Source organism: Pristiophorus japonicus, chromosome 24 (assembly GCF_044704955.1).
Source record: "Pristiophorus japonicus isolate sPriJap1 chromosome 24, sPriJap1.hap1, whole genome shotgun sequence".
Taxonomy (NCBI): Eukaryota; Metazoa; Chordata; class Chondrichthyes; family Pristiophoridae; genus Pristiophorus; species Pristiophorus japonicus.
Window position 1 is genome coordinate 4754804 of NC_092000.1, and position 117086 is coordinate 4871889.

General features: G+C 51.0%; 4 protein-coding genes across 7 annotated transcripts; 1 reads left to right on the forward strand and 3 right to left on the reverse strand.

The window, feature by feature from the left end:
* Positions 1–5891: 5891 nt before the first annotated feature.
* LOC139237792 (afadin- and alpha-actinin-binding protein-like) lies at positions 5892–31955 on the reverse strand. 3 transcript variants are annotated; one of them, XM_070866992.1, is made up of 13 exons: positions 31886–31955; positions 30521–30690; positions 28502–28717; positions 26515–26625; positions 25092–25239; positions 22553–22622; positions 20441–20615; positions 18634–18748; positions 17351–17487; positions 16254–16415; positions 14825–14945; positions 9026–9200; positions 5892–6591 (listed from the first exon to the last, which is right to left on the reverse strand). In XM_070866992.1, the coding sequence occupies exons 1-13, from the start codon at positions 31932–31934 to the stop codon at positions 6402–6404; spliced, it is 1839 nt and encodes a 612-aa protein (XP_070723093.1). In that variant the 5' UTR covers positions 31935–31955; the 3' UTR covers positions 5892–6401. The 3 variants fall into 3 exon arrangements, with proteins under 3 accessions (XP_070723093.1, XP_070723094.1, XP_070723092.1); XM_070866993.1 differs by having other exon boundaries at positions 5893–6591; positions 22553–22628; positions 25104–25239; XM_070866991.1 differs by having other exon boundaries at positions 5893–6591; positions 22553–22628.
* Positions 31956–42686: 10731 nt separating this feature from the next.
* On the reverse strand, positions 42687–52313 carry clpp (caseinolytic mitochondrial matrix peptidase proteolytic subunit). Its single transcript, XM_070867168.1, has 7 exons — positions 52205–52313; positions 50741–50842; positions 49063–49134; positions 48860–48956; positions 47467–47654; positions 45786–45891; positions 42687–42956 (listed from the first exon to the last, which is right to left on the reverse strand). Exons 1-7 carry the CDS (start codon positions 52214–52216, stop codon positions 42799–42801), a joined length of 735 nt encoding a protein of 244 aa, XP_070723269.1. The 5' UTR covers positions 52217–52313; the 3' UTR covers positions 42687–42798.
* A 1801-nt stretch (positions 52314–54114) lies between these two features.
* On the forward strand, positions 54115–67536 carry LOC139237896 (guanine nucleotide-binding protein G(I)/G(S)/G(O) subunit gamma-10-like). Its single transcript, XM_070867169.1, has 3 exons — positions 54115–54415; positions 60111–60273; positions 61838–67536. Exons 1-2 carry the CDS (start codon positions 54332–54334, stop codon positions 60234–60236), a joined length of 210 nt encoding a protein of 69 aa, XP_070723270.1. The 5' UTR covers positions 54115–54331; the 3' UTR covers positions 60237–60273; positions 61838–67536.
* A 2563-nt stretch (positions 67537–70099) lies between these two features.
* On the reverse strand, positions 70100–103098 carry dcaf15 (DDB1 and CUL4 associated factor 15). 2 transcript variants are annotated; one of them, XM_070867172.1, is made up of 13 exons: positions 102969–103098; positions 96979–97076; positions 93573–93717; positions 92723–92829; positions 91184–91320; positions 90151–90321; positions 87728–88543; positions 82622–82710; positions 79185–79313; positions 75533–75615; positions 72418–72522; positions 72204–72319; positions 70100–70932 (listed from the first exon to the last, which is right to left on the reverse strand). In XM_070867172.1, the coding sequence occupies exons 1-13, from the start codon at positions 103047–103049 to the stop codon at positions 70877–70879; spliced, it is 2133 nt and encodes a 710-aa protein (XP_070723273.1). In that variant the 5' UTR covers positions 103050–103098; the 3' UTR covers positions 70100–70876. The 2 variants fall into 2 exon arrangements, with proteins under 2 accessions (XP_070723273.1, XP_070723272.1); XM_070867171.1 differs by having other exon boundaries at positions 93573–93765.
* Positions 103099–117086: the final 13988 nt, after the last annotated feature.

Sequence of the window (117086 nt, forward strand, 5' to 3'; positions counted from 1 at the left end):
AACTGTTTAATACACTTTGGATAACAAGAGTCACTGCACTGTTCTCTTTAACTCAAACAGTAATTCTCTTTACCTTCAAACTCTACTCACTCCAGCGGTCAGGGAAGTATGTTTCCATATGTGTGCGCTTGATCAGCTCCACCCCCAGTTCCCACAAGTTGCCGTGGTTCGTCCCGAAACACACCCCTTTTATAACACAAAGGCCCTACCCGTGACAATGAATGATGCAATCCCCCCTTTGATGTACCATTTGGTCACCTCCCCATCCTGGCTCAGTGAATCGCCCATTCTCACACAAAGAAATGTCCTCCTTCTGTTTGATGTTCAACTATTATCACGCATGGAGTTTTGATGGGGAGTTTCCGGTCTAGAATGGGTTTTTTAACTCCTGCAACAAAGTGGACGTTAGCAATTGAAGAGGACGAGACGACCACTTCAGGCTTGGTGGTGCCGTGGTCATCAAGTTCATAAAGCTGGTCCATTTACAAAACTGCCTGCACAGTGTCATGTATCTTACATTATTTTATATAACTGTATCCCAACATGCTATACATGACTGTAATAAGATATGACCTGTAACCACCAGCATACCTTACCACCAGGGGTGCACTTGCAAGAGACAGGTATATAAGGGCAGGTCTCAGGCAAGTGCAGCATTCCAGAGCTGTGAAATAAAGGTGCAGGTCCAGAGTGACCTTGACTTCACTACATGCCTTGTGTGAATCTGTACTGAGGGGACAGGACTTTACAGTGGCAACGGGTTACGGGATTACAGAATCCACAGAATGGCAAACGGATCAGATGCAAAGTACAATGCGGGAGACAATTGGGAGGACTTTATAGAAAGGCTCCAGCAAAGCTTTGTAACCAAAGACTGGTTAGGCGACGATAAGGCAGACAAGAGAAGAGCCCATCTCTTGACCAGCTGTGGCTCGAAAACATACGCTTTAATGAAGGATCTGTTGGCATCTGAGAAACCAGCAAGCAAGTCGTTTGAAGAATTGAGCACACTGGTAAGAGACCACCTGAAGCCAGCGAGCAGCCTACACATGGCCAGACACAGGTTCTACAACTACAGACGCTGTGTGGGCCAGAGCATACCCGACTTCGTGGTGGAACTTCGGAGGTTGGCTAGTTTATGTGAGTTCTCCGATGAACTGAGGAGAGAAATGCTGAGAGACTTTTTCATTGAAGGAATAGGCCACGCAGGCATATTCCGAAAGCTCAGAGACCAAGAACCTGACCTTAGAGGCAGCAGCACTGGTTGCACAGACATTCTTGGTAGGGGAAGAAGAAACGAGGTTGATTTACAATGCAGGTACGACAACTAACAAAATAATGGAACAAGGAGTTCACAGCATTAGAAAAGCTGCTACCCCCACACATGGACAAAACTGGCAGAACAGGCTTTCGACAGCAAGCAGAAGCCATCAAGGGCCACAGGAACGGCCATTCACACCTCATCAACCCACAATGCGAGCAATCAACTACAAACTGAGAGAAGCTCAAGAGAGATCAGCCAGACGCAGCTCATTCTTTGCAAGCAGTCTGTGCTGGAGGTGTGGGGGTGGGCACTCGTCAAGGGGATGTCGATTTCAGCCGGCTGTTTGCAGGAACTATGAATATACAGGGCATTTGGCCCGCATGTGCAAAAAAACGGCAGCTCGGCTGGTATACGAATCGGCTGGGTCGGAAAGCGGACCAGAAGACAGTGGGGACAGTACCCGGGACACCGATGTACAGCGGGTCAACACGATCAATGGCCGCTGCTCCTACGACAGGATGCCTCCAATAATGATGAGGGTCCTACTCAATGGGATATCTGTCAACATGGAGCTGGATACAGGAGCGAGTCAATCTCTCATGGGCGCTCAACAATTTGAACAACTGTGACCGCATAAAAGAGACAGACCAAAACTCACAAGGGTCGACACCAAACTAAGGACCTATACCAAAGAAATCGTACCAGTCCTCGGCAGCGCCATGCTCTCTGTCACACACAAAAGGGACAGTGAACCGAATTCCCCTGTGGATTGTCCAGAGACCCCCCTCCAGCACTGCTGGGGAGAAGCTGGCTGGCAAAACTAAACTGGAAATGGGATGATGTCCATGCCATGTCATTAGAGGCACGGACCTCCTGCTCAACAGTTATAAAGCGATTTGAACATCTCTTTCAGCCAGGTGTGGGCACTTTCAAAGGGGCCAAAGTCAAAATCTACATCACACAGGATGCTAGACTGGTCCATCACAAGGCCAGAGTTGTACCCGATGTGATGAGGGTAAAGATTGAACACAAACTAAACAGGCTTCTGCGGGAAGGCATTATATCACCTGTGGAATTTAGCGACTGGGCAAGTCCCATCGTCCCAGTCATGAAGCCTGATGGATCCGTACGAATCTGTGGGGACTACAAATCTACCATAAACAGAGTCTCCCTACAGGACCAGTACCCGCTGCCCAGAGCGGAGGACTTATTTGCCACATTGGTTGGAGGTAAACTTTTCTCAAAATTAGACCTCACATCTGCGTATATGACGCAAGAATTGACCGAGGAATCCAAGCTACTCACCACCATCAACACACATCGAGGCCTTTTCATGTACAATCGATGCCCATTCAGCATCAGGTCGGCAGCTGCCATATTCCAGCGCAACATGGAGAGTCTGCTCAAGTCCATCCCGGGACGGTTGTATTTCAAGACGACATACTTATCACGGGCAGGAACACCGACTCCCATCTCCGTAATTTGGAGGAAGTACTAAAGCGGTTGGATTGGGTAGGCCTACGAGTCAAGAAATCCAAGTGCCTGTTTCTCGCACCCGAGGTTGAATTTTTGGGCAGAAGGATTGCCGCTGATTGAATCCGCCCAACAGAGTCCAAAACAGAAGCAATTTGCCTGGCACCCAGGCCCCGGAATGTCTCAGAACTGCGCGCCTTTCTCGGGCTACTAAAGTTCCCAAAGTAATTGATGCAGAACTTAAGCACACTGCTGGAGCCTCTCCATGTGCTACTCAGGAAGGGGTCGATTGGTTTTGGGGGGACGCGCCTTCAATAAGGCACGCAACCTTCTGTGTTCCAGTGTTTTGACTTTCTTTGACCCAGGTAAAAAGCTAGTTCTCACATGCGATGCGTCAGCGTATGGGGTCGGGTGCGTTTTACAACATGTCAATAGTGCGGGCAAATTACAACCCATAGCTTATGCCTCCAGGTCACTTTTGCGGGCGGAGCGCGGGTACGGAATGGTAGAGAAGGAGGCGCTCACGTGCGTGTACGGTGTCAAAAAGATGCACCAATACCTTTTCGGGGCCAAGTTTGCGTTAGAAACCGACCACAAGCCCCTCACGTCCCTCCTATCCGAGAGCAAGGCAATAAACGCCAACGCCTCGGCGCGAATTCAACGGTGGGCACTCATGCTGGCGTCCTATGACTACCATAAGGCACAGACAACTGTGCCAACATGCTCAGCAGGCTACCCCTGGCGATCACAGAAGGGTCTGACGAACAGGACTGTGAGATAGTCATGGCAATCAATGCCTTTGAGTCCACAGGTTCACCCATGACGGCTCGCCAAATCAGAGCCTGGACGGCCAGCGACCCCACGTTATCCTTAGTAAAAAGATGTGTCCGAACCGGTGACTGGGCAGAGGCTCGCGATGCCTGCCCCGAGGAATTAAAACCCTTTCACAGGCGCATGCATGAGCTGTCACTACAAGCAGACTGCCTGATGTGGGGCAGCAGAGTAGCCATGCCTCTGCGAGGCAGAGCGGCATTTGTCCGGGAGCTCCACCGCGAGCACCCGGGGATCGTTCTCATGAAGGCCAGAACCAGATCCCACGTCTGGTGGCCTGGTATTGACGTGGACTTGGAGCTCTGCGTCTGAAGGTGCACCATTTGTGCCCAACTCAGCAATGCCCCCAGGGAGGCTCCACTGAGCCCCTGGCCTACCAAACCGTGGTCGCGGGTGCACGTAGACTATGCGGGCCCATTCATGGGCAAAATGTTCCTCGTAGTTGTAGATGCATTTTCAAAGTGGATCGAATGCACCATTTTAAACTCGAGCACAACCTCCACCACTGGAGAGCCTCGCAACCATGTTTGCAACGCACGGAATCCCTGACATATTAGTCCGTGCTTCACCAGAGCAGAATTCCAAGACTTTATAATTGACCACGGCATAAATCGCGTCAAGATGGCACCGTTCAAGCCGGCCTCCAACGGCCAGGCGGAGAGAGCAGTGCAAATCATTAAACAAGGCATGCTTAAAATCCAAGGTCCCACGCTGCAGGGTCGCCTGTCGCGACTGCTGCTGGCATACAGATCTCGTCCGCACTCACTGACTGGGATCCCCCCGCGCAACTGTTGATGAAAAGGACTTTAAAGACAAGGCTCTCATTAATCCTCCCAGACATGCACAAAATCGTTGAGGCAAAGCACCGTAAGCTGACTGAGTACCATGACAGAAATTCGAGGGGGAGATGGGGGACAAAGTGTTTGTACTTAACTATGGCAGGGGTCCCAAATGGCTTGCAGGGACAGTAACAGGCAAGGAAGGAAACAGGCTACTGGTAGTACAAATGGACAATGGCAAAACCTGCCGGAGGCATGTAGACCAAGTCAAAAGCAGATTTACCAACAACACTGCGGAACCAGAGGCAGACTACAATGTGGAACTCGCACCACACCTGGTGGACAGACAGAGGGAACAACCTGAGGAAAGGGCAATCCCAACAGACAGCCCAGGCGAGTCAACAACAATCACACCAATCGAAACAGACAGCCCAGGCGAGATACCAGCAACCACACCCAAAGAAAAACAAACAGACACCAAGGCAAACAACTGAACCACAACTCAGACGCTCCACGCAAGAGCGTAGACCACTTGAGAGACTGAACTTATAAAGACAATAAGAACTTGGGGGAGGATGATGTCATGTATCTTACATTATTATATATAACTGTATCCCAACAAGCGATACATGACTGTAATAAGATATGACCTGTAACCACCAGCATACCTTACCACCAGGGGTGCACTTGCAAGAGACAGGTATATAAGGGCAGGTCTCAGGCAAGTGCAGCATTCCAGAGCTGTGAAATAAAGGTGCAGGTCCAGAGTGACCTTGACTTCACTACATGCCTCGTGTGAATCTGTACTGAGGGGACAGGATTTTACACAGTACAGCCTATCATAGGCAGTCCCTCGGAATCGAGGAAGACTTGCTTCCACTCTTAAAATGAATCCTTAGGTGACTGAACAGTCCAATACGTGAACCACAGTCTCGGTCACAGGAGGGACAGATAGTCGTTGAGGGAAAGGGTGGGTGGGACTGGTTTGCCGCACGCTCCTTCCACTGCCTGCGCTTGCTTTCTGCATGCTCTCGGCGACGAGACTCGAGGTACTCAGCGCCCTCCCGAATGCTTAGGGCGGACTGGTCTTTGGCCAGGGACTCCCAGGTGTCGGTGGGGATGTTGCACTTTATCAGGGAGGCTTTGAGGGTGTCCCTGTAACGTTTGCCCTGCCCACCTTTGAACTCCTTCACGTCAAACGAGCCAGAGTCCCGTGACACCTTCACGGAACACCTCGTTAGTGGGCCGGCAGTTAAAGGGTGAAGTTAAATGTGATCTCCCTGCAGGCCTGACTGCAGCCTCACCGACAGTAGCAGTGGACCTGGGCTAACTAGATCCAGGTCATCCAGAATCCCAAGAGAAAGTCAGTCGGAGGTTTGATATTCCACAGGGAGCATGCCGTCTGGCTGCATTGGCATGCGTGACATTTGAAGGCCCCACCCATCAATTGCAACCCCTGGATAAGCAAATAAAAACCACTTTGAACAAGTGTACTGCAAAAAAAAATGTTTATTAAACACAATGCCTTTGCATACATGTCAACATTGTAATTGTACAAAATCTCAAACATCAAAATGTACAACTGTATGCAAATTCCCATTAATACAGACTCTAGAATGACTATTGAAATGACATGCATCCAGGAACTTACTTTAAAAGACTATTTGTGCACTGCACAGACCAATGGGTCAAGCAGGGCAGTCTCACTGGTATCACCAGAACAGCCCTTCAGCTTTTGCTGGGACTGAAGTAGGCAACGTTCAAGTCTCCGTTTTTTTTTTTCCCCCCCTCTAAAATGTAGCAGCAATATGTAAACTTCTGGCAATGCAACTACACTTTAATTGAAGAATATTTACATGGACTGTCTACAGTAATTAAAACAGAAATCTCACCCTGTTCGAGCACCGAGGGAAGACCCAGGGATGCAAACAGGTTTTCCAAATCCTTAGCTGAGCTACAGTTGGACAAAGCCATGATTTGCTGAGCCGAGGCAGAATCAACGACTCACACAATGGGCCGGCTCATCCCTCGCATTGCCGCGGTAAACGGGACCATTAGATGGGCGAGCAAAAGTGCGCGCTGTACACAGACTCGTCTGGGTCGTTCACAAATAGCGCGGTGTGCATCCAGCCTGGCTCGGCCCCGGTCTGGGTCTGGGTCTGGGTCGCTGAATCACACTGGCTGGACGGGCTCGGTCGTGAGCTGCACGATCTCTTCATCAGCGAGGCGTTCACAGGTCTGAAGCTGCGGCAAAACAGAGAGCTGGACTCGGACTCTGCATCAGGCACACTGCACACACACACAGACCCGGCTGAAATACAAGCATACAGATCCCACTCGCCGCGCTCCTCCCACACACACACCCAAAACTTAATAAAATCATTCTTCCCACCCCCCCCCCCCCCCACCGCAAATCAAAGGGTCTCTCAGAACAGCTTTGTAGATCAAGAATTTGGGACTTGGTGCGGATGACCGGGGCTGCACCAGAGGATTTATTTTTAAATTAATTCACGGGATGTGGGCGTCGCTGGCAAGGCCGGCATTTATTGCCCATCCCTAATCGCCCCTTGAGAAGGTGGTGGTGAGCTGCCTTCTTGAACCGCTGCAGTCCGTGTGGTGAAGGTGCTCCCACAGTGCTGTTAGGAAGGGAGTTCCAGGATTGTGACCCAGCGACGATGAAGGAACGGCCGATATATTTCCCAGTCAGGATGGTGTGTGACTGGGAGGGGAATGTGGAGGTGGTGGTGTTCCCATGCACCTGCTGCCCTTGTCCTTCTAGGGGGTAGAGGTCGTGGGTTTGGGAGGTGCTGCCGAAGAAGCCTTGGCGAGTTGCTGCAGTGCATCTTGTAGATGGTACACACTGCAGCCAGGGGGCGCCGGTGGTGGAGGGAGTGAGTGTTGAAGGTGGGGGAGGGGGTGAGTGTTGAAGGTGGGGGAGCGTTGAAGGTGGGGAAGGGGGGAGGGTTGAAGGCGGGGGAGGGGGGGGAGCGTTGAAGGTGGGGGAGGGGGGGAGCGTTGAAGGTGGGGGAGCGTTGAAGGTGGGGAAGGGGGGAGGGTTGAAGGCGGGGGAGGGGGGGGAGCGTTGAAGGTGGGGGAGCGTTGAAGGTGGGGAAGGGGGGAGGGTTGAAGGCGGGGGAGGGGGGGGGAGCGTTGAAGATGGGGGAGGGGGGGGAGGGTTGAAGGTGGGGGAGGGGGGGGAGGGTTGAAGGTGGGGGAGGGGGGGGGAGGGGGTGCCAATCAAGAACAATAAACTGGGTATCACGGACAGTGCAAAGTCCCAATTTCTGGATTAACGTAATGGAGCTGTACCCAAACACACCGAGCTAAAGGACAGCCTCGCGCAAGGGGAGATAGAAGGGGCCCATTCCCGTGGGGAGAGATTGATTCATATAGTGACCACTGGGGGAAAAAAAACATATTTCTGGAATATATCAAATCGATGGTTAGGGTGGAAGGCGGGGAGAGAGAGAAGAAAAGACTTGCATTTATATAGCGCCTTTCACGACCACTGTATGTCCCAAAATGCTTTACAGCCAATGAAGTACTTTTGGAGTGTCGTCACTGTTGTAATGTGGGAAACGCGGCAGCCAATTTGCGCACAGCAAGCTCCCACACACAGCAATGTGATAATGACCAGATAATCTGTTTTTGTTGTTGTGACAATTGAGGGATAAATATTGGCCCCAGGATACTGGGGAGAACTCCCCTGCTCTTTGAAATAAGGCTGTGGGATCTTTTATGTCCACTTGAGACGGGGCCTCGGTTTTACATCTCATCTGAAAGATGGCACCTCAGACAGTGCGGCGCTCCCTCAGGACTGCCCCTCCGACAGTGCAGCGCTCCCTCAGGACTGCCCCTCCGACAGTGCGGCGCTCCCTCAGGACTGCCCCTCCGACAGTGCGGCGCTCCCTCAGTACTGCCCCTCCGACAGTGCGGCGCTCCCTCAGTACTGCCCCTCCGACAGTGCGGCGCTCCCTCAGTACTGCCCCTCCGACAGTGCGGCGCTCCCTCAGTACTGCCCCTCCGACAGTGCGGCGCTCCCTCAGTACTGCCCCTCCGACAGTGCGGCGCTCCCTCAGTACTGCCCCTCCGACAGTGCGGCGCTCCCTCAGTACTGCCCCTCCGACAGTGCGGCGCTCCCTCAGGACTGCCCCTCCGACAGTGCGGCGCTCCCTCAGGACTGCCCCTCCGACAGTGCAGCGCTCCCTCAGCACTGCCCCTCCAACAGTGCGGCGCTCCCTCAGCACTGCACTGGAGTGTCAGCCTGGATTTTTGTGCTCAAGTCCCTGGAGTGGGACTCGAACCCACAACCTTCTGACTCAGAGGCAAGAGTGCTGCCCACTGAGCCACAGCTAAAACAACACAGAGACAGAACATGTCAGTCTTTGAGTATATTCAAGGCTGAGATCGATAGATTTTTGGATATTAAGGGAATCGAGGGATATGGGGATCGGGCAGGAAAGTGGAGTTGAGGTCAAAGATCAGCCATGATCTTATTGAATGGCGGAGCAGGCTCAAGGGGCCGAATGGCCGACTCCTGCTCCTAATTCTTATGTACTTTACACAGCACTTTCACACCATGCGCCCCCACCCAACATGACTGACATTTGACAAACCCTTCAGTAACAGGGCACGGTCTAACGGGACCCTGTGGGACAGGAGCAGCACTGACATTCACCTCTGTTGTGGAATCATCCCCAGTACTTTGTACAATTCGTGGGTTGTCGGCAGTGAAAGCCTGCGGGAGTTTGCTCCTTTGGATGGTGGGCTCGGTGTGTGTATCGGAGCACGGCGGGATCGCACGGACCATCTTCGGTGGGCGAAACGTGGAGACGTACTTTCCTGGTCCGGGCCTAGTAAAGTAAAGCAAGAGTGAATCAGTAAACCCCTGCACGGAGGGTCAGGGATGCCCGAGCACAGAATAAACTCACTCCCAAATAGATCAGTCACCCACCTCCTCCAAATCGTGCGGCTCACGATTAACTGCACCATTTCCCTTCTCAAACAAATGTGGCTTTTGCTTAAAGAACATGTACTCCAAAAGGTAATGCAGGACATGGACTGTTGGAAAGGTGGAGCGACAGTGTCAAATTAAAGCAGCATTCACCAATCTGTGCCCAACAGTTTTATTGCGGAGAGTGAGGAGGCAGAGCAGGACGTCGAGACAGCGAGCCAGGCAAAAAAGTAAAAAGAAATCGAAAGGTGATGTCACAGCCAAGGGGGTAAGTGATTGGTAAGTAGTTTTTCTTTTACTTTTCCTTTTCCTTATCAGTGAGTAACCTTTAGCATTGTTGTTGCCAAATTAAGTTTATCTAAGGGTTAAGTTCATGGCACCGGGAGTGGCTCTGCTGCATAGGGGAGCAGGGAAGAAAAAAAAGAAAAAAAAAAAAAAAAAGAGTGCGAGCGCGATAGTGATAGGGGATTCGATTGTAAGGGGAATAGACAGGCGTTTCTGCGGCCGCAACAGAAACTCCAGGATGGTATGTTGCCTCCCTGGTGCAAGGGTCAAGGATGTCTCGGAGCAGGTGCAGGGCATTCTGAAAAGGGAGGGTGAACAGCCAGCTGTCGTGGTGCACATTGGTAAAAAAAAACAGGATGAGGTCCTACAAGATGAATTTAGGGAGCTAGGAGCTAAATTAAAATGTAGGACCTCAAAAGTAGTAATCTCAGAATTGCTACCAGTGCCAAGAGTAGGAATCACACGATAGCTCAGATGAATACGTGGCTTGAGGAGTGGTGAAGAAGGGAGGGATTCAAATTCCTGGGACATTGCAACCGGTTCTGGGGGAGGTGAGACTAGTACAAACCGGACGGTCTGCACCTGTTGGGGAGGGGTTAAACTAATATGGCAGGGGGATGGGAACCTATGCAGGGAGACAGAGGGAAGTAGAATGGAGGCAGAAGAAAAAGATAGAAAGAAGTAAAAGTAAAAGTGGAGGGCAGAGAAACCCAAGGCAAAAAGCAAAAAGGGCCACATTACAGCAAAATTCTAAAGGGGCAAAGTGTGCTAGAAAGACAAGTCTGAAGGCTCTGTGCCTCAATGCGAGGAGTATTCAGAATAAGGTGGACGAATTAACTGTGCAGATAGCAGTTAACGGTTATGATGTAATTGGCATCACGGAGACATGGCTCCAGGGTGACCAAGGCTGGGAACTCAACATCCAGGGGTATTCAACATTTAGGAAGGATAGACAGAAAGGAAAAGGAGGCAGGATGGCATTGCTGTTAAAGGAAATTAATACAATAGTAAGAAAGGACATTGGCCTGGATGATGTGGAATTGGTATGGGTGGAGCTACAGAATACCAAAGAGCAGAAAATGCTAGTGGGAGTTGTGTACAGACCACCAAATAGTAGTAGTGAGGTTGGGGACAGCATCAAACAAGAAATAAGGGATGCGTGCAATAAAGGTACAGCAGTTATCATGGGCGACTTTAATCTACATATTGATTGGGCTCACCAAATTGGTAGCAATGCGGTGGAGGAGGATTTCCTGGAGTGCATTCAGGATGGTTTTCTAGACCAATATGTCGAGGAACCAACCAGGGAGCTGGCCATCCTAGACTGGGTGATGTGTAATGAGAAAGGACTAATTAGCAATCTTGTTGTACGAGGCCCCTTGGGGAAGAGTGACCATCTTAATAAAGAATTCTACCATATTATGGAGAGTGACAGTTAATTCAGAAACTAGGGTCCTGAACTTAAGGAAAGGTAACTTCGATGGTATGAGGCGTGAATTGGCTAGAATAGACTGGCAAATGATACTTAAAGGGTTGACGGTGGATAGGCAATGGCAAACATTTAAAGATCACATGGATGAACTTCAGCAATTGTACATCCCTGTCTGGAGTAAAAATAAAATGGGGAAGGTGGCTCAACCGTGGCTAACAAGGGAAATTAAAGATAGTGTTAAATCCAAGGAGGCATATAAATTGGCCAGAAAAAGTAGCAAACCTGAGGACTGGGGAAATTTAGAATTCAGCAGAGGAGGACAAAGGGTTTAGTTAAGGGGGGGGGAAATAGAGTATGAGAAGAAGCTTGCTGGGAACATAAAAACTGACTGCAAAAGCTTCTATAGATATGTGAAGAGATAAAGATAACTGAAGACAAACGTAAGTCCCTTGCAGTTAGATTCAGGTGAATTTATAATGGGGAACAAAGGAATGGCAGACCAATTGAACAAATACTTTGGTTCTGTCTTCACGAAGGAAGACACAAATAACCTTCCGGGAGTACTAGGGGACCGAGGGTCTAGTGAGACGGAGGAACTGAAGGATATCCTTATTAGGCGGGAAATTGTGTTGGGGAAATTGATGGGATTGAAGGCCGATAAATCCCCAGGGCCTGATAGTCAGCATCCCAGAGTACTTAAGGAAGTGGCCCTAGAAATAGTGGATGCATTGGTAATCATTTTTCAACAGTATTGTCTCTGGATCAGTTCCTATGGACTGGAGGGTAGCTAATGTAACACCACTTTTTAAAAAAGGGAGGGAGAGAGAAAGCAGGTAATTATAGACCGGTTAGCCTGACATCAGTGGTGGGGAAAATGTTGGACTCAATTATTAAGGATGAAATAGCAGCGCATTTGTAAAGCAGTGACAGGATCGGTCCAAGTCAGCATGGATTTATGAAAGGGAAATCATGCTGGACAAATCTTCTGGAATTTTTTGAGGATGTAATTAGTAGAGTGGACAGGGGAGAACCAGTGGATGTGGTGTATTTGGACTTTCAAAAGGCTTTTGACAAGGTCCCACACAAGAAATTAGTGTGCAAAATCAAAGCACATGGTATTGGGGGTAATGTACTGATGTGGATAGAGAACTGGTTGGCAAACAGGAAACAGAGAGTCGGGATAAACGGGTCCTTTTCAAAATGGCAGGCAGTGACTAGTGGAGTGCCGCAGGGCTCAGTGCTGGGACCCCAGCTATTTACAATATACATCAATGATTTGGATGAAGGAATTAAGTGTAATATCTCTAAGTTTGCAGATGACACTAAACTGGGTGGCAGAGAGAGCTGTGAGGGGGATGTTAAGAGGCTACAGGGTGACTTGGACAGGTTAGGGGAATGGGCAAATGCATGGCAGATGCAGTATAATGTGGATAAATGTGAGGTTATCCACTTTGGGGGCAAAAAACAGACTTATCTGAATGGTGACAGATTAGGAAAAGGGGAGGTGCAATGAGACCTGGGTGTCATGATTCAGCAATCATTGAAAGTTGGCATGCAGGTACAGCAGGCGTTGAAGAAGGCAAATGCTATGTTGGCCTTCATAGCTAGGGGATTTGAGTATAGGAGCAGGGAGGTCTTACTGCAGTTGTACAGGGCCTTGGTGAGGCCTCACCTGGAATATTGTGTTCAGTTTTGGTCTCCTAATCTGAGGAAGGAAGTTCTTGCTGTTGAGGGAGTTCACCAGACTGATTCCCAGGATGGCTGGACTGATATATGAGGAGAGACTGGATCAACTGGGCCTTTATACATTGGAGTTTAGAAGGATGAGAGGGGATCTCTTAGAAACATACAAGGTTCTGACGGGACGGGACAGGTTAGATGCAAGTAGATTGTTCCCAATGTTGGGGGAAGTCCAGAACCAGGGGACACAATCGTAGGATAAGGGATAGGCCATTTAGGATGGAGATGAGGAGAAACTTCTTCACTCAGAGTTGTTACCCTGTGGAATTCCCTACCGTAGAGAGTTGTTGATCCCAGCTCATTGGATATGTTCAAGAGGGAGTTAGATGTGGCCCTTACGGCTAAAGGGATCAAGGGATATGGAGAGAAAGCAGGAAAGGGGTACTGAGGTGAATGATCAGCCATGATCATATTGAATGGCGATGCAGGCTCGAAGGGCCGAATGGCCTGCTCCTGCACCTATTTTCTATTTTCACTCAGAAGCTCTCTCCAGAGTGGGTGTGCTGTTCACTGGCAGAGACATGGGGAGCAGGCCCAGGTCATTTACTCAATGCCTTTGCAAAAACTGCGAAGCTGAGGCAGCACCTTCTCCATGGTTAGCGTTTGGAGAACAGGCCCCAGGTGGGTGCCTCTCGGCAACAGTGATATCATTGGCCACCAACTGGGGTCCTACCACAAACAGATCCATCATCATCATCAGAGGCAGTCCCTGACTGATGTGGCAGGACTGCGGAGCTTTGTTCTGATCCATTGGTTGTGGGATCACTTGGCTCTGTCGGTAGCATGCTGCGTCCTCGGTTTAGCATGCATGGGGTCCTGTGTTGGAGATTCACCAGCTCATTTAATGCACTGTGTTCAGAGGTACACCTAGTTTGCCCATCACAAGCCACTTTTATTTTTAGAGTAAGAGGTTTCCAAGGCAGGGGGGGGGGTGGGTGTGGGATATTAAGCAAACAAAGCTTAAATGAAATAACTGTGGTCGCGGAGTCAAACACGAGCAGTTTACTCATCGTTAGAGCTGGTCTCCAGTCGTCCTGGTTAACCCTCGCCACTGGACCAAGACCTCGCTCTGTCAAGCCCGTGTGGTGGCTGGTGTGCAACGGCCACCCCACGTTAAACAAAATCCACCCACAGGCATCTTCCACCCCCTCAATTGGAGTTCAGGACCGGAACATCGGGTCCTTCATTGAAACATCTGAACTCATGTGGAAGCAAGTCATCCTCGTTCGAGGGACCGCCTACGATGATGATGATGATGGAGGCAGTCCCTCAGAATCGAGGAAGACTTGCTTTCACTCTAAAAATATATGAGTCCTTAGGTGACTGAACAGTCCAATACGAGAACCACAGACTGTCACAGTTGGGACAGACAGTGGTTGAGGGAAGGGGTGGGTGGGACTGGTTTGCCGCACGCTCCTTCCGCTGCCTGCGCTTGGTTTCTGCACGCTCTCGGGCGACGAGACTCGAGGTGCTCAGCGCCCTCCCGGATGCACTCCCGCCACTTAGGGCGGACTGGTCTTTGGCCAGGGACTCCCCAGGTGTCGGTGGGGATGTTGCATTTTATCAGGGTGGCTTTGAGGGTGTCCTTGTAACGTTTCCTCTGCCCACCTTTGGCTTGTTTGCCGTGAAGGAGTTCAGAGTAGAGCGCTCGCTTTGTGAGTCTTGTGTCGGCCATGTGGACAATGTGGCCCCGCCCAGTGGAGCTGGTCGAGTGTGGTCAGTGCTTCGATGCTGGGGATATTGGCCTGGTCGAGGATGCTAACGTTGGTGCGTCTGTCCTCCCAGGGGATTTGCAGGATCTTGGGGAGAAAAACAGACCGGGTACAGCAGGGTGATTGAGGGCCACAGGTCAATGAGGGTCTTGATCCAAGGAAGGGTTCGGCCCCTTTAAGGCTCAAGGGGCTGAATGCCCAAGATTTTCATAGATAAAATATTTGTAATTGCATTGAGATTTCAAAACGCGAGTAAAAACCCTACAATCCCATGTAGTAACAACAGAACTCAGCATAAACTAGTAGATCCTTGGCAAACTTCATTGGGCAAGATTTAGAGAGATATTCACATACTTCCCGTAGTGAAGGTGTTTGGCGGATTCCAGCTGGGCTTAGTCCGGTGATCCTGAAATGGAGTCAGGTTGAGGAACTGCTCCTTCACGTATAGTGCGCATTCCTCCTCAAACAACTTCCTCTAAACCAATAAAACAAAAGAAGTGGTTTTCAGCAGAGAATGCAACATAAGAAATTCGGAGCAAGAGTCGGCCATTCGGCCCCTCGAGCCTGCTCCGCCATTCAATACGATCATGGCTGATCTTTGACCTCAACTCCACCTTCCCACACCATCCCCATAACCCTTAATTCCCCGAGAGTCCAAAAATCTATCGATCTCAGCCTTGAATATACCCAAAGACTGAGCCTCCACAGCCCTCTGGGGCAGAGAATTCCAAAGATTCACCACCCTCTGAGTGAAGAAATTCCTCCTCATCTCTGTCTTAAACATAGAAAATAGGTGCAGGAGTAGGCCATTTGGCCCTTCGAGCCTACACCACCATTCAATATGATCATGGCTGATCATTTTTGCAACTTCAGTATCCCATTCCTGCTTTCTCTCCATACCCCTTGATCCCTTTAGCTGTAAGGGCCACATCTAACTCCCTTCTGAATATATCTAACGAACTGGCCTCAACAACTTTGTGGTAGAGAATTCCACAGGTTCTCAATTCTCTGAGTGAAGAAGTTTCTCCTCATCTCGGTCCTAAATGGCTTACCCCTTATCCTTAGACTGTGACCCCTAGTTCTGGACTTCCCCAACCTCGGGAACATTCTTCCTGCATCTAACCTGTCCAATCCCGTCAGAATTTTATATGTTTTTAATGAGGCCGACCCCTTATACTGAGAATGTGACCCCTGGTTCTCGACTCCCCAGCCCAGGGGGAAACATCCTCCCTGCATCTACCCTGTCAATCCCCCTCAGAATCTTGTAGGTCTCAATGCGATCATCTCTCATTCCTCTAAACGCCAGAGAGTATAGTCCCAATCTACTCAATATCTCTCCTCATAAGCCAGCCCTCTCATCCCAGGGATCAATCGAGTGAACCTTTGTTGCATTGTCTCCAAGGCAGGTATATCCTTCCTCAGATAAGGAGACCAAAACTGTGCCCAGTACTCCAGGTGTGGTCTCACCAAGGCCCTGTACAATTGTAGCAAGACTTCCTTACTCTGATACTCCAACCCCCCAACAATAAAGGCCAACGTGCCATTTGCCTTCCCTATTGCTTGCTGTACCTGCATACTAGCTGTGTTTCTGGAACAAGGACACCCAACACCTCTGAACACCGACATTTAATAGTTTTTCACCATTTAAAAAACTGAAAGAGGGGGGGTGGATTCAGGGGAGTCCTGGCTCCACAATCGTTGGGGGCAATCGATGCAGGCAACGCCTCAGCTAATGAAATGCTCGGAGCAGCAGCAGGAATTATCGCAACACTTTGCGACTCACCTCCTGACCCAGTCGGATTGCTGCCTCCGTGAACTTTTCCCTCTCCACCTTAAAGTTCTTTCTCTGCTCCTCAAACAGCTGCCGCTCCTTGTAGAACCATTCCTGCTCCTCCAGCAAATCAAATCCTTGGGCGAGATCTTCCTTCTGCACGGCCAGCTGGTCCTGGAACGTTGAAGGGGCAGAAGTCGGGAAAAAGTGCAAGCTCCTGCACCGACTCCCCCGTTTCATTACGTCCCGACAATGTCGAGGAGATCCCGTTAAAACGGCAGAACACCAGGACTGCCTATCGCTGTGCTGAAGTCTCGCGTCTCTCGGTCTTAGCCCGAGGATGGCGGAGGAAAACTGGTCGCGGTCAGACCTCCCCCGACCCGGTCAACACACAAAGGACGCATCAACACTCGCCACCTCCCCGCTGCTCACCCCAGTGTTGCTTCTTTCTCGGCAAGACGTAACGTGACTGCAGACCAGTCTCGCTCTCAGTTAGAGGGAGCGCCGCACTGGCGGAGGGGCCGCCCCGAGGGAGCGCCGCACTGGCGGAGGGGCCGCCCCGAGGGAGCGCCGCACTGGCGGAGGGGCCGCCCCGAGGGAGCGCCGCACTGGCGGAGGGGCGGTGTTTTGGATGAGACTTTAAACCGAGGCCCCGTCTGCTCTCAGGTGGATGTAAAAGATCCCATGACATTAGTTTGAAGAGCAGGGGAGTTCTCCCCGGTGTCTCGGGGCCAATATTTATCCCTCAACCAACATAATAAAAACAGATTATCCGGCCATTATCACATTGCTGTTTGTGGGAGCTTGCTGCGTGCAACTTGGCTGCCGCATTTCCTACATTACCACAATGACTACAGTTCAAAAAGTACTTCATTGGCTGTAAAGCGCTTTGGAGGTCCGGTGGTCGTGAAAGGCACTATATAAATGCAAGTCTGTCTTTCTTTGCAAAGAAGGAAGTGAGGAAGGAGGAGACAGGTGCAGGGGGGAGAGCGAGATATGTACAGGATAACAGCAGGAGTGGGGCTACATTGCTCCTGAGCGAACACGTGTGCTAATGAAAGGATTGACACAGTGATCGTTCACTCCTGGGTTTGCCCCCGGAGCCGTACCTCGAGAAGCTGTTGCTGCGTGCGGATCATTTCCTTACTCTGCTCGAGGTCCAGTTTCAGCTTGGCAATTTCCTTGTCGTGGTCTGTTACACTGACAACATGCTCGGTCTGCCCAGCTCCCGGAGACTCTTGCACAGCTGAGGGGGAAAAGATTGCATCGGGACACTGCATTTAGTCGGGCTGCTCGTTATACTGAACAGTCAGCAATAAAGACACACAAAATAGATCGTCGTTGGTTAATCATTTTACTCATTCTTGGGGCACAGGAGGCCCCTGGCAAGACCAGCATTCGCTGTCCATCCCGAGCTGTCCTTGAGAATCGGTGGTGTGCCTGTTTGTGGCTACTCAGTTGTATCGAAGACCCAAGGGGTTGTTGGCCGCTACAAGTCACCGGGGAAAAGGGCGGGGGGGGGGGGGGGAAAGAGTGGGACTGGCTGAAGTGCTCTTGCAGAGAGCCGGCACAGGTTCGACGGGCCGAACGGCCTCCTCCTGCGCTGGAACCATTCTGTGATTCTGCATTGGAGTGGGACGGGAGTCACAGGTAGGCCCAGACTGGGCCAGCAGATTTCCTTCCCTAAATAAAGGACACAAATGAATCTGCCATCCTTACCCGGTCAGGCCACTCTGTTGTTTCAAGAAAGCAACTCACCATCATCTTCGAGGGCAATAAAAGGAGTTACGCCTGTAGTGTATGTAGGCACCTTTAGTAATGACCCCACGAGGCAGGGCATGATACTTAAACTGTGTAGTCGATAGTCCTTTATTTGCAACTCCTTGAGTGAGGACACTAAGCTGTGAGCTCCTTTATATACTGGGTTACCTGCAGTGTGCAGGTAACCCCTAGGTCTCCAACAGCAGCGCCCTCTGGTGTACAGGTAAGGTGTGTACAGTGTAAGGGTACATTCAGTGTTGCACAACAGTGTTACAGACATCACACAGTAAGCAGGCATGCATACACATGTCACCCACATCCCAGGACTGAAAGAAAAATAAAGCCACGTTATAGTTGTAACGCAGACACAGAGCTTTGTACTGGACTTGGATATACAGCTAGCACCAATCCCACCCCAAGGACTTGTGAATTGAACCTTGGGCCATCGATGAAAGACTCTTTGGCTAATGTGTAAAGGGAGAGGAAAAAAAAAAAACTTGTACACAAATGGGGCCCATTACACAATATTAATTCTTAATCAAGACTGAAGCCCCCGCTGCCCACCCCCCCCCCCAAAATCAGCCGGTTCCCAGTCTGGCCCCACAATGGGAGAAGACACCATTCACGTTACCAATGACTGCAACTCTCTCCAGGTGGTCCTTCAAGGAGTTCCAATGCTTCTGAACACTCTCGATGAGGTGCTCCCTGGTTGTATCCTGGGACTCGTTGAGGCTGATTTCTTCCTCCTATTTCAAGAGGTCAGCACAGGATTTCAGCATACGAGAAGGTTTTTAATTGAGCAAGTTAGCACCACTGCAACATTACTTCAGTATTCAGCACTGACTTCCAGACAGACATTCAAAGTGCAGTTTGCAAAGACACCGGTTGTAAAATTGTGCGCACAAGTCCCCTGGAGGTCACTGAAAACCCTGCAGTACGGATGGGCAGGCCACCAGTCTACCTGGGACAGATCAATCTTGGGTTCATTCAGTCTCCAACTGGGCCAAATCATTGGGAACACACCAATTGTCCGATATTACAAGAATACAGGAGAATGCGAGATGTGGCAGAACTGGATCATTTAGCTGCAATAAAAACAGAAAATGCCAGAAATACTCAGCCGGTCAGACAGCGTTGGTGGGGAGAGTGTCATTATCGTATGCTTGGTTTTACTCGCCACCAGGTGGCGCCACTGTCAGAGGTCATTGGGCTGTGCGCACGTGTGTTCGGCCAGGGTATAAAAGGCCAGTCATCTTGTAATGTGATCACTTTGGGCCCTAATAAAGTAGAGCCAGGTTTGATCCTGTTCCAAATCGACAGTATTCACTCGATTTGAGTTATTGCATACACAACAGAGAGAAACAGAGTTAACGTTTGGGGTCTGTGACCCCTTCGTCTTTTCCAGTTCTTCATTGGCTGGGAAGTGCTTCGGGATGTCCTGCGGTTGTGAAAGGTGCTATATAAATGCATGTCTCTCTTTCAACAATGAGACAGCACAGCCCGCTGATCAGCTGTACACAGTGCCGAGGGGGTATTGCCGGGGAGCTGCGGAGGGGATGTGAAGCTTTCAGATCACACCTTCTCCAGCAAAGCTTCAGCGGGACAGTAATACAAGTACAGAATAAGTGATCCTAATGGAAGGCAGTGAAGATGTGAAATGGATATTACTGCTCGTCACAATGGCAAAAGCTATCATGGGATTGTGTGCGGTTTTGGTCTCAATCTGAGGAAGGACGTTCTTGCTATTGAGGGAGTGCAACGAAGGTTCACCAGACTGATTCCCGGGATGGCGGGACTGACATATGAAGAAAGACTGGATCGACTAAGCTTATGTTCACTGGAATTTAGAAGAATGAGAGGAGATCTCATAGAAACATATAACATTCTGAAGGAATTGGACTGGTTACATGCAGGAAGAATGTTCCCGATGTTGGGGGAAGTCCAGAACCAGGGGTCACAGTCTAAGGATACGGGGTAAGCCATTTAGGACCGAGATGAGGAGAAACTTCTTCACTCAGAATTGTGAACCTGTGGAATTCTCTCCTACAGCAAGTTATTGAGGTCAGTTCGTTAGATGTGGCCCTTAACAGCTAAAGAGATCAAGGGGTATGGAGAGAAAGCAGGAATGGGGTACTGAAGTTGCATGATCAGCCATGATCATATTGAATGGTGGTGCAGGCTCGAAGGGCCGAATGGCCTGCTCCTGCACCTATTTTCTATGTTTCTATGGACAGACCCGTCTGCAACACACCGAGATAATATCCCCTCCCACCATAACCAACCAACAACTCCGAATACAAGAGCGTTCAACAGTACCAAACTCCAGCGTCCGAATTACATTCGTAGGCAAAGGATGATCCCATTAGAAAGTTAGTAAAACTCTAATCCATGGTAACATAGCCGCCCCCATTGTTATTGAAGACACCGATAGTACTCACCGTTAGTGACTGAAGAGAATGAGTGCAGCAGAGCTTCTGGCGAGGGCAGAGAAAGTCACTCATTTCTTTATTCATTTGGCTCAGGACCCCCTTCAGCTCCGCATTGTCCAATGCCAGCTCCTTGATTTGTGCCTCGTAGTTACTCGCGAGCACTTTGTACATTTCTCCTTCCCTCCTGCAGCACAGAGCAGAGACCCTGGGTCACTCTCAAAACATCCACACAACCAGGTTCACTGGCCTCGCCTGCTGCCATCTTTAAACAGGACCGAGGATTGGCACCAGCACTGGGCCGTTGACCAACAGCCAACGTACGGCTGCATTTCGTGCTTCACGCTATAAACCCGTAGCATCCACTCGGGCGGATCACAAGTACGGCTCCTCAAAGTGAAGGTCACACGGGGTCAAAAAGTTGGCGACCATGATTGGCTCGAGTTATGATAGTGATTATTGGAGGGGAAATTCAGTGCTCACCAACTCGAGAGACTTCACTACTTCTACTTTTTGAGCATCCTCAATTTCCATCACCCCACCATCGGTGGCCGTGCCTTCCGCTCCCTGGGCTCCCAAGCTCTGGAACTCCCTCCCTAAACCTCTCCTTAAAACCTAGCTCTTTGACCAAGCTTATGGTCACTTGTCCCTAATTAATCCTTAATGTGGCTCGGTGTCAAATTCTGTGTCTTCTAACACTGCTGTGAAGCGCCTTAGGACATTTTACTACGTTAAAGGCGCTATACAAATACAAGTTAGTGTGTTGTTCTACAACCATGGAGGAATAGCCAATATGACTTTACCACTCTGCCGGAGGAGTGTGACACAGGTGTTCAGAGCGACAAAGCTTTGAGCCCTGCTCAGTTCAGGTCCCGGGTAGAGTTACACCAGGTAAGGAGCATGCCGAACCCCCCAGGAGAAAGTTTTGGTGGAGGGGGGCAGACGGGGCAAAGTGGAAGTGGTCTCACTAAAGCAGAACTTCAGACCTTGCAGAGGGGGAGGTGTCGGCAGCAGTATGGAGTGGGCAGTGTACAGCAAAGCATGATGGGGAGTACGGTAGCATAACGGTTATGTCACCGGGCCAATGACCCAGAGGCCTGGTCTAATGATCCAGAGACCCGAGTTCAAATCCCACCACGGCAGCTGGGGAATTTAAATTCAGTGAATTAAATAAAAATCGGGAATAAAAAGTTAGTTAGTGTCAGTAACGGTGACGATGAAACTATTGGATTGTCGTAAAAACCCAACCGGTTCACTGATGTCCCTTCAGGGAAGGAAATCTGCCACCCTTACCCGGTCTGGCCGATATGTGACTCCAGACCCACAGCGATGTGGTTGGCTCTTGAAATGCCCTATCTCCACACTCATCGCCACATGGCAATTAATTAAATCCAAACTGTCCTGACCACAATCCAAACTATTGTAAAGTTTACGAATATCAAACGGATTAGAAAGAAAGACTACATCGCGTTTCACGACCACCGAACGTCTTTTGGAGTGAAGTATTTTGAGTGTAGTCACTGTTGTAATGCAGGAAACACAGTAGCCAAGTTGCGCACAGCAAGCTCCCACAAACAGCAATGTTTTAGTGATGTTGATTGAGGGATAAATATTGGCCAGGACACCGGGGAGAACTCCCCTGCTCTTCTTCGAAATAGTGGGATCTTTTACGTCCACCCGAGAGAGCAGATGGGGCCTCGGTTTAACATCTCATCCGAAAGACAGGTTTGGGGTGAGACGCGATGGGATTAAGAGTTTAGTTGCTACATTACAACAGTGGCTACACTCCAAAAGTACTTCATTGGCTGCAAAGCGCTTTGAGACGTCTGGTGGTTGCGAAAGGCGCGATAGAAATGAAAGTCTTTTTAGTTTGTATCCCGAAGAATCTTGAATACCCGACGACACAAACTGCAGTTTCTCCCCCGTGTCTCAAGTCCCAAATGCTAACACGAGCACACCCCCCCACCCCCGCCAGAACCACAGTGGGACCTGCCCCAGCAGAGAACGTCTCACGACAGGGTCGGGGGAACTCCGACAGCTAGTCGCGCCGTTCGGTTGGGGGCGGCAGGGTCGAACACAGCTTCAGGTTCGACGGAGTGAAGAAACAGCAAAACCTTCCCTTACCTCGATTCAGTCTTTTCCGTTCTCCACAGGGATCGTCTTCCGTCAGATCGCCCAATAAGATTCAGGATGTCTATGGCTTAAAAACAACAGCTTGTATTTTAATATAGCGCCTTTAACGTGGTGAAACATCCCAAGGCGCTTCGCAGGAGTAATACGAGATAAAAATTTGACAGAGCCGCATAAGTAGAAATTAGGGCAGGTGACCAAAAGCTTGGTCAAAGAGGTAAATTTTAATGAGCAACTTAAAAGGAGGTAGAGAGGCGGAGAGGTTTAGGGAGGGAGCTCCAGAGCTTGGGGCCCAGGCAACTGAAGGCACGGCCACCGATGGTGGAGCGATTATAATCAGGGATGCTCAGGGGGGCAGAATTAGAGGAGCGCGGACATCTCGGAGGGGGGGTGTTGTGGGGCTGGAGGAGATTACAGAGATAGGGAGGGGCGAGGACCACGGAGGGATTTGAAAACAAGGATGAGAATTTTGAAATCGAGGCTTTGCTTAACCGGAAGCCAATGTAGGTCAGCGAGCACAGGGGGTGATGGGTGAGCGGGACTTGGTGCGAGTTAGGACACGGGGCAGCGAGCATAGGGGGTGATGGGTGAGCAGGACTGGGTGCGAGTTTGGATACGGGCAGCAGCATTATGTATGAGCCATATGTCAAGGTGTGCATAGGAGGGCAGAGCCAATTTGCGCACAGCAAGCTCCCACGAACAAAATTACCAGATCATATGTTTTAGTGATGTTGGATTTAGGACACGGGGCAGCGAGCACAGGGGGTGATGGGTGAGCCGGACTGGGTGCGAGTTAGGACACGGGGCAGCGAGCATAGGGGGTGATGGGTGAGCAGGACTGGGTGCGAGTTAGGACACGGGGCAGTGAGCACAGGGGGTGATGGGTGAGCGGGACTCGGTGCGAGTTAGGACACAGGGCAGTGAGCACAGGGGGTGATGGGTGAGCGGGACTTGGTGCGAGTTAGGACACAGGGCAGCGAGCACAGGGGGTGATGGGTGAGCGGGACACGGTGAGAGTTAGGACACGGGCTGCCGAGTTTTAGATCAGCTCTAGTTTACGTAGGGTAGAATGTGGGAGGCCGGCCAGGAGTGTGTTGGAATAGTCAAGTCTAGAGGTTACAAAGGCAAGGCTGAGGGCTTCAGCAGCAGATGAGCTGAGGCAGGGGCGGAGACGGGCGATGCTACAGCGGTGGAAATAGGCGGTGTTAGTTATGCTGCGGATGTGTGATCGAAAGCTCATTTCAGGATCAAATATGACACCGAAGTTGCGAACAGTCTGGTTCAGCCTCAGACAGGATTTGGGGAGCGGGATGGTGTCACTGGCTTGGGAATATCGAAGAGTAAGAGAGAGAGGGGAGGGAGAAGGGGGTGAGTTTACTGTATTTATTACTGTCGTGCTGCCAATCAGCCTCACAGGAGAAACTGCCCCAGCTCACAGCAGTCCCTGAGAAACCAGCATAGATTTACCCCCTTCACCCCCACTTGCCCCTTCTGACGATCTGGGCAGGCCCCTCATTTATCCCCTGTACTGTCCCCAGCACTGCAGAGTTTAACAGTCCTGCAGACCACAGATGCTGGGCCTGTGTTTGCAACACGCAAAACCCAATGGGTTCCACACAGAGCGGACCAAGATTACAAAACGGTACGGACAACATCCCATTTACTTGTCTTTTAAATCAGGGCCAAAGTGATTGGCAATTGGACCACGTCCAGTTAAAGTAGTGGGGCTGGGGGTCGGAGATGAATTCTCCCCCCTAATTGGCCTCTCCCAGTGTCATGTATGAAATAAAGGTACAAATTGAGTACTGTTTAACTGAACAAGGTACACCCTTGGTTCTGCTTTATTATGGCCTAAAGTGCCTGACTCACAAAATGGCTGGCCTTTTATACCAGAGCAGCACCAGGTGCATGCTGTTCAGTGGCCTCCAACAATGACACCATCTGGTGGCTACAAACAGCATGTACATACATGACACCCCAGGAGATCACATATCTTTCAGGTGGAGTGTGGGGGGGGGGGGGGGGGGGGGGAGGTGGTGTGTGTGAGAACATAAGAATTAGGAGCAGGAGTCGGCCATTCGGCCCCTCGAGCCTGCTCTGCCATTCAATGAGATCACGGCTGATCTTCAACCTCAACTCCACTTCCCTTCCACTGTTCCCACATCTCTTGATTCCATTAATATCCAAAAATCGATCGATCTCTGTCTTGAATATACTCAAAGACTGAGCCTCCACAGCCCTCTGGGGTTGATGATTCCAAAGATTCACCACTCGGTTTCTCCCTCCACATTTCCAGCATTTTCTGTTTATTTAAGATTTCCAGCACCCGCAGTATTTCGCATTTAAGTACTTCATGAAGGGCCCGAAATAGTCCGCACATTAGTAGCGGCGCCTTTGCAATTGACGGCTGTGGCAAATAGTTTGCAACATTCGCCAGATCCAGGCCGCTGCTCGGGACCAGCAGGGATGGTTTAACAGGTGGGGGCGGTGTACCCTCATGTCGAAACCCCCCCCCCACCCCTTAAAACCGCACCTAAATAGTTACCAATCCTCTTGTCCTTTTTGTCGGTCAAGTGGTGATGCATCTTCTCCTTGAGTTTGCTCAGTTCCTGCTCCTTCCTCTTCAGGTCATGCACGTGCTGAGCAGCCCGACTTGAGACGATACTCTGTAACTTCGCCACCTACAGTAGAGACAGGAGCTGTCACGGAGCCGGAACACGGCAGGGCGAGTTCAACCCAGGTACATTTGCCATGGTCACTACTGGTGTTATATACGCAGACTATAGATATACTCTCTGTGTAGTCACTGTATAGTGGCACAAGATGGAGACTTGTTACCTGATGTACTATCAATAAGGTTTACACTGTGTATATACTAGGCTGGCACCACTAGAGGGTGCAACTGGTGGAGACCGGGCTTTCCTGCCCCTGTGGCAGAGGCTGTCCACCAGAGGGCACTGCGGTGGGAGACCTGACTGTCACCTGCATAGGTGTGCAGGGCCCAGTATAAAAGTCTGCCCACCTTGCTTGTGCCTCACTCTGGAGTTACAAGTAAAGGACCAAGGTCACTACAGTTTGAGTACAACACATTGACTCACGGAGTCATTCATAAGTACATTACAGACATAACTGGAGCTGCCTGGGCCTCCACTCCTCCTTCAAGACGCTCCTTAAAACCCACTCTCTTTGACCAAGCTTTTGGTCGCCTGCCCTGATATCTCCTTATGTGGTGCGGTGTCAAATTTTGTTTAAGAATCTGCTCCTGTGAAGCACCTTGGGTTGTGTTACCACACTAAAGGTGCTCGAAAAACACTGCCTCATGTGGTGTTTTATTCCAAGGGTGCCGACCAACCTCGGCTACCTCAGCCAAGTGACTGAGAAACGAGCGAGGTGGGGGGGGCTGCGGAGGGGGCCCGCGGAGGGGGCCCAAAAACAAGCCTGCCCCTGTCCTCGTTCCATAGCCACGAGCCCCAACAGATCACTGGAGAATGATCAAGAAAGGCTGAGTGTTAACAATTCCTCCCAGGCACAGAGACAAACTGCAGCACTCATTCAGCCTCCCCCTTCTCCCCCTTCTCCCCCTTCTCCCCCTTCTCCCCCTTCTCCCCCTTCTCCCCCTTCTCCCCCGACAAGACCTTACTGCTGTGACTCTATGTATTTACTCAGCGATGGTTACAATAAAGGGAAGCAGTCTCTGGAGGAAATATACTGCCACCCCGCTCGTCTCCCCCCTCAGACACACTTACTGTACCCAATTTCCCAGACGTCTGCCGCTCTGCACTCCCCACCCACAGGACAAAGGACAAACCCCATAAGCGCCCCCTTTTCTTTCAACGTGGGTTCCGGGGAGCTGGGGCTGGACTGAGTGAGCAGCAGCAGAGCAGGACTGGGGAGTGGGTGAGAAACACAGACCGGCACGGTCACAGGCCGAGTGCAACACCGACAGGGGACCTTACCTCATCCTTGCTGCTCTGGAGCAGGTTATTCAAACTCTGGACACTCTGCTGTCCCTCCTGCTCCCTGGTTTGTAGAGCAGCAACTTCCCGCTCCAACCCCATCACCTGCTCCTGTTTGGAAAGCACAAAAACACCAGAACTGTAAGCCATTGAGGGGCGGTACTGAGGGAGTGCCGCACTGTCGGAGGGGCGGTACTGAGGGAGCGCCGCACTGTCGGAGGGGCGGTACTGAGGGAGTGCCGCCCTGTCGGAGGGGCAGTACTGAGGGAGTGCCGCACTGTCTGAGGGGCAGTACTGAGGGAGTGCCGCACTGTCGGAGGGGCGGTACTGAGGGAGTGCCGCACTGTCGGAGGGGCGGTACTGAGGGAGCGCCGCACTGTCGGAGGGGCGGTACTGAGGGAGCGCCGCACTGTCGGAGGGGCGGTACTGAGGGAGCGCCGCACTGTCGGAGGGGCGGTACTGAGGGAGCGCCGCACTGTCGGAGGGGCGGTACTGAGGGAGCGCCGCACTGTCGGAGGGGCGGTACTGAGGGAGCGCCGCACTGTCGGAGGGGCGGTACTGAGGGAGCGCCGCACTGTCGGAGGGGCGGTACTGAGGGAGCGCCGCACTGTCGGAGGGGCGGTACTGAGGGAGCGCCGCACTGTCGGAGGGGCGGTACTGAGGGAGCGCCGCACTGTCGGAGGGGCGGTACTGAGGGAGCGCCGCACTGTCGGAGGGGCGGTACTGAGGGAGCGCCGCACTGTCGGAGGGGCAGTACTGAGGGAGCGCCGCACTGTCGGAGGGGCCGTCTTTCAGATGAGACATTAAACCGAGGCCCCATCTGCTCTCAGGTGGATATGAAAGATCCCAGGGTCACTATTTCGAAGACGAGCAGGGGGCCGGACAGAGGGGGGGGGGGGGGGAACGAACAGGGGGCCGGACAGGGAGGGGGGGGGGAACGGAGGGGGGGGGGGGAACGGGGGGGACGACGGGGGGGCCGGACAGGGGGGGGGGGGGCCGGACAGGGAGGGGGGGGGACCAGACAGGGAGGGGGGGGGGGGACCAGACAGGGAGGGGGGGGGACCAGACAGGGAGGGGGGGGGGACCAGACAGGGAGGGGGGGGGGACCAGACAGGGAGGGGGGGGGGGGACCAGACAGGGAGGGGGGGGGGGGACCAGACAGGGAGGGGGGGGGGGGACCAGACAGGGAGGGGGGGGGGGACCAGACAGGGAGGGGGGGGGGGCCGGACAGGGAGGGGGGGGGGGCCGGACAGGGAGGGGGGGGGGGGCCGGACAGGGAGGGGGGGGGGGGCCGGACAGGGAGGGGGGGGGGGGGCCGGACAGGGAGGGGGGGGGGGGCCGGACAGGGAGGGGGGGGGGGCCGGACAGGGAGGGGGGGGGGGGGCCGGACAGGGAGGGGGGGGGGGGGGGCCGGACAGGGAGGGGGGGGGGGGGGGGGCCGGACAGGGAGGGGGGGGGGGGGGCCGGACAGGGAGGGGGGGGGGGGGGCGGACAGGGAGGGGGGGGATGGGACGGGGCGGCCGGACAGGGAGGGGGGGGATGGGACGGGGAGGGGGGGGGGGGTTGGGGGGGGGAAGGGGCGGGGCGGCCGGACAGGGGTGAAAGATTAGGACGAGCTGATCGATCACCAGCTTGAGTCAGTCGGGCCTCACCACACAGCCTCGTGGTGGGGGATTCCCTTTCTGAAGAAGCTTTCTGCTACCCTGGTGGAAACATTGCCGTGGCCTGTGAGTACAGTGACACAGAGCGGCTGTATACAATGAGAGGCACACACAAGTTCCTGCACAACCCCAGTTAACCGTAGCCACGTCCCCTTGGATGGAGGAGTGGCAGCGAGGGACCCCAGACCCCTCTCCCTGTTGCTCCAGGGACAGACGGTGGCAATGGTCACCGCCCAGGCACCGCTACCCATCGTGTTCCTCATTCACCACCCCTGTACTGGATTGGCTCAAACGTTGGCCTCCCCGGGCCCCTCAGCACAACCCACCTGCAGTTGTAACTGGCTGCTTTTCAAGCAGCCCTGCTCGCTGAAGGACTTAAACCGCTCCGCTTCCAGTCCATCTACTTTAGCCGCGTCCTTCCTGTGCAGCTGGAGAAGGCCGTACATGCAGTTTATTAGAGCTACGAGGTTGAAGCTTGAAGCCAGGCGCTCCTCAAAACTATCATCACTGTGCAGAGAAGGAAATCCCAAGGTGCCCAGCTCCTGGAATACACCAACAGTCATCTCCATTAGCTCCTTCAAATTAAGAGTCTGGGAATGACTCGAAAAAAAAGCTGCCCACTCACCTCTTGGGCAACGTGTAACTGTGGGACAGACCGACAGCTAGCAGACAGAAGGCCCTGGACAAGTAGCCCATTGCAGCGTTAAGCAGATAGCCTGATGCTTACACGTATCGGGGGAAGTGGCACAGAGAGCTTCACTCTGGACCCAACCCATGCTGGGACGGCCCATACCCAGATAGAATATACAGTACCCAAACAGGCCATTCAGCCCAACTGGTATTCCCCTCCCAGTCACACACACCATCCTGACTGGGAAATATATCGGCCGTTCCTCCATCGTCGCTGGGTCACAATCCTGGAACTCCCTCCCTAACAGCACTGTGGGAGCACCTTCACCACACGGACTGCAGCGGTTCAAGGCGGCGGCTCACCACCACCTGCTCACGGGGCAATTAGGGATGGGCAATAAACGCCAGCCTGGCTGGCGACGCCCACATCCCGGGAACCAATGGAAAAAAAATGACATCACAAAAAAAAAAAGTTACGCATTGTGAAACGATAAACCAAACTTGCCCATTTAATACATGACTCAGGCAGGCAAACCCACGATCAAAATGATACATGCACTCTCAAGGCAGTGAGTACTGATCCACTGACCTGGAGGAAGTTTCCTCAGGTTGGATTTTCACTGGAATACCAATGATGGCAGACAAGGTACTCTTGCCTTTGACAGCATCAATATAAATGCTGTGATGGGACAGTATTGGAGAACCATATGCTTGGGATGGGCATTTTGAGGGGGGGGGGGGGGGGGGGGGGAGGGGGAGAAAAAGAGAGGGTGGGGTCCTCTCAAGCGGTCATTGATGTGTGCAATTAATTGCAAACAAAAAAACCAGTCCGCACCATTTAGCAATGGTAATGACAGGTCGGAGGTCAGGATTAGCAGTGTGAACAGGGAGATGTTGAACTGGAAGGAGGAAAGACGTGAAAACAGGTGTGCTACAGAGAGCTACAGGCAGCTGTTACAGACCAGAGTGGGGGGATTAACAGACAGAGGGAAGGACATCGAAAGACACAGGGATGTATTAAATTTCTTCAACAATGTGTATTTATATAGCGCCTTTAACGTAGTAAAACGTCCCGAGACGCTTCACAGGGAGTGTCACAAGACAAAATTTGACACCGAGCCACACGGAGAAATTAGTGCAGGTGAAAGAGGGAGGTTTTAAGGAGCGTCTTGAAGGAGGAAAGAGAGGCGGAGAGGTTTAGGGAGGGAGTTCCAGAGCTTGGGGCCCAGGCAACAGAAGGCACGGCCACCGATGGTGGAGCGATTATAATCAGGGATGCTCAGGGGGGGCAGAATTAGAGGAGCACAGACATCTCGGGTGGGTTGTGGGGCTGGAGGAGATTACAGAGATAGGGAAGGGCGAGGGCCATGGAGGGATTTTAAAACAAGGATGAGAATATTAAAAGCAAATGTTAAATTCTAGGTAGTGTTTAGGGTCTTTGGCTTGTTTTGAGCCCATGGTGTCAAGGTGATTGGTGGATTCTAGTCGTGAACAGCAGCGTCACACGATTCCAGAGACCACAGCAACCGTATTTACACGATCGCTGCTCAAAACTAAACCGGCATAACATAAGATAAAGGAGCAGGAGTCGGCCATTCGGCCCCTCAAGCCTGCTCCGCCATTCAATAAGATCACGGCTGATCTTCTACCTCAGCTCTATTTTCCCGCCCAATCCCCATATCAATGCATTCCCTGAATATTCCACTTCGGCCTACCTTGTTTAGGTACAAGAGGCACTCCTCTACGTTGTTGCCCCAGCAGAAGGCACTTGGGTTGAAAAGGCTTGTCCGTGACAGTACTGGGGAGCAGTGCAGAGTTATGGTGCTGTTGGTGGTGAATGGCAACTCACATTGAGCGACACGCCTCAAGATGAAACTCTTCGCATCTGTGGACAGATTGATGTTAAAGAGGTCACAACCGACAAACAGGCAGTTAGGCCAAGGGTGTCCACTGGATAGTGTCCACTACAGACAAAGGGGCCGGCTGCCTCAGTACCCAGAGCAGGGCCCCACTTTTCACAAACCTCAATCAAAAATTGAAGGCAGGCAAAGGAGGAAAGAGTAGATTTAGTTTTAGTAGTCGAGATAGGAAACAACATTTAATATCACTCATTTCTCATCCCACAACACTATTGAAAGACGGATCCCTGGGATGAGAGGGTTGTCCTATGAGGAGAGATTGTGTAGAATGGGCCAATACTCTCTGGAGTTTAGAAGAATGAGAGGTGATCTCATTGAAACTTACAAGATTCTGAGGGGGATTGACAGGGTAGATGCAGGGAGGATGTTTCCCCCGGGCTGGGGAGTCTAGAACCAGGGGTCACATTCTCAGGAAAAGGGGCCGGCTATTTAGGACTGAGATGAGGAGGAATTTCTTCACTCAGAGGATGGTGAATCTTTGGAATTCTCTGCCCCAGAGGGCTCAGTCGTTGAGTATATTCAAGACAGAGGTCGATAGATTTTTGGATATTAAGGGAATCAAGGGATATGGGGATAATATGGGGAAGCAGTTGAGGCTGGCTCATTGAATGTTTTCAAGTCAAAGATAGATAGATTTTTGAGCAATAAGGGAATTAAGGGTTATGGGGAGAGGGCGGGTAAGTGGAGTCGAGTCCACGACCAGATCAGCCATGATCTTATTGAATGGCAGAGCAGGCTCGAAGGGCTAGATGGCCTACTCCTGTTCCTAATTCTTATGTTCTTATGTTCTTAATGCAGCAAAGTGGAGTTGAGGTCAAAGATCAGCCATGATCTTATTAAATGGCAGAGCAGTCTCGAGGGGCCGTAGGGCGTACTCCTGCTCCTAATTCTTATGTTTTTAAGAGCTAGGAATGGGGAGTTCTCCCAGTGTAAAGATCAATCTTTATCCCTCAACCAACATCACACAGACAGATTATCTGGGTCATTATCACATTGCTGTGCGCAAATTGGCTGCTGCGTTTCCCACATTACAACAGTGACCACACTCCAAAAGTACTTCATTGGCTGCAAAGCACTTTGGGGCATCCAGAGGTGGTGAAAGGCGCTATATAAATGCAAGTTCTTTCTATTTTGCACACTATGGATTTTACAAAAACTCACCTGGGGAAGGTCCAGCTTCAACGAAAGACACAGTCTTCCAGTCACCCATCGTTCCAACTGGCAATCCAGCTTGCCCCAGGAGGAAACTAGATCATTAGGAGGATCGTTACAGCGGAGGGGTACGGTGGGATGGAGGAAGACAATAATGAAAGCAAAAAGAGGCAAGAAAATTAATTAGGAAGTTTACATTGATGAATAAATAAAAGAATGTCCTTCACAAACCAAGCGCTGGAAATTTCACCACTTTACCCACACACTAATGTCAAGTGGCCAACTGGGACAGGAGGCTGCTGGTGTTGAGTGTGAGCACCAGCACAGAGCAGTGGGGCCGAATGGCCTGTTTCTGAGCTGTAGACCATGTCTGTAGTCACCACCACATACTTGCTCACTACAAAGGACAGGGTGGCAGAGGAGGAAATGCCCTCACACTACCTGGCCCCCTCACCTCATTCTCAAAGGCACTTTCCAACACCACGTTAAAGACCGTCACCGCACTGGTTGCCCAGGTGTCAGAGAGTTGCGATACCGTGCCAGGCCCATCACCGCGGCTCAGCGAGGGGAAATAACCAGCAAGGGGGGGGGAGGGGAAAGGGGCCTCACCGGTGGAGGGGGGGGGGGGAGGGGGCCTTGCCAGTAGGGAGAGGGGCCTCACCGGGTGGGGGGGAGGGGAGGGAGCCTCACCGGTGGGGGGGGGGGGGGGAAAGGAGGGGAGGGGAGGGGGCGGGAAGGGGAAGGGAGGGAGCGAGAGGGGGCCTCGCTGGTGGCGGGGAGGGGAGGGGGCAGGAGGGGGCCTCGCCGGTGGCGGGAGGGGAGGGGGAGGGGAGGGGAGGGGAGGGGAGGGGAGGGGAGGGGAGGGGAGGGGGCCTCGCCGGGAGGGGGAGGGGGACAAGGTCAGTCAAATGGGGGGGGGGACGGGGGGGGGGGGGGGGGGGGGGGACCTTTAACCCCAGTAGCACCCAGCCCAGCCCCAAATGCCGACTCAGATGACAAACCCCACTCTCGCTGGGTCAGGAAGCCTGGGTGTGGAGCTACAGCATTGCCCCAAGCTCAGCCTCTTACCTCTGCTGCCCAACAACTCCCAGACCCACTGCCCCGCCCAGCCCCACTTTAAATCTCCCTCCCCAACGACCGCACCCACCTCTGAATGCCAACACCCATTGGACCAGACCCTTTCGAGTCCCTCCAATGAGAAACAGAGCAGAGGAACTTTTCTGGCCAATCGGGAAGCGCCAATACTGGGCACGCCGTGGATTATGGGAGTTGTAGTCCCCCACACCGCCGCCCATTCTGGCTGCTGCCTGGCCTGGGCGCACTGCCCCCTGTGGCAGGAGGTCAGTTCAGCACATGGGACCAGATGACTCAGTGTATGGGGGAGAATTTATCTTAACTCAGTATCTGAGCCTGGATCAGGCACTTTCTCAATCAGGGCGAAGGGCGACACCCATGTCCCTCACTCTGTGCAAGGTGTCACATAAGAGACCGTCAGCAAAGCAAGAACTTGCATTTATATAGCGACTTTCACAACCTCGGGTCGTCCCAATGAAGTTTTTTTTTGATGCGTAGTCACTGTTGTAATGTCGGAAACGCGGCAGATGTGGGGAAGTGCCATCTCATTAACATAGCACCTAAAAAAGATAGATCTGGGTATGTTCTCAACGGTGAGAGGCTTGGAACAGTGGAAGAGCAGAGAGATTTAAGGGGCTCAGGTGCAGAATTCATTGAAAACTAGTGGACAGGTTAAAAAAAAATTAAATAGGCGAATGGGATGTTGGCCCTCATCTCAAGGGAGCTGGAGTGCAAAGGGTTGGGATTATGTTACAGTTGTACAGGGCTCAGGTCAGACTTCCCCTGGAGCGATGCGTTCAGTTCTGAGAGTCACATGGCCTCGGAGGTGGAGCAGCGCTGATTCACCGGTTACCAGGGCTACACGGGTTAAATTACAAGGGCAGGTTGCACAGACTGGGCCTGTACTCCCTCGAGTGGAGAAGATTGAGGGGTGATCTCAATGAGGTGTTTAAAAAAAAAAAGACTTGCATTTATATAGCGCCTTTCACGACCACTGAACGTCGCAAAGTGCTTTACAGCCAATTAAATACTTTTGGAGTGTAGTCACTGTTGTAATGTGGGAAACGCGGCAGTCACTTTGCGCACAGCAAGCTCCCACAAGCAGCCATGTGATAATGACCCAGATAATTTGTTTTTGTAATGTTGATTGATGGATAAGTATTGGCCCCAGGACACTGGGGAGAACTCGGTTATTTTAGATAATTAAAGGATTGGATAGGGTGGATCGAGAGACTATTTCCTTAGGTCAGAGAGTCCAGAACAAGGTGGCATTACCTTAAAAGTAGAGCCAGGCCGTTCAGGGGTGATGTCAGGAAGCACTTCTTCACACAAAGGGCGGTGGGAATCTGGAACTCTCTCCCCCAAAAAGCTGCTGAGGCCGGGGGTCAATTGAACATTTCAGAACTGTGATTGATAGATTTTTGTCAGGCAAGATATTAAGGATTACAGGACCAAGGCAGGTAGATGGAGTTAAGATACAGATCAGCCGTGTTCTCATTGAATAGCAGAACAGGTCCCTCCTGTTCCTATGGCAACAGGCTTGAGGGGCTGAATGGCCTCCTCCTGTTCCTTTGTAACAGGCTCGAGGGGCTGAATGGCCTCCTCCTGTTCCTGTGTAACAGGCTCGAGGGGCTGAATGGCCTCCTCCTGTTCCTTTGTAACAGGCTCGAGGGGCTGAATGGCCTCCTCCTGTTCCTGTGTAAGAGGCTCGAGGGGCTGAATGGCCTCCTCCTGTTCCTGTGCATCTGGCTTGAGGGGTTAATAGGCTTCCTCCTGTTCCTGTGTAACAGGCTCGAGGGGCTGAATGGCCTCCTCCTGTTCCTGTGTAACAGGCTCAAGGGGCTGAATGGACTGCTCCTGTGTAACAGGCTCGAGGGGCTGAATGGCCTCCTCCTGTTTCTGTGCAAGAGGCTCGAGGGGCTGAATGCCCTCCTCCTGTTCCTGTGTAACAGACAAGGGGGGCTGAATGGCCTCCTCCTATTCCTGTGTTACAGGCTCGAGGGGCTGAATGGCTTCCTCCTGTTCCTGTGTAACAGGCTCGAGGGGTTGAATGGGCCTCCTCCTTTTCCTGTATAACAGGCTCTAAGGACTCAATGGCCTCCTCCTGTTCCTGTGTTACAGGCTCGAGGGGCTGAATGGCTTCCTCCTGTTCCTGTGTAACAGGCTCGAGAGGCTGAATGGGCCTCCTCCTGTTCCTGTGTAACAGGTTCGAGGGACTCAATGGCCTCCTCCTATTCATAGGAACATAGAAACATCGAAAATAGGTGCAGGAGTAGGCCATTCGGCCCTTCGAGCCTGCATCACCATTCAATAAGATCATGGCTGATCATTCCCTCAGTACCCCTTTCCTGCTTTCTCTCCATACCCCTTGATCCTTTTAGCTGTAAGGGTCATATCTAAATCCCTCTTGAATATATCCAATAAACTGGCATCAACAACTCTCTGCGGCAGGGAATTCCACAGGTCAACAACTCTCTTGAGTGAAAAAGTTTTTCCTCATTTCAGTCCTAAATGGCTTACCCCTTATCCTTAGACTGTGTCCCATGGTTCTGGACTTCCCCATCATCGGGAACATTCTTCCCGCATCTAACCTGTCCCGTCCCGTCAGAATCTTATAAGTTTCTATGAGATCCCCTCTCATCCTTCTAAACTCCAGTGAATACAGGCCCAGTCGATCCAGTCTCTCCTCATATGTCAGTCCAGCCATCCCGGGAATCAGTCTGGTGAACCTTCACTGCACTCCCTCAATAGCAAAAATGTCCTTCCTCAGATTAGGAGACCAAAACTGAACACAATATTCCAGGTGAGGCCTCACCAAGGCCCTGTACAATTGCAGTAAGACCTCCCTGCTCCTATATTCAAATCCCCTTGCTATGAAGGCCAACATACCATTTGCCTTCTTCACCGCTTGCTGTACCTGCATGCCAACTTTCAATGACTGATGTACCATGACACCCAGGTCTCGTTGCACCTCCCCCTTTCCTCATCTGCCGCCATTCAGATAATATTCTGCCTTCGTGTTTTTGTCCCCAAAGTGGATAACCTCACATTTATCCACATTATACTGCATCTGCCATGCATTTGCCCACTCACCTAACCTGTCCAAATCACCCTGCAGCCTTTTAGCATCCTCCTCACAGCTCACACCGCCCCAGTTTAGTGCCATCTGCAAATTTGGAGATATTACACTCAATTTCTTCATCTAAATCATTAATGTATATTGTAAAGAGCTGGGGTCCCAGCACTGAGCCCTGCGGCACTCCACTAGTCACTGCCTGCCATTTTGAAAAGGACCCGTTTATCCCGACTCTCAGCTTCCTGTCTGCCAACCAGTTCTCTATCCATGTCAGTACGTTACCCCCAATACCATGTGCTTTAATTTTGCACACCAATCTCTTGTGTGGGACCTTGTCAAAAGCCTTTTGAAAGTCCAAATACACCACATCCACTGGTTCTCCCTTGTCCACTCTACTAGTTACATCCTCAAAAATTCCAGAAGATTTGTTAAGATTTCCCTTTCATAAATCCATGCTGACTTGGACCGATCCTGTCACTGCTTTCCAAATGCCTGCTATTTCATCTTTAATAATTGATTCCAACATTTTCCCCACTACTGATGTCAGGCTAATCGGTCAATAATTACCCACTTTCTCTCTCCCTCTTTTTTTGAAAAGTGGTGTTACATTAACTACCCTCCAGTCCATAGGAACTGATCCAGAGTCGAAAGACTGTTGGAAAATGATCACCAATGCATCCACTATTTCTATGGCCACTTCCTTAAGTATTCTGGGATGCAGACTATCAGGTCCGTGGATTTATCGGCCTTCAATCCCATCAATTTCCCCAACACAATTTTCCGTTTTATAAGGATATCCTTCAGTTCCTCCTTCTCACTAGACCCTCGGTCCCCTAGTATTTCTGGAAGGTTATTTGTGTCTTCCTTCGTGAAAACAGAACCAAAGTATTTGTTTAACTGGTCCACCATTTCTTTGTTCCCCATTATAAATTCACCTGAATCTGACTGCAAGGGACCTACATTTGTTTTCACTAATCTTTTTCTCTTTACATATCTATAGAAGCTTTTGCAGTCAGTTTTTATGTTACCAGGAAGCTTCCTCTCATACTCTATTTCCCCCCTCCTAATTAAACCCTTTGTCCTCAGATGAATACGTGGCTTGAGGAGTGGTGCAGAAGGGAAGGATTCAAATTCCTGGGACATTAGAACCGGTTCTGGGGGAGGTGGGTCCAGTACAAACCGGACGGTCTGCACCTGGGCAGGATTGGAACCAATGTCCTAGGGGGAGTGTTTGCTAGTGCTGTTGGGGAGGATTTAAACTAATATGGCAGGGGGGTGGGAACCTATGCAGGAAGACAGAGGGAAGTAGAATGGGGGCAGAAGTAAAAGATAGAAAGAAGAAAAGTAAAAGTGGAGGGCAGAGAAACCTAAGGCAAAAAGCAAAAAGGGCCACATTACAGCAAAATCCGAAAGGGTGTTAAAAAGACAAGCCTGAAGGCTCTGTGCCTCAATGCGAGGAGTATTCGGAATAAGGTGGACGAATTAACTGCGCAAATAGCAGCTAACGGATATGATGTAATTGGCATCACGGAGTCATGGCTCCAGGGTGACCAAGGCTGGGAACTCAACATCCAGCGGTATTCAACATTTAGGATGGACAGAAAGGAAAAGGAGGTGGGGTAGCATTGCTGGTTAAAGAAAAAATTAACGCAATAGTAAGGAGGGACATTGGCCTGGATGATGTGGAATTGGTATGGGTGGAGCTACGGAATACCAAAGGGCAGAAAATGCTAGTGGGAGTTGTGTACAGACTACCAAACACTAGTAGTGAGGATGGGGATAGCATCAAACAAGAAATTAGGGATGCGTGCAATAAAGGTACAGCAGTTATCATGGGCGACTTTAATCTACATATTGACTGGGCTAACCAAACTGGTAGCAATGCGGTGGAGGAGGATTTCCTGGAGTGTATTAGGGATGGTTTTCTAGTCCAATATGTCAAGGAACCAACTAGAGGGCTGGCCATCCTAGACTGGGTGATGTGTAATGAGAAAGGACTAATTAACAATCTTGTTGTGCGAGGCTCCTTGGGGAAGAGTGACCATAATATGGTAGAATTCTTTATTATGATGGAGAGTGACAGAGTTAATTCAGAGACTAGGGTGCTGAACTTGGGGAAAGATAACTTCGATGGTATGAGATGTAAATTGGCTAGAATAGACTGGCGAGTGATACTTAAAGGGTTGACGGTGGATAGGCAATGGCAAACATTTAAAGATCACATGGATGAACTTCAGCAATTGTACATCCCTGTCTGGAGTAAAAATAAAACGGGGAAGGTGGCTCAACCGTGGCTAACCAGAGAAATTAAGGATAGTGTTAAATCCAAGGAAGAGGCATATGAATTGGCCAGAAAAAGCAGCAAACCTGAGGACTGGGAGAATTTTGTAATACAAGCTACCCTGCGATTCCTACTCTGACTAACATGTGGCACTGGTAGCAATCCTGAGATTACTACTTTTGAGGTCCTACTTTTTAATTTAGCTCCTAGCTCCCTAAATTCATCTTGTAGGACCTCATCCCATTTTTTTCCTATATCGTTGGTACCTATATGCACCACGACAACTGGCTGTTTACCCTCCCGCTTCAAAATGTCCTGCACCTGCTCCGAGACATCCTTGACCCTTGCACCAGGAAGGCAACATACCATCCTGGAGTCTCGGTTGTGGCCGCAGAAATGTCTATCTATTCCACTTACAATAGAATCCCCTGTCACTATTGCTCTCCCACTCTTTTTCCTGCCCTCCTGTGCATCAGAATCGAGGGGCTGAACAGCCTCCTCCTGTACCTGTGTAACAGTCTCGAGGGGCTGAATGGGCCTCCTCCTGTTCCAGTGTAACAGGCTCGAGGGGCTGAATGGGCCTCCTCCTGTTCCAGTGTAACGGTCTCGAGGGGCTGAATGGGCCTCCTCCTGTTCCTGTGTAACAGGCTCGAGGGGCTGAATGGCCTCCTCCTGTTCCTGTGTAACAGACTCGAAGGACTGAATGGCCTCCTCCTGTTCCTGTGTAACAGGCTCGAGGGGCTGAATGGCCTCCTCCTGTTCCTGTGTAACAGGCTCGAGGCGCTGAATGGCCTCCTCGTGTTCCTGTGTAACAGTCTCGAGGGGCTGAATGGCCTCCTCCTGTTCCTGTGTAACAGGCTCGAGGGGCTGAATGGCCTCCTGTTCCTGTGTAACAGTCTCGAGGGGCTGAATGGCCTCCTCCTGTTCCTGTGTAACAGGCTCGAGGGGCTGAATGGCCTGCTCCAATTCCTATGTTGTCACTGCCAGCAAGAATCTGCACCCTATGGGAAAAAGGTGTGCACGGTATTCTCATGGGGATATGTGGAGTGGAGATCCAGCACATCCCCAGTGAGGAGCAATGAATTATTTTCAGTGTTCAATTGCAGATCACTTTGGTGCTTTCATCAGCAGGCAGGGTTCTGTATTTAAAGGGTTGACCAGGGACCATTGATGCTTTAAGGGGAGGCTTGATGTGGACATAAGGGAGAAGGGAAATTTTAAAAAACATCTTACTTTTCTTTTCTGTCTGTTTTTCTCTCTTAATCCATTCTTTCTTTCAAAATTAGGAGCAGGAGTCGGCCATTCGGCCCCTCGAACCTGCTCCGCCATTCAATGAGATCACGGCTGATCTTCGACCTCAGCTCCACTTTCCCGCCCGATCCCCATATCCCTTGATTCCCCTAGAGTCCCAAACTTATTCAATCTGCCTTTAATACACTCAAAGATTGAGCCCCCACAGCCCTCTGGGGCAGAGAATTCCAAAGATTCACCACCCTCTGAGTGAAGAAGTTTCTCCTCATCTCAGTCCTAAATGGCCGACCCCTTATCCTGAGACTGTGACCCCCTGGTTCTAGACTCCCCAGCCCGGGGGGAAACATCCTCCCTGCATCTACCCTCTCAAGCCCTGTAAGAATTGTGTACGTTTCAATGAGATCACCTCTCGTTCTTCTAAACTCTAGGGAATATAGGCCCAATGTTACTTAATTTCCCTATTTCTCTTTCTGAACCGGATTTGACTCCAATTCGAATGATTTCCTTCACTGTATTTCCTGTTTCCTTCTCAATCCTTCAATCTCATTGGTTAAAGAGATGTACTGTTGGTCCTGCCATTCACTGAGGTCCCAGACACTCCATTATCAGCTTTCACCTCCAGAGTTACGGCACAAATTATATTCAAGCTGGAGGTTGCTGAGGTAATGCCCCCTTGTTCTGCACTCTCTCCACCAGAGAAAAGTTCCTCTCTCACTACCCTATCAACTCCTTCAATCATCTTAAACACCTCGATTAGATCACCCCTTAATCCTCTACACTCGAGGGAATACAAGCCCAATCTGTGCAACCTGGCCTTGTGATTTAATCTTTTGAGCCCCGGTATCATTCTGGTGATTTCCGGGCCGGGCTGCCGCATGCTACTCCCTCTAAAGTCCCCGGCCCGGAAATCAACGCGGTCCCGGCCTGCAAGACCATCGGCAGGCCGGGGGCCATTGGAGGGAGCAGCGTGAGGCGGTATACCACTGCAGGGAGCAGCGCGTGCTGCTGCAGGAGGACGAGGGCTGCGAAGCCAGGTCGCTGATTGCAGTGCGGGCAGGCACAGCAGGAGTGGCGAAGGAGCGGCGAGAGTCTGTAGACCGGGGCCCAGGGGCAGCACGGGCCCAGCCCACACATGCGATATGTGGGCGCACTGGGTCCGTGCAGCAGAGCAGGTCTCGTGTCGTCCTGGTTAATCCTTGCCACTGGACCAAGACCTAGCTCTGTCAAGCCCGTGTGGTGGCTGGAGTGCAACGGTCACCCCACGTTAAAAAAATCCACGCACAGGCATCTTCCACCCTTCAGGATACAGAATATTAGGTCCTTCATTGAAACACCTGTGAACTCATCCTTTTTGACGTGGAAGCAAGTCATCCTCACTTCCGAGGGACCGCCTACGACATGATGACATTCTGGTGAAACTGCACTGCCCCCCCCATCCCCCCCCCCCTCCACAGTACATCCCTCCTGAGGTGCAGTACTGAGCACAGTGTTCCAGTACCTCAGACTGTCCCCGACACATAACCGCTGTCACTGCATCTCAGCTGGCCCTGTAACCACGGTGAGGGAAGGGTATCACAGCGGAGTAAACACAGCCGGTCCTCAAACCCTTCCCTTTCCATCCCGTAAGGGGCGGGGGGTTGGGCAGTGGATAAGGACTAGAAGTGGAAACCCTGCTCAGAGATCTTTGCACTCCTCCAATTTTAGCTTCTTGCACAGCCCCTGATTTCTGTCACTGTTCCATCAGCGGCCGTGCCTTCAGCTGCCCGGGCCCTAAGCTCTGAAACATAGAAACATAGAAAATAGGTGTAGGAGTAGGCCATTCGGCCCTTCGAGCCTGCACCGCCATTCAATGAGTTCATGGCTGAACATGCAACTTCAGTACCCCATTCCTGCTTTCTCACCATACCCCTTGATCCCCCTAGTAGTAAGGACTTCATCTAACTCCTTTTTGAATATATTTAGTGAATTGGCCTCAACTACTTTCTGTGGTAGAGAATTCCACAGGTTCACTACTCTCTGGGTGAAGAAATTCCTCCTCATCTCGGTCCTAAATGGCTTACCCCTTATCCTTAGACTGTGTCCCCTGGTTCTGGACTTCCCCAACATCGGGAACATTCTTCCTGCATCTAACCTGTCTAACCCCGTCAGAATTTTAAACGTTTCTATGAGGTCCCCTCTCATTCTTCTGAACTCCAGTGAATACAAGCCCAGTTGATCCAGTCTTTCTTGATATGTCAGTCCCGCCATCCCGGGAATCAGTCTGGTGAACCTTCGCTGCACTCCCTCAATAGCAAGAATGTCCTTCCTCAGGTTAGGAGACCAAAACTGTACACAATACTCCAGGTGTGGCCTCACCAAGGCCCTGTACAACTGTAGCAACACCTCCCTGCCCCTGTACTCAAATCCCCTCGCTATGACGACCAACATGCCTCCCTAAACCTCTCCGCCTCATTTAAGATGCTCCTTAAAACCTCCCTCTTTGACCAACCCCTTGGTCACCAGTCCCAATAGCACCTTATGCGACTCGGTGTCGTATTTTCTTTGACAATCGCTCCCGCGAAGCACCTTGGGACATTTTATTACATTAAAAGGCGCGATAAGAGATACCGTCGTTGTTCCTTCCCACCTCCCGAGCGTCGGGGTACTACGCACAAATGTACTTTCCCCGACAGCGATCCCAGCACTCGGAGACTGGACACGAAGCGCAGTGTGCAAGGCTTAGTGTAACTCTCGCGCAGCTCCTGCTCGGCAGCCAGTGAGACAGCCGGCAATAATTTGAAAGATACAAAGTTTGCCGTGAAAGACAGCCTTACATTTACACGGCACCTTTCCTGACATCTCAGAGCGTTCCACAGCCAAAGAAGCTCTTTATTTGGAGTGTAGCCACTGTTGCAGCACCGAAAATCCGTCAGCCGATTTGCGCACAGCAAGCTCCCACAAACAGCAATGTGATAATGACTCAGATAATCTGTTTTTTTTTAGTGATGTTGATTGAGGGATAAAGATTGGCCCCAGGACACCGGGGAGAACTCCCCTGCTCTTCTTCGAAATAGCGCCGTGGGATCTTTTACGTCCACCCGAGAGCGCAGACGGGGCCCTCGGTTTAACGAAAGTAAGGCAGTACAAGGTTTGCCAGCTAGAAACGTTTAATACAAAGGTTGCGGTGGGTACATGTACGAGGTGGGAACCGCAATTCGACACACAGCGGGGGAAGAGGGTGAATCAGGCGGCCCGTGAGGTTCAGGGCTCGGGGGAGCCGGATGCTGTCGCGTCATCTTTGTGCACGAGCTGTGGCTCATCCTCCCCATCCTGCGGGGGGTGCACCAGGACCTTATCGATGATGCCGAATTCCTGAGCCTCCACGGGGCTCATGTAGCGATCCCGTTCCATCGCCCCTTCTGTAAAACACCACAGCATTTGAGAAGCCCATCGGCTCACTCACGGCTCTCGAGGGAACGCCATTCCCGGCACTGGCCGAACAACACGAGAATTAGGAGCAGGAGTCGGCCATTCGGCCCCTCGAGCCCTGCTCCGCCATTCAATACGGTCACGGCTGATCTTCGACCTCAACTCCACTTTCGCAGCCCGATCCCCATATCCCTCGATTCCCCGAGAGTCCAAAAACCTATCGATCTCGGCCTTGAATATACTCAAAGACTGAGCCTCCACAGCCCTCTGGGGCAGAGAATTCCAAAGATTCACCACCCTCCGAGTGAAGAAATTCCTCCTCATCTCAGCCCTAAATGGCCGACCCCTTATCCTGAGACTGTGACCCCCTGGTTCTCGACGCTCCAGCCCGGGGGGAAACATCCTCCCTGCGTCTATCCTGTCAATCCCCCTCAGAACCTTACACAGTCCTCGCTCATGGTGGACAGCTGCCTCTATCGGGCGAATGTCACTCAGTTTACCATCACCATAGGTGGCAATAACAGAGGTGCTGTTTAAAGCAGATTAAGCGCACCAGCTATTTCGGGCAGTTCGGTGCTTACTGACCTTTTTCAAAGCATCTGGTCAACTTTCCGACCCACCAGACACCAATAGAACAAGACATTGTATGACAGCTTGACCAGATCTCACCGTAAACTATCAGCTGATTGAAGCTGCCCCAAGTCTCCACCACCCTCCCGTGGCCGGTACCAGTGCAAACAGCCGACGGAGACTCGGGCAGCTACAATCGGCTGCGCGCAACTGCCGGGGGTCCATCCCTGCCGTCTCCAGTCACACACCCATCCCCCCACCCCGTCCCGGGGTCTGCAGACCCTCACGCGATTCCTGGGCCCCTCACGCGTAAAGTTCTCTTTGGTGACAACACCACGCAGAGCAGGCAAATCTCCTGGACACCAACGCAACCCGCCATCAGTGGTGGGGACTGTACTTTGAGCAGACACACACGCGCCTTGGGGGGGGGGATGCGCCTTGTGGGGTGGGGGGGAGATGATCGGGGCAGGAACACGTGAAGGCCGAGAGCGACCTCTCAGTCGATCAGTTCCAACATCTCGAGTGACGCCAGGGAGACTGGAAGGTTTTGGCTCACGGCAGCGTACACCTCCACGGATGCTCCAAGCTCTCCCGGTCCTGTGCCCAAGTGCACCCTCATTCACTTACAAACTTAGGCAGTCAGTGTCGGCGGACTATTCGACCAAGGAGGGCACCACAGCTGAGCCATATCCTCTCTTCAACAATAACAACCTGTATTTATATAGCGCCTTATAGTAGTCAAACATCCCAAGGCGCTTCACAGGAGTATTAGATTAAAACATTTGCCAGTGTGCACACAGGTGCACTTCCAGCAGAAGTTGCTAAGAGTCCCTGATGGATTTGTCCGGCTCCCTAACCCAGGGCTCTGAGGTCAGCTGTTTTGCCCTGACACCATTCAGGACAACGCAGTCCATTTGAGTGGCACCCTTTCCACCAACACAACCATTCACTCCCTCCACCGTGACAAGATGCACTGCAGCAACTCGCCAAGGCTTCTTCGGCAGCACCTCCCAAACCCGCGACCTCTACCCCCGAGAAGGACAAGGGCAGCAGGCGCATGGGAACACCACCACCTCCACGTTCCCCTCCCAGTCACACACACCATCCCGACTGGGAAATATATCGGCCGTTCCTTCATCGTCGCTGGGTCACAATCCTGGAACTCCCTCCCTAACAGCACTGTGGGAGCACCTTCACCACACGGACTGCAGCGGTTCAAGAAGGCGGCTCACCACCACCTTCTCAAGGGGCAATAAATGCCAGCCTGGCCAGCAAGGCCCACATCCCGAGAATGGCTTTAAATCAAGCCCCATGGTTATGACAGAGATCAGTCAACTCGCCGGCATTCCGCGTCCCAGTTATCGAACGTCACCTCTGCCAGAGTTCCAAGTTCCGCCCCCATGGAATACTGGTGGGAGCACTCCCATCTGGGTGAATCTACACTGCAAAGCATCGGAGGGGGGGGTGGGGGGGGGGAATGAGGGGAGAACAGGATGGTTTTAATTCGCTAATTACCGATCATGTAACACCAACCAAGAACTATAGCAGGCAGGTACAGCAAGCACTAGGGAAGGCAAATGGCATATTGGCCTATGTTGCTGGGGGGTTGGAGTACAAGAGTAAGGAAGTCCTGCTACAACTGTACAGGGCCCTGGTGAGACCACACCTGGAGTACTGCGCACAGTTTGGGTCTCCTTATCTAAGGAAGGATATACTTGCCTTGGAGGCGGTGCAACGAAGGTTCACGAGATTGAGTCTGGCAGGAAAGGGCTGTCTTATGAGGAGAGATTGGGCCTATATTGTCTGGAGTTTAGAAGAATGAGAGGTGATCTCATTGAAACATACAAGATTCTGAGGGGGATTGACAGGGTAGATGCTGAGAGGCTGTTTCCCCCGGGCTGGGGAGTCTAGAACCAGGGGGCACAGTCTCAGGGTAAGGGGCCGGCCATTTAGGACTGAGATGAGGAGAAATTTCTTCACACAGAGGGTGGTGAATCTTTGGAATTCTCTGCCCCAGAGGGCTGTGGGTGACAAGTCTCTGAACATATTCAAGGCTGAGATAGATAGGTTTTTGGACTCTCGGGGAATCAAGAGATATGGGGATCGGGCGGGAAAGTGGAGTTGAGGCCAAGATCAGATCAGCCGTGATCTCATTGAATGGCGGAGCAGGCTCGAGGGGCCGAATGGCCGACTCCTGCTCCTATTGCTTATGTTTTTAAATTGAAGTTATACCTGCATGGAGCACTCACCGATCACAGACAACAGCTGCTTCGTGTGTTTGGCATAAATGTGATTGATCTGCCTCTTAATCTTCAGGATCTCCTCCGCCTGTATGGCGATGTCAGTCGCCTGGCCCTGGGAAGGAAGCAGCGGAACACGGCAATTAAATCTGTTTGTTGGAATTCGTGCTCCCGCGCTGTAATCAGTCTCTGACCCCCGCGACCCTCGAACTCGCCTTTCCTGTCCCCGCCAAAGCCAATCGCCTCTCACAGCAAGACCAACACTGCTCCGGAAACAAGAACGTCCCAGGAGAGAGAGGGATAGGAGCAGATATATCCCTTCTGTTTACCCAGCGTGTTACCACATCGACACAATGTCCATCCCCGCAGCCGCTCTGACGGAGGAACAATCTCCCAGAGGTTGCTTCACTGAAGCTTTAATGAATAAATGGACACAGAGCCGAACAAGGTGATATTTGATCAAAAGCTACCAGGAGGAGGCTGTTCAGGAGGGTCGGATACGGGAAGTTTGAGGGATGGAGGGAGTTCCAGAGCCTAGCACGGCCACCAATACTGGGCCGAAGGGTCAGGGGGAGATCGACAAAAGGCTACAGCCAGTTTGGGGAGGAATAGAGGAGGCTATGGAGGCAAGGTAACACATGACACAATGAAAAGCAAGGACTTGCATTTATATAGCGCCTTTCACGACCACCAGACGTCTCAAAGTGCGTTACAGCCAATGAAGTACTTTTGGAGTGTCCGCACAGCAAGCTCCCACACACAGCAATGTGATAATGACCAGTTAATCTGTTTTTTTGTTATGTTGATTGAGGGATAAATATTGGCCCCAGGACACCGGGGAGAACTCCCTTGCCACTCTTCGAAATAGTGCCGTGGGATCTTTTACATCCAGCTGAGAGAGCAGACGAGGCCTCGGTTTAACGTCTCATCCAAAAGACAGTTCCTCCGACAGTGCGGCGCTCCCTCAGTACTGCCCCTCAGACAGTGCGGCGCTCCCTCAGTACTGCCCCTCCAACAGTGCGACACTCCCTCAGTACTGCCCCTCCAACAGTGCGACACTCCCTCAGTACTGCCCCTCCAACAGTGCGACACTCCCTCAGTACTGCCCCTCCAACAGTGCGGCGCTCCCTCAGTACTGCCCCTCCAACAGTGCGGCGCTCCCTCAGTACCGCCCCTCCGACAGTGCGGCACTCCCTCAGTACTGCCCCTCCGACAGTGCGGCACTCCCTCAGTACTGCCCCTCCGACAGTGCGGCGCTCCCTCAGTACTGCCCCTCCAACAGTGCGGCGCTCCCTCAGTACTGCCCCTCCGACAGTGCGGCGCTCCCTCAGTACTGCCCCTCCGACAGTGCGGCACTCCCTCAGCACTGCACTGGGAGTGTCAGTCTAGAATTTTGTGCTCAAGTCCGTGGGGTGGAACTTGAACCCACGACCTTCTGACTCAGAGGCGAGAGTGCTGCCCATTGAGCCACGGTTGACACTAACTGAACATGGCTCTGTATCAGAAGGTTGCAGGTTCAAGCCCCACTCCTGGACTAAAGCAAACTCCAGGCTGGCATCTTTCACAGACATTTTCCTGAAACAACTTTGTGCTTTTGTCCAGCAATGGTACTTCCATAGAAACGGGTGCCACACGGACGGAAGCCCACTCAGTGCCGAGCTGGGAATGAGCGACAGCCCTCGGTACTTACAGAGGCCCCTCCCGAGGGTTGGTGGATCATGATGCGTGCGTTGGGCAGCGAGTGCCTCATGCCCGGACAGCCTGCGGCCAGAAGCAGGGAGCCCATGCTGGCCGCCTGCCCCACGCACCAGGTGGAGATGGGGTTCAGGATGTACTGCATGGTGTCGTAGATCGCCAGGCCCGCTGTCACCACACCACCTGCACCGGGGAGACAACGGCAGTCACTCGACAGCTCACAGATACACCGATCAGGGGGGGGGGGGGGGGGGGATACCCGGCGGGAGGGACGGGGAGGGAGGGGGATGGGGCGGGGCAGGATCGACGTGGGATCTTTTACAACCACCAGAGAGAGCAGGCGGGGCCTCGGATTAACGTCTCATCCAAAAGACGGCACCTCCGACAGTGCGGCACTCCCTCAGTACTGCCCCTCCGACAGTGCGGCGCTCCCTCAGTACTGCCCCCTCCGACAGTGCGGCGCTCCCTCAGTACTGCCCCCTCCGACAGTGCGGCGCTCCCTCAGTACTGCCCCTCCGACAGTGCGGCGCTCCCTCAGTACTGCCCCCTCCGACAGTGCGGCGCTCCCTCAGTACTGCCCCCTCCGACAGTGCGGCGCTCCCTCAGTACTGCCCCTCCGACAGTGCAGCGCTCCCTCAGTACTGCCCCCTCCGACAGTGCGGCGCTCCCTCAGTACTGCCCCCTCCGACAGTGCGGCACTCCCTCAGTACTGCCCCCTCCGACAGTGCGGCGCTCCCTCAGTACTGCCCCCTCCGACAGTGCGGCGCTCCCTCAGTACTGCCCCTCCGACAGTGCGGCGCTCCCTCAGTACTGCCCCCTCCGACAGTGCGGCACTCCCTCAGTACCACCCCTCCGACAGTGCGGCGCTCCCTCAGTACCGCCCCTCCGACAGTGCGGCGCTCCCTCAGTACCGCCCCTCCGACAGTGCGGCACTCCCTCAGTACTGCCCCTCCGACAGTGCAGCACTCCCTCAGTCTGGATTTTTGTGCTCAAGTCTCTGGAGTGGGGCTTGAACCCACGACCTTCTGATCCAGAGTCGAGAGTGCTGCCCACTGACACCAAGTTTGTGTCCAAGTAATTATTTGGTTGGTTTTACCGTAGCACTGTGGGGGGGGGGGGGGGGGGGGAAGAGCACCTGCGACTGTCCTTGTGCAATATAAAAGCACGGACATATCTGGTGGCAGTGCAGACAGTTCTCATCCTAGATCCCGTGAAATGCGGCCATGACATTAGTTGGGAATGTAAAGACAGGTGGGCAGCGCGGGGAGTGAGGGTCCCAGTGATGCTGTCCCCGGAATCGGCGTAGCCAGTTTAAGGCCCCTCGACCAGCGTATTTCAGGGGCTCGGTGACACCAGAAGCTGACGCAGAGACCCGGGGCAGAGCTCACCTGGACTGTTGATGTACATGTGGATCGGCTTCTTGTTACTCTCGGACTGAAGGAACAGGAGCTGGGCGATCACCAGACTGGCCACAGTGTCGTCTATCTGAGAGAAACACACACAATTATTAAACTCGACCAAAGGCCAAATGCTGTGATCCGTAAAAAAAAAAAAATATATATATATATATATATATATAATATATACTCACAGGTCCCATGACACAAATTATTCGTTCCCTCAACAGTCGTGAATAGATATCGTAAGCTCGTTCTCCACGACCCTGAAAAGGAAAGGTGATCACGGGATACATCGGAGTGTTCGCAATCTCAGTGCTCTGCTTATCCCCGAGTGGAGCAGCCAAGCTCAAATCCTCTTCATCACAACACCGCTTATTTCCATCTCCGTAACATCGCCCGTCTCCACCCCTGCCTCAGCTCATCCGCTGCTGAAACCCTCATCCGTGCCTTTGTACCCTTCCGACGGGATTATTCCATCGCACGCCTGGACGCCCTCCCACCTGCAATTCTCCACAAACTGCAGTTCATCTAAAACTTGTGTGAAGTCCCGCTCACCCATCACCCCCGTGCTCGCTGCCCTGAGTCCTAACTCGCACCCAGTCCCGCTCACCCATTACCCCCTGTGCTCACTGCCCCGTGTCCTAACTCGCACCAAGTCCCGCTCACCCATCACCCTCTGTGCTCACTGCCCTGTGTCCTAACTCGCACCCAGTCCCGCTCACCCATCACCCCCTGTGCTCACTGCCCCCGTGTCCTAACTCGCACCGAGTCCCGCTCACCCATCACCCCCTGTGCTCACTGCCCCGTGTCCTAACTCGCACCGTGTCCCGCTCACCCATCACCCCCTGTGCTCACTGCCCCGTGTCCTAACTCGCACCAAGTCCCGCTCACCCATCACCCTCTGTGCTCACTGCCCTGTGTCCTAACTCGCACCCAGTCCCGCTCACCCATCACCCCCTGTGCTCACTGCCCCCGTGTCCTAACTCGCACCAAGTCCCGCTCACCCATTACCCCCTGTGCTCACTGCCCCGTGTCCTAACTCGCACCAAGTCCCGCTCACCCATCACCCTCTGTGCTCACTGCCCTGTGTCCTAACTCGCACCCAGTCCCGCTCACCCATCACCCCCTGTGCTCACTGCCCCCGTGTCCTAACTCGCACCGAGTCCCACTCACCCATCACCCCCTGTGCTCACTGCCCCGTGTCCTAACTCGCACCGAGTCCCGCTCACCCATCACCCCCTGTGCTCACTGCCCTGTGTCCTAACTCGCACCAAGTCCCGCTCACCCATCACCCCCTGTGCTCGCTGCCCCGTGTCCTAACTCGCACCAAGTCCCGCTCACCCATCACCCCCTGTGCTCACTGCCCTGTGTCCTAACTCGCACCAAGTCCCGCTCACCCATCACCCCCTGTGCTCACTGCCCCGTGTCCTAACTCGCACCCAGTCCCGCTCACCCATCGCCCTTTGTGCTCACTGCCCCGTGTCCTAACTCGCACCGAGTCCCGCTCACCCGCTGTGCTCACTGCCCCGTGTCCTAACTCGCACCAAGTCCCACTCACCCATCACCCCCTGTGCTCACTGTCCCGTGTCCTAACTCGCACCAAGTCCCACTCACCCATCACCCCGTGCTCACTGCCCCGTGTCCTAACTCGCACCATGTCAGGGAGGGAGGGGGAGGGGGGACAAGAGGAGCTGGGTGAGAGGGGGAGCTGGGCGAGGTGAGCGGTGGGGGGTGGGGGGAGATTGGGAGACAGGCAGCAATCAGGGACAGAATGATGATGATATTCCAGCCCAGGAGGTGTGTCCGTCGGGAACAAATCTGGGTGACTGTGCGTTGTGTGATTACCGAGGGTCCTGCGGTCCCACTTACCGTCTGCTCGATGACGATGGGGATTAACGGGTGGCTACAACCTGACGTCCGGTGAATCTTCCTGCATCCCGTCACCAGCTGGCCGGAATGCTGCACAAACGTCTGAATGGAAGAGAAATAAATACATCGATACAACAAGTGGCGATAAATATGAAAACAAATTTAAAGAGGGAGCGACAGCACAAGGGTTCTCTGGCTCAGGCCTCCTGCACTTTCCCCGCATACTTCTCCTCTCCTCCACCCTCGAGTTGTGGCTGCAGATTCCAGCTCCCAAGGGCCCTGCACTTTTGTCTGACCAATTTGTCTGATCGCTGGGAATACCAACAGTCAGGACCAATCGTAGAATGATACAGGACAGGAGGTGGCCATTTGGCCCATCGTTCCTGTGCCGGCCCTGTGAACGAGCGATCCAATCAGTCCCACTCCTCCCCCACAGCACTGCTGACATTCACACACACACACACCAGCGCTCTGCGCCCAATTCTAACATCCCAACTTCTGCCCCAGTTGAAATCGGCTGCCTCACCACGAACAAACTGGGCTCTTCTCGGTATCAGTGCCGCACCAGGGTGTGCAGAGTTTGTGCCCTTTGTTTGTGCACGTGTGTATATACTTCATTACTATCTTTAAAAAATCCTTAAATGATACTATTCTGTGCTTGTATATTTAGTGTTTCCCACGTGACTACACTCCAAAGGTACGTCAATGGCAGTAAAGCGCTTTGGGACGTCCTGTGCCTGCGAAAGGCGCTATATAAATGCAAGTTCTATCTTTGAACGGGGGAAATTGGATCGCTGGCCTTTTGCCGCTGGGACTTGGGACCTGGGGATTCAAATCCAGTCCGGACGGATGGATCAAGGTCGCCAATGTCTGATTGTGAGGGTCTGACATGAATTTGACAGCTTCAATCCAGTCCCTGCTGGGTGTCGGCCTGAAACACAAATTAAAAAAAAAAAGACTTGCATTTCTATAGCGCCTTTCACAATCTCGGGATGTCCCAAAGCGCTTTACAGCCAATGAAGTACTTTTTGGAGTGTAGTCACTGTTGTAATGTGGGAAACGCAGCAGCCAATTTGCGCACAGCAAGCTCCCACACACAGCAATGTGATAATGACCAGATAATCTGTTTTTGTTGTTGTGACGATTGAGGGATAAATATTGGCCCCAGGATACCGGGGAGAACTCCCCTGCTCTTCTTCAAAATAGTGTCGTGGGATCTTTTATGTCCAAATGAGAGAGCAGACGGGGCCTCGGATTAACATCTCATCCAAAAGACTGCCCCTCCGACACTGCGGCGCTCCCTCAGTACTGCCCCTCCGACACTGCGGCGCTCCCTCAGTACTGTCCCTCCGACAGTGTGACACTCCCTCAGTACTGCCCCTCCGACAGTGTGACACTCCCTCAGTACTGCCCCTCCGACACTGCGGCGCTCCCTCAGTACTGCCCTTTCCCCCCCTCACTCACCCTCAGCAGCATCTTTGTGTGCCTCTGACCTCCGACCCGGAAACGCTGAGCCGGCCGATGACGCGCGGCCGGAAGTAGTTTCCATGGTAACGGGGCCTAGTGCGGACCCGCCGCCTGCTCAACCCTTTAAAGGCTGGGAACACCCCCCCTTTCCCCCCCCCCCCCCGGGAAACCCCCCCCACTCTCCCCCCGGCGGGGGCTCGGGGTATTCATAAAATCAGCAACAATCAAATGTCCCAAAGACCTTTTCCCTCCTCTGTAAAGGGGACAGTTTGGGCCGACCATGAAGTAGCGCAGAGTTTCCTTGGTGTGGACACAGAGACATTCACACAATCCCAGGCCCAGGGGAAGGCTTGCCAATCACAACATCACTAAAATCACAGCGCCATAGAAATTTACAGCACGGAAGGAGGCCATTCGGCCCATCGTGTCCGCGCCGGCCGACCAAGAGCTACCCAGCCTAATCCCACTTTCCAGCTCTCGGTCCGTAGCCCTGTAGGTTACGGCACTTCAGGTGCACATCCAAGTACTTTTTAAATGTGGTGAGGGTTTCTGCCTCTACCACCCTTTCAGGCCGTGAGTTCCAGACCCCCACCACCCTCTGGGTGAAGAGATCTCCCCTCATATCTCCTCTAAACCTCCCCCCAATTACTTTGAATCCAAGCCCCCTGGTTGTTGACCCCTCTGCTGAGGGAAATCATCATCATCATAGGCAGTCCCTCGTATCGAGGATGACTTGCTTCCACGCCAAAAAGGGATGAGTTCACAGGTGTTTCAATGAAGGACCTAATATTCCGGATCCCGAACTACATCCTGAAGGGTGGAAGATACCTGTGCGTGGATTTTTTTAACGTGGGGTGACCGTTGCACACCAGCCACCACACGGGCTTGACAGAGCTAGATCTTGGTCCAGTGGCAAGGGTTAACCAGGACGACTGGAGACCAGCTCTGCTGCACGGACCCAGTGCGCGCACATATCGCACAGTGTGGGCTGGGCCCGTGCTGCCCCTGGGCCCTCGCCTCTCCCGGGCCCCGAACTCTCGCCTCTTTGCTACATTGCAACAGTGACTACACTTCAAAAAAAGTACTTCATTGGCTGTAAACCGTGTTGGGTTATCCGGTGGTCGTGAAAGTTGCTATACCCCGTATAAAATTTGAGAAACTACAAATTCAGTCTATTTTTGCACTTGAAATGTGAACATTTTTAAGGAAGTATCATAGAAGCATAGAAAATAGGTGCAGGAGTAGGCCATTCGGCCCTTCGAGCCTGCACCGCCATTCAATGAGTTCATGGCTGAACATGCAACTTCAGTGGGAGGTGTTACTAAAGTTGTACAGGGGCCTTGGTGAGGCCACACCTGGAGTATTGTGTACAGTTTTGGTCTCCTAACCTGAGGAAGGACATTCTTGCTATTGAGGGAGTGCAGCGAAGATTCACCAGACTGATTCCCGGGATGGTGGGACTGACCTATCAAGAAAGACTGGATCAACTGGGCTTGTATTCACTGGAGTTCAGAAGAATGAGAGGGGACCTCATAGAAACGTTTAAAATTCTGACGGGGGGGTTTCGACAGGTTAGATGCAGGAAGAATGTTCCCGATGTTGGGGAAGTCCAGAACCAGGGGCCACAGTCTAAGGATAAGGGGTAAGCCATTTAGGACCGAGATGAGGAGAAACTTCTTCACCCAGAGAGTGGTGAACCTGTGGAATTCTCTACCACAGAAAGTAGTTGAGGCCAATTCACTAAATATATTCAAAAGGGAGTTAGATGTAGTCCTTACTACTCGGGGGATCAAGGGGTATGGTGAGAAGTGGCAACAGAACTGAATGGTCATATTATGTGAGTGTTGTGTGTGGCTATAGACTCTGATCACGGGAAAGGAAGTATTGGCCAGCTGGGTGTGGAACTGTAACTTTGTGTGGGAGGGGAAAGTGTTGCAATTTCTTTGCAACAATATTTTTGCTACCGTTTCTTTACAAGTTATTTTGCAACAATATTTTTGCTACAGTATTTTTGCTACAGTGTCTTTAGAACAGTTATTTTGCAACAATATTTTTGCTACAGTGTCTTTAGAACAGTTATTTTGCAACAGTATTTTTGCTGCAGTATTTTCTCTCCAGTGAAACATGTCGACTAAGACCGGCAGCGAGCTGCTGATGCACAGAATGGTGAAGCAACTGCGGATGGAGGCCAGTGTGGAGCGGGTCATGGTGAGAGGGAGAAGGGGGCAGCCTGGCAGTGACTCCAGGGGCTTTCATCAAGGGGCTGGAGAAGGCAGGGAGTGGCAGCTCCTGAGCACGCAGGCCCGGGGAGACAGCAACAGTCACCCACTGCAAACACACACAGTGCGTTCACCCCACCCCCAGTCACTGCAAACACACACAGTGCGTTCACCCCACCCCCAGTCACTGCAAACACACACAGTGCACCCCCCAGTCACTGCAAACACACACAGTGCGTTCACCCCACCCCCAGTCACTGCAAACACACACAGTGCACCCCCCCCAGTCACTGCAAACACACACAGTGCGTTCACCCCACCCCCAGTCACTGCAAACACACACAGTGCGTTCACCCCACCCCCAGTCACTGCAAACACACACAGTGCACCCCCCCAGTCACTGCAAACACACACAGTGCACCCCCCCCAGTCACTGCAAACACACACAGTGCACCCCCCAGTCACTGCAAACACACACAGTGCGTTCACCCCACCCCCAGTCACTGCAAACACACACAGTGCACCCCCCCCAGTCACTGCAAACACACACAGTGCACCCCCCCCAGTCACTGCAAACACACACAGTGCACCCCCCCAGTCACTGCAAACACACACAGTGCACCCCCCAGTCACTGCAAACACACACAGTGCACCCCCCAGTCACTGCAAACACACACAGTGCACCCCCCCCCAGTCACTGCAAACACACACAGTGCACCCCCCAGTCACTGCAAACACACACAGTGCGTTCACCCCACCCCCAGTCACTGCAAACACACACAGTGCACCCCCCAGTCACTGCAAACACACACAGTGCACCCCCCAGTCACTGCAAACACACACAGTGCACCCCCCCAGTCACTGCAAACACACACAGTGCACCCCCCCAGTCACTGCAAACACACACAGTGCACCCCCCCAGTCACTGCAAACACACACAGTGCGTTCACCCCACCCCCAGTCACTGCAAACACACACAGTGCGTTCACCCCACCCCCAGTCACTGCAAACACACACAGTGCACCCCCCCAGTCACTGCAAACACACACAGTGCGTTCACCCCCCCCCCAGTCACTGCAAACACACACAGTGCACCCCCCCAGTCACTGCAAACACACACAGTGCACCCCCCCAGTCACTGCAAACACACACAGTGCACCCCCCCCAGTCACTGCAAACACACACAGTGCACCCCCCCAGTCACTGCAAACACACACAGTGCACCCCCCAGTCACTGCAAACACACACAGTGCACCCCCCCAGTCACTGCAAACACACACAGTGCGTTCACCCCCCCCCCCAGTCACTGCAAACACACACAGTGCACCCCCCCAGTCACTGCAAACACACACAGTGCACCCCCCCAGTCACTGCAAACACACACAGTGCACCCCCCCAGTCACTGCAAATACACACAGTGCACCCCCCCAGTCACTGCAAACACACACAGTGCACCCCCCCCAGTCACTGCAAACACACACAGTGCACCCCCCCAGTCACTGCAAACACACACAGTGCACCCCCCAGTCACTGCAAACACACACAGTGCACCCCCCCAGTCACTGCAAACACACAGTGCGTTCACCCCACCCCCAGTCACTGCAAACACACACAGTGCACCCCCCAGTCACTGCAAACACACACAGTGCGTTCACCCCACCCCCAGTCACTGCAAACACACACAGTGCACCCCCCCCAGTCACTGCAAACACACACAGTGCACCCCCCCCAGTCACTGCAAACACACACAGTGCACCCCCCCAGTCACTGCAAACACACACAGTGCACCCCCCAGTCACTGCAAACACACACAGTGCACCCCCCAGTCACTGCAAACACACACAGTGCACCCCCCCCCAGTCACTGCAAACACACACAGTGCACCCCCCAGTCACTGCAAACACACACAGTGCGTTCACCCCACCCCCAGTCACTGCAAACACACACAGTGCACCCCCCAGTCACTGCAAACACACACAGTGCACCCTCCCAGTCACTGCAAACACACACAGTGCACCCCCCCAGTCACTGCAAACACACACAGTGCGTTCACCCCACCCCCAGTCACTGCAAACACACACAGTGCGTTCACCCCACCCCCAGTCACTGCAAACACACACAGTGCACCCCCCCAGTCACTGCAAACACACACAGTGCGTTCACCCCCCCCCCCCCCAGTCACTGCAAACACACACAGTGCACCCCCCCAGTCACTGCAAACACACACAGTGCACCCCCCCAGTCACTGCAAACACACACAGTGCACCCCCCCAGTCACTGCAAACACACACAGTGCACCCCCCCCAGTCACTGCAAACACACACAGTGCACCCCCCCAGTCACTGCAAACACACACAGTGCACCCCCCAGTCACTGCAAACACACACAGTGCACCCCCCCAGTCACTGCAAACACACACAGTGCGTTCACCCCCCCCCCAGTCACTGCAAACACACACAGTGCACCCCCCCAGTCACTGCAAACACACACAGTGCACCCCCCCAGTCACTGCAAACACACACAGTGCACCCCCCCAGTCACTGCAAATACACACAGTGCACCCCCCCAGTCACTGCAAACACACACAGTGCACCCCCCCCAGTCACTGCAAACACACACAGTGCACCCCCCCAGTCACTGCAAACACACACAGTGCACCCCCCAGTCACTGCAAACACACACAGTGCACCCCCCCAGTCACTGCAAACACACAGTGCGTTCACCCCACCCCCAGTCACTGCAAACACACACAGTGCACCCCCCCAGTCACTGCAAACACACAGTGCACCCCCCCAGTCACTGCAAACACACACAGTGCACCCCCCCAGTCACTGCAAACACACACAGTGCACCCCCCCAGTCACTGCAAACACACACAGTGCACCCCCCCCAGTCACTGCAAACACACACAGTGCACCCCCCAGTCACTGCAAACACACACAGTGCACCCCCCCAGTCACTGCAAACACACACAGTGCACCCCCCAGTCACTGCAAACACACACAGTGCACCCCCAGTCACTGCAAACACACACAGTGCACCCCCCAGTCACTGCAAACACACACAGTGCACCCCCCCCAGTCACTGCAAACACACACAGTGCACCCCCCAGTCACTGCAAACACACACTCTCCCCTACACCCCCCAGTCACTGCAAACACACACACACTCACCCCTACACCCCCCAGTCACTTCAAACACACACTCTCCCCTACACCCCCAGTCACTGCAGACACACACAGTGCACCCCCCCCGTCACTTCAAACACACACTCTCCCCTACACCCCCAGTCACTGCAAACACACACAGTGCAACCCCCCAGTCACTGCAAACACACACACTCTCCCCCCAGTCACTGAATTACACAATGCCCCTCTCCATTTACTGCACCTCCAGTCACTCCCACTCTCTTCCCCCACTCACTGTACCCCCCCTCCCCGCAAAAACACATTGCACTCAACCCCATAGTCCCTCAATTACATATCCCCCCGTCTCTTTCCCACTTGCCCCCCAGTCGTTGCTCCCTCCTCCCCTCATTCGCTGTCCCACCCCCCAATCTCTCACCCCAAAGATTCACCACCCTCGGAGTGCAGAAATTCCTCCTCATCTCAGCCCTAAATGGCCGACCCCTTAACCTGAGACTGTGACCCCCTGGTTCTAGACCCCCCAGCCCGGGAGAAACATCCTCCCTGCATCTACCCTGTCAATCCCCCTCAGAGTCTTGTATGTTCCAAAGCAATACAGAAAGGAAAGATAGATTACGAAAGTAAACTTGCGCAAAACATAAAAACAGATAGTAAAAGCTTTTACCGATATATAAAACGGAAAAGAGTGACTAAAGTAAATGTTGGTCCCTTAGAAGATGAGAAGGGGGATTTAATAATGGGAAATGTGGAAATGGCTGAGACCTTAAACAATTATTTTGCTTCCGTCTTCACAGTGGAAGACACAAAAACCATGCCAAAAATTGCTGGTCACAGGAATGTGGGAAGGGAGGACTTTGAGACAATCACTATCACTAGGGAGGTAGTGCTGAACAGACTAATGGGACTCAAGGTAGACAAGTCCCCTGGTCCTGATGAAATGCATCCCAGGATATTAAAAGAGATGGCAGAAGTTATAGCAGATGCATTCGTTATAATCTACCAAAATTCTCTGGACTCTGGGGAGGTACCAGCGGATTGGAAAGCAGCTAATGTAATGCCTCTGTTTAAAAAAGGGGGCAGACAAAAGGCAGGTAACTATAGGCCGGTTAGTTTAACATCTGTAGTGGGGAAAATGCTTGAAGCTATCATTAAGAAAGAAATAGCGGGACATCTAGATAGGAATAGTGCAATCAAGCAGACGCAACATGGATTCATGAAGGGGAAATCATGTTTAACTAATTTACTGGAATTCTTTGAGGATATAACGAGCATGGTGGATAGAGATATACCGATGGATGTGGTGTATTTAGATTTCCAAAAAGCATTCGATAAGGTGCCACACAAAAGGTTACTGCAGAAGATAAAGGTATGCGGAGTCAGAGGAAATATATTAGCATGGATCGAGAATTGGCTGGCTAACAGAAAGCAGAGAGTCGGGATAAATGGGTCCTTTTCGGGTTGGAAATCGGTGGTTAGTGGTGTGCCACAGGGATCGGTGCTGGGACCACAACTGTTTACAATATACATAGATGACCTGGAAGAGGGGACAGAGTGTAGTGCAACAACATTTGCAGATGACACAAAGATTAGTGGGAAAGCGGGTTGTATAGAGGACACAGAGGCTGCAAAGAGATTTGGATAGGTTAAGCGAATGGGCTAAGGTTTGACAGATGGAATACAATGTCGGAAAATGTGAGATCATCCACCTTGGGGGGGGGGGGGGGGGGAAACAGTAAAAGGGAATATTATTTGAATGGGGAGAAATTACAACATGCTGTGGTGCAGAGGGACCTGGGGGTCCTTGTGCATGAATCACAAAAAGTTAGTTTGCAGGTGCAGCAGGTAATCAGGAAGGCGAATGGAATGTTGGCCTTCATTGCGAGAGGGATGAAGTACAAAAGCAGGGAGGTCCTGCTGCAACTGTACAGGGTATTGGTGAGGCCGCACCTGGAGTACTGCGTGCAGTTTTGGTCACCTTACTTAAGGAAGGATATACTGGCTTTGGAGGGGGTACAGAGATGATTCACTCGGCTGATTCCGGAGATGAGGGGGTTACCTTATGATGATAGATTGAGTAGACTGGGTCTTTACTCGTTGGAGTTCAGAAGGATGAGGGGTGATCTTATAGAAACATTTAAAATAATGAAAGGGATAGACAAGATAGAGGCAGAGAGGTTGTTTCCACTGGTCGGGGAGACTAGAACTAGGGGGCACAGCCTCAAAATACTGGGGAGCCAACTTAAAACCGAGTTGAGAAGGAATTTCTTCTCCCAGAGGGTTGTGAATCTGTGGAATTCTCTGACCAAGGAAGCAGTTGAGGCTAGCTCATTGACTGTATTCAAGTCACAGATAGATAGATTTTTAACCAATAAGGGAATTAAGGGTTACGGGGAGAGGGCGGGTAAGTGGAGCTGAGTCCACGGCCAGATCAGCCATGATCTTGATGAATGGCGGAGCAGGCTCGAGGGACTAGATGGCCTACTCCTGTTTCTAATTCTTATGTTCTTATGAGACCTCAATCTAACGTTATTGTTGCAGGTATCCCAGGCAGCGGTTGATCTGAAAAACTTCTGTCTCCAGAATGCCCACAAAGACCTGCTTCTGATGGGGGTGCCGTCAGGCGACAATCCCTTCAGACCTCCAAAGTCCTGCCTTCTGCTGTGATCTCATCATCCGCCATCGTACAGCTGTCCAGTGAGGGGTAACCAAAGTCAAATCCTTTATCTGTATCTTTTATTATTATTCCTGGGCTAAAGAGCACGGCCATGTATAAACTCCTTGTTCCTTCTGTCTGCTGTGCAATTATACACTTCCATTCCAGGTTTGCTTGATGAGATCATGCTTATGGAACCAAAGCGGGTATATGGAGTTAGGTCACAGACCAGCCATGATCTCATTGAACGGCGGAACAGGCTCAAGGGGCCGAATGGCCTCCTCCTGCTCCTGTGTTCCTGGATGCGAGGCTGATAGAGTTCGGAGAGCTCAGAGTGCACATCAGAGGGACGTGGCCATTTGAGAAGCGCGCAGTAAAGTTAAGCTGCTGAATTTTTGTGCTCCCTCAACCAACATCACCAGAACAGTAAAATGAAAGCAAAATACTGCTGGAAATGTGAAATAAAAGCAGAAAATGCTGGAAACGCTCAGCGGGTCAGGCAGCATCTGTGGAGAGAGAAACAGAGTTAATGTTTCAGGTCTCGCATCTGTGGAGAGAGAAACAGACCTGAAACGTTAACTCTATCTCTCTCTCCACAGATACTGCCTGACCCGCCGAGTATTACCAGCATTTTCTGTTATTGTCTCACTTGGATCGCTGGGAAGACTCTGGCTAGTATCACATTGCTGTTTGTGGGAGCTTGCTGTGCGCAAATCGGGCTGCCCCGTTTCCCACCTTACAGCAATGACTGTGCTTCAAAAAAAACAAGTAACTTCATTGGCTGTGAAGCGCTTTTGGGGACGTGCTGAGGTGGTGAAAGGTGCTATAGGAATGCAAGTTCTTTCTTTCTTGCCGAGGTGATGGCGGTCAGTGCTTGGGAGTGGAAGGCTTTGGCCAGTCCTGCAGCACCTCCCCCGCCCCAGGTCCGGTTCAGCTCCGGCAAGTGCAGACTATTAACACCCTCCGCTCTGTCCGAGCTCAACGCACCAGACTCCCAACACTCTGTGTCGTGAAGCGCTGGAAGGCATCCGTGATGGGGCGGGCTCAGTGTTGGTTTTGGGCGTACTGTTTCTGTGGGGAGGGAGGGGGGGAGGGAGGGAGTTTTCAAGCCCACTGGAAGAGGTTGGGCACCGTCTCACGACGGATTACACAGCAACAAGCCAGTTTTCTGTGCCGAGCGATGTGCTCACCTGCTCAGTCGCCCTTCTCTGAACTCCGCTGAAGGTCGGGGTCACGGGTCGAGTATAAATTGAGGAATTCAAGCCGACAGGGGGGCCCCCCTCCCCTGGTCGCTGCAAAGTAACCCTGCCTTAGCCGAAGCAGTCACAAGGCTCCGGGGGACTCGACTCGAACTCTGTCTGATCCCCAGTGACCCCCGCTAGGACCTCCGCCGGACCCTGCGGCCATTGGGTGACCAGAAGGATCGGCGGTGCCTCCCAGGTCCAAAAGCCCACCTCCATCACCGTCTGGACTCGCACGGGTCAATAGTCACTTGAGCTGTGGTACTGCACCAGCGCCTCTGAAACTGTTTCCCTCGCAGAAGGACAAGGAGCAACGCCCAGACAAGACAAAATAAAATCCTAAAGCTGCCTTTTGTTCTGTTTCCTTTCAGGTCCAGTGATTAATTTAATCGGGGTGTTGTGTAATCTCTGGATGATCCCCAACAATGGCACATTCTTAGAACAACACACCAGACTGAAGCACGATCACTGACACACCAAAACTGGCACCTGCAAGAACGGAACAGAAAACGCTCGCATCTGTAACAGGGACTGCTCTGGCAAGAATATATCCAGCTACTTGGAGAGGGGGAGTGGGGGGGGTGGCTTATTTACATAAACTGGTTGAAGAATGGTTCATTCCACTGAGTTTTTTTTTTAGATTTAACACAAGATACTGAATGCAGGAAGAAGGCATGGGAAAATTTCAAAAGAACAAAACTGGGGGCCCACCGGTTTTGTACCGATCCACCACTCGGTACTAAACGGTTGCAGTCGTCGAGCTCTACCGCCGGAGACTGCCAGTCAGCGGTGTCGGCTCTCTAGCAGCATCTAGTGTCAGAGCAGAGACATTGCGACAGCTACAAGGGTGGGACAGCAAAAAGTTGCTCCTTCCTAATCGTCGCCTCCTGAGTGCAATCATTTCGGCAATTAACGAACGGAACCAAAAGCCGTTCGAGGTGTTCCCTGAAAACCTAGCCGGCCTGCCAATTTCGCAACCGCGTAGAAAAATGACAGAAGTATCAGACCGGTACTGAGCTAAGGGATTAAGACCCACTCTAGATTGGTAGGGAAGAGCGACACTTGGCTCATCAGTAGGGGTGTGCGCTTTTCTCGGGGTGCAGTTTGCAAAGTTGGGATATGGGAGAACAGGGCCAATGAATTCCGCGGCAGTTTTAGGAAACCGGTGAAATTCATTGGGTTATTTCCCCCTCGGCGTTATGGAATTTCAGATACACGATGCCAAACACTGAACCTGTGTATGTCCCTACTCATTGCTGATAGTATCTTTAGCATATATACTTGATTATACTGGTACCAAAGGTAATTTTCATAGAATCACACAGCACAGAAAGAGGCCATTCGGCCCATCGTGCCTGTGCCGGCTCTGTGACAGAGCGATCCAATAAGTCCCACTCCCCCCTGCTCTTTCCCCACAGCCCTGCAAATTTTTCCAAGTATTTATCCAATTCCCGTTTGAAAGTCACTATCGAATCTGCTCCCACCGCCCTTTCAGGCAGCGCATTCCAGATCACAGCATCTCGCTGCGTAAAACATTCTCCTCCTCCCCCCCCCCCCCCCGGTTTTATTGCTAATGACCTTAAATCCGTTCCCTCTGGTTACCGACCCTCCTGATAGCAGAGACCGTTTTTGCTGCATTTAAGATATGACTCATTCCTTTATCGAATAAACAGTGCATGACCAGTGATTCCTTCGCACACCCGAACTCAACGTGTATTACAGATCCTTCGCTAAAACCTTTCCACCTCTCCCAGTCACCAGTGCAAACCCCTCTCTTTACAGCTTGCTGTTGGTTACCTGTTAGAGTTACATACAATTTACAGCAGAGAAACAACAACACCAACTTGCATTTATATAGCGCCTTTAACGTAGTAAAACTCCCCAAGGCGCTTCACAGGAGTGTTATTAGACAAAACAGATAAGAACATAAGAAATAGGAGCAGGAGTAGGCCATACAGCCCCTCGAGCCTGCTCCGCCATGTAATAAGATCATGGCTGATCTGATCATGGGTTCAGCTCCACTTCCCTGCCCGCTCCCCATAACCCTTTATTCCCTTACCGCTCAAAAATCTGTCTATCTCCGCCTTAAATATATTCAATGACCCAGCCTCCACAGCAGGTGACCATAAGCTGGGTCAGAGAGGTAGGTTTTAAGGAGCGCCTTAAAGGAGGAAAGAGAGGCGGAGAGGTTTAGGGAGGAGTTCCAGAGCTTGGGGCCCAGGCAACAGAAGGCAGGGCCACCGATGGCTAAGCGATTATAATCAGGGATGCTCAGGAGCGCAGACATCTCGGGCAGTTCAGCTCCACACGAGCCTCCTCCCACCCCTCTTCGTCTCACCCCATCAGCATATCCTTCTGTTCTTTTCTCCCTCCAGCTTCCCTTTAAATGCATCCATGCTATTCGCCTCAAACACTCCCTGTAGTCCTTGGGGGACATTGGCGTCCCTCAGGACCTTTCCCAAGTCACCATCCTTCCCGTGTGAATCCCGACAGTGAACGGCGGCCGAGCGGTATCACTGCTGATCCCACCCTGCCTGCCTCTCCCACACGGAGCGTTGGGCTGCACACACCACCCACTGGCGCCTTGGTCCTGTTTGAAGTATTGTGATTCCGGCGAGTATTTATTTCTTCCCTTCTATTGGGACACCAAATTACAAGTGTACCATTAGTATTTACCAAATGGTATTACAGCACTGACTACACTCCAAGAAAAAGTACTTAGTTGGCTGTACAGCGTTTGAAACACCCGGTGGTCGTGAAAGGCGCTATATAAATCCAGGTCTTTCTGTTATTTTATATAAAGTCTTGTGGCGCATGTAGATTTTCTTTCAATGAAATATCATTGGGTTTCATCACCAACCCGAATAGGTGGAAGTTGAGTTTGCACAAGTGATGACTTTGGGACTTCCTCATCAATGGCAAAGCGAGTCCCAATCGCGTAGAACCATTGGCTGCTGGCCCCTGAGGCGCAGGTCGTGAATCACAAGGACCTGCAAAAAATCACCACACCTCGCAACAAAGCAGCGTTGGAGGTACGTCATTGGCGGTCCTGTTACACAGCAACCTGCCGCTGGTGTCAATGACCTGTTCGAACCTGTGCAGGAGGGAGTGCTCAACATTCCTGACTGTAATAACTGGATTCCCTCAAGCCCCGAGACAACACGGTCTCGACAATGAGAACTCCCCTCCACCTCCCCCATTTATAAACCTGTACAGTAAGAAATCTACAAGAACATGCGTTCCGTTTGAGGGATAAAACTTGGGGAGTGTTCCTGTTGTATGGAGTACAGAGGAACAACTCCTTTCCCGCACCCCCCTGCTCCCTTCGTCCCTCTGCCCATAAGCACGACAGCCAGTCCCCTGCTTGGAGTGACATGCCCCAGCACAATGCAAGGCACAGCTCTCCATAGTTGCAAGAGTATAAAAGGACCCAGTGAAATAACCCGACCCAGGCTGATATAGAATGGTGTTATCGTCACTGGGATAACACCATTCTATATATATATATATATATATATATAGGGTTGCCAACTCTGGGCATATTCCTGGAGGTTTCGTAACTGGACCTCCAGTGCCCCACCTGGTCAAACAGCCTTATTTTAATTCCATCTTCAATATTCTTATAACTAATAAACAAAAAGTGTTCGATTGGAAAACATTTTTTTATTGCCCGTGATTTTTTTTTAATCCCAGGTTTTTGCTGGCGGCAGTGCCCTGGAACTTAATTTCTTCATTCCTGGCGACTTCAGGGCATTCCTGGAGGGTTGGTAACCCTGCTCTTATGCCAACCTTCACTCTGGGATCACTGCATGCTCAGATCCCTGACCTTGTCTAGCCATTGCTGGGATGAGAAGCATTCCACTGTGTACGTGTGTGTGTGTGTGTGTGAAGTATTTGTTCTCCGATTGAATGCGACGTACAGCCGTTGCCTCCGTAGCAATCTCTTCTCTTCCAAGTGCATTTTGTCAAAATAGATTGAAACTACGGTTTAGTACGAAAATCTCCACACTCAGGATGCGGGTTCTTGTAATAAGAACATAATAGGAGCAGGAGGAGGCCATACGGCCCCTCGAGCCTGCTCCACCATTCAATAAGATCATGGCTGATCTGATCATGGGCTCAGCTAATGTACCAATATTGAATACACATAATTACAACTGGCCTGGGTGAATTGGACATGTCTGCACCTCTGACTTGGCTTTGGGAAGTCAAGGGATTCCATGTGTGTCTTAAAGTGATCCCCGACTGTGCCAATTGTCATTTTATGTCATAAGACAGCCTTACGTTCTTTCCTACGTCTCCAGTGTTCACTTTATAACTCCCGGTTATTCTCTCTGCAACCCAAAAGATGACCAGTGCTCTGAAACCAGACGCTAGGATGCGCACTGGGGCGACTCCTTCTCCACAGCCGAGATCAAGTCCTCTACGTGAGCTGATTTATATCCCACCGCTCCAGCACGCTGCTCCATCACACATGAACAGGAGGAGGCCATTCAGCCCCTCGAGCCTGTTCTGCCATTCAGTTAGATAATTGTTGATCTGTATCTTAACTCCATCTACCCACCTTGGTTCTGTAACCCTCAATACCCTTGTCCAGCACCAATCTTATCACTCTTAGTTTGGACATTTTCAATTGACTGTCCAGCCTCAACAGCTTTTACAGGGGGTGGAGGGTTCCAGATTTCCACCATCTGTCTCCCTTGGCTTCTCTTTAGGAGCAGTAGCCAGGACAATCTCCAAATCAAGAGACTGTTGGCGCTGGGAGAGATCGGGCTTGTGCTGTCACAGCTCACGGAAATAGATGTGCAAAATTATAGGAAAGTAATCTTGTGTGTTCTGACACAAACCGCACAGATTACAAGGATTTGATTTCAGAAAAAGCAGATGGTTAAAGTACATTGTATGTAGTGTGTATAACTTCCTAAACATCGGTCATGGAACTGGTCAACACCCCAGAACTCTCGGATATAATCTGTAACCTTTCGCTTGCTAATTGTGTGTTTTGAAAAAAATTTGTATATAATATTTACTAGGTAGATTAATTGAAATTTATCTTCTGCTTTCCATTATTCAACTGGCACACAACATGTTTGATGTGGCACACGGCATCATGCAGAATTCTGAGCTTTCTTCCAGCCCAAAACTGAATTCATTACTTAAATTACACACAAACTTTCCTGAAGTGTCACACAGTGCTTTTACACAATTTTGGGGGGTCAGTGACTTATGTAGGCAAATATAAGATTAAACTATTCAGTATTATATATATATATATATATATTACAAATCCCTCTGAACAGAATTTATTCATTAGGTAAATCAAAGAAGTATTTGTAGCTCTCTAGTCACACACCTGCTGATCCAGCCCTCCCCACCACAAGCAGGGATAGGAACTTTATTTTAATTATGATTACATTCAATCCATAAACTGAACAGAGACAACTGTTCATCGATATCTGTAAAACTATCCTCTACAATATTACCATGGGTTTGGTCCATATGGTGAGTGCCACTTAGCTGATGCCTATCCCCTGGTACAATGAATAATCACTGGCAGGAGTGGACACACCAAGGCTGCAAGAAAACTTAAGTTGTGCTAAGTTTTACAGAACTTACAAGACTCGCTTGTTACTTCTTTTGAAGTAGTTTTAACTTTGCTTCCTTGCGCTGGAGAGAAGATGGGCAAGACCAATGGCTCCCAGCCTCCGCCAACGTGAGGAGAGATGGCTTGGAGACACTTTAACACCAAGGTCTCTCCCTCCTCCCAGCCCCTTCCTGTGGGGAAGCGCTTGGCTTTGTCGACCTCTCTCATCATGCGGGTGACACCAGCAACGCCACCGATGGGAGCACATTCGTCGCCTCAGTACATCGTCGCATGCCATTACCCTGTACTGCCCGACACCAGTGTCTCTTAAATGAATTTTACCTGCATCTTACATAGGACAGGAGAGAAAAATATCAGTTTGAGCCTTTACTATTTTATCTTGTATCACAAACTGTAAAAGTGTACGTTATTTAAACAGTAGGTCAATAATGTGGTTTATTACTGTATTAATATCAAATAAAGTCTTTAATACAGTTCTGCTTTTCCTAGATATATTTCTAAACCATTATTTTTTATTCCAGATTAAGAGTGGAATGTTACTTAATTCCAGGACTTTGCTGCTTTTTAAACTCAATATGAACAGATAAAAGTAAATTACTGGATGCTGGAATCTGAAATGAAAACAAAAAATGCTGGAAATCTCAGCAGGTCAGACAGCATTTGTGAGAGAGTCAGGATAAATGGTTCACTCGGGTTGGCAATCAGTAATTAGTGCCGCAGGGCTCAGTGCTGGGCCCCAACTATTTACAATCTGTATTAACATTGTGGAAGAAAGGACCAAGTGTATTGTAGCCAAGTTTGCTGACGATACAAAGATGGGAGGAAAAGCAGTGTGTGAGGAGGACACAAAAAATCTGCAAAAGGACAGACAGGCTAAGTGAGTGGGAAAAAAATTGACAGATGGATATAATGTTGGAAAGTGTGAGGTCATGCACTTTGGCAGAAAAAAAATCAAAGAGCAAGTTATTTAAATGGAGAAAAATTGCAAAGCGCTGCAGTACAGCAGGACCTGGGGGTACTTGTGCATGAAACACAAAAGGTTAGTATGCAGGTACAGCAAGTGATCAGGAAGGCCAATCTTGGCCTTTATTGCAAAGGGGATGGGAGTATAAAAGCTGGGAAGTCTTGTTACAGTTATACAGGGTATTGGTGAGGCCACACCTGGAATACTGCGTGCAGTTTTGGTTTCCATATTTACGAAAGGATATACTTGCTTTGGAGGCAGTTCAGAGAAGGTTCACTAGGTTGATTCCGGAGATGAGGGGGTTGACTTATGAGGAAAGGTTGAGGAGGTTGGGCCTCTACTTATTGGAATTCAGAAGAATGAGAGGTGATCTTATCGAAACGTGTAAGATTATGAGGGGGCTTGACAAGGTGGATGCAGAAAAGATGTTTCCACTGATGGGGGAGACTAGAACTAGAGGGCATGATCTTAGAATAAGGGGCCGTCCATTTAAAACTGAGATGAGGAGAAATTTCTTCTGAGGGTTGTAAATCTGTGGAATTCTCTGCCTCAAGCGAGCTGTGGAAGCCGGGACATTGAATAAATTTAAGATAGAGAGCGACAGTTTCTTAACCAATGAGAGATTAAGGGGTTTTGGGGAGCGGGCGGGGAAGTGGACCTGTGTCCATGATCGGATCAGCCATGATCGTATTAAATGGCAGGCTCGAGGGGCCGTATGGCCTACTCCTGCTCCTATTTCTTATGTTTTGGGTCTGTGACCCTTTGTCAGAACTGGAAAAGTTCGTGATGTAACAGATTCTTAAGTGCTGGGGCAGGGGAGAAAGAACAAAAGGGAAGGTCAGTGATAGGCAGGAGAGATTTAGGAGACAAAAGGGATGATGGAACAAGTAAGGAAACAAAAGATGAGTCTAGATAGGATGTGAACGGCAGAATAATTATCAGCTGCTATGGGAAAGAGATAAAAAAGGGATAGATACATAAAAATGCCTATTACGCTGCCCTGATAGTCTTTCTAAAAGGGTGGGGGGAATGGGACTGAGAGATTGGACTCGAGAGAGGCACGTAGCTGGTGCTGAAGACCTAGACCTCCAACTGGTACACCATTGAACCGGTACACCATTGAACCGGTTCTGTGTCCATGCTGTGATCAGGAGGGAGGGTGGCAAGGCAGTCCCCACGTTTGGTTGTGTATGTGTTGCACCGCTCACCCTGCTGCTTTGTGTTACTCTGCTAGACCTGGCCACCCAGCTAGCAAAGGCTCAAATCCAAGCTCATCCCTTGCCCAACGAGCAACTAGGGGACGTAGGACGAGGCGCTGTGGGGGTCAGGGTGGCTCTGAAATGACACGCCTGAAGATCAGAAGCAAGTCAACCCTCCACAGCAGATTTGGAGATCCCAAAATCAATCAACTGTTGATGACTGAAAAACCCAGAGTGGTTCACTAACGGAATGTGGCAGGACTTGCATTTATATAGCGACTTTCACGAGCACCGGACGTCTCAAAACACTTTACAGCCAATAAAGTACTTGAAGTGTAGTCACTGTTGTAATGTGGGAAACGGGGCAGCCAATTTGAGCACTGCAAGCTCCCACACACAGCACTATGATAATGGCCAGATCATGTTTATGTTGATTGAGGGATAAATATTGGCCCCAGGACACTGGGGAGAACTCCCCTGCCCTTCTTCAAAAAGTGCCGTGAGATCCTTTATGCCTTCTTGAACCGCTGCAGTCCGTGTGGTGAAGGTGCTCCCACAGTGCTGTTAGGGAGGGAGTTCCAGGATTCTGACCCAATGACGATGAAGGAACGGCCGATATATTTCCCAGTCAGGATGGTGTGTGACTGGGAGGGGAACGTGGAGGTGGTGGTGTTCCCGTGCGCCTGCTGCCCTTGTCCTTCTAGGGGGTAGAGGTCGCGGGTTTGGCCTGTTTCTGTGCCGCACATTCCATGTAACGCCAACCTTTAGCGCCTGGTTCTTTCAGTCGGCCTGTCTCTTGGGCCAATCTTCAGAACGGAGCCAGTGTTGATGCTCCCCTTTACACCTCTCTACAGAACACTCTTCACACCAAGCTCCTCTGTATATTTTATTGAAATTCGCAAAAGAGCAACACATTCATACTCCGCAATCACTTAACATGGAACACTGTTAACACCACTCACCACCTGCAATTCTGTAACCAGGAAACATGTCCAACCGAACAATTGTTGCAGGAGTCCATTTCACGGAGGGAGAATGGTCAGTTCGCCACGCAGAGTTTACCTGACGTCCAGTTCATAGCCAGGAAAAAAATCAACTGGGAGGAGGATTCAAGGAAGGAATGTAACCAGCTCTTTGCACTTTCAAACTAGATCCTAAGTAGTGTTAAATTACGTAAACTACTTTAATAAAAAAAGATGGAGCACTCTTCAGTCAAGTGGCCTGGAGACTTCCAAAGACATTCATAAAACACAAACTAACAAAGTCCTAAGTTAGATGCTGAGGTAATACAGACACCAAAGACTTTAAACTTTGCTGAGGGGGCATGTCAGCACTTGTGAGATAAGTACCACCCTCAGAAGAACAAAAATGTTCGAAATTCCTGCAAACACTTGGAAGATTTTAAACTTTTACAATGTTCTTTTCTTAAAACCTCCAAGGGCCTTGGCCTTATTTATCGGCCAGAGAAGGAATGATTGAAACAAAAAAACTGAATGAAGAAGAGGTAGCTTTTTAAAAAAAAAATAAAAATGTTTTGACATCACCGATGCCGTTTGCAGCCGACTTTGTTCTCGAAAATCCCGGGCTCTTCATTCTTCCCTTTATAAACCGCTGGTAAAACGAACGGTGGCCAGAGGCACCGCTACAGTACAATCCACATGCTGCGCCCACTGTCGGCCAGGCGTTTCAGCGAGCGACCTGGAACAAGAGCCAACGTTCACATTAAACCGCCTCCTTCCCATCCTCGCTCGCCACAGTGCTGAGGCCGGGATCTCAATACAGATCCCCTCGACCAAACCCGACACCACGAGGTTAATCTCTTGCTCACCAGCAGCCAGTGAGAGCGAAAGGCAACACGGACAGTACTGTCAGCGACTGCAATAGTTTAACACGCCTCGCTGACATTTTGAAGGGACGTGTGATTATCCATCCACATCCCACTGGACCCGGGGCACCACATCACTGCGCAGGCCTGCAAAACAACCTCACAGCAGCTCGGGTGGGGCTTCTCACACTCTAAAACGGTGTCGCTCATTAACTTTTTGTCCAGGGCCACTAACTGAAAGAATCATGCTTGGCAGGGGGGTGGGGGAAGCACACTGAGCAACATGGCAATAGACGGCAGCAGAGAGTGACAGGACATGGGTCTGCCTAGATTGCCCGCACTGACTGTAGAACATAAGAAACAGGAGCAGGAGTCGGCCATTTGGCCCCTCGAGCCTGCTCCGCTTTTTAATGGCTGATCCGATCATGGACTCGGCTCCACTTCCCTGCCCGCTCCCCATAACCCTTTATTCCCTTATCGCTCAAAAAATCTGACTATCTCCACCCAGAGAGCTGTGGAGGCTGGGTCATTGAATATATTTAAACATAGAAAATAGGTGCAGGAGTAGGCCATTCGGCTCTTTGAGCCTGCACCACCATTCACTAAGATCATGGCTGATCATTCACCTCATTACCCCTTTCCTGCTTTCTCACCATACCCCTTGATCCCTTTAGCCGTAAGGGCCATATCTAACTCCCTTCTGAATATATCCAATGAACTGGCATCAACAACTTTCTGTGGTAGAGAATTCCACAGGTTCACAACTCTGAGTGAAGAAGTTTCTCCTCATTTAGAGTTGTAAGTGAAGACCAGGCACTTTCCCCAAAGGGAAGGGCAAAATGAAAGCTACAGGCACAGTGCTTCTATTATAACGGGGGTTCCTTCACTCCGACTCGCACTCCCTCACCTTCCTCGGTTGGAGAGCCAGAGAGAGAGAGAAACAGCACTGACTGCCAGCACAGTCACTGTCCCATTGCCAGGCAAACCACGAAGGGAGGCATGTGGAGCTGCGTGCCTGCTGTGAGACACTGGGCAAGGGGAGGGAAGGAAAGGCTGCAAGTGGCCCCAGACTGGACCACGTGCACCAACTGTGCTGCAATGAGCTTACACGCGCGTTCGGGCCACGCGCACCCTCGGCCCACACCTTTATGCAGAGCTTCGTTTGTCATGCGGTTGACGTTGCGGAAAGTACTCTCGGGAACCAGCCACCTCATGGCCACGTCGACACAGCTCTTACGGAAGGTACTCCAAACGCTGCCACTGGAAAAAAAGGATTGGAAAGAGAAGCAAACGTCAGCCGAAATCTCCATTTCGAAAGCGCCAGGTGGTACCGGGGAGAAAAGCACCATTTAACCCACCTTGTTTGCCCCTGTACAGCAGTCAAATCTCCAACTCCCACAGTTGCAAAGATGCCAGTGTTTAGGTTCCATGCGCCCTTCAAACAAGTATGATATGTCTTGGGTCTGAAAAACAACCAGTAAGAGAGTTTCACAGCTACATACACAGAACAGCTTACTAACACGGGATTGGTTATAGGGGGAGGCACACAGTCAGAAAAACAAAGAGCCAGTAGCGCACACAACGATTGCTGTGCTCGTAGAGGCAGTGACATACTGTGAGGGAGCAGTAGCACGTTGAATATTTCAGATTAGAGAACTAGAGCGTTCTGGAATCAACTCCCTGAAAGGGCGGTGAAAGCAGATTCAATGGTAACTTTCAAAAAGGGAATTGGATACTCGAGGAGGAAATATTTGCAGGGCTATGGGGAAAGAGCAGGGGGGAGTGGGACTAGTCGGCTAGCTCTTTCAAAGAGCCGGCACAGGCACGATGGGCCGAATGGCAGAGAGCTTCTGCTCGATATTCGTTTGAGCCCGGGGAATATTTATGTGGACGTTTCCTTGAGGCGATGAAATGGATGTGGTACAGTATGCTTGGTCTGTGAAAGGAGTGGGCTTGGTGAGTCAAATGACCATTTCTCACTCCAGAATTATGAACTGTGCTGTAATCAGGTGGTTAAGATAAATTTAGCATGTCCATTCATTCTCGTTCACAGGAATAGCCGCGACTTTGTGCAGATGGTGGGATTTTCACACGCAGACTAATCGTGCAACCTCCCTATCTCTGTAACCTCCTCCAACCCTCCAAGATCTCTGTGCTCCTCCAATTCTGGCCTATTGAACATCCCCGGTTTTAATCGCTTCAGAGGCCTAAGCTCTGGAATTCCCTCCCTAATCTGACTCTCTACCTCTCTTTCCTCCTTTAAGACACTCCTTAAAACCTACTTCTTTGATCAAGCTTTTGGTCACCTGTCCTTGTATCTCCTTCTGTGGCTCAGTGTCAAGTTTTGTCTGACAATTGCGCTCGTGAAACGCCATGTTACTAGGTTAAAGCCGCAAGATTAATGCATGCAGTTGTTACTCTATGTTAACAGCATAGTGGATCCTCAATAAGTGAATGCAGTCTATAACATTGTGGGCAGAGTATATCACCAGCAGAGAGTTCCTATGGTAACCATGTCTAAACGTGGGCCATTCCCAATGCCACAGCTCCCTAAAATTCAACCCCAAGTTTTTCCTGTCTCAGTATGTGCCATGGTGAAGAGGTGTAGGCAGCACACTGCAGTAGTGAATAGCAGCTATACACACATGCACACGAAGCATCGTGATGTGATCATAGTCACATCTTAAAACTTTTTGTTCATTTTTCAATGAGACATAAAATATTATGGAGCCACACTGATACCCACTCCCCCTTACACGAGCTGCACAATTCAAGAGGGAGAAGCTCACACACACACACACACCTCACACACAAACAGACACACACCTCACACACAAACAGACACACACCTCTCACACACACACCTCTCACACACACACACACCTCACACACACACACACACCTCACACACACACACACACCTCACACACACACACACACCTCACACACACACACACACCTCACACACACACACACCTCACACACACACACACCTCACACACACACACACACCTCACACACACACACACCTCACACACACACACACCTCACACACACACACACCTCACACACACAGACACCTCACACACACAGACACCTCACACACACAGACACCTCACACACACAGACACCTCACACACACAGACACCTCACACACACAGACACCTCACACACACAGACACCTCACACACACAGACACCTCACACACACAGACACCTCACACACACAGACACCTCACACACACAGACACCTCACACACACACACACCTCACACACACACACACACCTCACACACACACACACACCTCACACACACACACACACCTCACACACACACACACCTCACACACACAGACACCTCACACACACAGACACCTCACACACACAGACACCTCACACACACAGACACCTCACACACACAGACACCTCACACACACAGACACCTCACACACACAGACACCTCACACACACATAAACAGACACCACACGAGCTCCAAGTTCACATTTATATTGATCCATAACCTAAGTTACGAGGGAATGGCTGAAAAGACAAGCCAGTGATACAAAGTGTTTTAAACCCTGGTTATGCTAAAAAGGACCCTCAGAAAATGAGTGGGGATCATTTGTGCTCCTCAAGTCGAAGAATGATTGTGCCGGGAAAAGAAAATCTCCCAACTCAAAGCTCCAAAGCCAGCATTGAGGATTCTTCGGTCAAGTACGACACAGGCAGCCGAAGAATGGAGTGAAACGGCCCCAACTCTCCCCCAACGTGCCCCAGGTCCAGCCCCAACTCTCCCCCAACGTGCCCCAGATCCAGCCCCAACTCTCCCCCAACGTGCCCCAGGTCCAGCTCTGTCTCTCCCCCAACGTGCCCCAGGTCCAGCTCTGTCTCTCCCCCAACGTGCCCCAGGTCCAGCTCTGTCTCTCCCCCAACGTGCCCCAGGTCCAGCCCCAACTCTCCCCCAACGTGCCCCAGGTCCAGCTCTGTCTCTCCCCCAACGTGCCCCAGGTCCAGCTCTGTCTCTCCCCCAACGTGCCCCAGGTCCAGCTCTGTCTCTCCCCCAACGTGCCCCAGGTCCAGCCCTGTCAGCACCCGCGCAGCATTTCCATTCCTGAGCCCGGCAGTCCCCATGGTCGCTCCGAGCCAGAGCCGAGCAAGTTAACGGCAGCCGATGGCGAACGGAGTAGACTGTAACGTTACAGGCAGGGGCCGGGATGAAACGGACCGAGAACCACCAAACCCAGCTCACATTGCACCCTTAAAGGCAAGACAGCGAGGAGACGTGCATCTCCTCAGCCTGGGCTGGGCCCAGATCCTCGGGGTGGAAGGTCAGTGTGCGAATCTACTTGTTCAATCCCCGAATGGAACAAAGGGCAGGTTTCCAATGACGGTCGAATGGATGATGTTGAGTGTTGCCTCCGACCCATCAGGTCAACAGTTTGATTACCGCGCTGCACACACTTTCCCCTTACCTTACTTGTCCTTCTTCATCTGAAGGGTAGGCCAAGAGCAGCAGTCCGATGTTAATGATGACATGGTTGGTTATAGGGCAGACCTAGAAGCAAAGACAGATCACGATGGTAAGGCAGTTAATCACAGCCCCGAAAGCCAAGGGAGCAAGGGTGAACCGCGCTGAAAGTACAATCAGAGGCTTTACGCCCACAATTTCCCACACACCACACGAGGCCTTTGAGCAGACAGCACAGAAACATAGAAAATAGGTGCAGGAGTCAGCCCTTCGAGCCTGCACCACCATTCAATACGATCATGGCTGATCATTCCCTCAGTACCCCTTTCGGCTTTGTCTCCATACCCCCTGATCCCTTCCTTTAGCCGTAAGGGCCACATCTAACTCCCTCTTGGATATATCCAATGAACTGGCATCAACAACTCTCTGCGATAGAGAATTCCACAGGTTAACAACTCTCTGGGTGAAGAAGTCTCTCCTCATCTCGGTCCTAAATGGCTTACCCCTTATCCTTAGACTGTGTCCCCTGGTTCTGGACTTCCCCAACATCGGGAACATTCTTCCCGCATCTAAGCTGTCCAGTTCCGTCAGAATTTTATATGTTTCTATGAGATCCCCTCTAATCCTTCTAAACTCCAGTGAATAAAGCCCCGGTTGACCCAGTCTCTCCTCATATGTCAGTCCAGCCATCCCGGGAATCAGTCTGGTGAACCTTCCCTGCACTCCCCCAATAGCAAGAATGTCCTTCCTTAGATTAGGAGATCAAAACTGAAGACAATATTCCAGGTGAGGCCTCACTAAGGCCCTGTACAACTGCAGTAACACCTCCTTGCTCCTATACTCAAATCCCTTAGCTATGAAGGCCAACATACCATTTGCCTTCTTCACCGCCTGCTGTACCTGTATGCCAACTTTCAATGACTGATGAACCATGACACCCAGGTCTCGTTGCACCCACCCTTTTCCTAATCTGCCGCCATTCAGATAATATTCTGCCTTTGTGTTTTTGCCCCCAAAGTGGATAACCTCACATTTATCCACATTATACTGCATCTGCTATGCATTTGCCCACTCACCTAACCTGTCCAAGTCACCCTGCAGCCTCTTAACGTCCTCCTCACAGCTCACACCGCCACCCAGTTTAGTGTCATCTGCAAACTTGGAGATACTACACTCAATTCCTTCATCCAAATCATTAATGTACATTGTAAATAGCTGGGGTCCCAGCACTGAGCCCTGCGGCACCCCACTAGTCACTGCCTGCCATTCTGAAAAGGAACCGTTTATCCCAACTCTCTGCCAACCAGTTCTCTATCCACATTCTCTATTACCCCCAATACCATGTGCTTTAATTTTGCATATCAATCTCTTGTGTGGGACCTTGTCAAAAGCCTTTTGAAAGTCCAAATACACCACATCCACTGGGTCTCCCTTGTTCATTCTACTAGTTACATCCTCAAAATTCCAGAAGATTTGTCAAGCATGATTTCCCTTTCATAAATCCATGTTGAATTGGATCGATCCTGTCACTGCTTTCCAAATACGCTGTTATTTCATCTTTAATGATTGATTCCAACATTTTTCCCACTACTGATGTCAGGCTAACCGGTCTATAATTACCCGTTTTCTCTCTCCCTCCTTTTTAAAAAAGTGGTGTTACATTAGCTACCCTCCAGTCCATAGGAACTGATCCAGAGTCGATAGACTGTTGGAAAATGATCACCAATGCAGCCACTATTTCTAGGGCCACTTCCTTAAGTATTCTGGGATGCAGGTTATCAGGCCCCGGGGATTTATCGGCCTTCAACCCATCAATTTCTCCAACACAATTTCCTGCCCAATAAGGATATCCTTCAGTTCCTCCTTCTCACTAGACCCTCGGTCCCCTAGTACTCCCGGAAGGTGCCCAAGGGACAATTTGATGTGTTTATACGGAGAGAAAGATCAATAACCAAAGGCACAGATATAAAGTCATTGGTCGAAGGATCAGAGGGGAGTCGAGAACTTTTTGCACCCAGAGGGTGGTGGGGGTCTGGCACTCACTGCCTGAAAGGGTGGTGGAGGCAGAAACCCTCACCACATTTTATTAAAAAGTACTTGGATGTGCACTTGAAGTGCCGTAACCTACAGGGTCACAGACCAAGAGCTGGAAAGTGGGATTAGATTGGATAGCTCTTGGTCGACCGGTGCGGACACGATGGGCTGAATGGCCCCCTTCCGTGTTGTAAATTTCTATGATTCTATGAGAGCTATGTTAAGAGGGTGATGAAAGGTGGGGTGATCTGTGGGAAACAGTTGGGGGCTCGTTAGGCTTCAATCTTTTGTCTGTTCCTAAAAATCCATGTGCTCTTACATCGAGCTCCTGAAAGTCCAAGGCAATAACAACTTGTATTTATATAGCGCCTTTAACATAACGAAACACCCCAAGGCGCTTCACAGGAGTACTATGAGATAAAAAATTTGACACAGAGCCACATAAGGAGAAATTAGGGCAGGTGACCAAAAGCTTGGTCAAAGAGGTCAGTTTTAAGGAGCATCTTAAAGGAGGAAAGAGAGGTAGAGAGGATTAGGCAGGGAATAAGTCAGCAGAAACCTGCCAGCCTCCCCCATATCAAGGAAAAAACTGGAATCTCAATCACTCTCGGCCGCTCTCAGACTCCCCTTTATGGGCAGTATCAGAGTGGGTCTGGTCTGACAGTGACACAGATCGTGTGTGGTGCAGGGAAGACATTGCTGTTTAAAACAAAACAGAAATAATAAACCGGGGCTTGAACAGAAACTTTCCATTTCCAACATCCCTTGAAACAAAATAGAACTGCTGACCAGTGATGTTATAGTCTCAGCAATCTCTCTATCCCAAATTTATCCTACGACAGTTTCATCGTCTCCAGAAAAGAAACCAGTTCTAATTTATTACACGGGATACATGGCTCAGAAACAGGCCATTCGGCCCAACCAGTCCGTGCCGGCGTTTATGCTCCACTCGAGCCTCCTCCCGTCTTTCCTCATCTAAATCTATCAGCATAACCCTCTATTCCCTTCTCCCCCATACGCTTGTCCAGCCTCCCCTTAAATACATCGATACTATTCGCCTCAACCCCTCCCTGTGGCAGCGAGTTCCACATTCTCACCCCTCTCTGGGTGAAGAAGTTTCTCCTGAATTCCCCATTGGATTTCCGGGTGACTATCTTATATTGATGGCCTCTAGTTATGCTCTTCCCCACAACTGGAAACATTCTCTCTGTATCCACTCTGTCAAAACCTTTCATCATTTTAAAAACCTCCATTAGGTCACCCCTCAGCCTTCTCTTTTCAGGAGAAAAGAGACCCAGCCTGTTCATCCTTTCCTGATATGTGTGCCCTCGCATTTCTGGTATCATCCTTGTAAATCTTCTCTGCACCCTCTCCAGCGCCTCTGTATCCTTGTTATAATATGGCGACCAGACATCTACACAATTTTATTGGCAATGTTAATCAGCCTCTACTTTGCTCCTCACTTGGGCCAACTAACTTGACACAGACCGAGTGCCCCCATGATGGGGGCAATATATGGACTTGCTCCCTGAAGTATCACATGAATCACTGTGAAGCCACGTCCCGGAACCCACTGCCAGGCTGCCTGAAACACATCCTCGGTTCAGTCTAAATCCACTCACCTCCAGAATCACAATATCATAGTCACTGAAGGAACAGTAGCGGGGTGACCAGGATGCATCATTCCTGATAACCTCATTAATGACGTATTCGAAGTCGAGGGTCAGCTGCTCCACAGTCAGGTACTTGCCCTAGAGATGGACAAGATGCAGGAGATGGGTTGCAAGTGGGACACAAAGTCCAGGCAAAGGACGTCACATATCTCCCTCAGCCACATGTCCCATTGCACCTTTTCTCATGGAAAATTGCAAACGGTTTGAGCAACGCTTAAACCCATCCTCTTAATTTACTTCAATTGCGCAGCACTTATCAGAGCACATACGTATCAAACTGTGTCGGCCGACACTCAGTGGGTAGCACCCTCGCCTGAGTCAGTAGGTTGTGGTTCAAGTCCCACTGGAGCACAAAACTCGAGGCCGACACTCCCAGTGCAGTACCGAGGGAGCGCCGCGCTGTCGGAGGGGCAGTACAGAGGGAGCGCCGCACTGTCGGAGGGGCAGTACAGAGGGAGCGCTGCACTGTCGGAGGGGCAGTACAGAGGGAGCGCCGCACTGTCGGAAGTGGCAGTACTGAGGGAGTGCCGCACTGTCGGAGGGGCAGTACTGAGGGAGCGGCGCACTGTCGGAGGGGCAGTACTGAGGGAGCGGCGCGCTGTCGGAGGGGCAGTACTGTGGGAGCACTGCGTTGTCGGAGAGGCAGTACTGAGGGGGCACTGCTCTGTTGGAGGTCCCGTCTTTTGGATGTGACGTTTAACCGAGGCCCTGTCCGTCCTTTCAGGTGGATGTAAAAGATCCCAGGGCACTATTTTGAAGAGGAGTCGGAGAGTTTAGCCCCTCAAGACTGCCTCGCCATTCATTAGTTCCTGGCTGATCTCCCACCTCAACTCCACTTTCCCGCCCTATCCCCGTATCCCTCGATTCCCTTCGTGTCCAAAAACATAGGAAACAAGGCAGCCAATTTACGCAAGCTCCCACAAACAGCAATCTGACAATGACCAGAAAATCTGTTTAATGATGTCAGTTGAGGGATAAATATTGGCCCAAGACATCAGGGCGAACGCCCCTGCTCTTCTTTGAAATAGTGCTGTGGGATCTTTTATGCATACTTGAGAGGGAAGAGATCGGTTTAACGTCTCATCCAAAAGATGGCACCTCTGACAGTGCAGCACTCTCTCAGTAATGTACTAGATTTTTGTGCCCGAGTCTCTGGAGTGGGACTTGAACCCACGACCTTCTGACTCAATGTGATCTGTAGGGCTCTGTGTCTTATCCCGTGGACCATCAAGTCTTCCCAAACCTGCTCCACCAATCCTGTATCAATGTTCCCTGTAAGCTGCGCTTTGTTCTGCGCTGACCGTTTCTTTTAGCATATGTTCCCTTTAAATTTCCCAGCGTGAGCGGTATTTACAACGGAGAAGCCAGTGAGCGGCCTGCGTGGGACACAAGAACATGAGAATCAGGAGCAGGAGTCGGCCATTCGGCCCCTCGAAGCCGCTCCGCCATTCAATGAGATCACGGCTGATCTTCGACCTCAACTCCACTTTCCCGCCCGATCGCCATATCCCTCGATTCCCCTAGATGATTGGCAAAAGAACCAAAGGCAACGGAAGAAAAATACGAAGTTGTCGCACAGCTTAGAGGGAACATTGTCCTATCTGTGGGTATTCTATGCTACAATACAGTTTACTTACAATACAGTTTACCTTTATCATCCATAATTCATGCAAAGAACAAACAACACAAGCTGCACCGTCGGCATGAACAGATTTCCCAAAAAATGTTCCACTCCCAGAATTCCGATGTAACCGTGCCCCATTGTCACTGCATATTTACCAGTTTATCATCACAAACCCAAATTATCCCAATATGCCGGCAGCTATTGTTCTCCAAGGGAGGAAAAATAAATCCCGAGCTCTGACATTGTTGAGCCAGAAATAGGCAGTCACGGGAGAATCGAGTTACTGGAGCTCTGCATCTTATGATGCAGTTTCGCTGCGAGGCGTATTCGCGTGTTGGTACTTCAGGGATTTACAAAAGAAAAGCACCAAAGATAAAAGACACGTCTGTATTCTGCGATGCTTCAACTTTCATTCCCACCAGCATCCCTGACGGGCCTGGAGGCATCGTGTTCACAGCTCCAGAGACCCTCTCCAGTCAGAACTCAAATTTGAAAAGATTAAAGCTATAAACTTATCAATGGTGACAGCATGGAAGAAGGACTGGGTTTAACCCTAACCCTGAATTGGCCTGGGTTTTTAATCTGGTTTTTGCCTCTCCCAGGAGATCACAAGGCTCCGGTTGGCGTGGAGTGTAGAATGTTTCAGTATAAGGGATGTCACAGTTGTACGAGGCGGGCTGGTTGGGCTGGGTGCTCTTTGCCTTTCCGTCAGTTTGTGCGTAACCTTCAGGACTGCTGACCAAGGGCCGTGCGGCTCTTTGTCGGCCGGCGTGGACATGATGGGCCGAAATGGCCTCCTTCTGCGCTGTAAATTTCTATGTTTCCAAGACCATGCGGCCCGTCGAGCCCGTGCAGACTCTCAGCCAGTCCCACTCCCCCGCCCTTTCCCCGTAACCCTGCACATTCTTTGTCCTTCAGGCACTTAACCAACTCCCTTTTGAAAGCCACGATTGAGTCTGCCTCCACCACCCTCTCAGGCAGCGCATTCCAGATCCTAACCACACGCTGCGGGAAAAATGTTTTTCCTCGTGTCACCTTTGGTTCTTCTGCCAATCGCCTTAAATCTGTGTCCTCTGGTCCCGACCCCTCCACCAATGGGAACAGTTTCTCTCGACCTACTCGGTCCAGACCCCTCGTGATTTTGAACACCTCGATCAAATCTCCTCTCAACCTTCTCTGCTCCAAGGAGAACAACCCCGGCTTCTCCAGTCTATCCCGGTCACTGAAGTCCCTCGTCCCTGGAACCATTCTCGTAAATCTTTGCTGCACCCTCTCTAAGGCCTTCACATCCCGCCTAAAGTGTGGTGCCCAGAATTGGACACAACACTCCAGTTGTGGCCGAACCAGTGTTTTATACAGGTTCATCATAACTCCCTTGCTTTTATACTCTGTACCTCTATTTATGAAGCCCAGGATCCCGTAAGCCTTTGAAACTGCTTTCGCAACCTGTCAACGATCTATGCACATATACCCCCAGATCTCTGTGTCCATGTACCTCCTTTAGGATTGTACCCTTTAGTTTATATGTTCTCTCCTCATTCTTTCTACCAGTGTGTCCCACTGGGCTCTGTTTACAGTTCAATATTGCACCCCACAATGTTACAATCAGTGACATCACGTCGGGCTGCTACACCGTGCAGTCGTTGAATCCTCGTGGCTGTCGGTAGCCCGGAGGGGGGGTGCCACACTGGCAGGTTTTTACCCCTTGGAGTGGGGGGGGGTCATGGCGCACTTGGGCTACGGTGCGCACCGGTTATGTTACCTGATATGAAGCGGTTTCTTTAAAAGGTTTCAGATTCCTTCCCCTCAAGTCAGTCACTACAAAAGGCAGCGAGATCTTATCATCATATCCTGTTAGAAACGAGATCTGGTTTAGTCTCCCATCAATAAGCCCTTGTCTTAGCAGCAAATCAGCTGGCAACAGTTGTACGATGAAACAAGCATTTCTAGACCCTCAGTCGCATCATGAGGGGAACTCTTTGTAAATAACAGGAGATAGCCATTCAAAATACCCGCTCCCTACCCACCATACCCCCCCCCCCCACTGTACCCACTCCATCCCTTCCCCCACTGTACCCACTATCCCTCCCCCACTGTACCCCCTCCCCCACTGCACCCCCCTCCCCCACTGTACCCACTATCCCTCCCCCACTGCACCTCCTCCCCACTGCACCTCCTCCCCCACTGTACCCCCCTCCCCCACTGTACCCCCCTCCCCCACTGTACCCCCTCCCCCACTGTACCCCCCTCCCCTCTCCCACTGCACCTCCTCCCCACTGTACCCCCCTCCCCCTGCACCCCCTCCCCCACTGTACCCCCCTCCCCTCTCCCACTGCACCTCCTCCCCCACTGTACCCCCCTCCCCCACTGTACCCCCCTCCCCTCTCCCACTGCACCCCCTCCCTCACTGTACCCACTATCCCTCCCCCACTGTACCCCCCCACTGCACCTCCTCCCCCACTGTACCCACTCCTCCCCCAATGTACCCCCCCCCACTATACCCACTCCCCTTCCCCCACTGTATCCCCCCCACACTATACCCACTCCCCCACTGCACCTCCTCCCCCACTGTACCCACTCCCCTTCCCCCACTGTGCCCCCCCCACTATACCCACTCCCCCACTGTACCTCCTCCCCTCCCCCACTGCACCCTTCCCTCTCCCCCCCGCTGTACCCTCTCCCCATCCCACTGTACCCCCTCCCCCACTGTACCCACTCCTCCAACCATACCCCGACGGGAGTGACTGCATGTTGAGCACGGGCACCAGTGAGAGCGTGGTGCTCGTCCAGTCAGACGTGGAGGTGAGAATCTGCCTGTAGTTAATAGACGGCAGACCTGCGTGGTTTACCCGCCCACCGATTTAACAGCTCCCCATTGTCATGGCAGCACTGACATTTAATGGCGACAGCGCTCCAAATCACACTAACTGAGGGGGGGGGGGGGGAGAGTGACTTAAAAACCAAGAGGAAACAAGAAATTCAGGCAGAGTTACGACAAACTGTAGCTGAATAAGTTAGCAGGGAAAATCAGCATGGCATTAACGGGATCAGGAAACGACTTATTTTGTATCTGGAGGCAGGTGGGATTGGGAGATGTGGCGGGGAAAGTGGAGTTGAGACCAACCAAAAAAAAAAAGATAGATTTATAAACAGAAAATGCTGGAAATACTCGGGCAGCATCTGTGTAGCGAGAATGTGACAGACCTGAAACATTAGCTCGGTTTCTCTCGCCACAGATGCTGCCTGACCCGCTGAGTATTTCCAGCGCATTCTCTTTATATTTCAGAATTCCAGCATCGGCAGTATTTTGCCAAGGGGATAGGCTTGTTGGGCCGAATGGCCTTCCCATGTTCCTCACGTAGAAACAAGCATTCGATACAATGCAACTTCTGAAACTGCCAAGACCATTTGTGAAGCAACTCGTAGGGGCTCTTACAAAATAACACAAAACTGTACCTCACAGATACACCAAACATGTATCGTTAGGGACAAGCTCGATAACCGATTCTTTGATAAACAGTCAGAAGGTACATCTCAACTTGCAGCAAAGGACCAAGCTCGCCTCAAACTTCACCGTCACAGTAAACTTTATAAACTTGCTCTGTATTTTCAAGCAGACTGCCGTCCCCTTAATAAAACATATTCTCGCTCTATAAGACAATAACCTTCGAGGTGCTGCGCGCTACGATATGATTTACAAACATGCATTAACTCCCTTTTCTGGTTTGAAAGGAATGTTGTGTGCAGGGATTTCCAAAAGGCCAATCGACAGGCAGTGAGTCGGGTGTCCCAGCAAGGAGCGTCGCAGCCAAGAGGCGTTTCCAAGTGGCACCAGCTATCCACGTGCTTCACGGTCAGAACGTCAGCTTGGGGCTTCTCTGCAGGATTACGGTGGGGCAGGAACGACAGTGCGAAGGGGCAGCGATTCAGACCCTCTAAGCTCAGCTTTGTTGCAAAGGAACTCTGGGCAAAGACATGAATGGGGATCAGGAAGAGACGATTCCATTCCCGGAGACTGGTGGGATTTGGGGGTGGGGTCGAGGTCACCCAAAGGAGGATTGGACGTGTGTGGAGGAGAGGGGAAAATCGATCCACAGCATGCAGAATCAGGTGTCTCTTAGATACCTTTAGCAACTGGCTGACGACCTGGTTTGGGCGAAAAAAGATGACGACAAACTCTGGGTGAGATACTGGCCGTTAAATCTTCAAACCTGGATACAAATTTAGCTCAGTGTGGCAAGATGAGCGTCTCTTGGCTGTAAAGATCCAACATTAAATGGGTTTGGCTCGTCTCAGCACGGTTTCTGACGGGCACAAAAGTGTCCCTAACTCAACATTAAATGGACAACCTCACTCAAGAGTCATCATCGTAGGCAGTCCCTCGAAGCGAGGATGACTTGCTTCCACGCCAAAAAGGGATGAGTTCACAGGTGTTTCAATGAAGGACCTAATATTCCGGATCCCGAACTACATCCTGAAGGGTGGAAGATGCCTGTGGGTGGATTTTTTTAACGTGGGGTGACCGTTGCACACCAGCCACACACGGGCTTGACAGAGCTAGGTCTTGGTCCAGTGGCAAGGGTTAACCAGGACGACTGGAGACCAGCTCTGCTACACGGACCCAGTGCGCGCACACATATCGCACAGTGTGGGCTGGGCCCCGTGCTGCCCCAGGGGCCCTGGGCCCCGAACTCACGTCTCTCCTGGGCCCCGAACTCACGTCTCTCCTGGGCCCCGAACTCACGTCTCTCCTGGGCCCCGATCACATTCCTCCAGTCTCTCGCCGCTCCTGCTGTGTCTGCCCACGCTCCAATCACCGACCGGGACGTTGATGGCGTCCCTCTTCGTGGCCGGCGCCCTCCTGCACCAGCTCGCGCCGTTCCTTGAAGTGGCCTTCCCAACGCTGCTGGTGCAGCAGGAGTGCTCTTGTTGGCGCCAATCCAGAAGCTGGGCAAAGGGACAGAGTGTGTGTTGGTCTGTTTCCAACGTGTTTCTGAGCTGGGTGAGAGTGCGTGATGCCGATGCCGGGTCATTGAAAAGAGGCGTGCCAATCTCCAGCACCTCGAGCAGCACAAAAGAAGAACTTCGAAAGAAATAGTTAAGAAGAAAAATAAAACAAAAGCAGGGAATGCTGGAAATCCCAGGCTGGGACTGAAAAGAGAAAACACAGCCCCTTTTGTGTTGCGAGACTGAACCAGTAACTGGCTCTGAACAAAATGTCAATTGCTTATCCAGCCAGCCAAAGAATCTTCTGTAACTTTTCAAAAGCAAAATGAAGCACTTTTGAAGTGTGGCCCCTGGTGCAGGGAAACATGGCAGCTAAATTATACAGAGCAAGATCCCACAAACAGCAGTGAGATGAGTAGATCTGTTTGGCGGGTGTTGGTTGAGGGAGGAGCACCAGCAAAAGGACACCAGACACTCCTTAGCTTCATTGAAAAAGTGCTGTGGGACCTTGTACTCCAACCTGAACAGGCAGATGGCATCTCGGTTTCACCTCTCATCTGGAAGACAATGTGGCACTCCCCCAGCACTGCGCTGAGGGATTATGGGGCTCACGTCCCTGGAGTGGGACTCGAAGCCACAACCTCCTGACTCAGGAGGCGAGAGCGCTGCCCACTGAGCCACGGCCGACGATTAAAACGGGAGAGAAAAACAAGTTAGTACTTGGGATCTGATTACTCCTCACAATTCTCAAAGGGCGACCCTGTTGCTTTGAAGCACCATTTAAGGGCCAACCCCAGAGTGACGAGGGTGAGGGGCCGGAGAGCTGCCCACCCTGCTTTCTGAGCATTCGTGCACGTTACAAGGAAAGAATCGAGCAACGGGCCTTCTGATAAGGGACGTCGAGCAGGCAAGACCCGCGGAGCGTCACAGGGTCATTGCAAATTAAAACAAACAACAGGCTGACAACCAAAATGGAGGCGTGACAACAACTTGCATTTATATAACACCTTTAACGTAGTATAACTGTCCCAAGGTGCTTCACAGGAGCGTTATAAATCAAAATTTGACAACGAGTCACATATGGAGATATTAGGACAGGCTTAATTAAAGAGGTAGGTTTTAAGGAGTGTCTTAAAGGAGGGAGAAGCGGAAAGGTTTAGGGAGGGAATTCCAGAGCTTGGGAGCCAGGCAGCTGAAGTCACGGCCGCCAATGGTGGAGCGATTATAATCAGGGATGCTCAAAAGGCCAGAATTGGAGGAGCGCAGAGATCGCGGGAGGGTTGTGGGGCTGGAGGAGATTACAGAGATAGAGAGGGGAGGGATTTGTAAACAAACAAGGATGAGAATTTTTAAATCGAGGTGTTGCTTAACCGGGAGCCAATGTAGGTCAGCGAGCACAGGGAGTGATGGGTGAGCGAGACTCGGTGCGAGTTAGGACATAGGGCAGCGAGCACAGGGGGTGATGGGTGAGCGGGACTTGGTGCGAGTTAGGACATGGGGCAGCGAGTGGGACTCGGTGCGAGTTAGGACACGGGGCAGCGAACACAGGGGGTGATGGGTGAGTGAGACTTGGTGCGAGTTAGGACACAGGGCAGCGAGCACAGGGGGTGATGGGTGAGCGGGACTTGGTGCGAGTTAGGACATGGGGCAGCGAGTGGGACTCGGTGCGAGTTAAGACACGGGGCAGCGAGCACAGGGGGTGATGGGTGAGCGGGACTTGGTGCGAGTTAGGACACGGGGTAGCGATCACAGGAGGTGATGGGTGAGCGGGACAAGGTGCGAGTTAGGACACGGGCTGCCGAGTTATTGGATCACCTCTAGGTTACGTAGGGTAGAATGTGGAAGGCCAGCCAGGAGTGCGTTGGAATAGTCAAGTCTAGAGGTAACAAAGGCACAGATGATTTCTTAGCACTTAACTCACCATCGTCTTCTACAACCATGCCAGAAGGTTCCAGAACATAGTGCAGCTTTATGTAGTTCACATAACCGGGCTCCGTTTGTGCAGGTTCCTGGAGCGGGCCGGCAGTATTGTCCATTGCGGCCGATTCACTCTGAGCAAAGCCGCTCACTGCTTCAGTCCTGGGTCTAGCAGCAAACGACACACCGTTGTCCAGAGCGGGTTTCCCCGGCGATGTGCAAGTGCACCCCGACACAAGCGAGTTTGAATGTTTGGGGCTCAAGGCAGAACCCGAGGGGTCTGCAACACAACTAGAACACTGCGTCGGTAACTTTGCTGCTGCTGCTGCGGAGGAGGAGGAGGAGGGCGTGGATTCAGAGCCCTCGCCCCTCTGCGTACTGAGGAGCTTGCGGCAGTCTTCTACGGGCGCACCTTCCTTTTGTTTGGCGGCCGCCTGGCTTACACTACACGGCGCTTCAGTGGTGCCCGTGGCGGCCCGCGCTCGCCTGAAAATGTCAGCTGCAAACTCCTTGGCTTTGCCTGCGGCAGAGGATGGATCGCAGTGGGCAGGGCTGCACTCTGCCAGCGCCGCGTGTTTCGAGCCGCGAGGTTCCCAGCTCAACGTCTCCTCACAGCAGCCGTCAGTGCGCGAGCAGCTGTCAGCGTCGGCTCCGTGGAAGATGCAGTCCGATGTCCCGTTGCCGGATAAAGGACGACTTGTGCCTTCGCACTGCGGGTAACCGTCCGTCACTGGCGATGTAAGACTGGGGTCCGCCTCAAGGGGTCCCGGGGGGTCGCTGTTTTCACTGCTCTTACTGTACAGAATCTGTCCTTTCTCACCTAGAACACGCCAAAACAAAATCTGTTGAACAAATCGGGATTGGAAGGAACAATTGCTTAAGGCAGTGCACAGCTTTGTTAGCCGTGGCTCAGTGGGCAGCACTCTCGCCTGTGAGTCAGAAGGTTATGGGTTCCAGTCCCACTCCAGGGACCCGAGCACATAAATCTAGGCTGACACTCCCAGTGCAGTACTGAGGGAGCACGCATTGTCGGAGGGGCAGTACTGAGGGAGCACTGCACTGTCGGAGGGGCCGTCTTTCGGAGGAGACGTTAAACCGAGGCCCCGTCTGCTCTTGGGTGGATGTAAAAGATCCCATGGCACTATTGCGAAGAGGAGCAGTGGAGTTCTCCCCGGTGTCCTGGGGTCAATACCTATCCCTCAATCAACATCACTAAAACAGACCACCGGACGTCTTAAAGCGCTTTACAGACAAAGAAGTACTTTTGGAGTGTAGTCACTGTTGTAATGTGGGAAACGCGGCCAATTTGCGCACAGCAAGCTCCCACAAACAGCAATGTGATAATGACCAGATAATTTTTTGGGGTGATATTGGTTGATGGATAAACATTGGCCCCAGCACACTCGGAAGAACTCCCCTGCTCATCTTTGAATAGCGCCATGATATCTGAGGGGTCAGATGGTTTAATGTTTCATCCGAAATACGGCCCCTACGACAGTGCGGTGCTCCCTCAGTACTGCCCCTCCGACAGTGCGCCGCTCCATCAGTACTGCCCCTCCGACAGCGCGCCGCTCCCTCAGTACTGCCCCTCCGACAGCGCGGCGCTCCCTCAGTACTGCCCCTCCGACAGCGCGGCGCTCCCTCAGTACTGCCCCTCCGACAGTGCGGCGCTCCCTCAGTACTGCCCCTCTGACAGTGCGGCGCTCCCTCAGTACTGCCCCTCCGACAGTGCGGCTCTCCCTCAGCACTGCCCCTCCGACAGCGCGGCGCTCCCTCAGTACTGCCCCTCCGACAGTGCGGCGCTCCCTCAGTACTGCCCCTCCGACAGTGCGGCTCTCCCTCAGCACTGCCCCTCCGACAGTGCGGCTCTCCCTCAGCACTGCCCCTCCGACAGTGCGGCTCTCCCTCAGCACTGCCCCTCCAACAGTGCGGCGCTCCCTCAGCACTGCCCCTCCGACAGTGCGGCGCTCCCTCAGCACTGCCCCTCCGACAGCGCGGCGCTCCCTCAGTACTGCCCCTCCGACAGTGCGGCGCTCCCTCAGCACTGCCTCTCCGACAGTGCGGCGCTCCCTCAGTGCTGCCTCTCCGACAGTGCGGCGCTCCCTCAACACTGCCCTTCCGACAGTGCGGCGCTCCCTCAGTAGTGCCTCTCCGACAATGATGCGCTCCCTCGGTACTGCACTGGAGTGTCAGCCTGGATTTTGCACTCTGGAGTGGGACTTGGACCCACGACCTTCTGACTCAGCCAGATACAGTAGCGGAGGTGAAAACCTATTGGATGTTCCATTGAAGGGGGCGGAAAGTTGAAGATATTTATGCCTGGATGAAATAACTTGGAGCAAATGTCCTCCCTTGTCTTGTAATTATCTTGTGACTAACCCAACCACACATACCATCTAAGCTCCCACATCAACACCTGGAACATACCTGTTGTGTTTACCGATATTGCACATGCTACCAGCGAGTAGCTGGTGTTGAGTAACACCACCCCGTCTTTCTTGAGCTGGAAGGCAGGTTGAAACGTGGGGAAGGGATACACCACCTGGTACTTTGTGTGAAGCATGAAGCCATGCTGTAGACAGTGGGCATTCTGTTCCTCTGTAAAACACACAACAGCAAGTTAGGTCACTGCAATGTGAAGTATTACAGCTATTAGTAACCCAGAGGCCTGGAGTAATGATCCGGAGACGCGAGTTCAAATCCCACCACGGCAGCTGGGGAATTTAATTTCAGTTCAAAAATAAATCTGGAATAAAAAGCTAGCATCAGTAATGGTGACCATGAAAACAGCAGATTGTTGTAAAACCCCATCTGGTTCACTAATGTCCTTTAGAGAAGGAAATCTGTCGTCCTTACCCGGTCTGGCCTATATGTGACTCCAGACCCACAGCAACGTGGTTGACTCTTAACCGCCCTCTGAAATGACCCAGTGAGCCGCTCAGTTGTCAGCTTTGAAAAACTGCAGCGTTACAAGGCAGTGGCTCACCACCACTTTCTCATGGGCAATTGTTGTACCATCTACAATTGGTGCAGGCTCGAAGGGCCTACTCCTGCACTTCTTTTCTATGTTTCTACAAGATTCACTGTAACAACTCGCCAAGGCTTCTTCAGCAGCACCTCCCAAACCCGCGACCTCTACCACCTAGAAAGCCAAGGGCAGCAGGCACATGGGAACACCACCACCTCCACGTTCCCCTCCCAGTCACACACCGTCCTGACTTGGAAATATATCGGCTGTTCCTTCATCGTCGCTGGGTCACAATCCTGGAACTCCCTCCCTAACAGCACTGTGGGAGCACCTTCACCACACGGACTGCAGCGGTTCAAGGCGGCGGCTCACCACCACCTGCTCAAGGGGCAATTAGGGACGGGCAATAAATGCCGGCCTTGCCAGCGACGCCCACAGCCCAGGGATGAATAACAAAAAACATACAATTAAAAAAAAGGTTTATTTTTGTACCTGTGCTGAGCAAAGCCACGTCCTTGCAGTCGGGACAGAAGGTAAAGGGCGGTGTAGCAACTGTTGTAATATAAATATCTCGGTCATTTTCATCACTCATCACCATGTTTATCAGCAGATCGTTCACTGAGCGAATGCTGTATTTAAAAAGAAATTGAATTACATTTTCACATCATGGGGGTGGGGGGGGGAAACTACAATATTTGAACAAAACTTTTGGCTGGAGAAGGAAGATTAAAGACCATCCCTCCCGCAGCTAACAGTAACCAGGAGTGAATCATCCACACTTCCTCCAGCTGCTGGAAGTGGATCAGATTCTGCCGTACAGGTCACTTGCCTGCTCTTGTTGGGAAAAGCTAGAAAGGAGGGGGAAATTAATCTGTGAACCAGAACAGCAAGATCCCACAAAGAGCAAACGATGACTTGATCTGTTTTGGGCGGTGCTGATTCGGGGAGAAATACTAGCTTGGGCAGTGGGACAACTCCCTGCTTCAAATAGTGCTACATACATCAGCAACGTGCAGGTGGGGGCTCATCTGATCTTTGTGCTCAAGTCTCTGGAGTGGGACTCGAATCTTTTGACACTCTACTTCAAACTTTGGCAACCTTTCCTGTGGGAGAGGAGAGAGTTGAAAAATTTCGGAGCAGTACGACTGAAACACCAACCTACTTAAATACAATTTCCATTTACAAAGTGAAAGTAAACATTCAGTACTGGCAGGAAGGATATATTGGGCCTGGAGCGGGTGCAATGCAGATTCACCAGAATGATACTCGGACTAAAAAGGTTAAATTATAAGGACAGGAACACTGGGTTTGTATTCCCTTGAATATAGATGATTAATGAATGGGGTGAAGTCAGAGAGTTCAGAACAAAGGGACATAAAATTAGAGCTAGAGGTGACAAAGGGTAGTGGAAATCGAGACCACCCCCCCAACCCACACGCAACCCCCCTCCCCCCCGCCCCCACACCTCTCCCCCCCCTTCCCCCCCCCGCCCCCACACCTCTCCCCCCCCCCCTCAACACCTCCCCTCCCCCCCCCCCCCCCAACACCTCCCCCCCCCCAACCCGCAACACCTCCCCCCCCCAACACCTCTCCCTCCCCCCCCCCAACACCTCCCCACCCCTCCTCCTCCCCCCCCCAACCCCCAACACCTCCCCCCCCCCCCCAACACCTCCCCACCCCTCCTCCCTTCCCTCCCCCCCCCCCCCCCCCCCCAACACCTCCCCCCCTCGAGTACAGTTCCACAGACACAGTTTGTCTTTGGTACTTTGTCCAGGGATGGGGGGGGGTCACAGCCAGGACTGCACTTTCTTTCATAGAATCGTAGAAACATAGAAAATAGGTGCAGGAGGCTGGAGGTCAATTGGAAATTTCAAAACCGAGATTGATAGATTTTTGTTAAGCAAGGGCATTAAGGGTTACGGAACTAAGGCGGGTAAATGGAGTACAGATAGAAATCAGCCGCGATCTCACTGAGTGGCAGAGCAGGCTGAAGGGACCGAATGGCCTCTTCCTGATACTATCAATACTTACTTGAACCCAAAGACAATAAGTTTTGAGGGATCACTTGGCCATTCACACACTGTTAGATACAAGTCGCTGTACACTTCCTGATCTTTGAAAAGGTGCACTTGTCTCACCTAAAAGTCAACAACAAAAAAGAGATTTAAAAAATCCTAGTTATTCTAGCACAGCAGAGTAACTCAGAATGTAACTATTATACTAAAGGCGAGCACGTAGTTAAGTATAGCCTGTGTGTGTGTTTAAACTGGCAGTCACTCTCTCCTTTGGGTCAACAATCCCATGTCTGTTTCCTGGACAAGATGGTGCCTAGTCAGCCAGGCTCCAGCCTCTGCTGCTCTCTATGTGGGAGTTATGAGGTGCACATGAGCAGGCTGGCTTCCTCGACAAAGCATTCCGCAAGGAATCACAGGCCGGATGCCATTTTCGTTCACTCCCTATCCCTGTAATCGCCTCCAGCCCTACATCCCTCCAAGATCTCTGCGCTCCTCCAATTCTGCCCTCTTGCGCATCCTTGATTTTCATCGCTCCACCATTGGTGGCCGTGCCTTCAGCTGCCTGGGCCCCAAGCTCTGGAACTCCCTGTCTAAACCTCTCTCCTTTAAGATGCTCCTTAAAACCTACCTCTTTGACCAAGCCTGCCCCAATAGCTTCTTATGTGTCATATTTTGTTTGATAATGGCTCCTGTGAAGCGTCGAGATGTTTTACTACGTTAAAGGCGCTATATAAATGCAAGTTGCTGCTGAGAACCTCAAATAGAGAGAAAAAAAAAGGGGTGATGCCCATCCAAGGATTTATTTGAGTTCTCAAGTGTGGAATTAGGAATTGTTCTCTGTTCACAAATAAACCTTTGGTACTCACCTTTTTCAACTTGTCGTGAATGTTGAACTTCCACCAGTACAGGTAATACACATAGTAGGGCAATTCGTCAAACTCCTGCTCTGGCACATCCCGCGTGTAGGACAGCACATACCTACCGCATTTGGTAAAGCCAAGGAATATGTGGCTGTGGAAGGGAAGGGAAGGGGGGAGGGGGAGATAAAAAAAGAGGAAACTACAGAAAGTAAAAATGAAAGTAACAGCCTCTGGTTATTACAGATGAGGTTTGCAGAACTGAAAAATTCAACGAAACATTCATACACTTCTGTCAGTAGCTCAAATCCACCCATTTAATTCTAGCACCAAGAAATAGGAGCAGGAGTCGGCCATTCGGCCCCTCGAGCCTGCTCCGCCATTCAGTAAGATCATGGTTGATCTTCGACCTCAACTCCACTTTCACGCCCGATCCCCATATCCCTCGATGGGGATGGTCTCTAATCTTTCTCCTCCTCTCCTGAAGGTATTGGTTGCTTGCTCGAGTACAGCTCCACAGACACAGTTTGTCTTTGTTACTTTGTCCAGGGATGAGGGGGTGGGGGTCACAGACAGGACTGCACTTTCTTTCATAGAAACATAGAAAATAGGAGCAGGAGCAGGCCCTTCGAACCTGCATCGCCATTCAATATGATCATGGCTGACCATGCAACTTCAGTACCTCACCCCAGCCTTTTCTCCATACCCCTTGATCCCTTTAGCCATAAGGGCCACATCTAACTCCCTTTTGAATATATCCAACGAACTGGACTCAACAACTCTCTGCGGCAGAGAATTCCACAGGTTCACAATTCTCTGGGTGAAGAAGTTTCTCCTCATCTCGGTCCTAAATGGCTTACCCCTTATCTTTAAACTGTGTCCCCTGGTTCTGGACTTCACCAACATCGGGAACATTTTTTTTTCATTCATTCTTTTTTGTGAACCATAACAAGGTGTGTCCAGTTATCACTGTTGTGTGGGGGACAGGGATGAGTAATCACAGTCGGACCTGATTTTATCCTCATCCAGTATAAAGCTCACGGCTACCTTCCAGAGGCAGTCACTGCTCGAGAACACAAGAAATAGGAGGAGTAGGCCATTCGGCCCCTCGAGCCTGCTCCGCCATTCAATATCATACCTCACCTCCACTTTCCTGCACTATCCCCATATCCGTCGAGTCCCTTAGTATTCAAAAATCTATCGATCTCCGTCTTGAGTATACTCAACGACCGAGCATTAATCTTCCCTGCAAAGAAAATTTCCGTGCGCGGGCCTTTTAACTGGTGGCGCGGTCTGTTCAAATCTTCGTGCATGCGCTGTTATTCCCATTGAAAAGCTGGTGAGCGGCCTGAATGGGAGCTCCAGACCGAGGCACGGCCTCGCAGCTTCAAGGGAGCGTTGCTGAGTGTCCACAGCCCGCTGGGGTAGAGAATTCCAAAGACGCACCATCCTTCGGAGTGAAGACATTTCTCCTCAGCTCAGTACTAAATGACCTGCCCCTTCTGCGGAGACTGTGGCTCCTGGTTCCAGGCTCCCCAGCCATAGTGCATTAGGAAAGAGAATTCTGAACATTCCTCTCCCTAGCCTCGGGGAACGGAGCCTGATTGCAGCTCCGATGCTGCTGCTCAGCGGAGATCAGTTAACTCAGTCCAGAGCCTAGACCCCCCCAACTGAAACTGCGATCTTCCTTATCTACACGGCTCGCTTGTCCAGATCGGCCGGTGAACAGGGGCTTCCCCTCCTGTTCCCACTTACTCACTGGTTACACTCTCTGAGCCACAAGTAACCTGCTCAAGCTCTGCGCTTCATACAAACATTTCTACACGAGTAGCTGAGCTGGATTAAACAGACGGGTGGACAGAGTTAGAATTCAATGGTCCTGAAAATATGCATCAGCCAGATTATAATGCTGCAATAATCACCGTTATATGAGCTATAGACTGCCCAGCCACTGCCCGTCACCAACCCAGATGCTGCTTTGAAGAAATCAGTAACATTTTGTTTCTCATTTACTGATGTCAGGCAATATCCAGACGAAATTTAGAAATGGCAACATTGCACAGCACCTTTATAAAAATAGTCTGCTATTACAATGGGCCCAGTTCAGAAGCTTTTGTACCAGGTAGATAGAATAACAATTAATTTGACATTAAAGAGCTAAATACTGGAGAGTCTAGTATATTAAATACATGCCCATACATTTTGTTTAAAATTCATTCCCGGGATGTGGGCGTCGTTGGCAAGGCCGGCATTTATTGCCCATCCCTAACCACCCTGGAGAAAGTGGTGGTGAGCCGCCTTATACAATGGAGTGGCTCACTCAACCATTTCAGAGGGCAGTTAAGAATCAACCACATTGCTCTTGGCCAGACCGGGTAAGGGCGGCAGATTTCATTCCCTAAAGGGCATTAGTGAACCAGATGGGGTTTTACGACAATCCGTTACCCCAGATTTATTTAATTAACAGAATTTAAATTCCCCGGTAGGATTTGAACTCATGTCTCCAGATCATTAGTTCTGGCCTCTGGATTACCAGCCCAGTAACATAGCGACTGCGCTACCGTGCCCCATATATTATGCTGCAGGAACCTTGGGCAGTGCATTTGACGTAAAAAGACCTCTCTCCACGATTTTAGCACTGACATGAGCCTGCTTAAGATCAGGGGTTAACGCCCAAGTAGCTTAAGTCATCAACATCATCATAGGCAGTCCCTCGAAGCGAGGATGACTTGCTTCCACGCCAAAAAGGGATGAGTTCACAGGTCTTTCAATGAAGGACCTAATATTCCGCATCCCGAACTACACGTTGAAGGGTGGAAGATGCCTGTGCGTGGATTTTTTTAAAACATATGTAGGCCGTTGCACACCAGCCACCACACGGGCTTGACAGAGCTCAGTCTTGGTCCAGTGGCAAGGGTTAAGCAAGACTAACTGGAGACCTGCTCTGCTGCACGGACCGAGCGCGCGCACACGTATCGCAGTGTGGGCTGGCCTGTGCTGCCCCTGGGCCCTCACCTCTTCTGGGCCCCAGATTCACTTCCATCGACAGACTCTCGCCGCTCCTTCTCCCACTCCTGCTGTGCCTGCCCGCACTGCAATCAGCGACCTGGCTTCGCAGCCGGTGCCCTCCTGCAGCAGCACGCACTGATTCCCTGCAGGCGGCCCGGCCCGGAAATCGGCGCGGTCCCGGCCTGCAAGACCATCAACAGGCCGGGGCCACTGCAGGGGGGCAAGCCTGCGACGGCAGCTAAGTGCGCAGCAGGCTGTTGCAGACGAGTATCCACAGAATAATGGCAAGTGCTTGGGGGCCGAGCATTCTCAAGTTAAATGTATAAATCAACCAAACTCTTCTTGGATAAAGGCTTGGAATAGTGGTCATTAAAACGATTGTTGACTCAGGACATGGTTTACATACCCAGCCAGTAAGAAATCATCATCCACAATGTTCTTCAGGGGGACACACAGAATGGGAGGCAAATTCTGGAACATTCGGTGGGAGAACTGGCCAGTTATCTGTATAGAAAAGAAAAATAAAAATATGTAATATCCATAAAAATATAATAACTTATTTATATAGCGCCTTTAACGTAGTAAAACATCCCGAGGTGTTTCACACCACTGTTACAGACAAACAGATAAATTTGACACCGAGCCACAGAAGAAAATAAGGCAGATGATCAAAAGCTTGTTTAAAGAGGTAGGTTTTAAGGAGCGTCTTAATGGAGGAAAGCGAGGTAGAGAGGCGGAGAAGTTTAAGGAGGGAGTTCCAGAACTTAGGGTCCAGGCAGCTGAAGGCTCGTCCACCGATGGTTGAGAGCAGTTATAATGAGGGATGTTCAAGAGGCCAGAATTTGAGGAGCGCAGGCATCTTGTGGGATTGTGAGGCTGAAAAAGATTCATCATCATCATAGGCAGTCCCTCAGAATCAAGGAAGACTTGCTTTCACTCTAAAAATGAGTTCTTAGGTGCCTGAACAGTCCAATTCGAGAGCCACAGTCCCAGTCACAGGTGGGACAGACAGTCGTTGTGAGAAAGGGTGGGTGGGGAGTCTGGTTTGCCGCACGCTCCTTCCGCTGCCTGCGCTTGGTTTCTGCATGCTCTCGGCGATGAGACTCGAGGTGCTCAGCGCCCTCCCGGATGCACTTCCTCTACTTTGGGTGGTCTTTGACCAGGGATTACAGGGATAGGGAGGGGCAAGTCCATTGAGTGATTTGTAAACAAGGATGAGAATTTTGAAATAATTGAATAAAGAAGCAGCACAGGACAGTGGGTAAGCGACTGGACAAGAACGGAGTTGAAATGGTTTGATACTTTACATCGCCCTTGGTCTTACACAGCCCTCCACCTGATCCAAACGTGCAACAACGAACTGTGGAAACGGCTGCTATCATCGGAAATCTGCCTCACCATTCAGCCGGGTGCTGAAGCTGGGGACCAGGAACCCATTCCACAGCGTAGCAGCCTACTATTTCAGAACAAGCACGAGGAAACAGCAATGCCCAGAAGTATCTCGACAGGCTAGACTGAACGGAGATCACTTTGAAGCTCGGCTTTTAATTAATGAATTTAATTAGTGTGAGTAAGGGTCCCTAGAGCTTCCCTTTAATGTCAAGAACCATTCCCCAATGACAAGTTGGTGGCATAATACACAATTCACGGTTGTTAAACAAGTTCCTTCGTAACTTGCTAAACCCATTGATTCCTGGATTAGGAATCACTACAAGCCCATGACAAATGTATCAGAATATGAGAAAGCTTGAATGAGTCACCTCGCAATCCATGGATGGCAGCTCAATCTCTGACTGCTCAAATAAGTCTGGAGGTTTGCTAAACCTTTGCCCACTCGTTTATCGAAAAGCTAAAATTCTATCCATATTAAAAGGGTGAAAACTTAAACTGGGAGAGTCAAGAACACGTCAGTGACCCAGGCAAGACAGAGGAAGGGGAAACAAAAGAAAAAGACTTGTATTACTCAGTCATAGGCAGTCCCTCGGAATCAAGGGAGACTTGCTTCCACTCTAAAAGTGAGTTCTCAGGTGACTGTACAGTCCAATTCATATATTTATATATATATGTAATATAAATGTAATATTTCCAAGTTTGCTGATGACACAAAACTAGGTGGGATTGTGAGTTGTGAGGAGGATGCAAAGACACTGCAAGGCGATTTAGATAGGTTGAGTGAGTGGGCAAACACATGGCAGATGCAGTATAATGTGGATAAATGTAAAGTTATCCACTTTGGTAGGAAAAACATAAGGACAAAGTATTATTTAAATGGTGATGGCTTGGGAAGTGTCGATGTACAGAGGGACCTGGGTGTCCTTGTACACCAGTCAGTGAAAACAAACATGCCGGTGCAGTAAGCAGTGAGGAAGGCAAATGGTATGTTGGCCTTTATTGCGAGAGGGTTTGAGTACAGGAGCAAGGATGTCTTACTACAGTTATACAGGGCCTAGGTGAGACTGCACCTGAAGTATTGTGCGCAGTTTTGGTCTCCTTACCGAAGAAAGGATATACTTGCCATAGAGAGAGTGCAGCGAAGGTTCACCAGACTGATTCCTAGGATGGCAGGACTGTCGTATGAGGAGAGATTGGGTCGACTCGGCCTGTATTCACTAGAGTTTATAAAAATGAGAGGGGATCTCATTGAAACATATAAAATTCTGACTGGGTTGAGTAGACTGGATGCAGGGAGGATGTTTCCCCGGGGCTGGGAAGTCTAGAACCAGGGGTCACAGTCTCAGGATACGGGGCAGGAAATTTAGGACTGAGATGAGGAGAAATGTTTTCACTCAGAGGGTGGTGAACCTGTGGAATTCTCTACCACAGAAGGCTGTGGAGGCCAAGTCACTGAATGTATTTAAGAGGGAGATAGATAGATTTCTAGAAATAAAAGGCATCAAGGGGTATGGGGAAAAAGCGGGAATATGGTGTTGAGATAGAGGATCAGCCATGATCATATTGAATGGCGGTGCAGACTCGAAGGGCCGAATGGCCTACTACTGCTCCTATTTTCTATGTTTCTATGTGATGCAGGAAACGTGGCACCCAATTTGCGCACAGCAAGCTCCCACAAACAGCAATGTGATAATGATCAGATAATCTGTTTTCAGTGATATTGATTGAGGGATAAATATTGTCACCAGGACACCGGGGATAACTTCCCTACTTTTCTTCGAAATAGTGCCCTGGGGTTTTTTACATCCACCTGAAAGGGTAGACAGGGCCTCGGTTTAACGTCTCGTCTGAAAGACGGCACCTCCGACAGCCAGTGCTCCATCAGTACTGCCCCTCCGACAGTGCGGCACTCCCTCAGTACTGCCACTTCGACAGTGCGCGCTCTCTCAATACTGCCCCTCCAACTGTGCAGTGCTCCCTCAGTACTGCCCCTCTGACAGTGCGGCGCTCCTTCAGTACTGCCTCTCCGACAGTGCGGCACTCCCTCAGTACTGCCCCTCCGACAATGTGGCGCTCCCTCAGTACTGCCCCTCCGACAGTGCGGCGCTCCCTCAGTACTGCACTAGAGTATCTAGAGTGGGACTTGAACCCACAGCCTTCTGACTCAGGCGAGAGTGCTGCCCACTGAGCCACAGGGGATGCTGGTCAAGGCATCTCTCTCTTTTTCTTTATCAACCTAAACAAGCAGGAAGGACCATGTGAAAGACGACACCTCCAACAACGCGGCACTTCCTCGGTACACAATGGAACGTTAGTGGGCCCAAGTCCAGTTGTGTGACTATTCCGGACACAGCATACTGATCCAGGAGTGCAACTGCTGCCCACTGAGCCAAGCTGACAGTGATGCAACAATTCAGATGAATATTTAAATATTCAATCTTTACTGGTGTCCTCCCTTACTTTATGGAATAAAAATTGCTGCTTGGAGGCAGACAGTGCAACAGATATTTGGGGCAAAATTTCTAGCAGACATATTGTCAACTGCCAATTTTCTTTGGCAAAATCCCAGTATCCCAGAGATGAGGGGGTTGACTTATGAGGAAAGGTTGAGGAGGTTGGGCCTCTACTCATTGGAATTCAGAAGAAAGAGAGGTGATCTTATCGAAACGTGTAAGATTATGAGGGGGTTTGACAAGGTGGATGCAGAGAGGATGTTTCCACTAATGGGGGAAACTAAAACTAGTGGACGTAGTATCAGAATAAGGGGCCGCCCATTTAAAACTGAGATGAGGAGGATTTTCTTCTCTGAGGGTTGTGAATTGTGGAATTCGCTGCCTCAGACAGCTGTGGAAGCCTGGACATTGAATGGATTTAAGACGAGAGATAGACAGTTTCTTAACCGATAAGGGAATAAGGGGTTATGGGGAGCGGGCGGGGAAGTGGAGCTGAGTCCATGATTGGATCAGCCATGATCGTATTAAATGGCAGATCAGGCTCGAGGGGCCGTAGGGCCCACTACTGCTCCTATTTCTTATGTTATCAAGAATCGTTGGCCTTCTGTGAGTGGAAGGTACAGCACAAAAACAGGCCACTGGGCCCAACCGCTCCGTGCCAGGGTTTATGGTCCATACCAGCCTCCTCCCACCCCTCTTCATCTCACCCCATCGACATAGCCTTCTATTCCGTTCTCCCTCATGCGCATATGTAGCTTCCCCTTTAAAGGTATTTTTTTGAAGACATCTACACTATTTGCCTCAACCACTTCTTGTCGTAGCAAGTTGCACACCTTGGGTCAATTGACAGGTGAGTCAATCGGTCCTCAGATTTTTGATTACCGAACACATTGATGTTGTGAAGAAGGAAGGACATGGCTTCTCCCAGACTCGATATCCCTGATGTCACTACAGGCGGGACAGGGTTTAAAAAAAACTTATATCGCACAACATTCAATATCATAGCTTTCACAAAGAAATCAAAGGCACATAAATCTACGCTGACACTCCAGTGCAGTACTGAGAGTGCCGCACTGTCGGAGGGGCAGTGCTGAGGGAGTGCCGCACTGTCGGAGGGGCAGTGCTGAGGGAGTGCCGCACTGTCGGAGGGGCAGTGCTGAGGGAGTGCCGCACTGTCGGAGGGGCAGTGCTGAGGGAGTGCCGCACTGTCGGAGGGGCAGTACTGAGGGAGTGCCGCACTGTCGGAGGGGCAGTACTGAGGGAGCGCCGTACTGTCGGAGGGGCAGTACTGAGGGAGCGCCGCACTGTCGGAGGGGCAGTACTGAGGGAGTGCCGCACTGTCGGAGGGGCAGTACTGAGGGAGCGCCGTACTGTCGGAGGGGCAGTGCTGAGGGAGCGCCGCACTGTCGGAGGGGCAGTACTGAGGGAGTGCCGCACTGTCGGAGGGGCAGCACTGAGGGAGCGCCGTACTGTCGGAGGGGCAGTACTGAGGGAGCGCCGCACTGTCGGAGCGGCAGCACTGAGGGAGCGCCGCACTGTCGGAGATGCCATCTTTCGGACGACACATTAAACCGAGGCCCTATCTGCCCTCTCGGGTGGAAGTAAAAGATCCCACGGCACTATTTTGAGGAAGAGCAGGGGAGTTATCCCCGGTGTCCTGGAGCCAATATTTATCCCTCAATCAACATCACTAAAACAGATTATCCGGTCATTATCACATTCTGCTGTCTGCGGGAAAATTGATCTTGCTTGTGCGCCAATTGGCTGCTGCGTTCCCCAACATTACAACCCGTCAGAAACAAAACAACTTCATTGGCCGTAAAACGCTTTGGGGCACCCGGAGGTCGTGAAAGGCGCTATATAAATGCAAGTCTTTCTTTTTTTTATATAAAGTACCTCCTCTCCCCCCCTCCTCCTCCTTCTTCCCTCCTCCTCCTCCTCTCCTCCTCCCCTCCTCCTCTTCCTTCCCTCCTCCTCCTCCTCTCCTCCTCCTCCTCCTCTTCCCTCCTCCTCTTCCCTCCTCCTCTTCCTTCCCTCCTCTTCCTTCCCTCCTCCTCCTTCCCTCCTCCTCCTCCTCTTCCCTCCTCCTCCTTCCTTCCCTCCTCTTCCCTCCTCCTCCTTCCTTCCCTCCTCCTCCTTCCCTCCTCCTCTTCCCTCCTTCCTTCCCTCCTCCTCCTCCTTCCCTCCTGCTCCTCCTCCTTCCTTCCTGCTCCTCCTCCTTCCCTCCCTCCCTCCTCCTTCCTTCCCTCCCTCCTCCTTCCTTCCCTCCCTCCTCCTTCCTTCCCTCCTCCTCCTCCTTCTCCAACACAACTTGGAGCCGCAGACCTTGCGGCTCAGGGGGAGGGGAGAGGGGGGGGGGGGAAGGCTGGTGAATGGCAAGTGTTAGAGGGACGAGCAGGGGGCTAGTTGAATGCAGCATTGCTGTGAGGTTGTTGGTGCAGTGAGGGGGAGGGGGGGGGAGGCTGACCCCTGACCCCCACACATAGCCATCATGTGGGGGGGGGGATTCCCGGCCCGTGGGGGGGCGGGGGGAGAGGGCTTTGTGTGGTACCTTGAGGCGGTGTAAACTCTTCAGCACGCTGCTCCTCCTCCTGCCGCCGCCGCCCGGCCGCTTGCTCCAGCCCGGCGCCATTTTCTTCCTCCACCCGCCCGGCCGCCGGCGGCGCAACCGAACCTGCTGAGCCGCTTGCTCCCGCCCACCCTCCTCCGCCATTGGCTAACCCCCAACCCCGCCGCGCCTCGCCATTGGCCAGCCCTCCCCACACGTCAATCAACAGCGAGTTGGGTGGAGAGGTCGCGTGCGCACGCACACCTGGCTGCGCCCCCTACAGGAACCAGGCCGGCCATCGCCAGCAGCAACAACAACAACAACAACAAACACAGACCTTTTTTTATGCATTGCTATAGCCACCTAAAGGGGGGGGGGGGGGGAAGGTTTCCTCAGGTGTACCCCCCCAACCCCCTTCTGGGTCTGAGGCACAACACACACGCACACGCGCGCGCGCGCGGCGCACTCTTGTCGTTGAAGGTTTGGCACGCGGGTACAGCAGGCGGCGAAGAAGGCAAATGGCATGTCGGCCTTCCATTGCGAGAGGGTTCGAGTGTTGGAGCAAGGGGGAGGACCAGGCCAACATCCTCAGTATTGAAGCACCGGCCGCGCTCGATCAGCTTCGCTGGGCGGGCCACGTCGCTCGCATGCCAGAGGCGAGACTCCCCGAGCAAATGCTTTGCGCGCAGCTCCTTCATGCGTAAACGAGCCGAAGGTGGGCAGAGGACGCCCTCAAAGCCTCCCTGGTAAAGTGCGACATCCCCCACCGACACCCGGGAGACCCTGGCCCGAGGTTGGGGGAAGTGCACCCGGGAGGGCGTTGAGCGCCTCGAGTCCCGACGCAAAGAGCGTGAAGAGGCCGAGCGCAGGCAGCGGAAGGAGTGCGCGGCAAACCAACCCCACCCACCCCTTCCCTCGACAAATGTCTGCCCCACCTGTAACATAGAAACATAGAAAATAGGTGCAGGAGTAGGCCATTCGGCCCTTCGAGCCTGCACCGCCATTCAATCAGTTCATGGCAGAACATGCAACTTCAGTACCCCCTTCCTGCTTTCTCGCCATACCCCTTGATCTCCCTAGTAGTAAGGACTACATCTAACTCCTTTTTGAATATATTTAGTGATTTGGCCTCAACAACTTTCTGTGGTAGAGAATTCCAAAGGTTCACCACTCTCTGGGTGAAGAAGTTCACAGGGTCTGTGGCTCTCGTATTGCACTATTCAGCCATCAAATAACTCATTTTGGGAATGGAAGCAAGTCTTCCTCGATTCCGAGGGATGATGAGGAGCAGAGAAATCTTACTGCAGTTGTACAGGGCCTTGGTGAGGCCACACCTGGAATATCGTGTCCAGTTTTGGTCTCCTAATCTGAGGAAAGACATTCTTGCTATTGTGGGAGTGCAGCAAAGGTTCACCAGGCTGATTCCCGGGATGGCAGGACTGACAGATGAAGAAAGACTGGATCGACTAGGCTTATATTCACTGGAATTTAGAAAAATGAGAGGGGATCTCATAGAAACAAATAAAATTCTGAAGGGACTGGACAGGTTAGATGCAGGAAGAATGTTCCCGATGTTGGGGAAGTCCAGAACCAGGGGTCACAGTCTAAGGATAAGGGGTAAGCCATTTAAGACCGAGATGAGGAGAAACTTTTTCACCCAGAGAATTGTGAACCTGTGGAATTCTCTACCGCAGAAAGTTGTTGAGGCCAGTTCGTTGGATATATTCAAAAGGGAGTTAGATGTGGCCCTTACGGTTTAAGGGGTCAGGGAGTATGGAGAGAAAGCAGGAATGGGGTACTGAAGTTGCATGATCAGCCATGATCATATTGAATGGTGGTGCAGACTCGATGGGCCGAATGGCCTACTCCTGCACCTATTTTCTATGTTTCTCAAACCTCGGTGTCAAATTTGCCGCTGAAATTGAGCAAAAAATTATCCAGGCTGACATCCCCAGTGCAGTGCTGAGGGAGCGCCGCACTGTCGGAGGTGCTGTCTTTCAGGTGAGACGTTAAACCCTTATACAGTGCCTTTCACGATCACCGGATATCTCAAAGCCCTTTACAGCCAATGAAGTACTTTTGGAGTGTAGTCACTGTGGTATGACATCAAATACCCTTGATGTTGATGTACTTGCTGTTCATTGGTTGTAAATGGGGCCCCATCCGAGCCAGGATGCCCCTGGAGATGGAGCACGTGGTGTCCACCGGTACGCTCGCGGCCTTCTGCGAGAGGTGGGCACCAGAGGGACTGGAGTGCATCATGGGGATCTGGAACTCGCTGCCTGGAAGAGTGGTGGATGCATGATAGAGAATTCAAGCTCTGCAGCTTGGCTGCAGTTTTGAAGAAAACACAGACCACATTGCATTAAGTCATCAATCAAGTTGACATTTTAGGACCTTGGGCCAATTAAAGGTTAAAAGACTATCAATTGAGCCAATAAGGTCAAAGAAGGCGAGTTCTTTTCTGTAAATTGAACCAGGTATAAGTACAGCCATTTTGGCCATGTGGTCTCAGAAGGACAAAGGCCTGGCTTAAAGCCAGAAGCTTGTTGCTGCTGCCAGAATAAAGTTACATTAAAACTACAATCGGAGTTCGTATTTCATTGGAAATTAAAAGATCTAACAATTTTGGCGTCACGAACAGGATCGCTGAGGGAAGAAACTGAATTTTGGACATTGGACCTACATATTGAGGTAAGGACTCCTCTTTATAAAAGTCCTCGGTCAAAAGTCTAAATTTGCCTCTCCTTCTACGCGATTCCGAAAGCCTCCGGTTTGCGAACCCTCCGGTTGGTAGTCGGCTCGAGGTCCCATAGACGTCTAACTTCGGCGGTGTGTTAGTTAATTAATCACTGACCCACTGATCGGCTGGAAAGCCTACGACTCGAGAACCCAGTAAAGAAATAAGTATTATGGCAGCAGGAGATAAGAGCAAAGAATTGCCTACAACTGTTAAAGGTGAGCAGGCACCACCTGAAGTTTCGCTCGATGAAATCCTCCAACAGTTGAAAGAATACATAGAGCAACAATTCAACTTATCTAAAACCTGTATTAAGATCGAACAAAAATACGGTACCTCCAAAGGACAATGGTCCTTGGACGAGATTAAAAGGGTCTGGGGAAAAACGACCCATATGAAAAATAAAGAGCGAACTAGATGGTCCCTAGCCGTTATGGGACAGATCCGAAAGCGGACTGAAATTATAATGCGTTCCCAACATGATCGAGAACTGACCAGTACAAAGGACCAATTGCAAGCTGTTTGTGCACAGCTGCGACAGAAAAGACTTGAACTTGAAAAGTCGGAAGCGGAAGTTAAAGATCTTTAATTTCACCTTTAAGAATGGAAAAAATCATTAGGTTAAGAGACAGTAATAGGAAAAGGAAAATGTATCGGTCAATTCCCAGGGTACCCATGTTTGGATAAATTAAAAGCGCAAACCCGAGGACACGACCGAGGAATAGATACGGTTTCTGAGTCCTCCGACGATACAGGGTCGGAGGATGAAGAATTAGGGGTGCGCTTTGCCCCGTTTAAAAAAAGACGAGTTGTAGTCAAATCAGAAGAGACTGCGGATGAGGGTGGAACCAAAAAAACGAGGAAAAGGGTGTATGCAGAATACTTAGTTCATGATCCGGCAGACCCAGAGAAAATTGATAAATGGTCCAAGGAATTGCCCAATCCAAAGAAAGGGGGAGTAAAAACGTGGGACCAATTGGACCGCTTAAAAAATATATATCAACTTCATCCCTGGGACGGAGTGCAAATTTTGACCATAATGGTGCCAAAAACACAGGGAAGAAAATTGCACGACAAGGTAGATGAAGCTTTGGGGCAGGATGAGCAAGAATTAAATGCAGGATGGGAGGCGATTAAACACTGGCTGCAAGCCTTCAGTCCAGCTAAGACAGACTGGGGAAAAATTGCAGCCTGCCAACAGAAAGGAACAGAGGAGGTCCTGGAGTATGACGAGCGGTTTAGATGCACGTGGCTAGAACATTCTGGTATGAATAATACGGATGAGGAAATGGATGAACAAGTGTTTGGACCCCTGAAAGCAGCTTTCGTGGCAGGTCTAAAGCCAGAACTGTCCAAAATGCTTAAGGTAGTGTTACCGGACTGGGAAGGTAGAGGAACTACCTTTGCAGCATTGGTGGATCGATGTAACCAATTAGATCGGGATATGGGAGCTAAAGTCCGAGCTGTACAGGCTATGGGATGGAAATCCCAGGATTCCGATAAACAGTCATTCGGAAAATTACCCGGAAAATGTCATTATTGTGGGAAAGAAGGTCACTGGGCCAAGACGTGCAGGGCAAAACAGCAAGGTCGTGGCTGAGGAAGAGGACGCAGCCAGGGATACAATTCAGCCAACAAGCCAGGCTTGTCACAAGATAACGACCTCATAGAAGCATTTAAGCGACTGACAATACAACAACAGAAGGAGTTACTTGGGATAGCAAAAAACGATTTGAGCCCACCCTGGTCCCCCTCCTCGCACTAATACAACAAAGGGGAGATGGGCTATATATAACTGTGAGGGTGGGCGATAAGGATGTGGACTGTATACTTGGACCCGGTTACCGCAGGGTTTCCACAACAGCCCTACGGTATTCCACATGGCTTTACAAAGCCATTTGTGAGAATTACCTCCCCTGCCATCCACAGTCATCCAATATGTAGATGATATCCTGCTAGCTTCAAACACGGAAGAACAGCATGAACATGATTTACGAGCTTTGGTGGACCACCTTTGGCTGAAAGGACATAAAGCCAGCATCGACAAAGCACAAGTATCCCAAGAAGAGGTTGTATACCTGGGACAAAAGATTTCACAAGGAAAGAGAGAACTTACCCAGGATAGAACTGCAGCCATTCGGGCTGCTAAAAAACCCACCACTATTCAGGAACTAAGGTCTTTTTTGGGATTGTGTAACTTTAACAGAAATTGGATTGACTCCTTCACACAGCTTGCTCAGCCATTGAATGATATCTTAAAGGGGAAACGTGCCTCTAAAGAAGCCATCACCCTCACTAAGGAACAGCAAGAGGCCTTACTGAGTTTGAAAAAGGCTTTGTGTTCGGCACCGGCTCTGGGAATCCCCGACAGTGGTAAGCCATTTACCTTTTTGTCCCTGAGAAAGAAGGATATATGACAGCTATACTGACACAAGAACATGGGGATCGGCAAAGACCTATTGGCTATTATTCGGCAAAACTGGATGCGGTAGCCCTCGGATGGGGAAGTTGCCTAAGGGTCATGGAAGCTACATGTCGAGCGGTAATGATCACTGCGGGTCTAGTCCTCGACCAAAAGCTGATTGTCAAGTGTCCCCACACCATATACGCTTTGCTGTCTATCAATAGAATGTCTCAGGTGACGGCAGCAAGATGGACCCGCTGGACAGCAGTTTTGGAAGCTCCTAATCTCCATATCGTCCGGGCCAGCCCGGTTAATCCTGCAACTATGCTCCCGATGTCAGAATCGAGGGAGCAAGAGTGGGGAGAATGTGAAGAGCATGACTGCGTGGAGATTTTAAAAGAAACAGAAGAAGCAGCCTTAGCAGCAGAGGAGCCTCTGCACAACCCAGACCTCATCCTGTTTACAGATGGTTCCTCCTTTGTTGACAATGGTACCAGAAAAGCAGGATGGGCAGTTACAACCTTATATGAGGTAGTGGTAAAAGGTTGTTTACCCTCAGGAACGTCAGCACAACAGGCCAAGTTACGGGCCCTGTCAGAAGCATGTCGAATAGCAGAAGGACAGACAGCTAATGTCTACACAGATTCGCGTTATGCTTTTGGAGTCGCTCACGACTTTGGTCTGTTATGGCGGAAAAGGGGATTCCTCACTGCTGCTGGTACACCTATCCGAAATGGAAAAGAAGTCCGAGACTTACTAGAGGCCATACAATTACCTCAGGAAGTGTCCATCCTGAAGTGTAAGGCCCATACCAAGGAAAATACCACAGAAGCACAGGGAAATGCCCTAGCCAACCAGGCAGCTAAAGATGCCGCCTCACAGGGCGTTCCTCCAGAAGAACCAATACAGATGTGCAGATTGAAAGCACTCAGGACTCTGACACGAGACCTTCAAACAATGCAAGGCGAGTGCTCCCGAGAGGAAAAATGGACATGGATTGAGGCAGGAATTAAGCTATGCGAAGATGGTGTCTGGAGACAAAGAGTTACCGACAAGCCAGTCGCGCCACAAGCGCTTATGCATTTTTTAGCCCAACAGATCCACTCGTGGGGACACTTGGCCTCACAACAGATGACAGCACGGTTCCAGAAAAGCTGGTGGGGTCGGGGATTTAAAAAACATGCCCAGCTGGTAACAGACCGCTGTGTGATCTGCCAGAAAAATAATTCTGGACCCATCACGGTAATGCCCCAACTGAGGCCCCCTGCCCCTGTCGGACCATTCTAGCATCTGCAGGTTGATTATATATCTCTCCCTTCATGCCAAGGATACACTAACATTCTTGTCATGGTCGACAGATTCTCTAGATGGGTAGAAGCTGTCCCAACTAAAAGAGCCACAGCCAATCATACTGCAAATGTCTTGTGTAAGGATTACATTCCCCGATGGGGAGTCCCGAGTAGCATTGACTCAGATCAGGGAACACACTTCACAGGTGCTGTCTGCCAAGAAGTCTGTAGGTTACTGAACATTACGTGGGATTTACACTGTCCTTATCATCCACAATCATCAGGACAAGTAGAGCGAATGAATCGAATTCTGAAACAACGGCTTGCCAAATATCACCAAGAAGGAACACCATGGCCCCAGGCACTACCAATAGTGCTATGTAGCATTAGGGCAACCCCGAACAGAACTACAGGTCTAAGCCCATTTGAAATTATAACAGGAAGACCCATGTCGCTGCCAGGAACTATCGATTTACGGAAAGCTGATGTTCACTTAATGAGTGACACTTTGTTATCATACTGTCAGAACCTAATCAATGCTATTAGTTCTGTTTCTCGACAGGTATCGGCAGCTTGGGGTAATCCACCCGAAGGAGGACACGGCATCATCCCGGGAGTCTGGGTGTATGTGAAAAAGTTGCATAAAGAACCTTTGGGTGCCAAGTGGGAGGGACCTTATCAAGTGTTATTGACCACCCAGGCAGCTGTTAAAGTCCAAGGAAAGAAAGCCTGGATCCACGCTTCACACGTTAAACGAGCAGCCGTAACTGAAGCTGAAATCTAATAAGGACAATTACTTTTTGCTAAAATGTATAAATTTACTGTATTACTGATTGTAGGTATTCTAGGCATAGGCCTACTTCTTACTAGCCGACCCTCTGCACCAAAGGGAAATAGTAGGGTAGCAAGGGAATTACATGTAAATACCTTTTTATATATGACATACATTTATGCCAAACAAGGTAACCTTACTAGTTGTAGGGTGTGTGCACATATTACTATTCACTCAAAGGGAGGGATTCCCTTGAGGCCAGTTCCCTTGAATATCTCGGAAATGGCTGAGTGGATAATTAATCAAAACAAAACAGGCAATGCGTTTGAGGATACGGAAAACTGGGCACGTAAATGGAAGTCAGCAGGTTACAATCTGACTACCTTTGAAGGGGGATACCAACCGTGCTACAATAATTCCAAACGGCCCCCATTTTTTGTTATCACTAATACAACGGGAATAGGAAGACCGGGGGAATAGGTCTGTCTGATTCGAAACATCAAAGGAGGCCAAAATATGGGGTATAGTAACTGCTCCCGGAATTATAATATAATCAAGCCACGGAACCGTCCAAACTGGGCCGATGTGGGAATTCTTAACGTAACGGGGATTCTGAATAAAACAGATGGAAAAACCTGGACAGCCCCCGGAGTGTTGCTGACAAAGAAACAGCTAACCTTCATTGCCTATAATGGCACCTATTGGGTGTGTGGCCACAAGGCCTACCCTTGGCTGCCCCAGAATTGGACAGGATCCTGCTATTTAGCCTACATTGTGCCTTATATGTATCATATAAAGTCACTGTCGGAACATTTACACCGTCCTAAGAGAGCTATCACAGAAACAGAGAGGTTCTTTGCCATTCTGATCCCCAGGTATGGGACCGCCAGACTGGCAAGGGAATCCATTAACATGGCATCCGTTGTGGAACGGGTAGCCAATGATACCTCAGAGGCCCTAGTTAAAATCAATGCAGAAATGGTAGCAATCCGCACAGTAGCCCTACAGGATAGACTGGCCCTTGATTACATCCTGGCTGAAAAGGGAGGTACTTGCACCCTACTCGGAACGGAGTGTTGCACATATATCCCAGATAGCTCCGAAGAAATTACCCACTGAGCGGAGCATATCCAAAAGGAGGTAGAAAAACTTAAGCAACCCCCATCATTCACTTTGTGGAGCGGAGCCACTGAATGGCTAGGTTAAATGGGAACTTAATTGGTGGAAGGTTTAATTCTATTTGTTGTAATTATTTTACTTTTATATTGTTTGTTTATGTTGATTAAATGTTGTTGTGACCAGGCGGCTGTAGCTGCTGTCCCGCAGGTGAGACACCTTGCAGGTCCCAGCAGACCGTCTGTACGTGGCACAGGGGTGTGTTATGCTTAAGGGAAGGTGGTTTACTGGTTGAATTAAGATATTGATTTGGATTAAATTGGAATAAGGTTAATTAACCTACTAAAATCAGACTTCCATTGTGGCCGCGATGGAACTCGGGTTGGTGTAAATTTGTGTGGAAGCTACTAGTCCGGACATGTGGCGAAACACATCAACAAATTTTAGAAGGAAACTCTGTTAACATGTATGAAATTATTTTGTAGAATGTTTAACCAGTGATACCTGATGTTTTATGATTCAGTTTGTGAAAGAATCAAAGGGGGGATTGATAGAGAATTCAAGCTCTGCAGCCTGGCTGCAGTTTTGAAGAAAACACAGACCACATTGCATTAAGTCATCAATCAACTTGACATTTTAGGACTTTGGGTAGCGAGCCAATTAAAGGTTAAAAGACTATCAATTGAGCCAATAAGGTCAAAGAAGACGAGTTCTTTTCTGTAAATTGAACCAGAAGGCCAAAGGCCTGGCTTAAAGCCAGAAGCTTGTTGCTGCTGCCAGAATAAAGTTACATTAAAACTACAATCGGAGTTCGTATTTCATTGGAAATTAAGAGATCTAACAATGCAGAAACCCTCACCACTTTTAAAAGATAGTTGGATGGGCACATAAATTGCCGTGGCCTGCAGGGTTACAGACCTAGAGCTGGTAATTGGGATTAGACTGGATGACCTTTTGTTGGACGGTGCAGATATAATGGTAAGTACTGCAGGGAATAGAATATGGCCAGGGTGATCTCCTGGACTAGTTTCGATCGCCTGGATGGGTCGGAGAGGAATTTTCCCAGATTTTTTCTCCCTAAATTGGCCTGGGTTTTTATCTGGTTTTTGCCTCTCCCAGGAGATCCCATGCCTCCGGTTGGGGTGGAGTGTAGAATGTTTCAGTATAAGGGGTGTCGCAGTTGTGTGAGGCGGGCTGGTTGGGCTGGGTGCTCTTTACCTTTCCGTCATTGTTCATAGGTTTATATGTAACCTTCAGGACTGCTGACCGAGGGCCGTGCGGTTCTTTGTCGGCCGGCGCGGACACGATGGGCCAGAATGGCCTCCTTCTGCCCTGTAAATTTCTATGTTTCTATCACCCCCCGGCAACCAAATTTTAATTTGACCGTTTAAAGTTTAATGTGTTTAAATTGTCGGTTTTAGTGCCCCTTTAACAAGGGGGCATTTGATTTACATTTGTTTTACAGATACAAAAAAATAGTTGTAAATGGGGCTCTCAGTGGAGTTTTCCAGCAGCAATTGATATGGGGTAGAGAAGGGTTATGCCAAACAGGGGGTTCAGTGATGGAACAGCAATTGTTAGTAGTGAGCAGGCGTAGTGATAGAGCCATGGCTAAAGTGGAGCTCAATAAGAGGCCTTGTAACATAGAATCATAGAATATTTACGGCACAGAAGGAAGCCATTCGGCCCATCGTGTCCGCGCTGGCCAAGAGCTACCCAGCCTAATCCCACTTTCCAGCTCTGGGTCCGTAGCCCTGCAGGTTACGGCACTTCAAGTGCACATCCAAGTACTTTTTAAATGTGGTGAGGGTTTCTGCCTCTACCACCCTTTCAGGCAGTGAGTTCCAGACCCCCCACCCCCCTCTGGGTGAAGATATTTCCCCTCAAATCCCCTCTAAACCTCCGACCAAATACTTTAAATCTCTGCCCCCTGGTTATTGGCCCCTCTGCTAAGGGAAATAGATCCTTCGTGTCCACTCTATCGAGGCCCCTCATAATTTTCTACACCTCAATTAAATCTCCCCTCAGCCTCCTCTGTTCCAAGGAAAACAATCCCAGCCTATCCAATCTTTCCTCATAGCTACAGTTTTCCAGTATGGGTGCTACAATTAGTTCACGTATCCTTAGGCTACAGAGGGAGCTCCAAAAAGAAAATAAAGACTTGCATTTATATAGCGCCTTTCATGACCACCGGATGTCTCAAAGCTCTTTACAGCCAATGAAGTACTTTTGGAGTGCAGTCACTGTTGTAATTCTGCTGTTGATTGCAATTTTCATCCCACTAATACCTCATTTTAAAAGCACCAGACTGACACACAGGAGCAAAGGGGATTGGAGTTAAAGCACGTGGTCAGCAGAGGAAAAAGGAAACTTTACTTTGCTTCTAACCTGGAAATGCTTGCTGCGGACACTTGATCAGCTTCCCTGGGCAGGGCCACATTGTCCGCATGCCAGACACGAGACTCCCAAAGCGAGCGCTCTACTCAGATCTCCTTCACGGCAAACGAGCCAAAGGCGGGCAGAGGAAACGTTACAGGGACACCCTCAAAGCCTCCCTGAAAAAGTGCAACATCCCCCACCGACACCTGGGAGTCCCTGGCCCAAAGACCAGTCCGCCCTAAGTGGAGGAAGTGCTTCCGGAAGGGCGCTGAGCACCTCGCGTCTCGTCGCCAAGAGCACGCAGAAACCAAGCGCAGGCAGCGGAAGGAGCGTGCGCCAAACCTGTCCCACCCACCCTTTCCTTCAACGACTATCTGTCCCACCTGTGACAGGGACTGTGGACTGTGGCTCTCGTATTGGACTGTTCAGCCACCTAAGGACCCATTTTTAGAGTGGAAGCAAGTCTTCCTCGATTCCGATGGACTGCCTATGATGATGATGACGATGGCACGGAATGGCAAAGTGTCCACTTTCTCAGCACTGTCCCCACTCACCTTATCGAGGGCTACATTCACCTTAACGAATTGACTCTCTCCATTTTTTTTACAAATGATTGTAATGACTCTACATGCACATGGCTCTGAAACCCGTACCAGCAAACCTGGCCACAATTTGCAGAACTCAAGCAAAAGAGGTCATTTCATCGATCGAAAGTTTCTTTTTCATTTGTTCACATGTGGACACAATGCGAGGACCGACGACTTATGGAAAAATAATTTGCCACTGATATTTTGTGAAGCAACAGTCCCTGACAGAGTCTCCGTCAAACGCACAAGAGTAGGGAAAATTGACTGGCAATGCATGATTCTACCCGTCGGAGCACACCTTGAAATTTCAGGTATGACATTCCAATCCGGTCAGGTAGACCAACCACAAACGATTTCCTGCCCAAGTACTGCGTTCCGTTCTGGGCACTGTTCCCCGGGGAAGGCACTGGAGTGGTTTGCAACACAGATTCGCCTGAATGATACCGGGGCTAGAAGGGTGACAATTTGTGGACAAGTTGCACAGACTCAGCCCGTATTCCCTCCAGTCTCGAAGATTAAGGGGGGATCTAATTGAGGTGTTTATGATGATTTAGATAGATTGAAACTATTTCCTCTGTTGTGGGGGGGGGGGGGGGGAGTCCAGAACAAAGGAGGCATCACCTTAAAATTAGAGCCAGGCCAGGTTCGTGCGTGTTGTCACTTCCTTCACACAAAGGGCAGTGGGAATCTGGAACTCTCTCCCCCCAAAACGCTGTTGAGGCCGGGGATCAATTGAAAATTTCTAATCTGAGATTGATTGATTTTTGTTCGGCCAGGGTATTGATGGTTACGGAACCAAGGCGGGTAAAAGGAGCTAAGATGCAGATCAGCCGCGATCTAATAGAATGCCGGCACAGGCTTGAGGGGCTGAATGGCCTCCTCCTGTTGGTAAATCAGGACGAAACTAGGGTTATCAAGCGTGGGTTTCAAAAGACTGAATGTATCGGCGGGATTGGACAGGTTAGATGCAGGAAGAATGTTCCCAATGTTGGGAAAGTCCAGAACCAGGGATCACAGTCTAAGGATAAGGGGTAAGCCATTTAAGACCGAGATGAGGAGAAACTTCTTCACCCAGAGAATTGTGAACCTGTGGAATTCTCCACCACAGGAAGTTGTTGAGGCCAGTTCGTTAGATATATTCAAAAGGGAGTTAGATGTGGCCTTTAAGGCAAAAGGGATCAAGGGGTATGGAGAGAAAGCAGGAAAGGGGTACTGAGGTTGAATGATCAGCCATGATCTTATTGAATGGCGATGCAGGCTCTAAGGGCCCTGCACCTATTTTCTATGTTTCTATGAAAGACTGAGGTAAGCGAGGAGGATTTTTAAGATAGCATGAGTTAAGGCGTGATTAGATTTGAGGAGCGAGGGTTGCAGCTTTGAGTTCCACAGCTCAGTTAGGAGGGATGTAAGTGGAAATGGAGAGTGGTGAATGTAGCTTATCCCTCAGGATGAGACCAGGGTTCCCACCTCAACCTTCGAGTCTGTAAGTCACATCACGCCACAATTCCCAGCCAATCCCTAAAAGTACAATGTTTAACCCAGATCCATTTCTCGGAACATTTTGTTCATCTCCGCTATTTCTGGTGAACTATGAACCTTGGCCTGCACAATTCCTCGCAGCTTATTGATGGGCAATGCTGCCCAGCTACAATACATTTGCGGGAATAGTACCGAGACTGAAGGACTTCAGTGATGCGGAGAGACTCGAGGAGCTGGGGTTGTTCTCCTGGGAGCAGAGAAGGTTAAGGAGAGATTTGATAGAGGTGTTCAAAACCGATGAAGGGTTTTGACAGAGTAAATAAGGAGAATCTATTTCCAGGGGCAGGAGGGTTGGTAACCAGAGGGACACAGATTTAAGGTGATTGGCAAAAGAACCCAGAGGGGAAGATGAGAATGTTTCTACGCAGTGAGTTGTCATGTATCTTACATTATTATATATAACTGTATCCTAACATGCTATACATGACTATAATAAGATATGACCTGTAACCACCAGCATACCTTACCACCAGGGGTGCACTTGCAAGAGACAGGTATATAAGGGCAGGTCTCAGGCAAGTGCAGCATTCCAGAGCTGTGAAATAACGGTGCAGGTCCAGAGTGACCTTGACTTCACGACATGCCTCGTGTGAATTTGTACTGAGGGGACAGGACTTTACATGAGTTGTTGTGATCGGGAATGTGCTGCCTGAAAAGGCGGTGGGAGCAGATTCAAGAGTAACTTTATAAAAGGGAATTGGATACTTGAAAAGGAAAAATTTGCAGGACTGTCGGGAAAGAATAGCGGGGGTGGGGGGGGGAGTGGGACTGATTGGATCGCTCTGTCAGAGAGCTGGCACAGGCAGGATGGGCCGAATGGCCTCCTCCTGTGCCGCATGACTCTTAGGACCCGAATTTGATCACCTTGCCGCCCACTGCCGCTGACATTCCTCGTGAAGGTCCGCCCAGAGCCACTTTCAAGGTGGGCCGGCGCGAGCGGGAGGGAAGAGTCGTCGGGAACCGCCCGCTAACGTCAGCGGACGGCCGAGTGGCGTAAGTGACCTCCCGCCCGCCGAGCTCCCAGATTGGTGCGGGCGGGAGTCGGCGCCAGAACGGGGCTGGAGCGCTGGCTGGAGGCTGGTCTGTCCCTGACAGTAGGTCGGAAGATCCTGAAAAACAGGTTAGTGAACTTTGGACATTTTTTTTTCCACAGCGACTTACCTGGGTGGGGTTCCCCTTCAGGTCTTCCGATGGTTTTTTTAAAAAATGCGTTTGCTCTTCAGCTCTTTGACCCTCCCTGGGCCCGACTCCATCCTCGGGGACACTTGGGCTTGGGCAAGCGCCTCTGCTGCCGA

Bases quoted from the DNA above. Each gene is read 5' to 3' on its own strand.
- clpp (XM_070867168.1), bottom strand. The intron at 49,135-50,740 runs GTAAGTGGGACC...TTTCCTTTTCAG, and splicing joins CCATCGTCATCGAGCAGACG to GGTCGTGGAGAACGAGCTTA. The intron at 45,892-47,466 runs GTAAGTACCGAG...CTTCCTTCCCAG, and splicing joins AACCCTCGGGAGGGGCCTCT to GGCCAGGCGACTGACATCGC.
- dcaf15 (XM_070867171.1), bottom strand. From the start codon at position 103,049: ATGGCGCCGGGCTGGAGCAAGCGGCCGGGCGGCGGCGGCAGGAGGAGG. The intron at 90,322-91,183 runs GTACAAAAATAA...TGTGTTTTACAG, and splicing joins CGTGGCTTTGCTCAGCACAG to AGGAACAGAATGCCCACTGT. The intron at 72,320-72,417 runs GTGGGTTAAATG...CTTTTTTTCCAG, and splicing joins GCTGTACAGGGGCAAACAAG to TGGCAGCGTTTGGAGTACCT.
- LOC139237896 (XM_070867169.1), top strand. From the start codon at position 54,332: ATGTCGACTAAGACCGGCAGCGAGCTGCTGATGCACAGAATGGTGAAG. The intron at 54,416-60,110 runs GTGAGAGGGAGA...TTATTGTTGCAG, and splicing joins CCAGTGTGGAGCGGGTCATG to GTATCCCAGGCAGCGGTTGA.
- LOC139237792 (XM_070866991.1), bottom strand. From the start codon at position 31,934: ATGGGTGACTGGAAGACTGTGTCTTTCGTTGAAGCTGGACCTTCCCCA. The intron at 30,691-31,885 runs GTGAGTTTTTGT...ATCTGTCCACAG, and splicing joins TGAAGCTGGACCTTCCCCAG to ATGCGAAGAGTTTCATCTTG. The intron at 20,616-22,552 runs GTAAGGGAAGGT...TCTGTGCTGCAG, and splicing joins ACGGAAAAGACTGAATCGAG to GAGGGAAGGAGAAATGTACA.